The sequence below is a fragment of the Pyrus communis genome, chromosome 13, assembly GCF_963583255.1.
Source record: "Pyrus communis chromosome 13, drPyrComm1.1, whole genome shotgun sequence".
Classification (NCBI taxonomy): Eukaryota; Viridiplantae; Streptophyta; class Magnoliopsida; order Rosales; family Rosaceae; genus Pyrus; species Pyrus communis.
Genome location: NC_084815.1, coordinates 16,406,823 through 16,551,001, shown reverse-complemented (window position 1 = coordinate 16,551,001; position 144,179 = coordinate 16,406,823). Strand labels below are relative to the sequence as shown.

Here is a 144,179-nt window from a genome sequence, read left to right as displayed (position 1 = left end):
GTCAAGGGATCATTGGTCACACGTATGCCGAGCTTCCTCTGAAACTATTGCCAAGTATCATTCCCGTCATGAGTCTAACACATGTGGATCATCCAGAAGATTCAACTGCATCAATGGAGATATCGGATTTTCAGGAGGCGTCAGCGCCTATGGACGAATTTAGGGTGTTTACCCCTATTGGCCGAACCCACTAGGAGTGGTCGGCCCTAACCCCTACCCCCCCCCCCCCCCCCGGCGCCCTATTTTTTCTAGGTCTATGGTTTAATTTTGAACAATTTTTCTAAGTATTTGGAATAATTTGTTTGGTTTTGGTTTGTTTTGAATTATGGATTGTTATTTGAATGGATATTATTTTCTCGAATTGCTAAATTAAATGAATTGACTTATATTTATGCATGTGACCAATTCAATCAATTTATTTATAGGTATGTCTAGTGGGGAAGTTAGTTGTCTGGCAGATAGTGTAACCACGCACACCATCTTGCGTGAACGACACTATTTTACTAACTTAATACCCAAGAAAGCTCCTTTGACAACTCTCTCAGGCTCATCCAACCTGATTGAAAAATACGGAAAGGCACGTATTCATGTTGTCTAATGGTACAATTTTAACCATTAAGGAGGCACTCTATTCTCCACGTTCCATAAGACCGTTGCTGAGTTTTAAAGATATTCGAGATAATCAATATCATATTGAATCCACTGAAATAATGGTTCTGAATTTCTTTGTATCAGTTCATATGAATATGCCCAGAAATGTATTCACGAGAAGTTGGAACGTCTGCTGAGTGGGGTATACCTTACAACCATTTGCGGCATAGAAGCCCACAGTGTGGCTGACCCTATGCCTAAGTTCTAGGACACTTTGTTGCTTTGGCATGACCGTTTGGGACATCCTAGACGTGACCTGATGCGCCGTATCCTCAAATCTTCACACGGGCATAAGTTACATCCCTATGTAGTACTCCCGCCATGCAAAGCGTGTTCTTTAGGGAAGTTGAATACTCAACCTCATATAAAAAGATTATTCATGACCCCCCTAAGTTTCTTCAGAGGATTCAAGGGGACATTTGTGAACCTATCTAACCAACTTGCGGACCATTTAGATACTTTATGGTGTTGGTTGATGGATCGACACGATGGTCACATGTTTGCTTATTGTCCACACGCAACGCCACGTTTGCTAAACTCTTAGCTCAAATCATTAAGCTAAGGGCTCACCACCCTGATTCTCCGATTACATCGATTCGACTGGATAACACTAGAGAGTTTACGTCACATACTTTTGATGATTATTGTATGTCAGTAGGGATTAATGTAGAACATCATGTACCTCATGTTCACACCCAAAACGGCCTGGTAGAAGCTTTCATAAAGTGCCTTCAATTGATAACTCGGACTTTGGTTATGAGAACCAAACTGCTGGTATCTGCCTAGAGCTATGCAATATTGCACGCAACTATGTTGGTCCGCCTGAGGCCCATCGCTACCCAACCACATTCACCGTTACAATTGGTCACTGGATACGAGCATGACGTCTCGCATTTACGGGTGTTTGGGTGCCCCATTTATGTGCCAATAGCACCGCCGCTACGTACCAAAATGGGTCCGCAGAGAAAAATGGGAATCTATGTCGGTTATGATTCACCATCAATTGTTCGCTACTTAGAACCCTTGACAGGAGATCTCTTTACCGCACGTTTTGCAGATTGTTACTTTGATAAGATAGTCTTCCTATCGTTAAGGGGAGATAAGCATGCTAACGTTTCTGTAAAACGCCGTGAATTGTCGTGGTATGCTCCCACTGTATCTCATTTAGATCCCCGCACTGCCTAGTCTGAAACTGAGGTGCGACGAATTATAGATCTTCAGAGCATTGCTCAAAGCATGCCGGATGCTTTTAATGATCTAGCTAAGGTGAGAAGATCACAGATACCCGCTGTAAACGCACCTTTAAGGATAGATGTACCCCACGTACGTCCACAACCCACCTAAAAAGGCCAGACCGTCCCCGAAGGTGGGGAGGTCACACCTACCATGTGGCAAGGTATATTGGCGGCTAGCCAATCATTTGCTCCAACCCTGAAGCGTGACAGACCCCTTGGTTCAAAGGATTCATAACCCCAGAAGAGGAAAATAGCACCAACTAGTGACCCTAGTTTGAATCTGACCATTGCTCACTCATCTGTTCCAACACATGAGGTTATTCTAGATTATGGTGATGCTTCAGACGAAACATGCCGGCCTTTTGAGAATCGCGAGATTTCGGTCCACTACACAGTATTGGATGAGGTTTGGAATAGGAATAAGATGATTGTCGATGATGCATTCGCGTACTCAATAGCTACTGACATCATGCTTAACAATGACATTAAACCATGTTCCGTCGATGAATGCCAACGTAGAACCGATTGGTCAAACTAGAAACAAACAATTCAAGTCGAACTCGATTCACTCGCAAAACGTAAGGTGTTTGGACCTATAGTTCCTACACCACCACTCGTGAAGCCCGTTGGCTACAAGTGAGTTTTTGTGAGGAAGCGTAATAAGAAGAATAGTGCGATACAAAGCAGGCCTCGTAGCGCAAGGCTTCTTTTAGCGCCTTGAGATTGATTACAAGGAGATGTATTCCCTTGTAATGGACGTTATAACGTTCACTACCTAATCAATTTGGTAGTTTCCGAAAAACTAAATATGTAGCTTATGGACATGGTAACCGCAAATCTCTATGGGGATCTAGATATGGAAATTTATATGAAAGTTCCAGAAAGACTTCCATTAACTGGTTCAAATAGTTCTAGACCACAGAACACTCTCTCAATTAGGTTGAGGAGGTCACTCTACGGATTAAAACAATCTGGGCGGATGTGGTATAATTGTCTGAGTGAATATTTGACAAGTCAGGGTTATGTGAATAATGAATTATGCCTTTGCGTGTTCATAAAGAAGTCACATTCCGGATTTGCAATCATTGCATTTTATGTCGGTGACATGAACCTCATTGGGACTCCAGCAGAGCTTGAGGAAATTGTTGCACACTTGAAATCGGAATTTGAGATAAATGATCTTAGGAAAACTCGATACCGTCTCGGCCTAGAGATCGAGTATTGCTCGGATGGAATCCTAGTACATCAATCGAACTACACCTAAAATGTGTTCCGACTTTTTAATGAGGATAAAGCGAAGTGATAAAGCGAAGCATTCAAGTACACCCATGGTCGTTCGAACTCTAGATGCTAAACGAGATCCCTTCCATCCAAAGAAGGATGAGGAAGAGATTTTGGAACCCGAAGTTCCTTACCTAAGTGCAATTAGGGTTTTATCGTACTTGGCTCAGTGCACTAGACCTGACATCTCCTTCACTGTGAATCTTTTGGCAAGATACAGCAATGTGCCCACATGCATGCACTGGAATGGTGTTAAAGACATTTTCCGCTACCTCAAGGGTACTATGGATTTGGGCTTGTTCTATACCCACGAATCTCCGAGTGCTACCGCCCTCTATGGTCCTCGGATTGATTCTCGCCTTATTGGTTACACAGATGTTGGATATTTGTCTGACCCACATAGGGCACGTTCTCAAACGGGCCATGTCTTTACTTTTAAAGATAGCGCTATATCTTGGAGGTCTACCAAGCAAACGCTAGTTACGACTTCGTCAAACCATGCTGAGATTCTCGCCCTGCATGAAGTTCTTTTACTCACACCAGCAGCATCAGAACATTGAAGTCAAGTAAATCCGTTCTCATGACAACCTGGCCGATCTCTTCATCAAGTCATTGCCCAAGGTTACATTTCAGAAGCTCATCCAAGGAATTAGTATGCGTAAATTATCTAAGTTGAATTGTTTGTAGTTCTCTTATTTAGAAGTTATGTCTAACTCATTATGAAAGATTAGCCCATTTTTCACTCTCTAATGTAGAGATAAACTTTCAAGGGTTGAAGAGTATCTCAATCCAAATTTATTGGTATTGAATAACTTGCACCTACAACTATGTAAACTAGTCAGAATTATATTAGATTGGGTCCAAATCTTATCAACTCAAATTAATCACCTTTAAATTTTGATAATTCAAATTTCTAAAATAAACCCAGCACTTGTGCAGTGCACCTCCACATGCGTTTGCAAATTAGGCAAAATAAAAAAAATATTATAAAATCCATATTACCTTCAAGGACTTACTTCTGTGTCAGTCACGTGCCACCGGCACGTGGTAATGAAAAAGAACAAACGCACCGTACACAATTTGGGGCCAAAACTTGAACTCACCGTACACAATAATCAATTACAAACCAAAACTGATAAAAACAAAAAATATTAAAAATTAAATTAAACACATTCCGATTTTCCGTTCCCGCCGATCCAAAATTTGCCGTAAAACCGGCTATACACGACCGGAAAACTACATTATTGCATACGTTGTTGTCTCACAGGGCAACAAGAGGATCGGAACTAAAGAAGTCGCCGATGTCTTTGAAATAGTCGTCGGTGCACCATGGTGACGACCCGAACCCGAAATCCCAAACGGAATCGACGAACATCTCGCCCAGGTTTCCGAAATCGGTCATTTCTTCCTTCAAAATACCGACATCATCTCGGAGACTCGTCTCCTCAAAGAAGTCAGGTATCGAGGTTTCGAAGTTAAACATGTCGTCCGGAATAAACGTTTCGAAACTCGTGTAATCCGAACACTCCGACAAGCTCTCCGAAACGCAAGAGTCTTCTCGGACATTTCGGGCTTCAGTGGCTTCCGGAACTTGTTTCGGACACGGCGACTCTCCCTCTTCGTTGGAAGGCCCCTCTTCGTTGGAAGGCGAGGGACACCGTAACACGGAAGTCGGAGAACAAAGGTGGTTGTGCGACTCGTCGCCGGAATAAAAGCCCGAGCTAACTTCCGGCTTAACGTCAGGCAGAGATATCGCCGCAGGAGGAGCGAAGTTGGTGAGCGCGTCGGGTCCACGCAGCTGAATGGCAGCGTTGTCGTACACCACAGCCACTTCCTCGGCCGTGTCAAACGTTCCCAACCAGAGCCGTACACGTCGCAGAGGATCTCTAATCTCCGCCGCCCATTTTCCCCATGGCCTCTGTCTCACGCCACGGAACTTCTTCCCTGCCGGAGCAGCAATGGCCTTCAAATCCCTCCGACCCCTCGCCTGAGCTCTAGATTTTCCAGCCGGCCTCTTCCTCCCGGTCCTCGTAGTCCGACTCCTCCAAACTGCAGAGTCGGTGTCCCTGTTTGAGCAGGACTCTATAGTAATCTCGTTGACGAACCTCTTGACCCGGTGGCGAGCACCAGGAAACGAGGACTCCTCGGCCTCGTCGTCGCTTGAGGAGTCGGTGGCGTTTCCGTCGGTGACCATTATCCGTACAACACGCGGCCTCACCAACTCGAACTCCGCCGTTTCCGCCGAATTTGCCACCATCTTGGTGTGGCTCCGATGCTGCGTGTATTTGACAGCTGGATGATTCATATCTCTCGGAAGAAAATCAAAGGAGAGTACAAATCAGAAGCTGAGTGGCATTGAGAGCGAGTCGGGAGAGTGAGTGAGTGGGTGAGCGAGTCAGTGGTGGTGGGTTAAAATAGAGGTGGAGAAGCAGAAGGAAAAAGATGAGATTCTTTCAGAGCACACGAGGCGGAGAGAATAATAAAGACAGAGAGTGAGAGAAAAGAAGCGGAAACAGGCGTGAAGGAGAAGCTGCTTCTGCTGCTCGAAACGGAGTGAAAACTACCAAAAAGTACCATAAAACGACGAGAAATTTCACGGAAAGCGTCGTCAAGAAAAGGAGTGAAAAGGGAAAGAGCGTGAGGGAGGAAGCAGCAGCCCTTCTCGGCAAACGGTACGGGAAAAGAATGGGAGATTTTCAGAAAAGCTCCGAAAGGCAAAAGGTGAAAGGGAGGGGAATAAATGTTTTCGGAATCGGTTTCTGAAAAGCAGAGAGAGTGGTGACGGCGGCGGCGGCGGTGGGTGTAGTGAGAAATGAGGGGAGTGTGTGGAGTAAGTGAAAGAGAGAGAAAGGAGAAGCACCGTCTCGCTGGATACCAAAACTACCCACTTTATAGGATCCCCAACAGCCGTAATCGCTAAACCCGGTTCAACTGCCATCTCAATTACTTTTTCTTTTTGCCTTTTCTGTCCCCCGAATAATTAAATCTATTTTTCATAATTAATGTAATTAGAAGGCGGGTGGGGCCGGGACGTGCCGGGAGTGAGTCCGGCGGGACTCGCAGATATTTTACGAGGCGCCGCATAATTCGGGCAGGGGTGCGTGACACGTGGAGAAGTGGGACCATTGAGAGGAGGAGATCCAATGGGAGAAGGGGAAGGGTGGAAGGGTTGTGGGGACCGAGCTGACTCAGCAGCTGGAGTAAAAACTTATTCTTGGAATTCGGGATTCGGGTCACGTGACAGGACACATGGGGTTCTGCTTTGACTGAAAACTAGATTAATTAGTGATATTACTCCCCATCGAATGGCTATTAATTACTGATTAACGTTCCGTTACCGAGCTCACCAGTCGGGGGTGTTTTCGTCATTGCAGCAGTAAAAAGAAGAATACGGCTTTACTTAGAGGTTTTTAAATGTAAATTTTTCACCATCTGAAAATTTTACCTTATTTTTGTGTGTAACTTACAGCTAAGTATCACGTGGCAGGCAACCTCAAATACGAGGACATTTTTATAAGCCTGTTTTTATCTCCTTAACCACTGCATGCCTTCCCCCAAGTCTAGGCTCACAGAGTCGCCGGAAAAAGGTTTTTTCAAGTGCTGGAACCACATGTTCCGGTGCGCGATTGGCCGGAGTCGGTGACGTGTACGGACAGCATCATGTTTACTTGCTGCACAAGCAGATAATTTTTTTTTTTAAATGGCAGTAAATGTAATTAGGTAATTCATATGTCGGGGAATTCAGTGGGGGTGGTGGATCATAAAGATGGTGTTTTTCTCCGCTCGTTGTATGCTTGAAACGGATATGTATGGTTTTATTAGGAAATATAGTGGGGGCGGTGGTTTAGAATGTGAGCAAATTAAATAGCAGGGTTAAAAAGGTAATTTTACCCACATATATGGTCATAAAATTATGAGGTTTTTATAGGCAATATCGTGCTTCTTTGTATGTTAAGTAGCAAAATTAGTAGTGTCATTATAAGGAGTAATTTTGGTGTGAATTGTGTGACTGTTACATGGTTAATTTACGTGACTCGTATTGTATTTGTATCTGATTCGTATTATTATATTCTAGGTGTATTCTAGGTCTGTAACATGTCATCTTTATCATTTTTTTCATATTACAACACGTAGATTAATAACATCATGCAACGATATAACTATCTTCTAGAAAATATCTCCATTATTAGATCATTTTAGAAAAGAAAATATAATTTACGTGAGTTTTTACGTTTTACAGTCGTTCAAGATTGATTGAGCTAATTTGCAAGTAGAGTAGTGAAGTGTGATGAGTGTTTATAACATGACAATATTTAGGTGATCAGAAAAACAAGTGATGAAAGAGGGAGCATTGCATATTGATGAAAGCTGTCAGACTCGTGACAATTTGTTTGCTCATGTTGTAAATGCATGCATCTCATTTTCTCCCGCTTAATAATAAAGAAAGTGATTGACGAAACCCTTCTCCTAATACTAGCTAGCTAATCATGGTTTCCTCATCCAATTTTTTACAATTTGAATGTTTCTTCCTACTTTTTTTAGGAAAGTTTACTTGGGTGGACAAATGTACGCCATAAAATTCCTTCATAATGTTAGTTATTTTTTTTTTATTTATAATTTTTTTGGTAAAAGACTCGTTAGATACGGTCACGTATAGTGTGCATGATTCTAATAACAATATTGAATAAGATTAACAATTTCCTGTTAAGATCGACTTGTAATCTACCATATTTGTTCAGTAATTTTTTAATCTCAGTAGAGGTGAACTAATACATTGGTGAAACATATATATGTTCCCAAAATATGATAGGCGTACCACTTTTTATACGATAGTAAATATATGGACTGAAATCAACTTTCTTTGATAAAACAAGAATGTAAATAGCTTGTTGCTCAAAGAGTAAGGTCATTCATTCGATCTCTCTCTTCTGTCAATAGTGCGCAGACAAAATAAAAAATAAAAATAAAAACTTTCTTTTTGAAGTAAAGATCGATATGATTATTGAAGAAACTTAACAAACCAATATATAAAGAGGAAAAATTGAAGAAAAAAAAAAGAGTAGCTAGTAAGAGATGAAGGATAGTCAAGCGTAACTACACATAAAGTTTGACCATCGCATTATTAATGTAGCCTTACTCACATAATGAGCCAAGATCTTAGAGTTTGGTTCTCAACTACTATTGTAGGATACTTTCTTTCTGTTTAGGGCGATTAGAAAAGACCAACCTTCTAATAAAGAAAACCACCCTTCCCCTCAAACTTAACCGGACTAATTTAAGAATTAGATTGTTGTTAACTCTCTGAAAAAGTCATCCGACACCCTAAAGAATGCACTTGAAAAAGTGAAAAAATATAGTAACGATAACATCATCCATAAATAGTAAAAATTATAGACAAGGGCAATAAAGTGATTTAAGCAATTACAAAAGGTGGGCTGGTGGGAGCATGGGCCAGGAGCCCATGTTTTTAAGTTGCTTGACTGAAATAGTGACTCCTGTCGGGAGAACTAATTAACCAGTCCTCGAACAGCGCGTCAGACAACCGAAGCCGTCCTGCTTGTTTCTTTCGTACATTTGTCGACTTTATTTAAAGCCCTGATTAATATTTTATTTTCCAATTTAATTATTTGGTCTCTGATCACTACAGTGAGTGCTCGCATACTGATTGATAATAATTTCCATAACTAATTTACTAAATAGTGGTAGTTGCAGGAGGGATCAGGATCCTCTCCTGATCCAAGGATGAGGATCCTTACGATCAAGGAGTGTGGGCTATTGAACGAAAATCCAACGGTTATAATTATTATAACTTTAAAGGAACCTCCTATTTGTAGCCGTTGACTGAAAATCCAACGGTCCACACTTCTTAGTCATGAGGATCCCCATACAAGGATCAGGAGAGGATCCTGATCCTTGCAGGAGCACTTTGAGCAGGAGAAATAAGGGATTTTCTTAAAAATAAATTTTTTTTTTATGAATTATCTGTTATTTTACAATTTAATATTAATTTTCATGTCACTAGTATAAAATATTGTGCAAAAGAAGAAAAACAAAGGGGACAGAGTCTATGGAGAATTCCCGTTTTATGAGAGTTTCCTTCCAATAGCCTGTCTTATTAGGCAACTTGTTGTCTTTCTTTCTTATAATTCTTTTTTTTTTTCTTGTTTTGTTTCGATCCTTTGAGATATGTTTTAGGCTTTTTATCCAAAATGATTTCTGAAATTGGTATAACTCCCCACTTTGATCCTAAAATTTAAAGTCAATAGAAGTGGTCCCTAAGATTATTCACCGTCAATCATTTTGGTCATCTTGTGAGTAATCTCTGTTAAATTGAGAGTATTTTTGTCAAATCAACTCATCCCCTTGAACTAGTAGTTTCTTCAATTTAATGGATATTTTTCACAGAATAATCAAAATGATTACAATGGACAATCACAGGGACCGCTTCTATCAATTTTAAATCTCAGAGATCAAAGTGAAGAGTTATGACAATCTCAGGGACCATTTTGACTAAAAAGCCTTTGTTTTATAAAACTTAGGAGAAAGATGGTTTGTATTCTTGTTGAATTTTAACTATAAGTAAGCTATTTGTTTGTAATGCTATGTCTTTATAATGCAATAGAAATTTAAAACTAGATCTCATGATAACAATCGGGCGTTCAAAGATAAGACGGAGCAACCTAAGAACCACAAGTTGGAGAATTTGCAACAATTTGCCGCTTTGTTGTATGACCAAATTTGGATTATGTCTCATCTGCTATTGCTTGCATTCATGTACTACGAACTTCCGATTATGATGGATGGCAACATTAATTCTTATAATTATCAACAAAACAAAAAAAATTAGTGGGTGCAAATCCCTTTTTATAATTGGATACGGGCAAAAATAGCAATGTGTGTGTGTGTGTGTGTATAAATAAGGAATGGCAACAAAGTGGGAATTTGGCTACTTTAAAAAAAAAACAATCACAAATTTTGTTTCAACAATATAGACACAAAATTTAAATAAAAACTACAACACATACAAGATACAACCAAGTGAATCACACGATGGTGAGTAGAGGAAGGCTGAAATGCCTATGTGAGTCTTTCTAGCTCTCATAAAAGTGGACTATCGTGGCATGGCCATTAGCTGGTCCTCTTTTTTATTTTATTTTTTTTAAAAAATCATGTAAATAAACAAAAGATTTGTTCCCCGGCCAACCATTTGAGGTTATTCATCATCAATACAGGATCTCAAAGGAAATGATAAACACACACTCTACATTTTTTTGACACACCCATGTTTAAGTTAGCCTTTTTTATATTATAATTGATGACCAAAATAAAAAGTGTGTGTGAGCAACTATAAAAGGTGATTAAAAACCACCTCCCGTGTTTTTTATGGAAAACTAATGAAAAAAGTTTGAAAACTTTGAGTTTTAACGATAAAGACAAAATAAAGGGTAAAGTGAATAATATCATGTTTGACTTTTTAGTGTAAAAATATGATTTTTCGTTAAAGTGAACAGTACCGAAGTTTTTTCGTTAAAATCCCTTATTTTTTATCGGTCACATAGCTTTTTTTGGTGTAAAAAAACGATGCTAAGAGCATAAAAAGAATACACGCTCAAGGTCAAGAGCCAGCGAAATTTTGAGAACTAGTCATACTTTGTACTATGAAATGATTTTTAGTCTATTTTTTACAATTCTCACAAATATAATAAAAAATCCATATAAAAGTTTTAAAATACCCTTTATTTACAACACTAATTTCCCTTCCCCCTTTTTTCCCCTAATCTTCAGGAGAAATGGAGAATCGTCACCTACGATATAACAGCATCGTCTTGCGCGAACATTGGATTCCAGTGGATCTCGCTCAAGGGTTTCAGCAGGATCGTCATGCTTAAGGGCATCAACAATAAAGACGATGATGATAAAGTTTCCATGACAAAAGACGAGTTTTGGCGATTGGTGATACATCAACGGTGGATATCGCAGGTGATTCGAAATGCATCCACAGCTGCAGCGACGGCGACGCCCAACAAGCCGACTGAGCGGGGTGTCCCAGTGAGGACGAGGAGAACGAGCGTTTGGCTGTCAAGAAAAGGGACGCACGAGTTGTTTTAACCCAAGGGCATTTTAGAATTTTTGCATGATTTTTTGGTTAAGTTTGAGTAAGAAAAGGTAGGCTGAAAATCATTTCGTGGTACTAAATGTGGTTAGTTATCAAATTTTATGCTAAAAAATCCACCTAAATCATCTGTCAGAACAAATACAACAGATAAAGTAACGATTATAAAGAACAAACTTTCTAGATTGGATTAAAGGCAAGATCATTTGTCATCATGTTCTTTGTCATAACTATGTTGCAGATCAGATTGACTGAAAAAAGACCAATAAAATGTTTACATCCCTGGAAATTGATGAGTGCGCTAAGAGGGCTGGTTACAAGTAAGCTTTCTTGCAATAGACTAGTTAGGGAGTAATGGAAATTTTTGGTTATTGGGAGAACCCAAGTATTTTCTTTTGAATTCAGGAAACAGCTTTTAGAAATTCTTTTTTTTTCTTTTGAAAGATACAGAAGCGAAACAATCAACCAAATAACAATCTTTAGATCACAAGTGAAACCATTCGCATATTTGTGTCTTTTTAAACCTCCTATGATTGTGTTCACCATTAAGGTGAAAGTAAAACCTATCCTACAAGTATGCTAAAAGGTACCCAAATTAAACATCAAAACCTAAAATATCTTGAAGATTAGGGAACATGTAAAAACTATAATAAAATTACAAATAAAAACTCACATTAGCTTTATTTGTGCCCACCTTCTATGATATATTGAAACTTGTGTTTTGAGATCCAATTGATGCTTAAGAAGAAATGGGCATTTGTGCATTTGGATTCACAACATAAAAAATCTTAAAAAATAATAAATTAAAAATAAATTAATTGTGGGTTTCTTGGAGTGCTTAATTAGGAGCTAGCCGTATGAAACCATACATAAAAAAATAAATAAATAATTAAATAATTAAAAAAAAAAACAATTAGCAAAGACTACATGCAATTCGACAAATACATGAGAGAGAGAGAGAGAGAGAGAGAGAGAGAGAGGTCATGTTCTTAGTATCTGAGCTCCATATAACTAATCATATATTTCATGTTTTTTAGGTTCTCAAACCACGATATTTCCAAACATTTTTTTTTATATTTGCAATTTGTACGGTTTCTTAACCTTATGTTAGAGATATATACAAGTCAATCAGCATCATCATCTCCTAGATGTCCATTTTTTGAGCCACAAAAAATAGAGAGAACTTCGAGTACTGATTATTAATTAATTAGGTTTAACCATAATTAATTATTAGTTTTTTGGTTTATTGTGAATTAACCGTATCCCTATGTTCTTATACAAGTCAATTAATTAGCACTAATACATAAATGTACTTGTCTAGTTTGGATTGTTATGATTCGACAATCATGGTGTTTATGAAACATTAGAGGGATCAACCCCACCATCCCTTCCTCCCAAGTCCCAAAGAGAAAATTTGTTTTGGTAAAATTGCAAAATTAGAGTTTTTATTACAAATGGTTCATGAAATTAATTCACTCAATGAAGACGATATTTGAAATTGAAAATCAATCAATATCTTGTCTAAATTTAAGTGTTGCAAATCAATGTCGTCTTCTATATGAATTTTGTTAAAAATGTTATTAGTATACTAATGTACGTGGCACATTGTGTGGCCCCCCACTCTAAATATTATGATTCCATGTAGATTAAAGAATTTTTTTAGTTTTTTTTCTTTTTCTTAAGAAGAGTGTTTCAAAAATTCAAAAACAAGAAAATGAAGAAAAACAAAAAACTTAAAGCATGAGGCGTCAAATTTAAAACATCAAATTTCAATTTAATGGTTGACTTGACAATTTGACATATTGTCAATATTTTTCTTCCACCCAATATGCCAAAATTTATTGTTTCATTTATGTTTTTCTTTTTAAACAAAAATAATAAAAAAAGTTGTGTTGCTGGTTTAAAAATAATAAAATAATACTTAAATATCAAATTTGAAGGCAGCTTCAAATTTGACACATCTTTGTTCATAACAGTTTAGCCTTCTTTTTATGTCATCTATGACATCTCGGTTGCAGTAAATGGTATTTCATTTATTATTGTTATATGTGTATGTGACATTTTTGACATCTCATGTAGAGATGGTCTTAAAGTAATCATCGTCTTCCTCTTCGAACCCAGACATCAAACAACAATCGTCATTTTCTTCTTCAAACACTGCAATTGGTATGACAGCGGATGTGTCCCGTGTGTGTTTGGAATGTGTATTACGACAAGCTTGATGAATACAACAAGCTTTACAAATGTAATTCCAACTCCAATTGTTGATAGCTATTCTCATTGCAATTTTTCAGTTTGGCTTGAACCCGGATTGATGTTGTAGATCTGCATATATTTTTGTCTTTGTTTCAATTATAGATTGAATATTCACAATTTAATAAAAAAATAACTTTTCTTCAAACCCCGCCACCAAAAGATTGAAGACTCAAGAAACCAAAAAAATCGACCCAGCCAACAACCATGGCATCAACTAATATATACATATATATAGAGATTGAGTGGTAAATTAGGTTTGGCTGAAATATCATTCAAATCCACCTTGAATTGCGTAGCATCCTTTTTTGGGGACGAACAAGAACTTGATTAATACCTGTTGAAATCTAACAGCCGCTAACAAGGACTGGTTGAGGGTAAAACATAGGAGAAAATTTAAGTATCTAGTATTCAAGCACGTACTTCACGTGTCATAAGATAGGTGAAGATTAACACAGAAAAATATATTATTTCCTCAACTTATATTATGACATGTGAAGTAACTCTTGAATGTTTGGTGCTTCGAAAAACTCGAGACGATGCTCAGCGAGTAAGGATGGAGTCCAGTTTTTTTTTACCATTTTAAAATTTTTATTTTCTATTTTCAACAAAAAAAATATTATTCAATTGAAGCAAGGGATAAATAAAAAAATTAATTTTGTTTTTTTAGTTCACGTCAGCATACTAACATATTTTTTTAACGGAATTTAAGCGGAAGGACGGCATCAATTTGCAACACCATATTGAGGACTAAATTGATTGATGGAATTTTTTTTTTTTTTTTTTTCCAAAAATGGTCCCTAAAATTGAAAATTGATCATTGTAGTCCTTGGAAATGGTTGGTGCAAATCAATGTGGTCATTCCGTCATAATTCTATAAAAATTCTGTAAAGTGATGATGCGGCACATAAATGAGTTTTTATCACAATTGACGCTTGAAATTGATCCACACCATCAAGATGGACTCTGAAATTAAAAATCGATCAATATAGTTTCTGAAAATAGGTGTCGCAAATCAATTTGGTTTTTCCGTCACATTATATAAAAAATTTGTTAAACAGTAAGGTGGCAGAGAGTCCATGAAGAATCTCTTTAGCATTCCTTGACACACCCCAACCCGGAATGTCCACTTGGACTCTAAATCAAGCTATGTTGGCCGACACCTGGAAGGTGATGAAGCCATAAAGTGTAGTGATGTGAAAAATGTGAATAAATTTAAACCTAGAAGTGCCTAAAAGCAAGAGTGCGCATGTGAGCAGGAATAAACCTATTTCACACATGATGTCAGAGCATAAGTATGAAATCCCGTTTCCGGATTTCACTGTTATAATCTATGTATTTGTATTATTGAGATTTTATATTATTTTTTGAGAATTTATATTGATTTATTTGAAATTAGATTTCAATTAAACTAGTTACGAAGAGTGAAGTTTGGAAAATTATTATTTACTTGTTGACCTTTCGAGGTCACAAGTAACGTTTTCGAATAGATCTCGAACCCACGAACGCATAGGCGAAAGTCGTTTGCGAGTTCGGGTTATAACGGTATAATTACAGACGTTTGAAGTTGTGAACTATAGATTGTGGAAATTATTTAATTCCCACATGCGGGTTAAAGGTTAAAGGGAAGGGGGACCAATCAGATTAGGAGTGGGGAAAAAAAAAAAAAAAACCAAAGAGGAGGAAGAGGAAACGGGAGGGAAAAAGAAAAAGAAAGGGGATATTTGCCCTCCATTCCCAGTGGACCCATTTACCCGCGCCAACCCGGAGTGGTTTTCGGCCAATTCAACATTTTTTCAAGTAAAATTTAAATATCCATCACCTGCAACCTCTTCCACCATCTCCCATCTTCCATTTCCACCCCAAGTTGAGGGGTTTTAGGTCCAAAATCGTGTAAAAACTGTGCAGGTGACCCATGGAGCTTTGACGGCGATTTCGCCGTTCCAATGAGTTTCACCACCCACCACCACCCTTAGTCAACTCCCCTCGGACCCAGGAACAAGACCCAACAGGTTGTAGGGGCGTTGGAACACCGAGGAAGTCGAATTGAAGAACATCCACCTTAGGGTTTCCGGCGGATCGTGGCCAGTTTGGGGTGTTTTCCGGCCAAATTGGCCTTGGCCGCAGGTATAAAGTTCACTCTACTTGTTGAGATATTCATTCTTGTGAAATTTGAGAATTTTTTAAAAAAGTCAAATTTTTCGATATATAACATTTGATTTATGAAATGCTGTTGGTTGAGTATATTTTTTATAAGGTCCGTCACTTGAATATTCTAACAATTGATGATCTTATCTTTGAATTGACACCAAATTTTAGTATGCTATTGTGGATATGGTTTACGGACCTTAAGGTATTACTAGTGAAAATCTAGTGGGCCTATATTGGTTTGTTAGCGACTTGAATATATGAGATATGTTTATTATCTTAATTTCTTTTATTGGTACCAATTGTGAATAAGAATTGTTCTTATGAATATGATTTCTATTGAAATGTGATTTTATATATTTAGCCATAGACCTATGTTTATTAAACATGATTTGGCTTGTGTACTGATGAGGATTGTGATATGTGATTTGACTTGCATATTTGAAAGGTGGTTGATGTGCATAGAGGGTATGATATGATAAAATGTGGGTGACTTTAATATATGTGATATTGTTAATTACCCATGTTTTCATAATTATGATCCGGTGTGGATATGAATTTGTTTTATGATTATGTTTCTATTGAATTGTTATTTCCAATACTAAGACATTGATTTAAGTTTATGAAATGAGATTTGATATGTATATATTGAAATATGGTTTGATTGGTTTGCTTGGCATGTTGTAATGAAATGTGAGGACTAGTGGTAGACCGTTAACCTGTGGTGATGGGGATTTGTTGCTTCGATATGGTTTTATCTCCCGTTTCGTTGATTCGTTCTAAATTTAGTATTTGTGCCTTATTTCCCTTGGTTGAACTTTTGTAAATTAAGTAACTTGTGCTTGTCTCATTTCTTTGAGTTGTTGGCCTTCCGCGATTCCGTTGAGTGATGGTCCGAAATTGTATCCACTCGAATTCCGTTGAGAGATGGTCCGGAATCCCTCATACTCTGCGATTTCGTTGAGTGATGGTCCGGAATCATATCCACTAGGATTCTGTTGAAAGATGGTCCGGAATCCTTCCTACTCCGCAATTCCGTTGAGTGATGGTCCGGAATCCTTCCTACTCCGTTGAGTGATGGTCCGGAATTGTATCCACTTGGATTCCATTGAGAGATGGTCTAGAATCCCTACTCTTGCTCATTTCCATAAGTTAGACTTGTACCCTGGATTCGAGTGAATAAGAATTACCCATAATAAATCTTGTGAATATAATTTAGAATTATCAAGTTATTACTTGAAATCCAGTCAGGGAATTATATAGAAGTCCTTTATTAATTTTGAGCATTGAGATGTGATCTGATTGACTGATTAACATAATTAAATGTGAATATCGTGCCTCCTTGATATCATGGAATGGGTTACTGGAGATGATTGTGGAAAGATGTTGAATATGATTGTTATTAAAATGATTAGATCAGTGACCAATGCGACTAGAGGATACTATTGTGCTTTATTGATTCTTTGATATATTACATGATATGAATAGCGATTTTATGTTGAAACATAATGATTTATATGATGGATGAAATAGAAACCTTGACTGTTTTGCGGGTGGTTATGTAGTTTGAATCAAATAATTCATGCTTGTCAAGCTCAAATGTTTGATTGAGGAATGTTATGCATTTTGGCTTAAACAGATTGTGTTATATGTCGAGTTTTAGCAATGGTGAACTATGAATGGCTTGATCCCTAATGAGGGTACGTAGGCAATCTAACGAGGAGGTTAGATGCAGCCATAAAGTATACGAAAAAATTACTATGAGATTTGATTCTCGAGTTGTGATTTGCCATATCCCGGAGATGGGTATGTTAGATATATGAGTATTTGGTGACGTCGCGTGTCGATCCGGGATGTATGTCGGGATCGGTGCGTGACATCTTTTAATGGTATCAGAGCTTAGGTATTAGGTCCTTGTACCTTTACCTTAGTGTATGAATGGTTTTTGAGTAACATAATGTGTAACTCTGATGGGATGTTACTTAAGCGTTTGATCTTGTTGGTTTGAAGCCTTGTGTTACTTATGTGACATTACTTTTGGTTGGTATCGACGTCTTGAGCTCATATATTGTGCTAATTTATTTCGAAGCTGAGTTTCTATTGATGAATGTTGATAGTACGCTGAATAAGTGGTTCGGTTAATTTTTATTTAATCCTAGAAAATGTGGAGTGAAATTCACATGCATCCTTATTACTTCAAATAGTAGTTAAAACACCTTTCATTTAAATCATGGATATGGATGATTGTGAAATGGTTGTGTTCGTATGATTGAATGGGAGAAGGAAAATTTTAAAATATTGTATTTCATGTTATAGCTTCAAAGATGAGCGTTTGATTGAAGTCTCAAATTAATCTTGAATTGGGTTAATATTATGTTATACATTATGAAAATTTTGAACGTTAAGAGGATCGTGTCATTGATGCGAGAATTATACGCACACAAATTAAACCCTCTTTTTATCAATTGTAGTAAGTATGTAAGTAGGGATCGTTCTGGACCGGGGATTAGGAGGGATTGTTAATCACTTGGAGTTGACTCAAAAACGTAAAAACACAATATAAAACACTATACTAGACTCAAAGAATGCAAAACTAAATAAACGTAAAATACTAAAACAAATCAAATGACTAAGACTTAACAAAATATGGGGGGGGGGGGGGATTGAGTTTTTGACGAAATTAACGAAAATGCACAAATTGTAATTAAAGGCAGAATGTAAATATGAATGTGATGAAAATATGGATGGAATGCTAGCTAGAAGGTTCTTCTCCACACATGTTACACTTGCATACAAGATTGATTTTCAGTTGGTCTTTCGATAAATGATGAAACTCAACACCCCGGGTTAATTAGGTCCGCTTAAATTAACCGTCAAGTTCTCCTTAAGTTAATGAATTGGATGGGTTTGCGCAACGCAATTCACAACATTCTCCAAAAGTCCTTTACGTGAAAAGCACAATAAAGATACAATCAAAGATCATTAAGCATCATGAAAACTATAAGTGTTGACGAGGCATTCGTTACTATGATGAGCATGAAACTAGTGCCAATAATTCATTTAACGCGATTGTTTATAAGCAACCTCCACTACTTGTGAATATAAGTTCATAACGATTAGGTGAAACTCACTTATATTCTAGCGTCATATTCATGCATGAAAATTAAGTGTGCACTCTCAATAAACATACATAAATAAGTTATCAATCAAACGGTTAAACAAATTGAATCCACAACTTATGAAATTCCAACCAAAGGTAATCAATTCATATTGCAAGCATAAACATGGTTTCGAATCACCCCCTAGCTAAAGGGGTTTAGTTCCTCATACGTACAAGACAAAGAGAATTGAAATTAAACATTGAAATCAAAGAAACACCTAAACATTCCAACAACTCAAACTTGAATTGTATGAACATTTAGGCCCTCTTCTCTTCCTCTTCGTTGCGGCACAAGGACTAAGGATAGGTTTTGGGGTGGTGTGAAGTGTTTTGGAGGAATGGGGAGTGGTTGGAGTGGCTGCAATGGAGGAGAGAATGCTGGAAAACTGGAAGGGGATGCACGGCAAAGGTATTTGTGTTGTGTGTTGTGTTGTGGTGAATGGAATGAATTGTATGAATGCAATGCATGGTTTTATAGGGAGAGAATGGATGGGAGAACATGTGAATGGCAGCTAGGAATGATTAAAGAAGGGAATGCATGTGTAATGACAACTAGATTGGTTGGTGGAAATCTGAAAATGCAAATGGAAATGCTGGAAATGCAAGGGTGTAGTTTTAGGGTGTTTGAGTGAATGGTTGAGATGGTTTCTAGGGTGAATGGTTGAGATGGTTTCTAGGGTGAATGGTGTGTTGGATGCATGGCAAGGTATTAGAATGGGCTAGGCCCTTTGTTTTATGTCCTAGAGTGCATACAAGGCCTTCAATTTCGTCCAACACTTTGGCTCCAAGCATAAGCTATCCATCCTTAGCCCAAAAGTGCTCCAAAAGGCCCCAAAATGCATCTTTTTGCTTCCTTAGCCATATGAACCTAAAAACACACGAAAATGGCTTAAACTACTAAAACAACTATGAATTAACAATATAAATGCACGAAAACAAGCTAAGTAAGTCGCCTAAATATGCTCCTATCAGTCATTGTAAAAGTAGATGGAAAAGTCATATTATACCTGTGCCATTGAGAAATGTGGAATTGGGCGGACAAAGCCTGTGGATGATAAATTGGGCGAAAAAAGGCCTTGAATGTGGAGGAATATTAGAATGGGTAAAATGATCCATCGAATATGAGAAATTGATGAGTGGGCACAAAGGCCCAATGTTTTCAGGAAGAAGCTCCAAGTAGGGGCTACGTGAATAAATTATTGAAGTGATAAATATGTGTAATGTGTATTGACCTAATATATTAGAATCTTTTCCAGTCTACTAGTCACTTATCGGGATAAAAGAAAAAGGTGACGAAATCATTGTTTTGCCAATGATGTTTGTGGCTAGAAATTTTAAAAATCTTACGGCTATGATAATTATGGTTGGAAATTTTAATATTTATGAAAGTCATGATGATTTTACGAACGGGAATGAAACCACAACTCGAGGCTATGATTGGTTTAATATATAGTGATGAATAATTGTGATTTGGAATTCTAATGAGTGTGGCTGGAATTTTTGATATGTGATTTGCCAATTCTGATGGTTTGGCTTGAAATTCTAATAATTATTTGGCCAATGAAGGTTACGGCTGGAATTTATGATATTTGTTTTGCTAATGATGAATGTGGCAAAAATTTTCTGATATTGGTATTGCCAATGTGTATGGCTAGAATTTCTGATAATTATTCTGCAAATAAATGTTGCTAGGAATCTAAGTATATGGGTGAGAATCACGAGGATTTTCGTTGATTTAATTATCTTAATTTCTTTTATTGGTACCAATTGTGAATAAGAATTGGTCTTATGAATATGATTTCTATTGAAATGTGATTTTATATATTTAACCATAGACCTATGTTTATTAAACATGATTTGGCTTGTGTACTGATGAGGATTGTGATATGTGATTTGATTTGCATATTTGAAAGGTGGTTGATGTGCATAGATGGTATGATATGATAAAATGTGGGTGACTTTAATATATGATATTGGTAATTACCCATGTTTTCATAATTATGATCCGGTGTGGATATGAATTGGTTTTATGATTATGTTTCTATTGAATTGTTATTTCCAGTACTGAGACATTGATTTAAGTTTATGAAATGAGATTTGATATGTATATATTGAAATATGGTTTGATTGGTTTGCTTGGCATGTTGTAATGAAATGTGAGGACTAGTCGTAGACCGTTAACCCGTGGTGATGGGGATTTGTTGTTTCGATATGGTTTTATCTCCCATTTCGTTGATTCGTTCTAAATTTAGTATTTGTGCCTTATTTCCCTTCGTTGAACTTTTGTAAATTAAGTAACTTGTGCTTTTCTCATTTCTTTGAGCAGTTGTATATATGGTTGTTAGCCTTCCGCAATTCCGTTAAATGATGGTCCGGAATTGTATCTACTCGGATTCCGTTGAGAGATGGTCCATAATCCGTACTTTTACTCATTTCCATAAGTTAGACTTGTACCCTGGATTCGAGTGAATGGGAATTACCCACAATAAATCTTGTGAATATAAATTAGAATTATCAAGTTATTACTTGAAATCCAGGCAGGGAATTATATAGAAGTCATTTATTAATTTTGAGCATTGAGATGTGATCTGATTGACTGATTAACACAATTAAATGTTAATATCGTGCCTCCTTGATATCATGGAATGGGTTACTTGAGATGATTGTGTGGAAGGATGTTGAATATGATTGTTATTAAAATGATTAGATCAGTGATCAATGCGACTAGAGGATACTATTGTGCTTTATTGATTCTTTGATATATTACATGATATGAATAACGATTTTATGTTGAAACATAATGATTTATATGATGGATGAAATAGAAACCTTGACTGTCTTGCGGGTTGTTATGTAGTTTGAATCAAATAATTCATGCTTGTCAAGTTCAAATGTTTAATTGAGGAATGTTATGCATTTTGGCTTAAACAGATTGTGTTATATGTGAAGTTTTAGCAATGGTGAACTACGAATGGCTTGATCCCTAATGAAGGTACGTAGGCAGTCTAACGAGGAGGTTAGATGCAGCTATAAAGTATACGAAAAAATTACTATGAGATTTGATTCTCGAGTTGTGATTTGCCATATCCCGGAGATGAGTATGTTAGATATACGAGTATTTGGTGACGTCACATGTCGATCCAGGACGTATGTCAGGATCGAGGCGTGACAATAAGTACAGTACAGTAAAATAGGGTGAGAATGGTACCATCGAAGATATTTGTCTACCCAAGATTTGCCAAGAATCCTCGTCGATAATAAAGCTTAGCTACTAAAACCTGGAGGGGCGAAAACCAAGGGTGAGTGAGCCTGAAAATAAAGTTTTAATAAAAACCTTTGAAAACATTATAACCCCTTGCCGTAAAAGATGTATAGTTTCCAAGATATACATACTACATGTAGTATGAAAATACTCATCGTAGCCTGTAAAATATTAAGATATCAATACGGCACAATAGTTCATATATAAGTGCATGACGTTAGTAATCGTATACTTCCGCATAAACAAACATATCAAACCAAGTGCTTATCGACACATGTTGACACACAAGTTCATGCAGAGTTATTCTGACATGAACAGGACTGGGTGTAATAATGATATACACTCTAGTGCTACAATCACGTGAAGACTGGAGCTAATTGCGGTCACATACGAGTCGGAGTTGCCTATCGCAACCTGTATGACAAGACTGACACCTACTTGGATCCAAGGCTAGTGTGTGGTGTGGATGTGAATATACACGTGAAATACTAGCCTTGGCCCTGGGCGAGCACTAACACCGGTGCAGCAAACGACGAGCATAAAGCATAAATATAGTCATGCCATAATGGTTTGATAGTTCTAATCAACATAATACCATTCATAGCCGTAGGTATAATCATGGCATCAATAACCATACGCATACATGTGCATCCCGTATGATTTATGATCACTTCGTAATTTTCTGTTATTTCGCTAATTCTTATAAGCATTAGTCTAAGCTAGGCATACGTAGTAAATTCTGTTCCAAGGTATAAATGGAAACTAACAAATATGTATATACTATATAAAAGAAAATACCCACTCACCTGAAGTTCGTGTTACAACTCCTTAGCACGAATATCGAGGAGTCACGAACGATCGTCGCCTAGAACAAATATCAAACCACGTCTCAGAATTCTTATCGATAGAACATGTAACTTACATAAAACACATCCCCAAGGACGTTCTAGAATGATTTGTAACCCATTAACCAAAAGTCAATCGTCGGTCAAAGGTCGACGATAGGGTCCACAACCCTACGTAACTCGATCTGGAAGATCCGCACCTTGATTTTGATCTGTAACTTCCCAAGAGTTTCAATAAGCATCTAGAACAACATCCTAAAGTTTCGGAATGATCCAACGGTCGAATCTCCGTCAATCGCTAACATTAGGTGGCGGCTGACGTTTAGATTTACAAACCTAGAAAACCCATCCGGGAAGATCCGTATGTCAGATTCCAGATCCATCAGTTCCTAATATCCTTAAATATTATTTACTATTACGTATTAAAGTTTGGTGACGATTCAATGGTCGGATTGTCGAATCATATAATAACCAAGTGGCAGCCCTTAACGAAAATATAACCAAACAACGGAATTTCATCAATCAGATGTCTAATATGGAATCAGGGCACCCATTTTAGCCTAGGGAGGTCAAGTGGTGTCTCTGCTCATGCGCCGCCCCGACTAGCCGAAAAATTCCACTATTTCCATAAAATCTTAAATTTTACAGAAATGAAGATCTCAACGAGTAGAGCAAGTTTTATACTCATGGCCAAGTCCATTTTTGGCCGAGAAAAGCTCTAATTTCCTTTGAACTCGCCAGAAACCCTAGAAAGGGTGCCCTTCGATTCGACGTCCTACGAACTCCGACGCCTCCACAAAGGCTTGGACCTTGATCCTGGTTTCCTATGAAGTTCCTCGGTGGTGGTAGCCAACTACGAGGCTTCCAGAGTTGGTGGATCACAGCCGCTAAACTCGCGGCGAGTTAATCATTGAGATTGGGAGCTAAAGTGGCTCGGGTCTTTGGTGGAAATGGGAGAGGAGAGGTCGGGAACAACTTTCCAAGTGAAAGCTCGATGAATTTCGCCTGAAAATCGCCAGAATTGGATTGCAGCCGTCGGGTCGTCGATCCGAAACGGGTCGAAGAGAAAAGGGTCTCTAATCCCTTATTCTCTCATTCCCTCCTTGTTCTCTTCTCTGATTCGTTCCTCACTTCCTTCTCTCCTCCTCATTGGCCGATCATTTCCCTTCCTTTCTCTCTTGATTGGGCAAACCGTCCACCCCCCATCTCTCTTTTATTTCCTCCTCTCATCTGTCCCTCACCCTCATTTCCCTCATTTCTCTCAAAAATGTTAAAATAATACTATAATAATTATGAGAAATATATAAAATAATAAATAGTAATCTATACAAAAATACTTTTCGGATTTGTAGTTCCATAAAAACCCTATCGTAACTCCGGTTTCGATTCAGATTACGTTTACGCGATCGTCCTGTCGAGAATTTCGAGAGTACAGTAAAATAGTAACTTGCACGCGTCACTAAATGATGGTCAACGAAAATCAACAATCTCGACAATTAGGGCATTTTCGTCAATTCACTCATTTAAAAATTAATAAAATCGTAAAATTAGAGACGGATTATCACATTCCTCAACCCTGAACTTTAGGGTTTAAAGGTCGAGATAGCCAACATTGGAGAACAACATCATGCTTGGAATGTTATGCTTAAACCTTATTTAATGGGTCCAATCGGTTTAGGTTGAAGACTCACTTATTAACATTAATAAATCACACCAACTTCACCTTATTTGGACCACAAATTAGTACACCAATTTTCTTAATTAATCCGACACTTCCTTTATTAACAAAACTATTATTTGAAGCAATAAGGAAAATTGTTGACTTGAAATGCAAGTTGTGTATGATTATTTTGATATTTGATTTATATAAGACAATGTTCGGTACCACAGTAACCATCCCATAATTTCAATGAAATTGCATGCTCATCGCACAGCTAATCTACTGATCAGGTTACTAATGTCTCAACTTTTTTACTTCGTGGTGACAGTGGCGTTTGTAATCTATTCATGTTAAAATAAATATGTATTCACCTATACTTTAGATAGATCACATCTATGAAATATCAATTTTGACATCTACCCATGGTGTAATTTGTATATTACTAATGCTACTAAGGAATATGACCGTCAGAGTAAAAATATCTCGAAAATGATGGAGGATATATGCATGGAGATGATGAATGCTAGCGATAATCTTGTTCATGTGTATGACTATGAGTCTCGCAATTGATATCACATATAGATCAATAGCTTAAACATATATGCGCGCTTACGACGAAAAAACATTCAGGGCAACCTATTCTAACCAACTCGTGATTTGAATTATGCTCCGTGTAATTGGTTGTTCAAACAAGCACAAGGAAGTGTACTTAACTATTGCAATTTACATATATAACAATTTATCATAATATCTCCTTTAAAACTCATATTCGATTATTGTAACATGGAGGAAAAAACAAGGGAAATACAGCATACTAATTGGTTTTTGATGTTGTCTCTGCTGAGAATGCATCCAACATCCGAAAAGAAGAGACTTTGCATATGCTTATAACTTTGGCAACCTTTCCATATTGTTAATTAATTTTATGGTAAAACCTCACCTTGTTCAGTCTCAAACACACGCACATAAATATGTGAGATTCGAAAGGAAATGATGATTATACATTAACCAATTAAATGATGAGATTCGAAGCAACAAATGATTGATAGAGCCCATAATATCCCTTAATAGTTTAACCAAACTTTAGTGTAAGTCTACTTAACGAACTGCTAAGAAATGGAGACCAAGCTCGACAATGGTTGCATCACTACATATTTGAGTGGGGATCAACAGCTTGTGATAGTTACTCATGTCTTCAGTAGAGACAACTAGCTCTCAAAAAGTACACTATTATTTCTGATTAAAGTAGGGATTAAGGGCCTGATTTTCTGGGGCCGACGTCATTTCCAACTCCTAAAACACGACTGGTTTATCGGAACTTCGTTTTTATTTTTTGAAATTTATTCTGCATTAAGCTTTTCCACGTGCATGTTGAAATTAAATAACATTGTGAGTGTGAAAGATTATAAATAAATAAATTTGGTCAAATTTAATTTGATTTAACTAATCGTACAAGTACAATGGTGTTGGACATGGAAAAACATGATCTCTGTGGCACTAAGATACAACTAAGCCTTCATTTGGCTTTTTGTTTATGTTCTTATTGGGAACCAAACCCTATTAAATTCAAGGGTTAGCAACACAGACAACGGTTCTTGACATCCATAGTTTCCGGCTAGTGAGGTTCATCTTAGACTATTCTATTCGGTATATACGCACTCCACTTAGATTATCTATAACGAGGTGTTGTCTAACTTCATGACCGACGGAAAAAATGTCGGTTTATGAATTAGAGCACCAGTCAACCGAAACATTCTAAGTTCATCTCCAGCCGAAGGAGGGCCATATAACCTATTTTAACCTTGTAGCTCTCCAAGAAATTAATATTTTAATAAACAGTGTCAGGCCATATTTCTTACCATCTCCAACCAAGAGGCCAGAGGGTTATAGGCCAAACATAGCTTTGTGACAAAAAACCATCTCCAACCGAGAGGCCAAAGATCCATAAGGCCAAACATAATTTATTATTTTAATTTAAAAATTACAACAACTTAAATTTAAAAACTACAACTTAAATTTAAACTACAACTTAAATTTAAAAACTACAAATTAAATTTAAAAACTACAGCTTAAATTTAAAGTCTATAATCATCATCATCCGTCATTGTAGGATGATAGTCGGAGGTAAACAACTGCCGTCATACCATAATTTCCCTCTTTTTCCTATCAAAATAGGCCTTACTCATTGGAGAGTAATCCGAAGTGTTCATTTGCATATTCCTATCATCCATCTCTTCTTGTATTTGTTTGGCCCGTTCTTCATGCCTATGGTTCCTTTCTTCCGTGGCAATGGCATTTTGCTCCACCATTAATCGCAAAGAGGCTGCCATTTCCTGTTGAAAGGTATCATCCTTTGCCTCGCCCTTTTCCTTCAATTTTTGGGCCTTGTTTCGTCCCATAGCCCTAGGTATGGAACCTTCACCCGGAGACGGATTTTCTACCCTTATTTTGTGAATGGTAAGAGATCCATCTTCATCCCTATCTACAGCTAAAGATGCAGTTCCGAACACCGGCGTAGGACCTACTCTATGTTGAGGTGGATCTTCAAATAACACTCACCTTTTACAAATTTCCCAACAACCATGATGCTGAAAGGGTTTCGAGTTGTCCTCCATATACAATTCCTCCGCTTGGCGTAATTAGAAAATATAATTACAAAAATTAAAGGAAATTAATTTATGAAATTAAATGTAATATAATTAAATAATTAAAATAAATTGTGAAAAAACTTACTTCATTGTAGTAATTACGCCGTTTTCATGTCTACTTGCAGTCGTTAACAGTGCTTGATACCATTTATTCAAACTTGGATGAAGATGTTTCTTCCATCTTGAAGAACAACTCTCGTGGTTTTGGGTATTAGGTGGAGTGGTGCCTTCGTAGAACTCATAGTATCTTTTGGACGTATGAATCCAAACACCTTCACTTGTTTGAGAACTCCCCTTCACACTATCTTCCAAGACCCATCTATAAGCCTTGCAAAGAGCTTCATCTTCTTTTCGAGTCCAAGCCCTACCTTTCATTGCAGATGTGGTCATTTGAAAATTATTGAAAAAATTGAAGGAAAGATTATTGGAAGAGGTAAGAAAATAGAATGTGAAGAAATGAAATAGAATGAAGTAAGATAGTATGGAATGGTGAAAATTATGTGAGAAATGGTGTAAAAATGGCTTAGGTATTTACAGGAAAAAATGATAATTGTTTTAAAAAAAATTTAAAAAATTTTGGCCAAAAAAAAAAGAAATTAAAATCCAAAGGTAAGTTACGGCTAGCCGTTGCTAGCTAGCCGTTAGTTTCAAATATTTGGGTCGACCCGGGGCTAGTTGGTTGGCTCCTTTGGGCCAGCCGATTGGCCTGATTCCTCTTTTTTGGCCCGGTGGGGCCCACGAGCTTTTTGGCCTAACCCTCGGTTGGAGACGGTTTTTGTGTCATTTCGGGCTATTTTCAGCCCTCTGGCCCTCTAGCCAAATATGTTGGAGATGGCCTAAAGGGGATGCCAGCCACCTTTTTTATTGGACCATCTCGTTCTACATTCTCGGCTCGTTCTCTTTCTATTTTGTTACACTATAATCGAAATAATCTACTTTCTAGTTTACTCTTTAAGATCAATTATGTTAATAAATAAATAAAACCCCTTAATTGTCCAATTAACGCTGTTAAAAATTTTAGAGTTTAGTTGGATAACTTGGTTTGTTTATCTCTTGAATGACTGTTAGATGATTAAATGATTTTGAGGTTGTTGAGCCCAAAATATTGGGTGGGCAAAGTGTGATTATGGGCTCGGCCCAAAATGAAAACCTCTAGCCCTTCTGGAATGAAGTCCAACCCAAGGTGAGTTAGCCGAATCCTAATCAATGTTGGATTCTTTAAGAGTCAGGATTGGATTTAGTTAAGTCATGAATCAAGTAAAAGTGTTTGGGATCAGGATGAACATTGATAAGATTCGTAATATTACATGTGCGAAACTAATCAGAACTAGGAATAAATTTAATACATAAAATGGACTAAGATTAGAATCCAAAGTTTGATGGGAGTGGGCGAGTCAAATCGAGAGATGGATGAGTTGTTATTGGATCAAGAGATGCTGAGAAAGACTAGGTTGAGTAAGACTTTACTTCAGCATAAGGTGAAAATCACTCCTAGAAATAAAAGAGGATATGCAACATTGAAGCTCTCTTAAACTCAACACACAAACACCTTGTGTAAATTCTCGCTCTACTCGAAACCCTCCAAACCTTTGAGAAAAACACTGACATCCCTAACTTTGTCAAGCACATCTCTCAGTTTGTATTAACAGCTCTGTGGTTGATAACCAACAACATCTTAAAAGCTTATAGAAACAGCACTAGAGTTGTAGAGTCAAGTGATCGAGGAGCACCTTCTAGTTTGTAGAAACAACACTACCCCTACTTTGGTTGACTATTTATTGAAGTCTCTTAGCGAGGAATCTCTAAGTCCTCATTGGAAAAGGTCATCTCATTAGCTTTTCGGGGAGTGAGGTGTTACCAGGTTGCATTGTTTGGCACAATGAAAGTCGATCCTATTTTATGATTGGGTACTCACAAGTGCATTTTAGAGTTTGCCATTCCAACGACTGAACCACATTGACGATAAAAACACTCATCTCTTTTGAGTATTTGTGTCCTTACAGTCTGGTACCAATTTGACACACTTATATTTTCACAAATATAATTGGAGCAACTGAGCCCGGCGTAGACGATTCTTGAACTTCGCAGTTATTCAGTCTGTGCACCATGTAGACTTGGTAGTTTTTAAGGCCAATGGAGGTTCGGTTGATAGATACAAATTAATCTTTAAAAGGCAAAATCAAATGTAAATGATTGGAATCATTATGCAATATTGAAAGATACAAACAAGAACCAAAATATAAAAAGAAGAAAATGTTAAATTTGCTAGTATTTCTCTGCGAGTAGAACCACCTTCGATGATCCGTTGCAGCAACCCCTTGAAATCCTCGAGAACATGGCTCAACAACATGATCAATGAAATACATGAGCACAATTTTATTTATATTAGCCAAAGACATGTCTTCCTTGAATGCTACCGCACTCCTTGACAAAGATATAAAGATTTAGAGTTGACAAGGTTAAGTTGTCTGGAAGGAATTTTTTTAGAGTTCGGAATTATTTGAATAATTTATCAAATGAAAGTGTTTCAGATCCAAAACATATATAGGTAAGAACTCAATAATTATTTTTTAAAATATTGGACTACATGCACGCAAATAATTCTTATTGTGTTCCTAAACAAAACAATGCATGATCTACGTAAGAGGAAAATGCGATTGTCATCCTAGGATTGGTTCAGAACTAGCATCACCACCATTGAGGTCCATTGGATGCTTCTAGTGTTCTTCAAGTTGTCTCTATGTTTTTTTTTTAAATGATATTGTCTAAACTAAGCAGGAGAGAGTGAGCTTAACCTCATAATAGGTTAGTAATAATGCATTTCAAGTTCATCTTTGACAATAATCAAATCTAAAACCTCTTACTTATAAATGAAGAAAAATACATCCGTGTTTTGACTTTTAAGTTTTAACCAATTAATTCGAATAATTTTTTTTTAAAGCAAATCCCTTTCCTTTTCAATTTTTTTATCTTTAAATTTTAAAGAAGGCCTAATGTAATGTGGGAGCATTTTGGTGGCTTTTCAACGCCACGAAGAGGAAAACAAAGGCCCAAAAACAGCCATTGGAGATAGAAAGCGAGAGTGAGAGAAGAACAAAGCATCCCTCTCTCTCTAGGCCCATGGTCCTAGGCTCTAGGCCTTTTGTATGGCATGTCTCCCTAAAATGATTTGGATTTTTTTATGAGAAGTGTATTGGCATTTCAAAATTTTTATCCCATACTTCTTGCAAATGTATTTTTTTTTTTAATATAAAAAGTTTGAAATGTAAAATGAGATTTTTGAAGTACTAATAATAATTCCCTTTTTTATTGTTAACTCCACGTATTTCAAATCTTATGCGTTTAAAATGAGTGTTTTCCTTTTGAGGTCATGATATTTAACTGATACGTATTTATAAATTTAACTTTTTTTAATTTTCTTATCATAAACGTCATATGTGTCAAACAATGACAAGTCACACACATTTTGAGTGCAAAAATATTTAATCTCTGTTCAAATTGGTTAAATATGGGAAAACGACTACAGTTAAAAGACAAAGTTGTAGGGTTGTAGGTCCTGGAGGACTGTCTCGAAGGGATTGTAGGCCTATATTTTCCCCAAAGGCAGAATTGTCATTTTGTGTGCAAAACTGATATGCAACGTGTTGCAGTTTATGAGCAGAAAATATTTACACAATTTGAATTCGAGTGATGTTTTATTCACCCACTTGATTTCATACTCGCCGCTAAAAAAGGCTGATGCATCACTTAACTAGATTTTAAATTTGGGTAATTTTTTAATCTTACCACTCTAGTTATTGGGTAATTTTCTAATCTTACCACTCTAGTTACGGAATGAATTTTCCATCATATGACATTTCGATTTATAATGCAATGTCACATGCAGATAAATTCACAAATAATATTGCATTATATTATACTGGAATACTATGGACAATCATGGGGAGATCTATTAAGGGACCTGAATGGTCTTAAAACCACCCGAAAGCCCAGATAAGTAGTTGTGAAGGCTTACGAGGACCACCCATGTCTGGCCATGTGAGGGAGGAGAATAGTAACGATGACTCCATCGCAGGTTCTGCAAATCAGGAGAAGAAAACTGCTCTTTTTAATCACTCAGCCAAAACGACGTTGTTTTGAGTCAAGTCATTTAAAAATAAAAAAATAAAACTCACCCTTCTTATTAAGCAATGTGAGAGCCTCACCCTTTTTGATTCAGAAAAAGAAAGAGTTTTTTTTTTTTGGAAGTAAGAGAGGTTCGAACAACTATTTCCTCAACCCAGACCTCCGACTTCACTTTTCCCAATTCCCTAATTGGCTATACCCATCCAACGAATCCCCATGCCACCACCAATCTCCTTTTCACGACAACCACATGTCTACTCTCCACGACCACCACATAGTTCACTTCTCTCCCCACCACTTAATCCCCCAATTTCTAAATTTAAGTAAGTTTTTCTATATTCATCCTAGGTTATTGTTATGGGTTTTTGATATTGTTTGGATCATGTGTTAGGTTAGTTTACATATATTTATTTATTTATTTATTTAGCATCATCAATTGATATGGTTTTTAATTTTGATTAATTGACATGTAGAAAGGGACAATATTACAAGCAAAAATCATCATCAATTTGTTTTATATTAGGACCATCAAATATTAAAATTCTGGATTTTGTCATTATTGACGTTGCATCTGCAAGTCACTTTCCTAGTTACTTTGCACAATCTCACTAGGGTTTTGGTTTGGCTGGCAGTGGCACATGATCAGCTAGTGTCATTTTTCATAAGATTTTACAGGATCAACGAAATAGAGGGGACCTCAAAACTCAAATAGTTGCTTGAAGTTGAAAAGGCCACAGAAATGGAAGTGGCCTGCCCACCCAATCATACCATCCAAATACAATGAAAAGCATGCATGCTTTACCAATTTCAGGAACACAACTCAAGCTAGGGGTGGTTCGGTATGGGATCCCATACCGAAATCCTTGTCCCGATTCCCAAATCGAAATTTTCGGGAATCACAATTTCAATACCGATCACAAACCAAATTTTCGGGAATCCCAATTTTCGAGAATCCCGAAATAGTTTTGGGATTTCGGGAAAAATCGGGAATCCCTAAATGGTTTTGGGTTTTTGGACAAAAATTTGACATATTATGCTTTTGGGCTAAAATTCAACATTTTATATTAAAAATTGACATATAGGCAGGCCCAATCTGCCAATTTGTTTCTACTAATCTGTGCACAAATCTGCCAATTCAAAAGCATCTGTGCACAAATCTGCCAATTCAAAAGCATCTGTGCACAATCTGCCTATTCAAAAGCAATCTGCCAATATGTGCACAATAGCATTTGCCTATTCAATTTCAACAACACATGCCTACTCGGTTGAGGCAAACAGAATTACCTTGTCCTTGATGTCCTTGTGGCATTGGTTTGTTTGTACACCTTCTCTGTTAACAATAACACACCAACCAAACAACATTTTGTTTGCCTAATACCTTAAGTAATTCTCATAAAAAGACAAAAATTTTGATCTTGCTTAAACTTTGATCAACATTGGTAAATATTGGTCGCTAATGTGACATCCATTTTATTAATAATGGCTTCCTACTAGAAGAGAATAACCTCCACGGCTCCACATATGCTATTAAACCAGAATCTGAGAGAGTATTAAATCGGAATCTGAGAAAGTATTAAACCAATCTGCAAAAACCCAAGAACCCAAGAACATGAACCATTAGATCAATTAAATAGAATCTGATTTGTGAAACCAAACAAACCCTAAATTTACAAACCCTAATCTAGAATTCGAAAATTAAATTTCAAAAACCCTAAAATTACAAACCCTAATCTAAAATTCATAAATTAATTTTCACAAACCCTAAATTAATTCCCATATTTATTTACTTGTGTCTGAATATGAGAGATAGAATCGCGTGAGAGAGTTAGAGACTCCTGAGAGAGAGAATCACGAGAGAGAGTCGCGATAGAGAGAATCGTGAGAGAGACCTCAGACCGGTGGTAGTTGTGACTTTGTATCGTGAAGGAAGCGAGAGACAACGGTGGATGATCCACGTGTGGTGGTGGGCCGGTGAATGGTTGGCCGGAGTTGGATTTGAGTGAGACTGAGCTGAGAGAGAGACTGAGAAATGAAATGAAAGTTAGAAACTAGAGTGGAGTTAGTTCAGTCCTCGATGGGGACAAACAAAGCTGAAACTTGAAAGCCTAACAAGGAATAGATGGACGGCATAGATTAATTTGAAACAATCCAACGGTTCAAATTAATTCTAATTATAATTAAAAAAATAATATATATATATATATATAATAATTAAAAATATATATTTTCGGTTCGGTATGGGAATACTGAAATATTGGAAAGGCAATCCCGATTCCCATACCGAAATTTCGGTATTTTTTCGGTATGGGAATACCAAAATTTTGGAAAAATCGGTTTGGGACATTTTTGGTTTGGGATCGGTATTTTTTTGGTTTGGTTTGGGAATTTTGGGAATTTTTTCCACCCCTAACTCAAGCAACTAATCTTCATTACGAGTTCGTACTTTTATTGGAACACAACTCAATTGATTGCTGTAAGTCGTAACTCATGGAGAAGAGATTTTTCAATGTAATCGGTACACAAAATGGTACATCAAGTGTCATTATACAAATGGTGGGAGCCGTAGGAATGTGACCACAACACGTTATCAGTACACACCTACCGCTGCGCTTAGGAATGTGACGTTGAAGAATTTTTCTGCATCAAACCAGTTCATCCATATCATCACGCAATCAGGTTCTTTCAAAACAATGGTTTTTATCTCGATATTTTTGCAACCCTGATAGCATGAACATTCACTATGATGCATGACCCAACTTTACGTTTTACGAATTTTAGATTCTACATAAATTGTGTATGCCTCGTAATATATATATATATATATATATATATATATATATATATGCATCAATTAAATTATACATGAATTACATTAAATTATTTATACGCATATAATTGGATTGAAAAGAAGAAAAAAGAAGAAAAAAGAAAAAAAAAAAAAAATGGAAGGCTGCAAGCCACCAGGCCAGCAGCCTGTGATGGCCCAGCCCATTCCCTCACCAAGCCTGCAGCCTGCATCAAGTCCCCAAGCCGAAGCCATAGGCTCCAGGTTGAAACCCAGCACACCCCGACGCCTACCACGACGTCTCCACCATCACAGGATGGCCTGCAGCCCATCCTCACACCTCCGGTCACCATGTTTAACGGCCTAAAGCTTGTCCTCAACATCAATTGACTGAGATTCAATTGAATCTCATCAGTTTTCTTTGAAAACCCCGATTCGAAATTATAGGGTTTTACAACAAATGTCGAGATTTTTTTTCAAATCTCCATTCATATTTGAGGTTTTTGATGACCTATGGATTCGTCCCAAGCATCATTGTCTCAACGCCGACCGCCTGACGCAGCGCCGTCTACCAAACCCAGCGTTTTTCCTCGGCAGCGCACACCCAACATGGCTGGGATGTATGACCCTAGCCCTATTAGGCTCCATCTCTCAGCCCGCATAAAAAATAAAAATAAAAAAATTGGCTTTTGGGCTTGCCTGCAGCAACCCATACTGTTGGCGCCTTTCCCCGTAGGCCTGCAGCCTACACTCGAGACCACTAGCCCAATTTTTGGGCCTAGGTAGCATGGACCAATTTTTTTTTAAGGCACCCGTGAGCTTATTTTTTTCTTTTGGGCCCCGAGTTTTATTTGCCTAATATATTTGTATTTGCCTGCAGGAATATATAAACCTGAAGTTCATAATTATTTTGAAACCTGAAGTTTCTTACATACATGCCTTGTTTGAAAACCTAAAGTTATTCATTTAAAAACATCACCCATGAAAACCCAAAGTTTTTCATGCAAGATTAAACGAAATCATGTCTATTAGAACTTGTATGTTGTACTCCTACGTGAACAGATTGATTTTTCTCCATTACACTAACCACATCTTGTCTATCTATTTTGTGATAGGAACATGTCGAATTGGAACAAACTCGACTATACCGCTTTGAAGGTCTCTGGAAGGAACTACCTCAAGTGGGTCCAAGATGTGAAACTCCACCTCACTGCAAAGAACTTAAGTCCTGATATTGAAGAAGCAACAGACAAGCCTGTTGGCAAAGTTGAAAAAGCCACTGCTATGATCTTCCTCCGAAGACATATTCATGATGCTCTGTAAACTAAATATCTTGCTGAGGAGAATCCACGTGCATTATGGGTTTCTTTAACTGATCGTTTGATCACCAAAAGGACATATTCTTGCCTGTAGCAAGACACAACTGGCAGCACTTGTGCTTCCAAGACTTTAAGTCTATGAATGAATATAATTTTGAAGTTTGTCGAATCCGATCACTTCTCAAGTTTTGCAATGAAACTTTGATTGAAGAGGATCTCCTGGAAAAGACCTATTCGACCTTCTCTGCTTCTAATATTGTCCTACAACAACAATATAGAGCTCAGAATTCACTAAGTTCTCAGATTTATCTCTGTTTTACTTCTCGCTGAAAAGCAGAACCAGTTGTTGAAGAGTAATCATCAAGCTCGACCTACTGGGGCAACTAATGTGCCTGAAACACATTATAGCACCAACCAACGCCCAAAACCCCAAAAGAGCCGTGGTAGGGGTGGCCAAAAGCAATCCCACCAAGGTCAACAAAGTCAAGGCCCATCTAAGGGAGGAAACAAAGCCCAAAAGCGCCCAAACCTCACCCCCAATGCCCCGAACTTCAAGAATAAGGGCAAAGCACCTGAAACCATGGATACAAACATGCGTTATCAATGTGGTTCAAAAGACCATTAGTCCCGTGTTTGCCGAGCTCCCAAGAAGGTTGTAGATGAATATCATTCTCATCGTAAGAAGTTTGAATCAAACTTCATGCAAGTGGACGAACCAGAGACTACAAAGATGGAGGTTTTTGATTTTCAGAAGGATACCACTCCTATGGAAGATTAGAATCTTAGACATAGACTTATTTTTAGTTGAAATAAAACAATTGGGGCCGAATTCCACCTAGTGGTCGAACCCCTCTTTGGTTTTGGTTGATTTTTGAACAATTTTCCTTTTATGTTTGGATTATTTGTTGGTGATTTGTTTTTGGATATTAAGTTTTAATTAATTACCATCCTTGAATAAATAAAATTATTTTGAATTGACATTTGTTTTCAAAACTTTATATATGTGACCAATTCAAAATTAATTTTTCATTATAGGTATGACTAGTGGGAAAGTTAGTTGTCTGGCAAATAGTGCAACCACGCACATCGTTTTACGCGAACGCATCTATTTCACTAACTTCGTACCTAAGAATGCACCTCTGACAACCCTCTCAGGCCCATCCAACCTGATAGAAGGATACAGTAAGGCACGTATAATGTTGTCCAATGGTACAATCTTGACCATTTCTTAGGCACTCTATTCTCCACATTCCAGAAGAACGTTGTTGAGTTTCAAGGACATTAGAGATAACAATTACCATGCTGAAACCCACGTAGAAAACGGAGTTGAATTTCTATGCATAACTTCCTACGAATATGGCCAGAAGCGTATTCTAGAGAAGATGAAGCGTACCCCGAGTGGTCTGTATACTACGACCATACGCCCTATTGAATGCCACTATGTGGCCGGCCCTACTACTGGGACCGTGCACGAAATTACACTTTGGCATGATCATTCGGGACATCCTGGACGAATAGCGATGCGCCGTATCCTTAATCTTCACACAAGCATCCACTAACCCGAAGTTTAGGTTCGATCCAAGGAATCGCATGTCAAACATGTTTAATAGGAAATCTTATTACTAAGCCTTCTTATGACAAGATTCGTTCAAATCTTCCCATTTTTCTACAACGGATTCAGGGGGACATTTGTGGACCGATTCACCCTCCTTGCGGACCATTTAGATACTTTATGGTTTTGGTTGACACTTCCACACGTTGGTCACACGTGTGCTTGTTGTCCACAAGGAACGCTGCATTCTCCAAACTATTGGCTCAGTTATCAAGCTCAGGGCTCACCACCCTAATTATCCAATCAAATATATTCGATTGGATAATGTTGGAGAATTCACATCTAAAAACTTTTGATGATTATTGCATGTCGGTTGGGGTTGAAGTTGAACATCATGCACCCCATGTTCACACCCAGAACGGCCTGGCAGAGGCTTTCATTAAGCACTTACAAATGATTGCTCGATCGTTGGTCATACGTACCAAGCTCCCGATTGCTGCTTGGGGCCATGCAATATTGCACGCAGCAAAGTTGGTCCACCTTAGGCCTGTTGCGACACAACCATTTAGTGCCCTTCAGTTGGTTACCGGATACGAACCCAACATATCGCATCTGCGCGTATTTGGTTAGGCGGTATATGTGCCGATCTCACCGCCCTTACGTATAAAAATGAGGCCTCAGCAAAGGATGGGAATCTATGTTGGATATGATTCTCCTTCGATTATTCGTTACTTAGAACCTTTGACAAGCAATTTGTTTACCGTTCGTTTCATAGATTGTCACTTCTATGAGACAATCTTCCCGTCGTTAGGGGGAGATAAGAACGTCACCGTTCCTGAAGAACGACGCGAATTATCTTGGATGACTCCTACTTTGTCTCATTTAGATCCCCGCACCACTCAATTTGAAACTGAAATGCAACGTATATTAGATCTCCAGAGCATGCTAGATGTTTTCACCGATCTAGTGCGCGTGATAAGATCACACATTCCAGCTGCGAATACGCCTGCAAAGATGGATACACCAAATGTACGACGGACTGCCCTCTTGGAAGCCCGGGACGCTAATCTTGGTGATCCACATACATTAGCGGCTAACCAATCATCTGTCCCATCACAAAAGCGTGGCAGACCCCTTGGTTCAAAGGATTCACAGCCTTGGAAGAGGAAAACCACAGCACAAGGTCCTGAAGAGCCTACCTTGAATCCGACTATCGCTTACTCATTCTACCCAACTCATGAGGAAATTCTAGATTATGGAAGCATCCTTGAAGAGACGAATCATCATCCCAAGAATCGTGAAATTTCGATCTATCATGCTAGCTTAGATGATGTATGGCGTAGAAATGAGATGATTGTCGACGATGCATTAGCATTTGCAATAGCTACATAAATCATGTTGAGCGATGACATTGAACCGCATTCCATTGATGAATGTTGACATAGAACTGATTGGCCAAACTGGAAACAAGCAATCCAAGTTGAACTCGATTCGCTTGTGAAACGTAAGGTGTTTGGACCTGTAGCTCATACTCCTTCACATGTGAAGCCCGTTGGCTATAAGTGGGTTTTCGTTCGGAAGCGTAATGAGAAGAACGAAATTGTGCGTTACAAAGCTCGTCTTGTTGCACAAGGCTTCTCACAACGCCCCGGGATTGACTATGATGAAACTTATTCACCCATTAAGGATGTGATTACTTTTCGATCCTTATCAGTTTGGTAGTTTCTGAAAAACTAGATATGCAGCTAATTGACGTAGTAACTGCGTATCTCTATGGGGATCTTGATACAAAAATTTACATGAAGGTTCCCGAAGGACTTACATTCATTGGTTCAAATATTTCCAAACCTCTGAACATGCTCTCAATTCGACTGAGGCGTTCACTTTATGGTTTGAAACAATCCGGAAGAATGTGGTATAACCGTCTGAGTAAGTATTTGACTAGTCAGGGATATGTGAGTATTTGACTAGTCAGGGATATATGAACAATGAACTATGCCCTTGTGTTTTCATTAAGAAGAAACATTCTGAATTTGCGATTGTTGCAATATATGTCGATAACATGAATCTTATCGGAACTCCTAAAAAGCTCGCGAGAACTGCCGTGCACCTAAAGTCTGAATTTAAGATGAAAGATCTAAGTAAGACTCGATACTGTGTCGGTCTCAAGATAAAGCATTGTTCGAATGGAATCCTAGTACATCAATCGAACTACACCCAGAAGGTATTGCGTCGCTTTAATGAGGATAAAGCGAAGCCTTCGAGTACTCCTATGGTCGTTCGTTCGCTAGATGCAAAACGAGATCTCTTCCATCTGAAGGAGGATGATGAAGAGATTTTGGAACCTGAAGTTCCTTATCTAAATGAGATAGGCTCTTTATTGTACTTAACTCAATGCACTAGAGTCGACATCTCTTTCGTTGTTAATCTTTGGGCAAGATATAGTAATGCACCAACACGCAGACACTGGACTGGTGTGAAAGACATATTTCATTACCTTAAGGGTACTACGGATTTGGGCTTATTCTATCCCTACGAATCCTCGAATGGTGCCGTACCATATGTTCCTCGAGTCGATTCTCGCCATGTTGGTTATACCGATGCAAGATACTTATCCGATCCGCACAAGGTGCGTTCTCAAACGGGTTATGTCTTTACCGTTAGAGGCACCGCAATCTCTTGGAGGTCAACTAAACAGACCTTAGTTGGCACTTCGTCTAACCATGCTGAAATTCTCACCTTACATGATGCAACTCAGGAATGTTTTCGGTTAAGAGCAGTAATGGGCCATATTCGAAGCTCCTGTGATCTTTATCTCGTCGTTGATGTCCTGACAACGATCTTTGAAGACAATGCAGCTTGCATCGAACAGCTCATGAAGGGTTACATCAAAGGAGACAACACCAAGCAAATTGTGCCAAAGTTTTTCTTTTCACATCAACAACAAGAGCATCAAAAGATTGAAGTCACGCAAATCCGTTCACAAGACAATATGGCAGACCTCTTCACCAAATCACTGCCGAATACGACGTTTCAAAAGCTTGTTCATGGAATTGGTATGCGTAACTTTGCTATTTCTCCTTGGAATTATGTCAAACTTAGGGAGAGTATCTTGTAGATACTTGCTTAATCTTAATGTACTCTTTTCCCCTACGATTAGGAGCATTTTTCCCATTGTGTTTTTGCTACCTAACTAGGTTTTAACGAGGCACCCACCTTGGGCTGGTCATATCCATGATGACGTCCCGTAGACATTTCTTTTGACTTTGCATTTCTCATGCATTTTTCCTTAGACTATGGATTTTGTCCCTACTCGGGTTTTTGCCATAGCCTTAGGGTTTTTTAGTGAGACTCATTACTTATGCAAGTTCCTACCTTATTGAGAATAAGCGTTGGTCCTTAGAATCAGTGTCAATGAGTCGATTTCCTCAACTTCTGCATGATGCTAAATCTACCATGAGTATTAACATACTCAAGGGGGAGTGTTGTAAACATTCCTAGTTTAAGTATGATTGTGTAAATCATAGATTAGATTTGATTCTAGTTATCCTTTCCTATTGTATCTTGTATTCCTTGGGGAATAAGGAATATCTTCTGTCCTTTACTACTATAAATAAAGGCACAATGTAAGAGGGATAACAACACACACACATTCCCCTACAATTATACAAACACATCTCTCTCTCTCCTTTTTGCCACCGGCCCTCTCTCTCCTTGTCATATAAAATAGACCATAACAAGAGGTTAATTTTTTGGTAATCAAAAAACGAAAATTGCTCATAACATCCATATTATTCCCAAAAAATAAATTTGACTGTTGGGATATCTAGGTCTCCTTTTATTAGATCAACACACCCTTTAAGGAGGGTGTATTCAATTTGGGAAAATGAGAGATTTTAATGAGGGTGTATTCAATTTGGGAAAATGAGAGATTTTAATGGATTTATAAATCCATGGATTTTAAAGAGTTTAATTGATTTTTAGAGATTCTATGTAAAATGTTGATTCAATTCCCTCAAAATCTCCTAGGAATAAGTGAGATTTGTGAATGCTTAAAATATACTACAAAATCTCTCAAATTCCCTCTAATTCCTCAACTTTTTCAAATTCTTTAAAATCAATTTCTAATTGAATATATCTGAAATGTTATAAATTTCTTTAAAATTCCAATTGAATACACCCAGATTTATAAGGATTTTATAAGCTATCTTAAAATCCTGATTGAATACAGTTTGAATTTCAAAGAATCACTTAAAATCGTGATTGAATACCCCTACATTCATTAAAAGAATTAAAATCCCTCACAATCCCAATTGAATCCCCCTACGTCATTTAGACAAAAACCCCACCAAATCCCTTAAGAACGAGATTTTTTTCAAAGTGCCAGATATTCGAGCAGGTACTTCACATGTCATAAAATAAGTGAAAGGACATTTCAGTCTTGAACACCCGGTACTTGGAAGAGCCACACTTGTTTGAAATAGTTACTTGGGCCAACCCATTTGAAGCCTTCTAGAAAATGAACCACTCTTACACAGTACACATCCATGTTCGATACTGATAAAGAAGTCCGAGGAGGTTTTCTTCTTTTTGGAGGTTTCAAATCGCATCGTGTTAGGCTAGGCTGTGTTGCTTGATGAAAGAACCTGATCTGGGTGGTTCAGCCGGACCTGGCGTCGGCATGTGACGTCCGTTCAGCTCCAGTCTTCCTCATGGGGGTACAAAAACACTAGCATAACTCCCGCTTACCTACCAATCACAATTTCACACAATGATAAAACTATTGTTGTGCTTCCAAGGAGTTGATTCTGCATGCGTCAACATGTAATTTGCAAGCAGCAAAACGACTAGTTTCAAGGAGTAGCTAAAAATAGTTCAATTTGAACAGAACTTTGTTAGAGGGCGACACGAGAGAAATTGGTTTCAAAGTCTCATAAAAACTTTTGCATAACAAATTAACAATTCAAAAGCAATAGTGTTCCGAGGGCAGAAAACTCTCCCTTTTGGTCCGCTTATGTGAAGAACATATCGATCACACATTCATTCATACATCTGATCAGATGATCATAATGCCACAGGGAAAGTAGCCCTCAGTCACGCGGTCCTAGCAGCACTCAGACTAACCCATAGCATACTTCTGAGTCCAGCTCCTAGCGGTGGTCTCGTACTTGTTCTTGTCAGTCTTGTACATATGGGCAATCTCTGGCACCAAGGGGTCATCAGGGTTTGGGTCTGTCAACAATGAACAGATCGAAAGCAACACCTGTAAAATAAAAGTGAAACCAGTGCATGTGCTTCAGTAACATGAAGGATGAAGCGTTGCATCAAATATAATAGCCAGTTATCAAAAATTTCCAGCAAAACCAGTTTCAATGTGTATGGCACATCTGATCGAACTTTGTTTCCTGTTTCCTGTTCCGTGCATAACATCATAACCATTCACAAGCCACAGCGTATCGCATCAAAATAGTTCAAAAAGACAACGGGTCCCCAATATCAATGAGTAATTCACTTTGGAAATTTCTTGGTACAATTAGAATAAGTGACTATTTGTCACAAGGCCAATAAAGGACTTGTGCTGTTTGTTTCTCATAGAGCTCTAATGTTTCATGCAAATTTTAATTTGTAAAACTTCAGAAATTACAATTGCAAATCAAAAACCAAAAAGTACAAATCATAAGGGGCCATGCAATAATAACGGAGTCTGCCAAAATTATGGCATAGGATCATATGAGAAAAACCCAAGTTTCATCACTAGTTTCTGTAGAACAATCAAATTTGTGAAGAAAGCATTCCGGGTATTAAGCATTTACCTTGGATATGGTCAGGGCAGGGCTCCACTGTTCTTTCAATATGTCAAGGCAAATGCTACCGTTGCTGTTGATATTAGGGTGAAACACCTTTGTCCTGAATGCAACCTGCACAAAACATAACAGTAACATGAAAATAACCAATATGCACAGTTCACAATTTCTTAGTCATTTGTTACAATTTTGATTCCTAATCCTCATGCATAGATTTTGGTTAGTGTGCATATTACCACATGGAACCTTGAAAATGAAGCAGATATACAATACAACTTAAACGGTCTGTCAGATTAGGCCCTTTTGCTAATTAGCTTATATCATATTTTAACAAAGGAGCACCACATGTGAACCATGTCGAGTCCCACTTACTGAAAAGTAAGTAGTAACACAAACTGGTTACTGCTGCAATGCAGGAGACCATTTACTTCATTACTTGATATGCTAGAAAAGAAATAATTCTCAATTCGGGATATGAAAAATACATTTGGCGTCAGGCATCAATTGATTATTGTTGGAACAATAAGAATCAACCAAGGCATAGTGGCACAGATGGTGGTCATATTTCCAAGGCATGAGCCTAAATTGAATTGGTTATCATATGTGTGTACTCAAGGTAGTATAAGAATAGGATTGACATGTTTCCCTTCCAGATTTTTTTTAAACCAGATGATGTACCTCTCTATTGGACACCTAGATACTATGATCCCATGGAAGCTGAAAGGAGAATGAAAACAGCAAAGCAATAAAGAAAAGAACTACCATGCAACAGCACACCAATTTGATGTGAAATTAATCGAAAGCCAGCAAGTACCTTGGGTGGCTTGAAAGGATAGTCTGGAGGAAAATGGATAGTGACAAGAAACACTCCACCTGCATAAGGACTGTCAGCAGGACCCATTATTGTTGCCTGCCAGTGAAACATGTCTTCTGCAACTGGGCCTAAATATATACATAAGAGCAAAGGTAATCAAATTGAATATCTGTTAATAACAAAGTCATTAGAGTTCTTTATCGAATAGTTTCAGTAAATTTTCAACCAAAAAAAAAAAAAAAAAAGCCAAAAGTTGCCATTCACTTGCACATAGTTTCAGTGATCACGGTAGATAGACTGCTGTGGCTATAAATGAGAGAAGCTTAGTCCATATTCTCTCAAAACAATGAACTCTTGCAGCCATTAAGTGGATTAAAACCGCGGGGTGGGATGATAATGACGACAATGACAAAAATGATGTTCATACAAATGATGAAACAATCCAACACAATTGAGTCATTCAAAACTCAAATATCATTTATAATATAAGCCATATGTAAGACGTTAATGTCTATCTTCAAAGTAAACCAGTAAAAGAATATGCGTTTATAGTCCATTCCGTTGAATAATAGCACTTAAGTAGAAATGGGGTAGTTTAGGGTAAGTCATATCCGGGATTAACTAATAGTTTCCGGTTATACCTAATGCCCATTCTCAACCTAAACCAATTGTTAGGGTGGGTAGGTTTAGGTCTATTCTATTTATAGCACATATCCAGCTCAAAGAAGGGAAGAAATATCTATAATTCAATACATGCGGTAGACATTGTCACAAAGGGGAAATTTACTAAGAGAAGAAAGATAAAGCAGTTTACACTTCATTTTCAGAGTACTGTCACTTCAGAGAATCTAGTGATAAAGTGCCAAACAAAAAACCCCAAAACAATACTCGAGAAACCCCAAGACAAGACTCAATCACCTACCAAGGAACCATGCCATAACTGCTCTACCAAAGTAATACTTAACTCCATAAGAAACCCCAAAACAAATACTCAACACAATTCCAACTTCAAATTACCAGCCAACTTCTTTGAGTGCCCTAACCTCCCACTTTCTTTAGGCTTTCTAACAACATTGATGTCTCACAACTCAGCCCCTGGCACCCTGAGACCAAAGACAAGCATAAGAGTAACAAAATTCCAACCCAAAAATTGCTTTAACACCTCGGTGGACTTGCAAGACCAGTGATGCTGAAATAGTTACTCAGTATAAGGATCACCCAAAAATTGTAAAGGTTTCCCTTTTGGATGTTAAGTGGGTCCTCACAAACCACCGCTACAGATTTATGACCTTGTTAAATTGGAAATCATCAATTTATAACCAAGATGCTAGACGGGTCATCTATTGCCCAATTCGTTATATAGCAGGTAGGGCAGAGAAATGGGTATATGGGTAACAAGTAACAACTACCACACAATAGCATCTTCAGTATCCTATACCTTCTTCTATATTCCCCAAACGTTCTTAACCATGCAATTCAGGTACCATATTTCCGAAAACAAATACAATTTCATTCGATTTTCGACAAATACAAAATTCGGCATGAGATAAAACGATCACAGGTCTGTGAAAGACTGCTGCTATTTGCACAGATTTACTGGTTTGAGTTAAATCAAACAAAATTTCAAAAACAAGCATCAATCGAAGCACAAATCAGATGGTGCTCATAGCCAAAACCTACCCAAAACACAAAATTGAGACTTTATCACCTTGCAAAAAATCAAAAGCAACATCAAAAGGAATCAGATCGGGTTCGAAAGTGGAAGTACCAGCGCTGCATGAAGTAGGAGGATCTTTCTGGAGGTCCTTGAGCTCCTTCAGGATCCGTTTCGACGCCATCACCTTCACAAACAAAAATTCAAACAAACCCTAGATGATCAAATCATCTCGGATCAAAAAACCCCAAATTTAATTTCTGCAAATAGAGAGAGAGGAGAGAGAGGGGGTTACCTTGACCTCAGAGACCCTCCTGCTTTTTATTGATTTTGATTTTATGTATTTTTGGATTTAAGTTTTAAGGTCTTATGAGTTTTTTTTTTTTTTTTTTTTTTTTTTTTTTTGAAACCGGTCTTATGAGTTTTTATTAGAGGTGGGTAGCTCTTTAAACCATCGTTCAAAGGCTTAATTTGGTATTGAGGTGATTCTGAAAAAAAAAACTGGTATAAAAAAAAGTTAGAAGTCTTTTTGTGTTTGGGTGAAAAAAAACCAAAAACAAGGAGCTGCAAAACCCAGCTTTGAAAAACCCGCTTTTTTTCACATCAGTTTCACATAAAAGTTTACCAAACACTATACTACTGCTTTTTTTTTTTTTCAAAAACACTTTTACAAAAAAGTTTACCAAACACTTTGCTGCTTTATTTCACAGCTGCTTATTTTCACAGCACAGCAGAAGCAACCAGCCCAAAATCAGTTTATATATTAAACCAAGGAAAGGGCACTTATGTCATTTTACCTTTCATGCATTACTTAGCTTTATTATTCGTAAGTTTTTCAGTGTAATTGTTATAAAACGTTGAATAAATGGAAAACAATAATTTTGTGTTTCAAAATTTTTAATCTTATCATTTTTGTTTTTAAAAAAAGTCATTGTAGTGAAGTCTTGAGCTCTATTCTAACTAGTTATTCCTATCGTTTGGTACAAATATCATTGTTTGTTGAAAAAAACAAAAACAAAAAAAAAAAAAAAACTAGTCATTTCTTTTGTCTTTATAATTTTTCCAGAATCGTAAGTCACGGTTATATTGGTTTCATATTTTCTCTCAAATTTCATCGGTTTTAGAGTCGTGTGTTTGCTCATCCATCTTTATTTCAAATGGGAACATTTATAAGTGATTGTAAGCATGTATGATTGCTTTATTTACAAAAAGATTAATATGTAAATATGTTTAATATTTACAGTGTACTTGTTACTCCTTGGGTAAAAAAAGGGTTAGAAAAGTTACTATTGAATATAATACTTATATTCTTTAAAGTTAAATACACTCGCTACACACACGACAATATACGAGCATACAACAAATTATTTTTATTTTTTCTTTGATAAAGATGTCAAAGTAATAGATAAAAAATAAAAAAATAATAATAAAAAAAGTCTTAATTTATAGTCACATGATCTGTAAATAGAGTTGGAATATAAACTTTGTACATAGGGAGAATTTCATGCCCTTGGACACACTTCGACCGAAGTCGAGGCATGCTGGCAGACACCCGAAGGTGACGTAGCCAAAAGTGTAAGTGACGTGTAAATAATAGAATAAATTTAAACCGAAGTTCGAATTTATTAAAGCTAATAAAGAGATGACACAGTTGTGGGAAGAACCATATTACACAAGTAGTCAAAGCATAGATGACAGTGGGACATAAGTAGAACAGTCAAACCTAGGTAAGATAATTATTACACAGCAGGAAACAAACTCCTACATTTATTTGGGTGGATGTTAGAATCGACAGGGATCCCTCGTTCACCACAAAAGATTTAGCTAACTAAGTCCTGGAGGGGCGAAAAACATAAAGTGTGAGTGAGTATTTGTTTTTAATTATATTATATATAAATTTTTATGGTTTGCACAAATGCATTTGGATTTAATATCATACATATCATGCCATGTTTTTATTTCATCTTAAAAGTACTATTATATTGTTGACATTTATAAATTGTCATGACATGTTCATATACACATTAGCTACTTATCATGCATGTTTGCACCGGTGTAGTACTCACCCCAAGCCAGTCTTGTCTTAGGTTGCAATAGGCAACTGGGACTCGTATGTGATCCACTTAGCATTAGTCTTCATGTGGTTGTAGTACTAGAGCATATATTTTCATTACACCCAGTCATGTTCATATCAGAATTTTTCTACATGGACTCGTGTGTTAGCATATATTCATGAGCACCTGATTTTCATATGCCACAATTAAGATATTGGTAAGAATTTTCATTCCTAAATTTATCAGACTTTCTAAACTTTCGGTTAGCATCTACTTTAACTTTGATTCCATACTCACTTCCTTGTACTGGAAGGCATTCTGGTCAACCTTGGGTACGTGTCTACCTTACAACACTTCATATCATTTCTGAGATGGGCATATTGTACATGAGAACCACTCTTGCATTGAAGTTTAGCCAAGACTATCAATTCTTCAACCCCGAGAAACACACTACTGAGTGAATCTTTATTGTTGGGAATTTAGTAATTCAGAACCTACTATTGTAGCAAGAGGTTGCGAATAATGGTAAGAGAAAATAACTATGTCCCTGCCCATCAGATTGTATTAGAATTATGCACCGACTCGACTTGCCACCATAGAATCAAATTAGGTACCAACACGTGTCCATGCTATAGAGATACATCTTTGATTTGTCACATGTGATTCATCCCCAGTTGTTGGAGATTAACCCAAACTTGACTTATGATGAGGTTCTAGTGACGATTCTTGATTGGAAAGAAAAAGTTTTCAGAAACAAAACTGTTCAACTAGTGAAAGTCTTGTGGAGAAACCACTCAGTTGAGGAAGCTACCTGGGAGATGGAGGAACGCATGCGAGCTTTTTATCCATGTTTGTTCTTTGATTATAATCCTCAGTAATGTAGAAATTTCGGAGACGAAATTTTCTTAAAGGGGTAGGTTGTGACGACCCGTCTCTAATTTTCCATGTAATTTCCTTCGCGAGTTTGTAAAATGATGAATATGCCCTTTTGGCAAAAGTAGAATCCGACGTGGACGTTTGATGCTTCGCATTTAGTTTGTTTTTCCTATTATCATAAATAATTAGTACTTGATATTACGTACGCACGAGCATGAATTAGACCTGAATCAGATTTGTAACGAAGAAACTATGCTCATTTAAAGTACTATGCTCATTTAAAGTTCGTTAACAACTGGTAAAAATGTACAAGTGTGTGTTACCTGGTGTCGGTAGACATTATTTTTAGAACAGGTGAGGTAGATTTATTTTAACTTCTAGAATTGTCCAATTGTGGATACATCCCCTTTAAATCCAGTTCCTTTAAGGTAGACCATACTTACCATCCGATCACTTTCCTTCCTTCTCTCTCGGCCAATCAAAGGATTTCACACACACACACACACACTCTCTCTCTCTCTCTCTCTCTCTCTCTCTCTCTCTCTCTCTCTCTCTCTCTCTCTCTCTCTTCTTTTCTGCAACATAAATCACCACATTTTATGGCTTCATCACCTTCCTGGTGTTAGCCAGCATAACTCAAAGTCGTGTACTTTTTCGAAATGTATTCCTTCTTCCATGCCATGGACTGTTGACTCTTGAAATGACTCTATATTTCACTTTCCTTCCTTCTCTCTCGGCCAATCAAAGGATTTCACACACACACACACACACACTCTCTCTCTCTCTCTCTCTCTCTCTTCTTTTCTGCAACATAAATCACCACATTTTATGGCTTCATCACCTTCCTGGTGTTAGCCAGCATAACTCAAAGTCGTGTACTTTTTCGAAATGTATTCCTTCTTCCATGCCATGGACTGTTGACTCTTGAAATGACTCTATATTTCCCTTGGAGTCTTGGACTAAACTTGGTACAAAGTCGTGTACTTTTTCGAAATGTATTCCTTCTTCCATGCCATGGACTGTTGACTCTTGAAGAGTACCCTCTAATGTTCTATGACTCTATATTTCCCTTGGAGTCTTGGACTAAACTTGGTACAAAGTCGTGTACTTTTTCGAAATGTATTCCTTCTTCCATGCCATGGACTGTTGACTCTTGAAGAGTACCCTTCCATTTTCCTCTGTTTTTGTTTTTTGGTCAATATAATGTTTCCCATTTTCTGGTTTGAGAACAGAGAGACAGTGCTTTTCCCCACCACCACTTCAGAATTTTCGTACAACTCACTTTGAAATTTTGAGTTTTCCCTCCAATATTTTTCACATTCTGATGAACTTTGTCCATGCAGCAATTAGCATCAAACTTAACTTGCAGCTCTGAAAAGTGAAAAACTTTGTGCAGATTGACCAAATAAATGTCCAAACTAAACAAAGCACATTTGAAATGCCATTGTGAGAATCAACAGCCAGCCACTAATACATTGACAATGACCTAGATTTCTATCTAAATTGGATCAACTTGACAAATAAAATAAAAAAAGTAACCACAAATTTGTTCACTAACCGGACCAAAACAACATTTTGAGATGAAATAAAAATACACCGGATGGGGAAAATGGCAAGTGGCGCTCGTTCATTGCGAAGTTGGATTTTCTGCTCCAACCACCGGAGGTGGTGTTGAGCTCTCGGATCTGTTTCCAGAAGATGGTCGATTGTCATTATCTGCCTGACGGACACTTTCTATCATCTTCACTACATCCAGCATCTTAGGTCGTTGATCAGGCATCCTTACAACACAAGACATGGCTATCTGCAACATCTCCACCATTTCCTCCTCTATATTTAGATACCTCATCAGCTCTATGTCAAACACTTCCGCTGTCCACTCCTCTCGGACAACTGAATGAACCCACCTGACCAAATGGACAATCTCATCACCAGCAGTTGTGTGGATTGGGGATTTTCCAGTGAGGAGTTCCAGTAAGACAACCCCAAAGCTGTAGACATCAGCAGGTTGTCCTGACTTCCTGGTGTCCGTCACTTCTGGAGCTCGGTAACCAGCAGCACGGGAGATTGGTGGAGCCAGTGAGCTCATTATAGTTGCCAGACCAACATCAGAAACACAACCATACTGTTGCGTGTTTACAAAGATGTTTGAGGCTTTGACGTTTCCATGGACAAGCTTCCCACCATTCGCTGTATGAATATGAGCAATTCCCCTTGCGGCTCCAATTGCTATCCTCAGTCGGGTGTCCCAATCTAAAGGATTTCTGTCCTCTCCTCTTCTACCTGAAAATGGAAAGAATATTGCATGATATATATTAGCCACTACAAGGGATAAAGCGTGCAGCATAGACAACGGAGTAAGAATGCCAAGCATGCCACCAACCAAATATTGTCAAGCATGATGTGTAAAATACAATATTTGCATGTCTCTGCCTTGAGGGAATGAACACTTCCAGCGCACCACATGGATTACAAACAAAGAAGTCTTGAATGTAAGAACCAGAGGACCTTTTACACAAACAAGCTATTCAGACAGATATTTACTCCCCAATGTCCAAAATATCACTTCATATTGAGTAACCATGGATTATCCTAGTTTCAAAACTTACATTCCTTGTTCAAAGAAATGTTGAAGCCTTACAAAGGTATAAGGCAAAGTAACATCAGTGAACCCACTCACAGACTCTTATGAAGCTACTTTCTCTTGACAGGTGAACCAGTACGTGATGTACCACAGAACTTCACACACGGTTGGTACCTACCATGTAGTATTTTGATGCACCAATTATCACTGGTCATTATTGTTTTATTGATTAAAACAAGATTAGCTCCTAACCCTCAAAATTCAAGCGTTAAAAAATTGTAAGCCACAGGAATCGTAGAAGCCTTACACAGCAAAGGAGTTAACCATGGCACGTTCAAATATTTGACGACCTAAAACCATTTTAAAACAGTGAATTGAAGCTAAGACTCATAGTATTCCTCTATGTTTCGGGCTTGTTCCAAATGGCATCCTTCACATACCTAGTAGTACAGGTCCAACAGATTATAATGATCAAATACAATACAAGTTGTTCCACCAATTTTAGATACAGCAGAGTACTAATAGAAAGATAATGCCTATAACGTACGGGATATCAAGGGTATTAACTTCGAAAGAAAGAGGTAAACAATCAGCTATTTACATTCAACTCTTTTCAACAGAAAGATTATCAGCGTGACCAGGCTAACATGTATCAACTATAATATATGGAAGACAGTAACGTACCGTGCAACAACGCAGAGATGCTCCCTTGATTGTAGTAATCATATACCATCAGCTTCTCATCTTTGGAATAATAATACGCCTTCAGTTCAACCACATTTTCATGCCTAATATTGCCGACAACCTCCATATGTTGCTCAAAGTCCCGCTTTCCAACATTTACATCCTTCAACCTCTTCACCACCACACTGGTTGCATCTTCTAGTATAGCCTTATATGCAGTACCAAATGTCCCCTTCCCAAGCACCTCAGCTGAAGCCCTCAATAAGTCCTCCAGATCAAATGCGTAGTGGCAGCCCTCAAAGAATACCAGTTTATTATTTGCATCTTGACTCCGTGAGATCACCTTTTCCGGTGACATTTCCCCCTTGGACAATTTTCCAGAAAGCCCATCTTCTTTCTTTCTTCTTGAGCAGAAAACAAGTATCAGAAATGCAAATGCTACAATGCCTAAAACAGCACCAGCAACTATAATTCCCAACAGTGCTGTCTCACCAAGCTTCCCACCATTCTTAGATTTCGGATATGGTTTAGGGGTGGGCGGAAGAACTGGGGGAAGCTCAGGTGGAAAACTTGCAAAAGAAACGTTGTTACCAACAAACACCGACCTTGGAAACCTCTGAAGAGACTCAGGGACACTACCATTCAGCTTGTTGTTACATAAGTTAAGCTGCTGCAATTTATGTAGTCCAAGATCAGGGATTTCACCCGAAAGCGAGTTGTTTGCTAGATTCAATCCCGAAAGCTGAGTCAAGTTGGAGAGCGAAAAAGGAATGCTCCCATTGAAGTGATTGTTAGACAAATTAACAATGGTGAGGTTCTTCCAAACCGAGAAGTCCAAGGGCAGTGGCCCAGAGAAGTTGTTGAACTGAAGATACAGAAAAGACAAATTCTTCAGATTGGAGAAATCAGAAGGGAACTCCCCACTAATCACATTGGATCTAAGACTCAAAGTCTGCAGCCTCGAGAGGCGGCTAAGCGTGTTGGCCGGTATCTGGCCGGTAAATCCAATGCCGGGCAATCGGACAGCTATGACATAAGACTTATCCTCACTACAAGTCACTCCAGTCCAGTGGTCACACACAGAACTGCTCTGGTTCCAATTCAGAGGGCGAGAGTGAGGGAAATTGTTCACGAAATCGAGCAACGCCTGCTTATCTTCAACTGGGTATGCATTTCCTTGCAAGAAAATCAAACCCAAAAGCAAAATCCAAAACAAAATGCCATGACCCGCCATTTCCCTCACTACCCTCACACCAAAATCCCAAACCCTTGAAGCAGAAAACGAGCTGTTCCTGCAAAGTCTCAATCTTTTCAAGCTTCTGACAAAATATAGAGGGAATTAACAAGCTAAAAATACAAAAGACAGAATGTAAAGCGAAAGGAAAAAAAAGAAAAGTAAATCGGATTCCAAGAACATTGTCGAGAAAAAGCAGAGGTGACTCTCAGAAATTTCTGATATAAAGAAACGAACTTTTGCAGGCTTTGAATATCGTGTTTTTATAATAAAAAAGGGAGTTATTTTATTGTGCAAAAAGAAGCAAAGTATGCACAAGTACTACCAGAAATCGAGCTTCTTTTTGTTCTTTGTTCTTTGTTTGCTTTGAGCTTTGCAAAGTTCAAATTTCGAAAAAATTGCAGAAACCCAAAAAAATTTACATGGGCATTGTTTCCAGAAACTGTGTAAAAAAAAAAAAGGGAAAACAAAAGCGCCCAGAAGCTCAAAACGTACCTACACATAAACACCATTGATTTCAGATCTGACCCATCAAAGTTCTCTGCTTATTGAGTGAACCCAAGTGAAAAACCAGTTCAAATCTGCCTCTGAACCCAAATAATCCAGAGTAAAATTACTCTTTAGAATAAGAAACAAAAATGTGGAGAGAGAAAATTACTGTGAGGAATGTGTGAGAGAGAAAGAGAGAGAGAGAGAGAGAGAGAGGAGTGGAAACGTACATGTGATGATGACTCCAAACTGATGGTGCCGGAAGCTAAATCAGCATCCCATGTGAGAAGGCCAGAGAGGTAAAAGATTTTACCTTTTTTCAATTTTTTGGGGTTAAAAAGTAAAAAAAATAAGAAGAATGGGGCCGCTAGTTGAATTCACGAGGCTTTGGAGGGCTCTGGGGAAATACCCGTTTCTCTGAAGAAGCTCTCGATGAAGAAGAAGGGAGTGGGGGCTGCTGCTGCAGCTGAGGAGTGTGGGGAGTTATTATAACGTGACCGGTGGTGGGAGCGAGTGGATCGTAAGTGTACGTGGCCAAAAAAGTTAACCAAACGCCGTCACATAATCCTACGGGCTCTAACACAGCGACACAAAACTCAGCGGCCAGGATTAACCATAAATCTCTCCACCCATCGTTAACAAACGACAGCTCAAGGACGAAAAGAGCACGTTAACATGTCAGAACCTGACGTCAACACGTCACCATCCGAGCCAAACCAGGCCGGCCCACAATAACGGCGTTTCCGTCCACCAGTTACCGAACTCACATTTAACACACTTACTACAACGGTCTAGTGCTATTTATTGGTATTTGTAATCAAGATGTGTTAAGTTCAATTCTTTTTAAAAACAAAGTTAAATCACATTATTGTCCAAGTCTATTGTAAGTCATAACCCATTCTCTTATTTTTTTAGTGCAGATACTAACGTTTGTTTAAAAATAAAAATAAAAATAAGATAAAAACTAGCATACATGGATATATGTTGACTCTTTCCAAAAACTAGCATACATATACATAGATATGTGTTGACTCTTAAAAACTAGCATTAGAGATTCTAGTCGTAACTATGTTTTTTTGTTTGTTCATTTATCTGGAAACTATTTGTTTTAGTAAAGACTATATATACCAATATATCTTTCTTTCCAATAATACGTATTTGGGAACCAAGTCTAATGGCTTGTAGAATTACTAGATTTGCTCTATTTCGTGGCGGATTTATAATTTTTTTTTTTCTTGTTCTGTGGTCCTGTTTCGGTTCACCTTTTTTTTAATCTCTTATTCATTTATTTTAACCGTATTGTGAGATTTTTGTCAAACAACTTATCATCATGACAACTATATTCTATAAACGTTTTTATGAAAATTCTAAACATCACATGTAGCAAAAAAGAGCAAAGTAGGGGATAATGGAAAGGGATCGTCTCCGAATCTCTTTCCACCAAATCCACCAAGTTCGTGATTCGGATCGTTGCAATTTGATTCAAAGGCTACAAACAGGAAGCTCCTTTAAAAGTTATAATAACTGTAGCTGTTTAATCAAATTTCAACGGCACAGATCCCGAATTTGGTGGATTTGGTGGAAAATGATCATCTCCAAATCCCTTTCCGGGATAATAACCTTGAGGAACTGTAAAGCAACAGAACCCATACCAAATAATTATGAAGACAATTTTTTTTTAAATTAGCATTTTATGCAGCAATTATCACAATTTTCAGCTTTAAACATTGGCTGTTTAAAGTCAATGCAATCACTATGTTCATTTTCAACCAGCTAGCTTCCATCACCTGCTTCTGTAAGCCCCTTTCATGATGATTATTATTATTATCATTGAACTTTTTACACCTAGGTCACCAAACCATCATTGTCATCTACAACCGATCCGGTTCGAGGGGTACATGGCCGAAAATAGCTCAAAATAGCACGAAAATTGTCTGCAACCGAGAGCAAGGCCAAATGGCTCATGGGCCCCATTTGGCCAAAAAAGGAGAAAATGACCAATCGGCTAGCCCAACCCAGCTAGCCAGCCCCGGGCTGGTTTAGCAATTTGAATCCAACGGCTAGTTGCTGATGTCAGCTAACTGTTATATTTGAATTTTTTATATATTTTTTTTTTACAATTTTTTTTAATTTAAAATTTCTTTTTTTTTTTCCTATAACTTCATAAGTCATTAAATAACATTAAGTAACATTAAACAACATAAAAATTATACAACAAAAAAAATTATAAAAAAAACATTTAACAACATGAAACTTAAACAACATTTTTAAAAACATTTAACAACATAAAACTTAAACGCCTACTCGATCCGAGACGTAAAATTATTGAGATTCTATCTCGAAAAATTATGGACAACCCATAACGTAAAATTATTGAGGTAGATTAATTTAAGTAACTATATTAATTCAATTAAAATAATAAATTACGTTTTGGCACTATGGCCCCTTAGCCCTCTCGGTTGGAGATGATTTTTTTGTTATAAGGCTATGTTTGGCCTATGGCCCTCTGACCCCTCGGTTGGAGATGGTAAGAAAAATGGTCTGACACTGTTCATTAAAATATTAATTTCTTGGAGGGTTATAGGGCCAAAGAGAGCCCTCTAGCCCTCATTCGGTTAGAGATGGTCTAAGGTGATGCTATACACCCATCCGTTTTTACTTTTTACACATCTCTCTCAGTTTTCGATAGTTGGATCAAATGAATTGAAAAAAGATATTAATAGCAAAAAATTAACAATGGTGTATGAGACCTACAAATGGGTGTGTGGATAGCAGTTTCCTTGTCCATATTCTTTGGAAGAAGTAAAACTATAAAAATGTTCTCCGAAGTTACCCAATGATTGAAAAATACATGGTTATTCGGTTTTGGGTTGGTTATCAAAGGTGGAGAATTAATTAATGTGATTTTAGTGTTTTAATCTCTACTCTTGATGTCAATTTAACAATAAATTTTTATTATTAAGTTATCAAGAGAACGGAGCTTAGTAAAACTGATTTAAACTATATAAAAAGAGGCAAATTAATAGTACTTTTGCCAATGTTTCTAATATTGGATATATATATCCACTTTGATTTTTTATTTTTTCCCTCTCTGTTTTTATAATTTTATTATTTTTGCCCCTAATCTGTCTTATTCTTTTGTTTCATTATAAGAACACACCCACTTTTGTCTTAATGCATGTCTAGGTCTTTATTATCTTCTAGACTTCAACCAAATTCTGGACCACCTTTTATTTTTCATCACAAATTCTTAACATCATTATTTGGCCATTGTTGTCCTTGCTGCTGGTTGGTAAAGAAAGCTTTGATGTGGGATCATCAGTAGATGAATTATTCGGATTGTGATTCTCACTGTTCTAAAAATTTATGCCTAGCACCATTTAGACGATAGGCAACTAGTCATTAGGTGTTTGAAAATTAAGAAATAGCGTGTAGATGCTTAGGGCCCACCTAAACCACCTAGGTGCCCACCGAGCTCATTCAAACCCGCCTAAGCACCCACCAAGCCCATCTAGACCCGCCTAAATCCCGACTCTCACAATAGCAGACCACATGTGGATCATCTCATCCCGTCCCTGACTATGAGCTTCGTAGATAGATAATAGGTCATTTTCATTTTGCATTTTTTTTTTTTCAATAAATTGTAAGAGACTTGTTGAATACTTAGATGAACACGCAATATATGTTTGTTCCTCATATTTTCATGAAATTATGTATTTTTTAAGTATAAGCAAACCCTTATTTATACATATATTACTTAAATTTGTCTAGGCCTCTGTCACATCCCAGCCCGGGCCCCCACCACATTCTGGGCTCGACTCCACCATAACACGATATTGTCTGCTTTGGGCCCTGACCATGCCCTCACGATTTTGTTTCTGGGAACTCACACGAGAACTTCCCCAATGGGTCACCCATCCTGAGATTGCTCTAGTGCGAACTAGCTTAATTTCGGAGTTCCAATGAACTTCAAAGCCAGTGAGCTCCCAAAAGACCTCGTGCTAGGTAGAAATGGGAATATACATATATGGCTTACATGATCCACTCCCCTGGACGATGTGGGATGTTACAATGATGAACTCCGAAGCCAGTGAGCTCCCAAAATGCCTCGTGCTAGGTAAAGATGAGAATATACATATAAGGCTTATAGGATCCACTCCCCTGGGCGATGTGGGATGTTACAGCCCCGCCTTGCCACCTATGCGCTAGGTCTCAGTCTGCCGCCCAACTAGCGCTTAACGTCCTTTAGAACTTTAGTGACACATGTCAACAACTTCTCTCAATCTTTTCTACAAGTCGTATTTTAAGAATTTAATTTTTCATTGAGAACACATGCATAGTACTACAATTATATGTGTTATTTTAGAACCTTAGTGACTCATGTCAACAACTTCTCTCAATCTTTTCTACAAGTCGTATTTTAAGAATTTAATTTTTCATTGAGAACACATGCATGGTGACTACAATTATATGTGTTATTAATAAGAATAAATAATAAAATTGATATGCCTCACATCAAGAGTATATTAACGTGTTATAATTTACATAAATAATTAACATCATGTGACATACAAAGTATCGAATACATTAAAAAGTTACACGTTTTCTAGAAAGTATCCAATAATTAAATCCAAATTGAAGGCATGTTGCAATTGGAAGTTTGTAGAATAAATTAGGCAGTTAGTATCTGCCCCTGCATATATGTGCTTTTATTTAGATTGCATACTTTTTGCAGAGTTGAAATTGCATGTGAATTAGAGGTGAAAGGGAATTTGTGCATGGGAGGGGAGCATGCAAATACAGATCATGTGGAGCTGTCTAATACATGTTTATCATTTTGATTTGCTTAATCTGGCTTCATATACATTGGCCGGTCCCATGTTCGATATTTTGAATTGGTGAGTTTGCTTGGTTGTGGCTACCGATAGGGTGGAATTCCCCATAGCCTCTCCGAGTCTAAAAAATGTGGATAATCATGGTTTGCCACATGTTGTCCCCCTTGTGAAAAAACAAAGAAAAAAAAAAGATAAGGAATAATACAATAGCCCTCATTTAATTGAGACCCTTGGGCTCCACAATTTTCTTACTAAGCCAAACTAAACTTAATTTATAAACGCCCCAATTTACGCCTTGCACTCGTTGCCTGAACAAAATATAATAAACGTGAGACACATGTTTCATGCAACGGGTGCAGGAAACTCGTTTATCTTCCTTGAAGGATTTGATGATTCTATCTTCATTGAGGGCCAATGCCAACTTGTTTTTTCATTGTTTTGTGAGTAGCCCAATAAGTTGTTGGGTGAACAAAATCGCTTTCATTGTTCCTCCTAAACCTTGAACTAACACATCATGGTCGTTATAATTCATGGAAATATTGAACATGTTTCTGCACATGGTCCCATTGAGTAACTCACTATTTCCCTTCAAACATAGTAGTGCAACCCAATTGGTGTTCATACGACATACTATTGTACACAAAAATTCTTCAGTGCATCAATGCATTATATACATCGTCAAATTTAACAGTTAGATGGGCTCAAGAATACTAGATAATTTAATGAATGAATCTAAGTCACTTAAAATACAATATATACTATGAACTGATGTGCAGTAAAATTTTACAGTACATCAATGTATGACATGCATTGTTAAATTTTGACAGCCGGATAGGTTGAATGAGCGAATCATATTTGACCCACTTAAAAACTAATATATACTATATATTGACGTGTAGTAGGAGTAATTATACTATGAAATTTCGCTTCTTTTCTCCCTTATCCAAAAGGAAAAACTTACACATCCTTTGTTTCATATCCCTTTATGTATGTCTCTCTTTTTACATTAGTGAGAGATAAATGGGTATGAAACTTTTGAATCAAAGGATGAATATATGCATATTAATGTCATATAAGAGGTTTTTTTCCCTGTGAAGGTTTTGTTTTTGGTTATTTAATATTTGTAATTGCTGCAAGGAAGAACTTTTACTTATGCTTTATTTGCATAAGCGTCGTCTTCTTTTTATATGGCGATCCTTTTAAAGCTATGTACGATATAATCTATCAGGGTGAACTTTCTAACAAAAAAATTGATTTTTTTTTTTCATACAAGAATATTCTGCTTTAAACTAAAAAAAATAAGAAACAAATTCAAACTCGTTTGTACAATGTTAAAAATAAAAAAAATTCAAACTCGTGTGCATACGACTTTACTAATGTGAATGGCTATCCACGTGTGAAAGTGTGGTGGGCCATCACTCAAGTCCCTGGATCGAAGAATATGGGCTGTGGTGTCAGCAAGCATGCACGGCTGCTTTATTTAGACCAAAGCTGCAATTGTCTTTGGTCAGTCAAGCTCAACGACGGTGGACGGATTCATCATCTTGACTTTTGAAAGTTTATTCACGCAAAAATAAATAAAATAAAATAAAAAATCATTTAATCCCTCTTGGTGAAAAACGTATTCATAATATTTTTTTTATATTTCAAATTATATAAACGTGTTCATAATATAACTAATAAATTCAGCAAGAAAAGAAAAAATTTTGTTCTTAATTTCAAAATCAAGCTTGGTTAATGTCACTTAATGGTTTTTTTTATTTGTAAATGAGATCAGGTATTAAATTCAACTCTCGTAGACAGTGAGTTCAAACCAAATCTCTATAGCTTATGAACTTCTAATAAAATTGAGCAAACTGTAAAACAAATAGAAACAAAGATCGGAATTTTGGTTTAAGGATTTAGTAATGTATTACTTTAGAATATGTGGGCCATAAGGCGTCACAGTGATGAATGATGAGTGAAATTATATACGCTTCTACGGGCAGTTCTTATATATTTAATATTAAAACATTAACATCAAATCAGAGTGGCGCAGCGGAAGCGTGGTGGGCCCATAACCCACAGGTCCCTAGATCGAAACTAGGCTCTGATATAAATGTGCCCTCTTTTTTCATACTTGTTGCATCTTTTTTTCTTCTTTGCGGTCTTGCATGGATAAATTTTTCAGTGTGATCACTACAAGTTATTATATAGATAATGAGATATGTATGTGAAAAAGTTACTAACTTAAAAAATAAAATTTCTCACCATTTATATAAAAACACGTAATGTACCACTCGTATGTATCACTCGTGTTCCTGTCATAATAAAAAAATAATTCACAAACTTAAAGATTATATTCCACCAAAAAACATGATTAAATCTCTCTTATTTTTCCCTCTACAAATTGTAATATGCAGTGTATAAATTACAAATTTTCACGACTAAATTGAGATGAACCATATACATTCTTAAGGTTACAACTACAATGGGGTGAAGCAAAAAGAAATCTCCGCCTCCGTCGAACGAAATCGATTAAGAAACATAAACCAAAATTAAAGCTAATGATCATGTTCTTAATGATTGTTTATTGCAAACATTGTCGAATTTTTCGACCCTAATTAATATTGGTACTAGGTTTATTTCTTCGCCTGCAAGTCACTGCCAGCCTCTTGATTTAACTGGAAGGGACAAGAGAGAGCTCCAATCGACCGGTCCATTCCTCGCCAGGCTTCAAGGTGATCGGCTTCTCGATTGATGCTCCGTTAACACACAGCATCTGTTTGTATTCTTCGTCTCCAAGATCCGCCATCGCTTTGGACTTCTTCTCCCATGGATTCCATACAACTAGCACATGTAAAGTTCAAGAACACAAGGTTTTAATTTGTCACCAAGTAAAATGTCAAAGTTTACACTAATCCAAATAGAACATGATTCTCACCAACATCTGGAAGTCCCTCCTTTCGCACGGTGAATGTCTTCTTCTTTTCATGATCGAAAACTGCTATCACATCCGAAGACTTGAGATAAGCGCGGTCTACCTGCCACAAAAAATGAACTTCACTTCATTAGAAAGAGCGTTTTGGATCCAATGACAAGTTGAGAAGGTTTTGGGAAAACACAATTACCTCAGATTCGAATGTTAAGGCATCGCCTTGTTCTGTAAACCGCTCCTTTTGACACAGGTTGTCTAGATAGTCTAGAGTCTCCAATCCCTCAATCCTCACTTCACTGTCAGTCCAGATTATATTCATTTAAATCTCGGAACTTCAATTAGTCTTTAGTTAGATTATGCTTAATTAAACATTATGTACCTGATATCCGAAATGGAGAAGTACGTATGATAAGCAAACGCAAAGCTGAAAGGCTTGTAGTTGATGTTCCTGATGCGCGATATAAGCGTTAGATGCCCTTCTGCTGCCAGTGACACCCGAAGGCGAAACTCGAAACTGAAAAATATGTTGCAAATCATCATGTTAGAAACTAATATTTGTACACAAAGCATTAGTATGCTACTTTTTCAGAATTCATGCTGCTATATGTGCTACCTATGTGGCCAAATCTTCATATCATCGTCGGATGGTTTGAGCAGCAAGTCGACGTAGGCTTTTCCATTCGAATCATTCGGACGTAGAGGTGGAGGATCATTGTCAATGGCCCAAATCCTATTCCTGGCAAACCCGTTATGGTCCAACGATCCGGTCCCAACCTGCGGAAAACAGATTGGAATTCCTCCTCGGACTGCTTTTGGCGGCTTAAAAATCGCCTTCATAGACGAAACAGAAAATATATTAGCTAACATAGGAAATCAGTGTACATTTTCCCGATTGTTCATGAATAACAAATGAATAACTTCTTCACCTTGGTACTAATGAATAACAATTCTTCGTTGCGTTCGGTTTTCCATGACAGAACCTGGCCTCCGTGCAAGCTCACCTGGATTGTGTTTGCACAACAACATCAGAATGCATGTAAACTATAAATCAGCAATTTTAGGCCTGTTGAAGTATACCAAGTCCTACGTCGGAAACTTGACTAAATAAAATACAACTTATTTTATTTATATATATGGGTTTTTTTAACTTTAATCCTTCAAGAAGATTGATATTTAAAATAAACCTGGTGTTAGATTACATATTGATTATAATCCCTTGATGTGTCCTTGATTCAAAATAATTAATGTGCATTTTATTTAATGTCTCCCATTAAATATTTAAATTTATTAACATACAAATTTTAATTTTTTTTTTTTACCATATGTATGCACCGAAATGTTAGTACCGAAATGTATTATATTGAATTAATGTACCTAAATGTTTTTATCGAAATGTAGGTACCAAAATGTGTGTAACTAAATGTATGCACCGAAATGTATTATAATGAATTTAATGTACCTAAATGAAGAAGACAATGTGCATCAAAATATATTGTATAACAAAAAATTGTTTATCTAAATGTTTACAACAAAATATATTACGATAAATGAAATGAAAATGAAAATTATAATGAAATAAAATTAATACATTAAAAATTTGAAAGAAAAAGAGAATTAATTAAAAAATAAAAATATAATTAATCAATGAGGTTATTAATGTATCAAGGGACTAAAATTAGATTTTGATCTTACTCATGGTTTTAATCTAAAAGTCATTTTTGCCAAGGATTAAAATGAAGTTATATATATATATATATATATATATATATATAGACACACACACATATATATATATATATATATATATATATATCTAAAAGTCATTTTTGCCAAGGATTAAAATGAAGTTATATATATATATATATAGACACACACACACATATATATATATATATATAATGGTTCTGCTACTAATAGATTAAACCAATGGTTAAGTTCAGGACAATATCGATGTTGGTAAAAGAAATCTAACCTGAACTGAGGCTCCTCGCGGGTTCTGAAGATGAACTTGATCGATTCCATTCTTGTCTTTCGAAACTTCAACTGCTGATCCAGAATCATTCATTTCAAGAACACAGCAAGAACACCAATTGAATAAACAAGACCACAGATGACTCTCTCTCTCTCTCTCTCTCTCTCTCTCTAGAAAACAGCTTCAAATCTGTAGGAAAAGAAATTGTCAGCTGCTCATTCAATCAAGCAGTTGAGAAACTCAACTTTCACATGAACCTTTCTTGTGACAAAACCTATATTTTCTTGTGAACTCAAACCAAATTCCCAGCTACCAACCCAACTCTCACTTTTTGAACAGGTCCAAATTTTGTGAAGAAAAACTGGATAACTAATTACCCAAAAAATGAGACCAAACTGTCTTAAAATTCCCGCACAATCCCGGTTTCAAACCAAAAACAAAAAGCATTCATGATAGGAACAATTGTCTGACAAGTAGGAATAAAAACTGGAAGCTCTGACATAAGAAGAAATGAAGTCAAAACACCTTTATATGGACGGAAATATGAATTTATCTATACAACACAACAGAATAGCGAGATTAACGTTTGGGCGCTCCTGATGAGGAAATATTAAAACGTCAGATCGTATACAAGAGATCAAAGTCCTTGGGTATGTCCTTGGAGGGTTACTGATCGCGATTAAGAATAAATTAGTACCGCTTGCATGCAGACTTTTAAAATTTGACAATTATATTTTACTTACTTTTCTAAAATATTGGTGTTCATGTGTATTTACATGTGCGTGTACGACATGGGAAATTTGGCAACCAGCCAACCATGACTTAGTCTTTGCTGGTTTCTACACGTGATATGGACAAGTATGAACATGCCAACCATTTTAACTGAATTAACTAACCCATTTTTAAAAGTAAAATAGAGAACAAAGTGGGAGGTATGAAGTTTTTTACTTTGTCGATTGCCTGATTGTCGAGAAAAACTTGCATGCAACTGTTCCTTTTATGTGATAATATTAAATGACGGAACATTTAGTTAAAAGATAACATATGCATTAATCTGATGATATGATGCATTATGTCAAATTTTAATGGAATACATGCCTTATATTTTATTGCCAAAATTTAATAATTTATGCAATAAACTCTGCGTAATTTGAGGTGAACCAGGCAGATTGTCTGCATTGGACGTTGCCTAGGAAAATTGATGATGAAAAGATATGATTGAAGCAACTTTTTTCTTCAAATCTTGAAAAGTGAATAAAGAATGTTATCCTTGAGATAGATTAGCGTCTCATCTTGCCAACAATGCAAATTCAAACAGTTTATTGTGTAAAGCTACAACACAAACCAAAATATGATACAGAATAATTTTGATGGATACGTAGTACGTACTTATTACGAATATATTTGAGGAGAGATTCTGTCACGACACGGATTGTATACATATTTGTGCTTGAAACACATATTTTGTGATTTAGTACTAATAAATGATAATATATAAATAGCTTAATTGAATTAACAGTTTATGTGGTGATAGAATAGTCGGAAGATAACTTATTTGGTAAAAAAATATTAGAATTTAAACTCCTATGGTGAATTGTGTTAGGTTTTAGGCTCAAAATTAACTTTTTGTCAAATTTTTATTAATTATTAGCACGTGAGGCTCACATGTAAGGTTAAATTTATTTTTAATACTTAATCATTCTAATTCCAGTCTCTATACCTAACGGCCAACACGAAGAAGGAAAAAAAATCCATTCAGTATCCCTAAGGTTTTTACACGCCTTCCCTGCCGTGGAAGGGGTTCTTTTCAAGCAGAACCAATTGAGGAGAAAACCAACTGGAGAAAAGGAAATTATTATTATTATATATTTTTTAAGACTATACCTGTAAAAGTCATAGAAAACGTTACCTAATTAAGGGCCCATTTTGTGGTTTGGATGGAATTAAGCTTGAAGGATAGGATTAGTTTGTCCGTAAGACATGATTTGTAATTCGTGTATAATGATAGATTACATAAATTACATTTTCGTTAATTCATAACTCATCATATCTAATCTTGTTTATCTTACATTTTGACACAACAACAATTAATACAGGCCCTAAAGATCTCAAGATTTGCATCAATATCTTAGAATTATGGGGCGACGTCCCCTTCCACTCTTCTCCTAATCATTGATGTGGGTGTGGCTATTGAAACACGAACCAAATTTCTTTGATTTTAATCGACGATTTCAGTTTCCAATTGGATTTCAAACGATGAACGCCCACATCGCATTTCATTGTTTCAAATTGAGAGGGAACGATGAAGGGGCTTTATTTTATCTTTTTACTTCTTTTTTTTTTATCTGAATAATGGGTAAAAACAAATAGAAAGAAAAATTTAGCATATGTGCAGATCACGTGCTAAATTCTAACAGATTTCACCATAGAGGTTATTAAATTCTACTCTTTCTTCTACCATAGTAGTAATTTTCCGACTACCCTATTATCACATAGAACATTAATCCAATTGGGCCTATATAAATTTGTGTCTGGAAACACATCACCTAAGCACATAACCATATGTACATCAAATGTTGTGTAAGTTTGACTCTTTCATGAGGGATCATGACAGGAAACAAACTCGATAGAAACTTCAAACTGAACCCCACAAAGGGGAGGCCCAAAAACAGGTCGAATTCATAAATCCATAGAAAGTTGCAGAAGTGGACGTAGTCCAAACTCTTTACCAAATGACCCATAATTTTCCTTCTCTTCCAGAACTTTGATTCATTATTGAGCTTTGAATTGAAGGGCACTGGGAAGGAAGGACGGTGATTTGGGGTTGAAATTCAACATCATGGATACGCTCTAGGTGCAATGTCCCAGCACTAAAAATTATGAAAATTCCCCTTGAAAACCCCTTTTGATTTGCACTTTTTCAACGACCAATTATAATCTTTATCTTTGAACAAACAAAAGGATTGTATTTGCAGCGTTTAACTTAGAATTTTTTAAACAAATGATATTATTTACACTAAGGAGAGTGGGGTGGCTGAACCTCACAATAGACTAGCAATAATGTTCAAATTCACCTTTGGCGAGAATCGAACCTAAGACCTCTCACTTACCAGTGAAGAGAAATACTACTAAACCGTAGTACTAAGTGGCGCGTTTAACTTTAGAACTTAAAATGACACTTTAAACGATATTTGAACTCAGAATTTTCCCTGATAAAATGTGGATAATGGATACCGCTATATAATGTAATCATGTGATAAAGCTGTAAACAATTGAAAAAGCCTCCTTGTGAATTCCTATACAAGGTATAAATCGATTAAGGGAAATGATATTAACATTCCAAAAATAATCATAATGCACTCCTCCCCAGTGACAAATAAGAGCGAGGAGTTCATAATGACCCTTTTTCTTCCTCTTTTTTTTTTTTTTTTTTACCCCAATAATCAATCCCTAGATTTAACATTTTCACTCGAAGGTCGAAACAATTTGAATCTCATGGACATGGTCGAATTTCTGGTAGAAGGATCAAAGTAATAAACCAATTTTAAAGAGAAGATTCTGTCAATCTAACAAGAATTCTGCAGTAACAATTACAAGTCACTTTCAGAGACCTATCCTTTGGAATGTTCATGTTCATATGGAAACACACTTTTAGCCTACCCTAAATTACTCCCAAAATCGCCACGGCAATCTCGAATCTAATACATCATAGCACAAAGGAGAGTTGAATGCTAAAGGAACCATAAATTAGCAAGTTCTTTTTCTGACCCTCTTCCACTCGGAATTTCCTGTATTCCACCTGCTGGTTGTAAACCGAAAGTTAAGTTAATGAGGTCCATCAGTCCACCAAGTGTGATGTGAGGCTGCAGACAACACCAGCTTCCTTATCATCTAGCAGCAACAGCATCAGTCCTAGCGTTTGATTCCATCAGCTGATGGAACTTGGTTTCAGACATGGAACTTTCATGTTTCTCGCGATCCAGTTCATCATTCCTGCTTACAGAACCCAAATTGCTCAGTATATTTTTGGCATCATTTGGCAGGTCCAAGTCTACTTCAATCTTAACTGAAACAATCCCTCCTTGCGTCACCGCCTGAGCATTTTTCAGCTTCTCCTACAAGACAAAACTCATGTGAGATCGAGCTGCAAGTAAATGTAAATATATCTTAGGTTGAAACAAACTAGGATGATCAAATCAGTTTTCCTCAATTTTTCAGGTTCAACTTAACTCAGTAGCACATGCTACAACATATCTGATCAAAACCCATTCCGACACCACACCCCTCACTCAATTGGTAAATTCCTACACTTGGTAAATTTTTGGCAACCAAAAGCAACAACGCATGATAATTCAATGTGGAGATGGCTTGTTTACTCTAAGTATATGGTGGATATAAGAAATCAAAACAATACGGACATAGTTGTTCAAGTGCCTATCGTTTTTTTGGGTAAAATATGCTTAGAGTTCCACTAGTTGGGTAACTATTTGTGGTGCACATGAATATGCAAAATCTCCAACTAACTCAAAGCCCAGCACCATGAACCCAGCCTTGGGCTCGGACATGCTACCGACTCATGAGTCAACCTCCAAACTTTTGCAGGAAAACAACCTAGAAACTTATTCCTTTGATGTACTATTAGTATGGTTGATCTTTGAGAATCCGGTTATTAAAAAAGACCAAAGAGAAAAAAGAAAGAGACAACTTGGTACACGTAAAAAATAACCGAGAACAGGCCCACAGCTCAATAAATTCTATGAGAACATTGAGTAGTACCCTTAATGCGGCATTTTCAAGCCTCAGTGTCTCTGAATCCCCTTTCAATTCTTCCATTTTGGATTGAAGAGCAACTTTCTCTTCGTTTAAGGATTCACATGTCTTCACCAGTTCCTCATATTCAGCCTGCTTCCTTAACCTAGATCTCCTTGCAGATTCTCTGTTAGCTTGTTTCCTTTTCTCTCGTTTCATCTGCCTTTCATCCTGAGGAAACCAACATGTGAATCAATAGTGTGAATAGCAGACTACATCTAAGAGTTATCTTAGAATTCGTTTCAACCAAGATGAGTCTGAACTCAATATTCCTCAAAAGTCATGAATAGAACAACGTTTCAGTAAATAACCACCCTGCAGAGTCTTAAGATGGCTTTGTTTCACAGCAAACTCTGGCTCACAAAATTTGAGGAAAATCCAAATCCGTAATCTTTCATCAATCCCATGATTTCAATCAAACCAGTAACTGAGTGTTGTTCAAAACAAAGAAACAGAGAAGTATCAAAGTCCGCATTCTTTTAACAGTTATCTAACTTCAATTCAAACTGAAATGGAAAGGATAAGCTTGCAAGCAAATAATTAGTACCAAAATCAATAAGGTAAACATTTCCATACCAGAACTGAAGTACCAAAAGGCAACTGAGCACCAGCAGATGGAGCGACAAAGGCTGTGCTAACTCCTATTTTTTCATATGGTGAACCAAGAGATACTCCCACAAAACCAGCAGCAGGAGGTGCATAACCAGAAACATTTGTAGAAATCTCTTTCGCTTCCTCTTCAGTTGTCGGACTGACCTGAGCATGGACTTTCACATCATTTTCTGTCGTTCAGATAGTTAGGAAAAGAAATCGGTCAGTAATAGTATGAAGCAACTGGTTAAGGTAGCATGTCCAAATTTAGGACCATCACAGCATTTCTCCTTCATTAACGTAAATCCAGGCCATATTAAACCATCCCCTTTTTCTATACAAAATCAACAGAAGAGGGATGGACAGCAAAAACAGGCCACCAAAATGTTCCTCCCACAAAATTAAACTCAGAAATCCTGATTGAAAAAAGTCTCGCATTACTATGAAAGCAAACAATAAAGAGAAGTGCTCACTCTTACCAGCAGATTGCATGCTGTCGGACCCATTTTTCCTCTGAGTGAGGTGGTTTGCCTGATAGATGAAATCCAAGATTACTTTAAAAATTTATCTTCATGCATAAATATCATCTAATCATCAAATAAAAAGAGGAAACCCATCTCAGATACGGGCAGACATAACAAAAAAAAAAAAAAAAACACTTACGTTAGTGCCACCATCATTTCCATCAGTCAAACCATCAATATTTTGTTCCAAACTGCACGTAGTCATAAGATCAAATTTAGTTTGGTTAAGACCAGGGACAACATCAGAGAGTTAATAACTCGACGCTGCTGCCTGGTTCGTAATGTGAAAGATAAAAGAATAAGGAAAGAAATTACCTCTTTGATGCCTCAAGGACTAGGTTCCCGTTATCACCCTCCTTGGGATTGTCATATCCAACTGGCACTGCAGTTCCATCCGATCCCTTTAACTTCTTTGTTACATCTTGGTCCATGTTGTCCAATGTTTAAGAAGGCCTTCCCTGTGCTTGAAGAAGCTGTCACAGGTCAGGTTACTATTCACGGCTGCATATTCAGAATCAAAACACCGGCGACTATCTCACATTAAGAATGTACAACAAAACAAAATATATTGTTAGATTAAATTTAATGACCATCCTATTTCTTTCTTTTACAACTGGGACAAGGAAAAATCCAGATTTCGAATTACTAAATCAACAATTCAAAAATTTCGCACACTTCAGCCGAACCAATCAGATTTTGAATTACTGAACGAAAAATTTCAAAATCTAACGCACAAAAAAAAAAAGAAAAAAAAAGAAAAAAAAAAGAAAGCATTATCATTTCCACCAAAAAAGGAAGCTTTATAATTTTCACCCATAAAAAAGAAGCTTCATCATCAACATTTCAATCAGCACATGCAACACACACAAAATTATACCTTTCTATCTCAGTAATTCATCATCCATATGCCCATTAGTTTCTACTTTTACCGTTCCCAAATTGTCACACAATTTCTAAATGATAAAATCGGATCACTTGCACACCAACTAATTCCCCCTTTGTTAATTAAAACTATTAAAAATTGTCATCTTCTCCAATTAATTTTGAAATTTTAAATTTTCCCCTTACCTGCATCTGTAAAATTCAAGGATCCAGAAAGCTTCAACATACACACACACACCCCAAAACATAAGAGGAAATTGCAATAGACCTGAATCTTCCGAAATACAGAAGGGGGAACTGAAATCAAAGTAGTAATGTTGAAGGAGCCCCAAAAAACCCGAACCCTAGCTGCTCAATTTTCCCGCGTTTTACTTTCCTCGCTGGAAATTTTAGATGGGGAAATTTTGCCTTCTATGGTAGCGAACACCGGCCGGTCTTGTCGTGAACTGGGTTAATAGGATTGGCCCAGATGGTGGATGTGGCACTATTGTTCTGAGCCGTACACGTGTTAAGAACTGATTGGCAGAGCAACGTCTAAGTCAAACTTCATGCCACTTTTACTGGAGAGATGATGCTCGTCGGATTCTCTTTGCGAGGATCAACATCCTTCAATCACGACGAATGTGATTAGAGGATTCTTAGATCCTCATATAGAGAATCCGGCAAGGATGGCTTTTGCTGTTCAATGCTGCATTAGTCTGTGTGCCCCGCCATAAATCATAGTCCTTTTGATTGCACCATTTTTTTGATTAATTTTTGTTTTCAGATTTTAATTGATTTTTATTTTTTTTTGTCAAATTCTTTTTTTTAAATGGTAAAAAAGATTGCCTACAGCTTGAGATTTAATAAGTCGAAGGCTTGTAAGTTTTTAATAAAAAAATAAATAAGGTTGATCTGAGGTAGATAAGGTGGCTAGAATGACGTGTTAATGCAAATATTATGTCGAGAAATTATAACCGGTTAATTTGCGGGTTCTTACGAAGTTAACGTCCAACCTTAACCAGCTAATTTCGTCTTAGGTTTAAGTCATGTTATGACATCAAACCCTAAGTGGAAGTAACTGAAAAAATAATCACTGAAAGTATGGAACCAATGCTACACCATGAGTTCCAATTTGTATATAATCAACAACCAAAAGAAAATTGTGTTTCTCTATCAATGGTTCCTAGGTACAGAAGTAAGATTAGAGAAATTCAAGGATGAACTCGTACGGTACTGATACAGGTATGACAAAAAAGACTACTTAGAGTGACACCGGACTTTCAGTAACTGCGAGGGCGAAAACTAACAGGATCCGGAGCTTCCCAGAGAACCTCGACCAGCAGCATATAGAACTTAATCTAATCTAACCTCCTAGCTCAAGGCTGCTCGAATCAATTTGGGCAGAATAAATGATTGTGTACTGCTGAAAATGAAGGGACTTCCCTTTCATAATGTATTGGTTGTATCAATAGGTGTGCGGTACTTTAGATTACACGGCTGTACACATTCCTCCTGAAATGAAAGATGCACATGGATTAGTAACGAGAATCATCATATTCAAATATATCCTTCTGTGAAAATTACCGCAGTGGAGACGGAGAATCATATTGAATGGCTTTCAGCATCTAAAGACCCTGTCACTCTTCCTCTATGTGTCCTTGGTTGTGTTTTTCTAATTATTAAAAATTTTGTTTCCCCTTTCAACAAGCATTTTCGAAGAAAAAATGGTTGAGAAGCGAGTAAACCGCAGCAAGATGATTTCTTGCCTTGATATTAAGATAGTAGTTATACTTCAGCAGTCTTTTCAAGAGAAATCCAGATATTATTGGGAAAAGTTTCATTATGTTCATAGTGATTTGTATATGTACTCGACAGAAAAGATCGACGGACCTGGCATCCAAGAGGAGCAGCAAAATTTCCGTTCATCAATGTGCTTCACATCAAGCCCAATAAACCATGACCCAGCACTAACATCATCATGAGCATAAGCACGAAGAATAGACCTGCAAACCGACAGAAAGCTATAAATTAAATCCTCCCAAAGTTGTCAGCATGCTACACGATACTATTGAAACATGAAAGAAGAAAAGATGAAGAGGCGGCGGAAGTACCTGTTTATTGATATAAATTGAGCCAAGGCTCTAGAAATGGCGTACAATTCACCAGAAGCATGTCTAAAGTACCTGCATCAGAAGCCAAGTGAAATATTACATAGTAGAACCTGGGAATTTAAGCAGCAAATTCAAATGCTATTATGAATTGCTTCAATACTTGAAGACTAGCAGCCTAACGCCTACCATGATCGTTCAGATGAGAATCCTTTATATAAAGGACATACAGAGAAAACTAAATAATCAACTTTACACCTTTTCCTTCTACTTACCTAACTAACAAACATTTTCAGACACACGTTGTTCCCTACAAAGAACTAATGACCACCCTCCCAGCATCATTAGGCAATCCAATATCACGTAGAACAGTCTATATGGAGAAATTACCAAGGCACTGTAGAAAAAATCAGTTATCATCGTTTCTCACATGTTTGTTTTTTTAGGATAACATTTCGTTGGGCTGCTCTAACAGGTCACTTCAGTCGAAAAGAGCCTTTTACTTATCTGACTAAATGAACATTTTCAAAGACACTTTTTCCATATAAAGAACTAATGATCAACCTCCCGCCATAAATTTGCCTAAATTTCCACCATGGAGAGAGAGAGAGAGAGAGAGCAACAACATGGATTAACAAATCTATCTTAAAGGTAGAAGAAAAGAAAAAAAATTCGTGCTTACGATTTTGCATCGCCAAATTTCCACCAGTCTGGCTCAAACCACTTGCGTGTTCTGTGTAATTGAGACAACACAAACCAATAAAATAGTTATATCTAATCTAAAATAACTCATAGTGTCAAAGTTTCCATCATATAAAGCATGTTTTCTGCACTCACGGTTCAGAGAAGACTTCGCCTGATTTCATGCACCCAATATAGACACGAGGCTTATCTAAATAAGTAGTTAGAGTTGCTCCCAGGACATCTGAGTCATAATAAAGGCCAAATATTAGTATGCACTTCAAATAAGTTGTTTAGGGGCATAAACTTTTCTGACACGGTTAACAGCCAACCATTACTATCCTTATTTTTCAATTATACCCTGTGGCGTCCAAATCTAAGCTACTCTGAAGTTAGACAAACAATTTCAGCATTTTTCACAAAGGTTCTATTGGTAAAACAATGGCAAAAAGAATCAAATTCCTAAATTGTAATTATATGTAATGCAGCTTTGATTTCCGAGATACAAATGAACACTTCACTTGAGATCATGACTAAATAACCATATAACTATGCTCTCATCTGGCAGTTTCTTTGGTTTTCTTCAATCATAAGCACAGGTTTTTAACTAGTAACTATTTTTATCCAAATTAATTACCAGAATTTAATTTAACGCAGGTATAACAGAAAGTATCACGAGGATTAACTATCTTCTTGTTTACTAGAAAGAATTATATTACAACTACCTACCAATATTAACATAAACATCATCATTGACCTTAACATAAAACTCAGCATCCCAGTTCTCTACTGCATGAATATAGAATGATTTTGTCTTTTTTGGCCGCTCCTCAGATGCCTCCACTTGATCATCCTGTAAAGTAAAAGAACAATTTAAACAATGTGTCGTAAACGTATCTGCCCGTAGCAATTTCAGCTATCCCACATATGATGACATGAATCAACCATGAGGGATGTCCACAAATTTTTGTTAAGGTCCATGAGCATGATAAAAGAAATAAAAATACGGAATGCACAGGGAGCTTTCCTCAAACTAAATTCAACGTTACATTGGCTAGTTCATACCTACAAACCAGCCATCAGTTAGTCATACTCTAACTAGCCATCACTTAGTCTCTATTCTACATACCAACTAGCTCAAAGCCTCGAACAGCACCTTGAATTTTTCACAGGACTTCTTAAGGAATCCAAATAGAATCACATGTGCGTACTAGTAATGAAAAAAAGTTCTTGACAATACGAAATTTCACCCAACTAAAAGATCCCACCAAATATATGTAAAACAGATTTGTTCAAATGGTTAACATACAAGAATAATGAAGTCGTTGGTCCGCTCATTTTCTTCGTCTATTTGCTTGTCCAAACTGTCTCCACGATTTGGGCTGCAAGATACACATACTTAACTGAACAGAACTGTAGACAATTCCTTGTCATCATTCTAAGTCATTGATATACAGACCTTCTTCCAATCACAAATCGCACAATGATGCCCTTTTCATCTGCCAATCTTTTTAGAGCTTCACCTGCACATATATACATAAAATTGCTATAACTGCTAAAGAAGTTTGGTCCACCATTGCAAACCAAAACATTTATGACTAGAAAATTGATAGGAGTGCATAAGACTGTACCACTAACATGGATCATTTATTTGCATAAAATTGCATTGAGGATAAAAGAAAAGAACGATGAAATTTGCACAAAGTACCTCTAGGCATCCACGCCTTACGAATTGCCTCCCTATTTTTCTTGCGGTCAAATGTTGTAATAATTCCTATAACAGCTAAAAGCTTCTTCTTAGATTGAGACCCCTCATTTTTTGACAAGCTCTTTGAGACGAAACCTTCCTGTCTTGCCGCAGTCAGTTGCATCTCAAGGGCGGACAACTGCTTCTGTTGCTCCCTAGAAAACAACCATCATTCATAACAGCAAAGACAATAACATAAAATTCGAAAATGACACCTTTTAAAGAATAGCTTTGATCAATCACCTGCAAGCTATAATTTTAAGTGTATCGTCTACGGATACAGCAGATTGACCCTGAAAGTAAAAAGTTGACGATTATCTGCCTAATTCGTAATCTCTTCGATACATATATACAGAAGTTAATGCACATTACTGTTGAGTTACGCATTTGAACTGAAATTGGAAGGTAAAACTTTGACAAAAACAAAATTTAAAAAAAAAAAAAAAAACGAAAAGGTAAAAAATTACCCGACCATTTCTTCTATCAATCTCCCGAATCAAATAAACCCTATCGGCAGCATCCTGCCACAGTCTATCAACACACCACAACTCATCAAACATTCATCATATTCAAAAAGATAAAAACTTTTCCATAAAAATGGAAAATATGAACAGCTCGAAATTCAAATAACAAAATTGGAAATTTGAGAACTCACCGGCCGGCGACGTAGATGGCGGCCATGGTGGAGACCATGGTGAGCAAGAGAGCTGAAATCCGAGAGTGAAAAGCCGAGCCAGATAGCCGGCTGTGAGACGGCCGGCAATGCATATTTTTCCTGTGCGGCAAAAACCGGAGAGACGCGGAGCTCGAGTGAATTCCGGTGAGCAGTGGGGAGCCAGATCTGAGTAGGGGTTTCGGAGCTCGATCAAGTCTGAAACAAACTGATCCTCTCAACTGAAGAAAGAAGAAGGAGACATCGACGTAACCGATTGTGCTCTCCGAAGTAACGGGATTGTTGCAATTAATTAAATAAACTGTCCCCACGTGTTTGCGAGGGCGATTAAATAAAAAAAAAACTTCAAATTTTTATATTTTAATTAAAAATTATTTACTCATTTTATTTAATAATAAATTTTTTTTTTTTTAAAAAGAAGAAAAAACTCACCGTTTAACCTATTTTGAGCCAAATAAAGCCCCTGCAACTTTGCAAAACTACCAACATCATTACCTACCAAGTTCACTACCTCCAAATCCACACATTTGGAAAGCTAAAAAAGAATGTCCCCACCAATTCTATTAAACCCACGATTCAAAACTCTCAACGTCCTCAAGCCTGAAAACCGGGTTGGCAAATTTCCGTTCCACGAATTCCCCTCAAGATCAACCACTTCAAGCTTCTCCAACCCCCAAATTTCCTTCGAAAATTTGCCACCAAGTTCATTGAAAGGTAGCGATAAAACTCTAAGCTCACAGAGCTTGCCTTTTAATTTGGTAATTGAAAACAACATTTTAAATATAATTATTGTGAACATAATCTTCTTAAAGTTTTGATCTAAAGGATCACTTATGGGTTCATCGTTTTTTATGCAATGGGTGCTTTTACAAGACCAAAAATGTCTAAGTTTCAAAACTTACGAAGGTAGACCAATAACTAGGCACTATTTATGAAACTGGACCTAGAAATAGACGCTATTTATGAAATTGAATCAATTACTATACACTATTTATGAAACTGGACGCAATAACTAGCAACTATTTATGAAAATGACCAAGAATTAGACACTATTTATGAAAGTGGACCAAGAACTAGACACTATTATGAAACAGGACCACTAAATAGTGTAGTACCATTCAGTTTCATAAATAGTGTTCAGTTTCATAAACAAGTGTTTGTAATGGACGCACGGGTCCCACGCGTCAGATTTTTTTCTTTTCTTTTTGATATTAAAATTTAAGTTTTTCTGTCATTTTTATTAAAATTTAAGAGGTTTTCATTAATATTTAATTCTTTTTTATTAAATAAAGTTATAGCATAGTTTTTTTGTTAAAATAAACTTAGCCCAAACCCTTTTCATAAAATTTCCCTTAAATAAAATGAGATTTAATTTTTTTTTTCTTTTTTACTAGTTATCAAATATGAAATATTCTTGTTATATCCGCCTCTGTAGGAAAGGTGAACCTTACCGCTCATACTTGTAATCACATGAGGAATTTGATTGAGGAGAAATTGAATTGAGAATGAGTTGAAATGAGGAGAAGTCAGAATTGGATTTCTGTTGAAATTGTTTACTTAAATGTTCTAAAATTGGAATAGAAATGACACCAATTCTATAAAGCTGTTTACTAATTCGACAGAATCGGAATATAAGCTAGTATACAACAATAACAAAGCCCTATCTCATTACGTGAGGTCGACTATATGAATCCTAGAATGTCATTGCGCTCGGTTTTGTGCTGTGTCTTCTGTTAGATCCAAGTAGTCCAAATATTTTCTTGGAGCCTTTTTCCAAGTCTTCCTATATCTTCCTCTACCCTTTTGGTCCTGGACATCTGTCTCATACTCGCATCTTATAACTGGAGCATATGTAGGTCTTCGTTTCACATGTCCAAACCACCTTAATCTATTCTCTCTCATCTTACTTTCAATTTCAACTACTCTTAATTTGTCTCGAATATCCTCATTCTTAATCTTGTCATTTTTCCCACACATCAAACGAAGCATTATCATCTTTGCAGCACTCATTTTGTGTGTGTGTGTTGATACTTCACAGCCCATCATTCTCTGCCATAAAACATTGCCAGCTTTATTGCCGTCCTATAAAAGTTTCCCTTGAACTTTAGTGATATACGACAGCCGCACAACACACCCAATACACTATTCCACATCATCTGTCCAGCTTGTATTCTTTAAACTAGTATGATTACTAAAATGCTCGTCTGAAGTCAATTATTTTATATGCTTTTTTAATAATTTTGATATAATGTATAATAGTAAACAAAAAAAAAAAAAAAAAAAACTAAAATTGCTCTTTTATTTCATAGACACACTAAAGAGTAGGAAACTACCAATAATTTCATTAAAGTCATATTTTACATCAAAGTACATTTGCCTAACCATCTTAAGTAACCTAAAAAAAATAGTCATACCATGTCAAAACATCATATTATCAACAAAATATTCATAACCTGCCTAAACATCATATTAACAACAAAATATTCTTAACCTGCCTAAACATCATATTATCAACAAAAAGTAGTTATTCCTAATCATCATGGTATCATCTAATCAGTCATTAGATTTATAAAACATTCACAATCTTTCCAAATATGCCATCATGGTAGCAAGCAGGTCATAGAAAAAAAACTAGCATTCACAAATCTTTGGACTATCACTTAGATGCCATTATGCATCTAAGTCTGCAATAGAGTAGTGCCCTATACACTCTTCCTTTTGTCGGGCATGTTGAAAAAGACCCTTAGAAGGTCATGTTCTTTAGCCAAGAAGTTGGTGACTTGAAACAATTCATTGGGAGCTAAAAACTTCATTTTGCTCAACCTACCATAAAGTTTTTGTTGCATTTCAGTCAAATTTATGTCGATTGAAAGTGCATGGACTAGACCATTAAGCTTAGGTCCCACATCACCTATAGCTTTAGCCATAACAGAAAATTGCTTAGCCATTTCATCCTAACTCTTGCCCTCTTGCCACCACTGTTGGATGTATTACTTCTACATTCCTTTGTTGTTGGGTTTTCAGTATTGAGAAAAAAGTATCAACATCATCTCCACTTTCATCCTCGCCCTCATTTTGATTGACATTGACATTAACATCTTCAAGTCTAACTTCTTCTTCATTGTCATTAGCATTACTAGCATTTGAACACACAACACGATCTTTTGCATAATCTTGTTGATGCACAAAATCAGTGAGGACTTTGGTACAATAGAAAGTGTCAAGTTTGTGACCTTCACCAGATTGCTCTGGTCACGAGTGTAGATACGTAGGTAAATGGACAGAGATAGGGAAGCAAACATAAGACGTGCGTGGTTCACCCATAATGGCTACGTCCACGGAGTAGAGGAGTTCTCATTATTGTGAAGGGTTTACACAAATACATAGGTTCAAGCTCTCCTTTAGTGGGATCTAGTGACTGATTTAGTACAAATGACATTAGGGATTATTATGGGAGAATCATCCCCTTTTATAGAAGAGAGTTTCTAGCTTTGTTCTGACATTGACACGTGTCGTGCTGTGATTGGCCTCTGACTTTGACACGTGTTGTGTTGTGATTGGCCTCTAATATCGACACACGTTGCGTTGTGATTGGCCTCCTGGTTAGAGGGAAACTCTTGTGGGTCATTGACAGTATATAGTTGACCAGTGCTTAATAGTTTCGGGATTGGTCAAGTATGGTACAAACAGTGTTCCCCTAAGTTTTCGAGTGAAGAAAGCTCCTCGGTTGGGGACTTACAAGATCCAAGCCATTGAGTAATCACGAAACTTCTAAGTACCAAAGCGTGATATAATTTTCACTTGCCTCCGCCCCATAGGTAGATGCGGCTTCTTCTCTGGAAGTACTTTTCCTCCATCCAGGAATGGTATCTTTAGCTGATGTTAACGCACAAGGTAATGTATCATTTTCATTTGAAGCTTACTTGTAGTTTTAGGCTAGGTCAAGTGCGAGTCCCCCAAGTCTTTGAGCAATAAGATCTGCCGAAAGAGGTAACAGACAAGGTAAGCAATCAAAGTTCCTAGCAATCAGTTTTAGATCAGAAGTTTTATTTCGGGTTTTGGCTAATTGTTCTCCTTCTCCTTGTTTTGCAAACCGCACAAAGAAAAAGACATGGAGAAAAGATGATATGAGATATTTTTGCTTTTGAAAAAGTAACGGATGAATTGGCACGTGTTGTTGTACTTGTTGACTTTCCACAGGCTTATTCTTGAACTGGGCTGTAGGGTTTTCCAGTTTCCTCCAAACGAGCGAGTCGACTCAAGAATTTGCGGGTCAAAATAAGTCCGTCAAATCTAGGGTACATTCGATCCTGATGATATATGATACTTCTGTTGTTGACAAAGTAGTGGATGTGGTATGGCGAGGCTTTGTTCTTCGGCGACGGTGCTAGCAAAAGGCTATTGAAGCTTCTCAATCTTTTCAATTAGAGCAATGATGCCAAGCTTGGATTTGACTTAGACTTATCTGTCTAGATTGTGCGGTTCTAAAGGAAGGGCGTCATGCTGTAGTGATTTGTTCTAGCTCATCATTAAACTTTCTGCTTCAATCTTTTGCATAGCAGAAGTGGTGCACAACCTTTGCATTTGAATGGTCTTAATTGCATCACTTCTTAACAACTCATCCATGCTTGGCAGCTCTAGTGTAAAAGGCTGCCATCATATCGACTGTTCTGCGGCACTTGCCGAAGGAATTCGTGACCTTGACAACAGTTGAGGATGAGTACTCAAGAGCAATGTTATGTAAGCAGCTAGTCAAAGGTTTCGGGCAATCAATTCTAGATCGAAAGTTTGATTTCAGGTTCCGACTGATTGCATTCTCTCTTTGTTCTGCAAGTAAAAGCAAGGGCAAAGGAAAAGACAGGAAAAAAGCATGATATGGGGTACTCTTACTTTCAATCCTGATGATATGAGATATTCTTGCTCTGATGTGGCTGGTTGGCAGAGGTATTATTGAGGGGGAAGAAAACATAGTATTTCGAAAGGCTATATTGGGAGTGCCGTTTTGGATGTGAGGAAGGGTTGAGCATTTTTGCAGGTTTGTCTGTCTGTTGAGGATGAAGGTGGACATATATAGGAATTCTTCCAACAGTAAGTAGTAATAATGTTCCTTTACCTTTCTCGGTCATAGCAATGCAGTGGGAGCTGCAAGGTTCACGTGTCTTAACTTTGTCAGAGATCTTTGACAAAGTGGTCCACGTTACCTGGAAAGCTGATGTTACGTGTGAAAAGCGTCGAAAATTTTTATCCATTAAAATTCGGCTCTCAAGGTTCGGATAGCGGTGCTCTATTGATTTTCAAAACAAACAATCCTGTTGGGGATCTGGTTCTCGAGATTCGAATAGCGGTGCCTTTTCGATTTTTGAGCAAGCAATCTTGTTGGGGATCTGGTTCTCGAGATTCAGAGAACGGTGCCTCTTCGATTTTTGAGCAAGCAATGTTGTTGGGAGTGCTTTCTCGGATGTGAGGAAAGGTTAGGCATTTTTGCAAGTCTGCTTTGCCATGGAGCACGGAGGTTGACACACTAGGGGATTCAACCCATAATCCTCAAAATAATGCTTACCTTATTTGTTATGCTGAGTAGGTTACGTATCAAACCCACACAAGGCATGTCCCTAAATAGTTATATCTTTACCATTAGGGATACTGCAATATCTTGGAGATCCACAAAATAGATCTTAGTTGCGAAATCTTTGAATCGTTCCAAGACTCACTGCACCTCACTACGCTACACATGAGAAACATGGTTGAGAGCTCTTGTTGTGGATATTTGAAGTATTTGTGGTTTTTCATCCATCGTTGAGTCCCAACGACGATCTATGAAGATAATGCCACCATACCAAGACATGATAAATAAACAAAGTCAACACCAAGCATATTGCGTTTACATCACATCAGCAAAGCATTAGAAGATTGAAGTTAAGCAAATCTGTTCCCCAGACAACCTGGTTGACCTCTTAACGAAGTCATTGCTGAAGTCTACCTTCTAGAAGATTGTTCAAGGAATTAGCATGCGTATTATCTAATTTGCAATGTTGTAGCTCTCATTTGAAAGTTTGTCAAATTCAGGGGAGTATCTATAAGTATACTCACTTAATCCTAATGTACTTTTTTTTTTCTTTTTTTCTTTTTCTGCGATTAGGAGCATATTTCCCTTTAGAGTTTTACTACCTGACTAGGTTTTAACGAGGTACCCATCATGGGCTGGTCATACCTTTGTGTGTTCTACTTGCGTCTTAAGATGTTTAGTTTTGACTTGATGCAAGTTCTCACTTTTCTCTCCCTATAGACCCATGGTAGAATTTGTATTACTTGTAGAGCAAGTTTCTCTCACCTTATGATTTACTATAAATCACAGACAAAGGGAAATATACATCCCATAAATTCCTCAATTCTCTCTCATCTTTGCCATACATATAAGAGAAAATAGGCCACAACAAAATGTAATATATAATTAATGATTCCTCCATACTGATACTAAGACTTTTTATGGTTGTATGAGTAGTAAAATGCAAATGAAGAGATAATATCAATGTTGTATTGGTCCTTCATGCAATTTGCTCTCCAACAATATGGTGTTAATGCTCATTAGATCAAGTTCACGACGTACTGCAATTCTTCAGTTTCTTTAACTTATTTTGATGAATTATGATATCGTTATTTTCTCCTTCTTGTGAAATTACGACATGTTTGAAATTATTTTTGTAGAAAATACTTTTCCTCCCATTTAACAATGTCCTCAATGACATTTTTTTTTCTTCATACAGAGGGTATAAAATCAAACCTAGATTTCAAATGCAGAAGTAAAAAGTAAAAATAAGAAGAAAAAAAGGAATTTTAATGAAAAGATACTGTTTATTTAACATAAAATCACATTTTATCTTAAAAAATTAATCTTGATACTATTTATTTTACATTTTATTTTGTATTTATCGTTAAAATTTAAAATTTTCAAACTACTTTCATTAGATTTAAAATATAAAAAAAATGCTAAAAAGTAAAAATAAAAGGATAAAACAATGTAGAAAAACCAAAATTAAAATAATAATAAAGAAAGAAATCCACACAGTATACTCTGATTGATTGATGATGCGTGTATAAAACCGGTTACTCTCTCAGCCTTGCAGTTTCTCTCATCTCCGATTTACGACCGCGAAAACCCTCACTGTAACTTGGCTCTGCGCGCGAAGAGAGCCGTCGATCTTCTCCGATCCGATTCACCGATCAGCGAAGATGAACGACGCAGATGTCTCCAAGCAGATCCAGCAGATGGTGAGGTTCATCCGCCAAGAAGCTGAGGAGAAGGCCAACGAGATCTCCGTATCTGCTGAGGAAGTACGTCTCCCAATCATCCTTCAATTTCCGCATTTTCCCCCAATTTCTTACCTTTCTGCAACCCTGAAATCGATCTTAATCTCGATCCAATTCATTGGCAGTCAATTTCTGTGTGTATATGCGTAATTCGATTGTTTATTTGGGGGGTTCTGTAGGAATTCAACATTGAGAAGTTGCAACTCGTCGAGGCGGAGAAGAAGAAGATCAGGCAAGAGTATGAGAAGAAGGAGAAGCAAGTCGACGTCCGAAAGAAGATGTATGATTTCTTGAATCTTTCTAATTCTGTGTATATTATCTCAATTGGTAAATTTATCTCATTGTTTAATGTTTTTATTGATGAAACGAATGCGCTTTCTGCTGTTTGGTTTTGAATGTTAGTCACTGTTAGGTTGAATTCGGCTTTGGAAGTAGTTAACATGTGGAATGCGGTAGTGAATTCGATAGTTGGGAAGTGGCGAAGATAGTTGCTTTCGTCGATTTTATGGATTTCGATGAAAATCGAGGGATTTGGTTAGAAATTAGGTTGAAACTTGAAAATGAGTTGATTATTCTGAGAGATCTTACTGTCAGGAGGAGTTGGATGTATATGAAATGATTGCTGAATTTTGATGATCCTGAAAATTGTGTCCATGTTGTATTAGGATTTCGAAAAACCAGACTTTTGAAGTCATAGCTTTAGCTCAAAGGGTATTGAACTAGGTGGGGGATGGGGGTAGAACGAGGTTCAAATCTTATTGTAAACAAAATGAGTTCTGTTTTTGCGGGGTTCAATTTGGGTTTTTGGGAAGGCTTTCCTTTTGTTTTTGTGTCCCTTGGCTCTGCACAAATGCCACATATGTGGGTAAGTAACTGTGTGTTTCATGGGTTGTTGCAGTGAATACTCGATGCAACTCAATGCTTCTCGTATTAAAGTACTTCAGGCTCAAGATGACGTGGTTAACTCCATGAAGGAGGCAGCATCCAAGGATCTTCTGAATGTGAGCCAAGATCACCATGCGTACAAAAAGCTTCTGAAAGATCTCATCGTTCAGGTTTGTTATACTTCTTATGTAGTTGACAAGGTTCACCTGCCTCCCGGGTTTTTATGTGAACCTACATAACTATCTTCTAGTGGAAATGGCTTGAATTTAATGTATTATTCAGGGTCATGATTTCATATCCTTCATCAAGAACAGATTGCTATAACAAATTAGTGAATTCAATTACTGAGCTCCTGAATGGTCTCTACTTTCTATTTGACTTGAACTTTATCCATACTTTCATGGATAAATTAATTATTACCATTGGCTTACTGAAAATAATGATTTTGTGTTGCAGAGTTTGCTCAGGCTCAAAGAGCCTGCTGTTTTGTTGCGTTGTCGGAAAGATGACCTACATCTGGTGGAGGCTGTACGGGAATCAGCGGGAGAGGAATATGCAGGCAAAGCAAAAGTTCATTCACCAGAGATTATAGTGGACACTACTGTCTTTCTTCCACCTGCTCCTACCCATCATAATCCCCATGTTTCTTCCTGGTATGTTCCCGTAGTCTTATAATTAAACCTAACATCATCCAGTTTGGAAATCCATGAGTTTTGTACTCCATGGCTTTCTAGCTGCCGGATTTAGTCAGCCTTGCTAATGTTTAGCTTATCAAACAGTTCTCTTCTTTATTTAGAGAAAGTGAATGGTCGAACTTGCTGATAATAGTTTATTGGTTGTTCAGTTCTGGAGGTGTAGTACTGGCTTCTCGAGATGGGAAGATTGTTTGTGAGAACACGCTTGATGCACGATTGGACGTTGTATTCCGTAAAAAACTTCCAGAGGTATTTTCCTTGCAAAGTATCAGTTTTGTTTTTATGCAATGTAACACCATTCATGCCGGTTTATGTATTTAAGCCACCTTATAATCATACTGTGATTTTCGCCTGAGGCCGCTATTAACTGAGCTTCTAATTCTTGTTATCGCAGATCCGCAGAAAGCTCTTCGGTCAGGTTGCTGCATAAATGGGATGATGAATTGTATTGTGTTTTTATTTTGTACCCCAAGCTATGTGGCCTTGAGATTAAAATACCGGTCATCGACCATCGGATCTGTTGTCCGATTAATCGTTTGCGTATGTCCGATTTTCTAGTTCTTTATATGTGGGTAAAGATATCTTTAGCTGTTATTTGATTTGGTGTTCATATCGTCTGGGACATATTTGCAGATCTACTCATTCATGCTAGTAGTGGGATGGTATTAATAAAAGTTTGCAGCTTATTAGACTATTATATTGGGGTTTAAACTTTAAATTGTCTAATTAGTCTGGTGAAGATGAATGGGAGATCACGTGAGCTGTCACGTGAACCATATCTGTTCTGCATTAATTGTCGTTTGTCTTTTTGGGTAATTACCTGTAAAACGACAAGAATGTTGCCTTGTTATACTATTTTGTCGATATTATCATAAATCAATGTGGATTTGATTTCTAAGCTCATCATGTTCCCCTCACTTGTATTACTGTTACGGGAGATCAAATCTTCTACGTTTAAAATAAGTGTACTTTTTCTGTAATTTCAATTATTGTTTGACACATATTAGATACGATAATAAAGATGTCCACATCAAATTTAGGTGCGGAAAATTTAGTCGCCTATCACCGGAGCTTCCCTTTTGTTGAGGTTTATTAGCTCCACGAATGCACCACTCAATTTACATCATTGCTGGAAATTTTACTCGTGTCTTTTCTTGTGGGGTTGGTTGAAAAGTGCTCCAACGGTTCAACCCAGTTAGACCAAAACAATCATTTTGGTTTGATTTGGTTTGGTTACCAAATGAAATTGTTCGTTTTTTGTGAGGATAAGAAATGTTTCATATTGGCAAGTTATTAACTTTTGTATATGCTTATTATGAATTGAATTTTTTTTTATTGTCAATTAGTTTTACAGTAGAACCTTAACTTTTAAATTAAAAATATGAAAAGTAGCTGAATTTTTGGGTCGAAGCTTGATCATTGCCAACTTGTGGGATACCCAATGGCTCACTTGGCTCGGTCATGGGGGCGAGCAACTAATGGTCTCGCAGGGTCCTTTTGGTCAATGTGTGTGTTCGCAGGATTGGCTTGGTCTAGTAACTGTCAACATGGATTTTCGTTGGAGTAAAAGACGTGCTATAGTAGGTTCGTCAATTGCGGGTGTATATTCTGCTTAAAAAGTTACATGCCTAAACAAGGGGAAATAACAACACTGAATCCTTTGTAGGAACGTAATAACGAACTTGTAAAATGAATATCTTTATCATGAAAAGATTTGTTGTTCTCTTATTTGAACAAGTAATAGTTATGTCTTGGTTCGAGTGAGGATAGCATTTCTCTTCCACATGTCCATGGAGTTTTGAAAAATCCAAACATCTTAGAGAGAGAGAGGTAGGAATTTATCAAACGAACTGCACTCATTCGTATACGTCAAGAATCCATTAATAAGAAGGGGCTGGGAAAAGCTTGAACCCAATTCCTACAGTGATGAATATAAGCTCAATTGAAATTCCTGAGGAGTTATACATTTGTGTATTAATAAGACCATTCACTATTTCTTGAAGCTCAATCTCTCCCATTTGGTTCAATTTTGCTTCTGGTTTGAGACCTAAACCGAATCAATTTGAACTATGATGTTACATTCGTTCACTATGTAACTTGAGACTAAAATTAAACCAAAATAAACCACACCCTTCAAAAGTTAAAAGACTAAACAGAAGTGGAGTTCACTCACCGCATACGTTTTTAAGAAAGGCACGACGTCCCAAGAAAACGGTACAGCGACTAGCAACCCTCCAAGCCCAACATCAGCCCTGATTAGATGGGTCCTAATTCTCCACTGAAATTTAGCCCAATCCAACTCATAGAGGCTTTATCCAGAACATTTCGGGCTGAAAAAATGGAACCTCCATGCTATTCACAAATCCTCTCTCTCTCTCTCTCTCTAGTCCTCAGTGCCTCTGATCTCTAGCTGAAAGGAGCAACCGGCGTGAACGAAGAAGGTTCACCGCCTTCAACAGCTCGACGCCGAGAAACTGAACCTGCAGGTTGTCCGGAAGAACCGTAAGCACAAGCTTTCCAAACACGAACATTGTTTTGCTTCTTATTCGACTCTATTCATTCTGTGCACTCATAGATATTCATCTTCCACCCCTCGATGTGGAAGAAATTCAATGATTTTTCCTCTGCCATTCGTGTTTATTTGTTGGGTTTGATTTAGATTTCGAAAAAACCCATTTCTTTTTTTTAGTTCGTCGGTTGTTCTTCAGAAAAAAAAAAAATTGAAATTTTATGGAATTTTTTTTTAACTCTTGATATTTTGTTGTGAATTCTGAGGTGAATTTGGTGGATGGGCAATCTGGGTTTCTATTTTTTAGCCAATTAATGCATATTTGTGTACTTGGTAGTTCTTAATTACATTAAATTTTGGTTATTTTCTTCTACTTTCTAAGCAACCAAACAGAGCATCACTCTAGCTAATCACTGTTTCCTGTGGTTGTCTTTGTCCAACTGTGCAGAGTTTGAAGCTTCGGAATACTTTTTTTTTGTTTTTGACCGAAACACTTATGAATGGCGTGGAGAGAGCTTGGCAAAAGGGTAAGTGTTCATTTATCCTGGAACAGACACAGAAGTGCACAAGTACCTTTATTATAGGCTCATTTGGAAGTGCTTTTAAAATGACTGAAAGTGTTTTTGCTGAAATTAATTTTCGGTTCCAAAAGCACTTTAAGTGCTTTTTGGAATAAACACCACCAGATATGTGTTTTTCAGGATTCACTTGGATTCACTTTAAGTGCTTTTTGGTTTCAAAATATTTTCACCAAAAATGCTTTCAGTCATTTTAAAAGAACATCTTTTGGTCGAATCAGTTTTATTTGTCTAATATGATTTGTAGTTCCTATAAGGTGATCTTCTAACTGCCCCTGCGCCCTTTATATTTTGGTTCACCCCTGCCTTCGGTTGTCTTATAATCTTTTCACTCATTCTTGGTTAAGCATTATAAAACTCGGTATTATATTTTTGTATTGTATATATGTATCATCTATACCATTGGCGTTTAAAACGTTTTGTCTGAATTTCTTGTCGCAGGGGTTATGTGCCAGTCTAACTACGGATTTAACTGCAAGACTACGAAGACATGCAGTGGGATTTACATCTGTGTCTACTGTTGAGGATGTAATAAAATCAGTGTCTGCTGCTAGCAGATGCGTACCAGGTAATCTGATACTTCACGAGGAAGAACTTTTTGTGTGATAATTTGGACTTCATATCTCAAAAGAGCCTTAATCTTTATCCAGTTTGTTTTCGTATTTACCCTTGGAATTCAGTATACCTAATAAATTTCTGATACCGAATACAACTCAGTTTTGTAATTACTGCCGCTTTTGATTGCTTGTTGTTTCTATTATTTTTAACTAAGCATAATTTTACCAGATCGTAGTTGCATGTTTTGAATTGAATCAAAGAAACTACCAGAAAGAAGTATTTATTTTTTTATCTCGTTTAGATACTTACATTATATTTCATCATTGCTCATTTCTTAATTGCAGATCCCTCATTTAGATTTATGTCAACGAAGCTTGATTGTTGTGAAGGCTTGACAAAAGATTCCCTGATACGGTAAGTTGATCTTTCTGTTTCTTTTTGGTTGCTTGTTCATTGAGTCCTAAGGGTTGGGCATATCCAATGTTGAAGTGTTAGTTAGAATTCTTTTTTCACATTTCAGTTTGAGCCCTTGATGTACATTTTCTAATTTCAACCTTTGTGGTGGAAAATTTTGCGGTTAGATGCTATCATGTAAGCCCAGAACCGTTTGCTAGAAAAGGAAATGAAGACTCATTTGGTTTAAAAACTCCCAAGAAAGGGAAGTTCAAAAGGAGGGACCATAAGGCACACCCTCCTGTTGAAGCTCCATATGTGCCTCCTAAACCACAGAGAACTACCAAATCTATGCCAGATAAGATTGAGATTTTTGAAGGCATGACAGTTGTTAAACTTGCAAAGCGTACTGGTGAGTCAATACCGACTCTGCAAAGTATTCTTACAAAGTTCGGGGAAAAGGTTGACACAGAGTTTGATCCTCTCAGCATTGACGTTTCGGAGCTGATTGCAATGGTACTTCCCTTATTGCCACTGAAATGAAATATTATTCTTGATTAGTATCCAATTTTATTGTTAACAAATTTTAGTTTTCGATTCTCACCATAAGAAAATGTATACATGCTTAGAATCGAAGTCAAAATATAAAATGTGTGTTGTGGAAAATCTCGAAGTCTGAAATATGCTTAAATGAGAAAATTTGCTTCCAAAGCCATTTTCACTTCTTGGAAGTTTGGGGAGGGAGGGCATGTTATTTGAAGGGATGGTTTGTTATATGTTTTACTAAAAATCATTATTGGGAAGGATGCAATCCGCTCTTACAGTTCGGAACACCAATCACAATACCCATAGTTGGGCACTATATTTCATATAGTAACTCAGAACTTTCTACTTGCTGCTCTTTAGCATTGTTTTCCTTGAATGACATGTATAATTATTATGATATTCTGCATATTGGCCACTTTAAAAACTTGAATGAGTTGTGGATTAATTTGTAAGAAGTTGGGATCAACGTTAGGAGGCTGCACTCCAATGAGGGTACAGAAATTGTACCTCGGCCACCAGTTGTAACTGTCAAGGGTCACGTTGACCATGGGAAAACCTCGCTTCTAGATGCTCTACGTCAAACATCTGTGGCTGCCAAGGAAGCTGGAGGAATTACTCAACATCTAGGTGCTTTCGTTGTTGGCATGACATCAGGAGCATCAATTACATTTCTTGACACCCCTGGTCATGCAGCATTTAGTGCGATGCGGGCAAGAGGGGCTGCTGTCACAGATATAGTTGTGCTAGTTGTAGCTGCTGATGATGGGGTGATGCCTCAAACTCTTGAAGCCATGGCTCATGCAAAGGCAGCTAATGTACCAATTGTGGTTGCAATTAATAAATGTGATAAACCGGCTGCTAACCCGGAAAGAATAAAACTCCAGCTTGCTTCTGAGGGTTTGCTGCTGGAGGAGATGGGTGGAGATGTTCAGGTTGTGCGGGTTTCAGTGTTAAAGAAGACTGGATTAGATAACTTGGAGGAGGCTTTGCTTCTCCAAGCTGAGATTATGGATCTCAAATCTCGAGTTGATGGGCCTGCTCAAGCTTATGTGGTGGAGGCAAGGCTTGATAAAGGAAAGGGTCCAGCAGTTACAGCAATAATGAAAGCAGGGACTTTAGAATCCGGGCAGTATGTAGTTGTGGGATCAGAATGGGGCAGAATAAGGGCTATTAGGGACACGGCGGGGAAGTTGGCGGAGAAGGCAAGACCTGCAATGCCAGTTGAGATTGAAGGGTTGAAAGGACTTCCAAGGGCGGGAGATGATATCATTGTTGTGGAATCTGAGGAGCGAGCTAGAATGCTTACTGCAGGGAGGAAAAAGAAATTTGAGAGAGATAGACTTAGGAAGATTAAAGCTGAGATGGATGTGAGGAATGGGGAAGAAATGTTAAAAGTAAAAAACGCAGAAGTGTCTGGAGATGAGCCAAAAAAGGAGGAACCCAAGCGGGTGGAGTTGCCAATAATAGTAAAAGCAGATGTGCAGGGCACCGTCCAAGCTGTTACAGATGCATTAGCGAATTTAAATAGTCCTCAGGTGTGGCACTAGATCATAATGGTCATTTTTCTTAACAATTGATTGTTGCTTTGATTAAAGATGTTTTTTAGGTTTTCCATGCAATGCTATGTGCAGTAATCATCTTTTGATACTGTTCTTTTTTAAAAAAAAAATATCATTTTTCTTGCTGAAATATTTCACGCTCTAAACTGCTCTTTGGATGGCGAAACCTTAACCAAATGATGCATTTAAAGATGTTTTTGTATTGTTTTCTATGATTCTCTGCGTCCTAACTAATCTTGCTACTCGTTGTTCTTGATATTTCTTCAATTATTCGCCAGGTCTTTGTGAATGTAGTGCATGTTGGTGTTGGGCCTTTATCTCTCTGATTTGGACATAGCACAAGCCTGTGGTGCCTGCATTATTGGATTTAATATAAAGACTCCACCCACTTCCCTCAGTTTGGCTGCAACTCGAGCCAATATAAAGGTACTAGCCTCTCCTTTTATGATTATCGCCATTTTTGTAAGTATGTTACTCTCGCTTTTTTTAAATCATTGGAAGAGATGCACTTTTTCAAACAGTCTATAGGATTAGGATACGACACTCGAATTTTGGGCGTGAGCAATTGGAGTTGAACTTTTATTTTCGTTAGCGTGTAAAGCTTGAAAGATTGATTTATTCTGTTTTTGATGGCTTAGATAATGCTGCATGGTGTTATATATCACCTTCTGGAAGACATTGGCAATTTTATAGTAGACAAAGCCCCCGGAACTTATGAAACCAAGGTTGCCGGGGAAGCTGAGGTGCTAAGTATTTTTGAGCTCAAAGGAAGGAGCAAGACCAAGGGACCTGATGTGAAAAACTAACAACCTGGATTGCAGTTGTACAAGATGGAACAAACAGGAGCATGGGACAGCGACAACTATTTTGTTTGGGACGTGCTTTGTTGAAGAGGAGCCGGATACTAGTCCTTGATGAAGCTACTGCGTCAATGGACAATGCAGCAGACTCTATTCTGCAGAAAACTATAAGAACAGAATTTGTTAACTGCACTGTAATAACCGTGGCTCATAGGATACCAACCGTGATGGACTGCACTAAAGTGCTTGCTATTAGTGATGGTAAGCATTGCATTAAGTTACAAAACACTTATTTATGTTGATTTAGTCGTTAATTAGCAAAATTTACGTTCACAGGGAGAATAGTAGAGTATGATGAGCCAATGAAGCTGATGAAGAATGAGGGCTCATTGTTTGGGCAGCTAGTCAAAGAATACTGGTCTCGCACTGCCATTGCCGGCATCCACTCAGACGACTAATAAGGAAAGGTATTATTTCCGAAGAAAGTATCGCCTTGTTTGCACCATTGGAATTCGACTTTAAATTCTTAATACGTGACTTTGCTATAAGTTTGTATGATCAAGGAGCTGAGATTGCAGAAGTATCTGCTTGCAGCATTTAGAGAACATGCCCAGGAGCATTTATTTTTTTATCCTGAAAATTGTCTTTTAAGCCCAATGTCACTCCTATTAACCAATGACAAAATAAATCCTCGGATTAGGAGCAACAAAAACTTTATAACTCAAAAGTTCAAATCCTGAAACTCAAAACAAAGTATTCAAAGCTTTACTGTTTTAGCATCGAGGGTTTCGAATGCTAGACATTTTCCTCGTCCCATAACACCTTGCAAACCCAAAAAATTGGGGATTGGGGATTGCAGATTTTGAACTGAGGACCTCCTTTGACGGAAAAATGTCTACTGTACCATATTGACGAGACCATCGCTGCATTCCAAAAGCTTAAGCTGCTAGGAATGGGCAAACAATGCATGTATAGCATCCAATGTATGCATTTTTGTGTGAATGTAAGGCGCACACATTGGATTTCCCATAGTTCAAGTGGTTAAGTGAGCAAAAATTTTCTTTTTCAAGACAACTAGTTTTGGTTTTAGCTTCAAGGTTATCAATTACGGTTCAAAAACCAAACCGAACCAGAATTAAACCGACCATGATCGGCTCAACTTCTGAGTGGTTAGGCGTCGTTGTTTGAGCCTTCTCCCCCGAGAGGAGCGGTTCCGTTTCTGGTTCTGGCCGGTACTGTTTGGTTAACTGCACCGCGCCCAACTCTAGTTTACATTTACCAGTTTTAAGTATATTTTTGGCAGTGTAATAATGTATAGATGGTGCCCTTGTGCTTAAATGCTTCTTACTTTAAAACTACTAACTACACCTGCTCTGATACCATGTTAAGTTGACGGTCATAGAACATATTTTTGCGAAACCAGGTTACAAGAAAAGGGTACCTATGCTAACAATTCTAATTCCCTGGATTTGATTTTCTGTTTCCTTGTTTAGAAATTAACAACTGGATTAGTTTTTTACATTTGTGCATGCTTTTCTTTAAAAACAATTACAATTGGAATTATTGGAGGATATCCTTATACTAGATCCAAAAGATAAACCGTGGTGCTTAATGAGTGATTCCAATAATATAGTGGACATAATTGAGAAGAAAGGTGGTTGCCAATCTACGACGTCGTATATGACAACGTTCATCAATTTTTTAAACAAAGGAAATCTCTAAATGTTTATGGTGTCCCTTTTACTTAGTGCAACGACCAAGCTGATAACAATAGAATATTTGAGAGATTTTATAGGGTTATAGCTAATTCGTATTGGTTAAATGAGAACCTAGATTATAACCTGCATAACTATTAACTACCCAATTTATGGGTTGGACCATGGACCTATTCTCTTAACTTACACCTTAAAAAATTGTTATAAGAATAATAATCCCTTTAGATTTGAAGCTATGTGGCTTCTTCATCCTAATTTTAAGGATTTTGTTAAGAATTCTGGCGATGCAATTGAGTCTTTGGTCTTATTGACACTTTTATGACATGTGTTGGGACTTTCAAGTACTTGATTTTTAAAATTTTTTTATTTATTTTGGTCACAAGTACCTGGTTAAGGGTTGGAATAAAACTTTTTGTAATTTAAAAGAGTTTTAAGGAAAAAATTCTTGGGGACCTTGCTGAGGTGCAAGAAACCATCATGAATAATCAAAATGTTGATTCAGAGATAGAGTTAGAAATAAAGCTTAGTGAGAAACTTAATTCAATTCTAAGACAAGAAGAAATCATGTGGACACAGAAAGCTAAAGTAAATTGGTTGCAATTAGGTGATAAGAACATAAGGTATTTCCACACAGTGGCAACTGTTCAAAAAAAAAAAAAAAAAAAGAATAAGAGAAATGAAATTAAAAGATTAAGGATAGTTTGGATTTTGGTGGAATGAGGCTAAGGTTTTGGAACATGTTTTTGTGTAGGACTTTAAACTGCGGTTTTTGTTGTGATAGCACCTTAGCTCTCGCGGATATCTCTTATATTGCACATATTATTAATCCTTATATTGACAACCATCACAATGAACTTTTACTCAAGCCTGTTAAGGATATTGAAATATGGGATGTAGTTAAAAGCATTGGTGCACTGAAAGCACCAGTTCCGAATGCAATTGGTCTAAGTTTTTATCATGAATATTGGGATAAAATCAAAGATTCGGTGAGTGCAATGGTTAAGGACTTCTTTAAAAATAGTATTGGCTTGAGGCTTATTAATCATACCAACATTGCCCTTATCTGAAAAAGTAGAAAATCCTGAGGTGGTAAGCATGTATAGACCAATTAGTCTTTGCAAAGTGAGCTATAAAATAATCACAAAAATCATTATTAAAAGGTTAAAGCCCCTTCTTGACCACTACATATCTGGAAATCAAGGGGCATTTGCTCCATGATGTTCTATTCATGATAATATTTTGATTGCTCACAAAGACTGGAGCAATGGGAATCAAGCTAGATTTAGAAAAAGTATATGATTATCGTAATTGGGAGTATATCATGTATGTGCTTCTTAGATTTGTTTTACAGAAAGATGGGTGAACTTAATTATGGAATGCATTACTTCAACTTCCTTCTCAGTTTTGATAAGTGGTTCTACTCATGGTTACTTTTACCTTAAGAAGGGAATTAGGCAAGGGGATCCCTCATTGCCTTGTATTTTCATACTTTGCATGGAACCGTTGATTAGACACTTCAATGAAATGGCCACTACCCATGAATCACATGTTGGTTTCTGTCATCTCGTGGTGGATTTAGAATATCAAATCAAGTGTTTACAGACGATTGTTTGTTATTTTCAAGGGCAACTACAAAAGGTGCTAGGAATGTTCTACAAGTTCTTAATATGTTTGTCAAAGCTTCGGGTCAACAAGTAATATTCCACAAATCCTCACTTTATTTTTCAAACAATACTAATGCTCAAACTAGCAGTACTATTGCGAATGTTTTACATATTCAACATAAACAACCATCGGTAAATATCTGAGCATTCATAATATCATATTTCGGAAAGACCCAGTGAATGAATGTGAATTAATCAAAAGAGTTAAGCAAAAGCTTGTTGGGTGGAAGGCTAATACTCCCTCTAAGGCAAAAAAACTAACCCTCATTACGTCCAACTTAATTGGTATGCCGAACCATATCATGTCTTGCTTTAAATGTCCTACTTGAGTAACTAAGAACGTAAACAAGAAGTGTATGGACTTCTTCTGGGGGAGAGATAGGAAGTTAAGACCTATGGCTTCGAAAAAAGTGTGTACTTCTAAGGATCAGAGGGGCAAGACATCAGAAGAATAGATCATTTCAATAATCCATGTCTGCCTAAGTTAGGATGGAAAGTTTTAAAGGAGGAAAACAATTGGTGGGTGTAGATTGTTAAAAGTACTTAAACAATGATGACTTTTTTAGTTGCGAAGTCAAGCAGAATCACTCTTTGACCTATAAAGGGATTTTGGGATATTTTGGACCTGTCATTTGGTTTTTCCTTATCCATTGTTTTCAGGTAATTCCTGAAAATCAACGAAAAAGCACAAATTGTGAGGCTAAAGTGAGTGATTTTATTGATAATAAGAGTTGGGATAGAGTTCGTCTCTCCCAAGTGTTGGATGTGAAACCCCGTCCCAAATTTTGTGTATTTTCATATTAAGGGATTTATGAAATTACCATTTTACCCTCTTATCCCCTCACCCTACCCAGATTCCCCCATTTCCCTTTTTGGGATATTTTGTATTCTTTTGCATTATTATAACATTTTCTCTCTCTCTTATCACTTTCCCTTTTTCTCTATATCTCTTCCCTCTACCCGAGCTCTCTCTCAACTCACTCTTTTTCTCTCGCCCCAATCCCCTCTCCCCGATCTGCAGACACACCCACACACCCAAATCGAGACAAACAACAGCACACCATGCCCATCGTGTTGAGTTTACTCTCTATCTCTTTTCCTCTGTGGAGCACAAAGAACCCATGAAGCTTCTTCGACGAGTCCCTTGGCTTTTGAGCCAAACTCCGGCCAGCTTCGGCCACCACACGACGTGTCTTAGGTATGAAGCTCTTCCTTTCATCATAAAATTCAATTTAGTAGTTAGATCGCACCTTAGGGTTAAGTAATGGAGTCGATCGGAGCTCGGGAAGCTTTGGTCTTCTCGCTTGTCGAAACTGGGTCAGACTCGACCCAAAATCCTAAGACCCGGATCGAAACCCAAACCAAACCCAAAGTCTTGGGCCGAGCTACCAGGCCTAAACCCTTTAACCCAAAACCCAAGGCCTTCGGCCCACTGAGCCCAACTCAAATCCAATCCCTTGGGCCGGGTTACAAGCCCAAAACCTTTAAGGCCAAACTCTAGGCCTATACTCTTTGAACCTAGGCCTTTGGGCCGTGCAAACTTGGGCCTTCAACTAGTTGAACCCAAGCCTAGGAACCAAACCCAAACTCGACCTGGATTCGGTCCAGACCCAATCGGACCCTAGAACCCAGGCCACTCGTGAATGGCGCGTGGGCCTGATTGTGGGCGAGCATGAGGGGCCATGAGGGGCCGCCTGTGCCAGCATATGGAGCACATGCGCCTTCGCCGTCATCCACAACAGCGATCACGGTAGCACCGGCGAACTTTACAACGACCCATCTCGACGCGTGGCCATCGGGGCCACCACCTTGCGGCAGCGCGTGGGGGTACCCAAGGTCCCCCCTTATATTTTTTGACATCCTTAATCCGTTTATGACGTCTATTTTCCAAAATTCAATCGTTATGTTAGAGTTTTATTAATTAGACCCTTTATGTGCTTAGGTGTGTTTGTTAGCAGCGTTTCCGTCTTTCCTATTTCGCACGACTCTTTGATGACGGAGTATCTGTGAGTGGACCCCTTCCAAAATGCATAATTTTTCTATTAGAAATGCATACATGAAAATCATGATTTAATGGTTACGTTTTATGAGTAAAATAGATTTTACTTTTTATGAGATATCATGATTTACTGAGGATATTTTGGAATACCATGCTTTATCGATTACATGTTCTTTTTTGTATATATGATGGATGACTATATACTATAAAGATGTTTTGAGATATGATGTTTGAGCTACTGAGCTCTGTTGGGATATATGTACTTATGTTGGAAAGATTATGTATAATGTTTTTGTACTTATCTAGTGGTCACTGTTCTGCCTACGGGCGTATGTTCTGCCTAGAGGTGCATGTTTTGCCTACAAACAAATGTTCTGCATACGGGCGTATGTCCTGCCTATGGGCATGTGAAGGAGAGCCTTCGGGCGATTTTGATACCACTACTAAGCACACTACATATAATATATGTTTTATGAAGTTTTATGGCATGCTAGGGTTTTCGGAAAACCTATTACATATTATGCTAGATGAGTTTTCATGAACTTTGGGTGTTAGTACGTTGTCGAATAACTATGTTTGTACTGCTTATATATCAACTTGGTTCACTCATGTTTGTTTTGTGCCCCCTCAGGACATAGGAACGAGGCATATGATCCAAACTACGAGGCATTCCCTCTTCTCTGCTTTTGACATCACTTGTAGTAGCACTTTCTGTACACCTTCCGCTTGTATTCTAAATTAGTTGTATGCTCTGAACATGTCATGCATTATCACTATCATTTTATTGATAGCTGAATATTATTATATTATTTTGTTAAGGTTATATTTGAATATTACATTACGTAGTTATGCGTGAAATTTATATGCACGTTTCACATGTTTTCGGCATATGCATTCATTAAATGGCTTACATCACCCTCGAGTGTCAGCCAGCACGTGGCCATCCCACTATCCCTTAGTCATCGGGATTGAGGCGTGTCATTGGACATGGTTGATGTGAGAAAAATTTGTATGGTGTCTATTTCCCCTCAAAATCAAAAGTGATAATTTCATGTGGGAACACTCCTCTACTAGTGAGTTCTCAATTAAGTCGGCGACTTGGATTGAGAGTAACAATAACCAAGAAGTTAAAAGGCAAAAGCTCCTTTAGAAGATATGGAAGTTAATGATACCTCCTAAGGTAAATATCTTTGCTTGACTTCTTACTCATGAAAAAACTTCATATTAGGATGAGATTGAGTAATTCATTCAAAATATTAACCAATTGTGCCCCATGTGTGGCAATGAGGATGAGACTCAAAATCACATTTTTCTTAATTGCGAGCATGCTAAAGAAATATGGAACCTTTCTCTAGTAAGTCCTTGGAAGAATAATTTGACTCAGTTTAATAATGTGTTAGATTGGATAGAATTAATTGACAATGCTAAGTGCAATGATTTGAGTGATCTTAGTAAAGTTCTTTTGAATTGTTGGCAAATGTAGAATGATAGAAATAATAAAGTTTTTAGAAGTATGATTCCTAGTTTAGCTAGGAGTATCTCCATTTCCCTAAGCAAGTATAGGCTTATCCTTTTTTAATGTTAATTGTAAGAAGATATCTCAAGGTGACCCTTGCCACCAACACTCCATTAACTGGCATCCTCCTCCTCATGGTTATGTGAAATGAAATTTTGATGGGTCAGTTAGTTTCGATTGTTATGCAATTGCTTTTGTTCTTAGAAATGAGGAAGGGCAACTTATGGGTGATGGGGCGTTGAACCTTGATGGCGCCACCATTTCAGTTGCAGAGGTCGTTGCTTTAAAGGAAGGACTTTTGTTCGCCAGGCGCAAATGTGTGAAGAAGCTGACGATGGAAGGTGATTCTAAGCTAGTCATCCAGGTGTTGCAAGATGTTTAGATGCCCCTTGACATCTTAAACCTATCATAAAGAATATCTAATGGTTGGCTTCTGGGTTTCAGAATATTAGTTGGAAGCATATTCATAGGAAGACTAATTTCGTGGCGGACCCATTAGCTTATATGGGTTTTACTGTTGCCAACCCTCATTGTTGGGGTTATTGTCTTCTGATTCAGCTATAGAGGCTTTTGATTTTGATTGTATGAGAAATAGTTGTATTAGAAATGTTAATAAATTTCTTCTCCATAAAAAAAAATAAAAAAAATAAAAAAAATAAAAAAAAATAAAAAAATAAAAAAATAAAAAAGTAAAAAGAGAGGGGAATTTGAATCACTCTCACTGCAAGGGTTAAATTACTAAGATAAAAAAAAAATAAAAAATCAGCAAAAACAAGTAGACGACTTCTCATGTTTGTTGAGCAAACACAAACGTTGCGTTTCGTACACCAACCTCGTAGTCATCGACGTCTTACGGCACCCCCTCTCGCTGGTGTCCCTTCACTCCCTCGACGAGTCCGTCGCCAAAATAACCCCAACCCAATTATCCCCTTATTATATCTCTCTCCCCCCCATTCACCAACCCTCCATTTCTCCTCTCTCTCTCTCTCTCTCTCTTTCTCATTCCATTCCCTCTCTAGAACAGCTGCAGCCATGGAAGCTTCACCATCTCTGTCGCGCATAGGCCTGGCAGGCCTCGCCGTCATGGGGCAAAACCTCGCCCTCAACATCGCCGAGAAAGGGTTTCCGATCTCCGTCTACAACCGCACCACCTCCAAGGTCGACGAGACCGTAGACCGGGCCCACAACGAGGGGAACCTCCCTTTGTTTGGGCAGTACAACCCTCGCGATTTTGTGCTCTCCATCGAACGGCCCAGATCTGTTATTATCCTCGTCAAAGCTGGAGCTCCGGTTGACCAGACCATAGCCGCCCTCTCCGCCCATATGGAGCCCGGCGACGCCATCATCGACGGCGGCAACGAGTGGTACGAGAATACCGAGCGCCGAATCGCCGAGGCCAACGGTAGGGGGCTTCTGTACCTCGGGATGGGAGTCTCCGGCGGTGAGGAGGGGGCGCGCCACGGGCCCAGCCTCATGCCCGGCGGGTCCCACCAGGCATACACGAACGTCCAGGACATCCTCCGCAAGGTCGCCGCCCAAGTGGAGGATGGTCCCTGCGTCACCTACATCGGCGAAGGGGGTTCTGGTAATTTCGTCAAGATGGTCCACAACGGAATCGAATACGGCGACATGCAGCTGATTTCGGAGGCGTACGACGTTCTGAAGAACGTCGGAGGGCTGACGAATGAGGAGTTAGGGGAGATTTTTTCAGAGTGGAACAGGGGAGAGCTGGAGAGCTTCCTGATTGAGATTACGGCCGACATTTTTAGGGTTAAGGATGATTTGGCGGATGGGTTTTTGGTGGATAAGCTGCTCGACAAGACGGGGATGAAGGGGACCGGGAAATGGACGGTCCAGCAGGCGGCGGAGCTGTCAGTAGCTGCGCCCACCATTGCTGCTTCCTTGGACTGCAGGTACTTAAGTGGGTTGAAGGAGGAGAGAGAGAAGGCCGAGGAGGCTCTGAAGCTGGCAGGGTTTAAGGAGGAGATTGGCAGCGTGACGAGCGGCATTGATAAGAAGCGGTTGATTGATGATGTGAGGCAGGCATTGTACGCTTCGAAGATATGCAGTTATGCTCAAGGGATGAACTTGTTGAGGGCCAAGAGTGTGGAGAAGGGTTGGAATTTGAATTTGGGGGAGTTGGCTCGTATTTGGAAAGGCGGTTGTATTATCAGAGCGGTGTTCTTGGATCGGATCAAGAATGCTTACCAGAGGAATCAGAGTTTGCCAAACTTGATTGTTGATCCCGATTTTGCTAAAGAAATGGTGCAGAGGCAGGCTGCGTGGAGGAGGGTTGTTGGGTTGGCAGTGGCAGCCGGGATTAGCACTCCCGGAATGTGTGCCAGTTTGTCATATTTTGACACTTATCGGCGGGGTAGGCTTCCGGCCAACCTTGTTCAGGCTCAGAGGGACTTGTTTGGGGCTCATACCTATGAGAGGGTGGATCGCCCCGGGGCCTTTCACACCGAGTGGACGAAGCTAGCTCAGAAGAGCGGTTCTGGCGTCGGTGCACTCAATTGAGGTGTTGTTTGCTAGTTTGATTTGGATTAGATGGTGGTTGTTTTGATAATCAAATTTGAATGGTGTATGTCTCTTAGGGTTGGAGGCTTCTTTGCTTAGGCATAGCGATCATTGCTTTACCCTTGATTAATAAGAACTGCATATGCCTTTTTTGAGTTCAATGAGCTTATGATTTGCCTCCATTGTTCACGTATTGTCGTGTTTTTATTCGATAAATGGAGAGCACTTTTAGGTTTATAAGATAAGAAGCTTTCACTTTCTTATGTATGTGGCAATCATGCTGCTTGAACTTGCAACTGGTAGATTAGAGCTAACTATTTCTCTAGTCAGATGATGGTTAAGTATTGACCTAGTCGAAGGCTTACGTTAGTAAAAAAAATGGCACCTCAAAATTTCCAACTTACCCACGACATGCTTAGTGATTTTGACACTCTCTTTTTATACTTTTTCAACTCCTCTTCTTCTTGACCCTCTATTTATTCAAAAGAGTGCTGGACTCCTCTTGTTATAGTGTCCTCCGTGATTGTAGTCAGATATTGAATCTTGCAGAACAAGGGTACTCTAGTAAGAGTAAATTGTAGCAATGGTTCCTCAACTTTAATCAAATTAGAGTAATGACACCTCAGCTAAAATTCATTACCATTGGTCCCTCAACTCATTAAAATGTATAGCTATGGTCATTTTCGTCAACTTCGTCAGAATTTTATCAAAATAAGTTACGTTGGAAGGATCATTGCTACAATTGGGGTTTCTCAGCTCATCAAAACGTGTAGCCATGGTCATTTTCGTCAACTTCATCAAAATTTTGTCAAAATGAATTATGTTGGAAGGACTATTGCTACAATTGAGTTAAAGTTTGAGAGACCATTACTCTAATTGAGTTAAAGTTGAGGGACTATTTCATTGGTTAGATTAAAGTTGAAGGACCAATAGTAATTGATTTTTAGTTTAGGAACCAATAGTAATTGATTTTTAGTTGAGAGATCATAACTACACATTTTGATGAGTTAAGAGACCAATAGTAATGGATTTTTAGTTGAGAAACCATTGCTCCAATTGAGTTAAAATTAAGGGAGCATTGCTACAATTTAATCTTCTAGTAATCATACTGATTTGAAATTCCGATTCAGTTGAATTAGTAAAGAACTTTATACAGTCAATATCATTGGCTCTTATTCCGCTTCTAGAAAGTTTTAGTAAACAACTTGAACCGGAGTTCGGATGATTCCTTGCCAATCCAATTCTTAAATCCGACTACGGACGAGTAAAACAGCTAAAAGATTGTGCGCTGTGGATTTTCTCTTTGGGCAGAAAACGAAACCGGGTATCACGGAGAGTTCTGTACAGATAAGAAGCCGCCAGCTCTACCCCTAAATCGAAGGCCTAAATCAAAGGCGAAGGGAATTAATATATAAATCGTTCCACAACAGACATGATCACAAAACATGGACAACAATTCATGGTCTGATCTTTCAGTTTGGTGCAGTATGCAAGACTTGGCAGCAAGCTTTTCTTGATGAATTAGTTCAGGGTCGACCAGAGAGCCATGCGCCATGGCTAATGAACCATGGTTGCTTCAAGCACAAGGGAGAACTTTTCAGCGTAATGGAGCCCTCTGATCTTTTGAATACTCAGTCGGAAACAACATCAGAGGAGATGCAAGAAAGTTGTTCATGAACGCGAAAGTTTGCGCCTGGAAATATGGTTGGTTGCTTCTCTCAAGAAAGGTAAAAGTAGATGTAGATCAATATGGTAGTTCATATATATTCTGGTTCGATAATCCTTTTCGGAACAAGATTATCAGCCTTTTCCTTTGGAACTGAGGTACAAAACCCAGACATGTAGCCACATTCACCGCTGCTCCAACTACTACAATGGTGATTGTGTTATTTTTGTCCTGGCCAGAAGACTCACTGATGTTCATATCCTAAGCTCCAATAACACCAGGGATAGAACATGGGATGAGATTTATACAACTGATCCTATTGACGAGGAAGCAAGGGAGTTGGCCTATATGGATGGAACTTTGTTTTGTATTTTCCGTTGGAGCTCCCTAATTGGTGCTTTCAATCAATGTTGCACTCCAAGTCTGGGACATGATGGATTGCTCCACCATCGCCATCAACAATATGAGCAACAGATCATGCGAGTTTTACTTGGTTGAAGTTTTCTATGGAAAAGTCTATTTGATAGCTGAAGAAACACATGATAGTTGGCATGCTTTTGAGTATAACGGTTCAAACAAGAAATGGGTTCAGATCGAAAGCTTCAGAGAGATGTTAAAAAATGGAGCAGTATTTCTGGAGCGCGCTTCATCTGTTGCACCAGAGGTCCCACAAGAAGTAGAGTTTGGGCGTCAATTTGCAGAGAGCCGGGTAATTACATCTCGCTTACTACGTAGAAGATTTGATGCTTTTCTACTAGATGATTTCAAAACCAATTGCACACCAGGGTGTGATATAATTATGGATTGGGTATATAATAAATATTTGAATACTTTGATTCAACTTATTCCAGAAACTGACCGTGATCATGAAGATGGAAAGTGGAGAGTACGAGGATGGTGTGGTATGCAAGACGTGGGAGCAAGATTTTCTTGATGGGGTAGTTCAAGGTCGTCTTGAAAACCATATGCCATGGGTAATGAACTATGGTTGCTTCAAGCACAAGAGAGAAATGTTCAGCATATTGGCGCTCTCTTATCTTGTGGCTAAACGCACTTACTCGGATGGGAACATCATCAGAGAAGAAGTAAGAGAGTTATTTGTGGAAACAAAAGTTCGCGCTTCAAAATATGGTCGGTTGCTTCTCTCAAAAAAAGGTAAAAGTAGAGTATGGCAGTTCGACAACATTCATTTTCTATAAACCTTTCCGGAACAAGATTATCCAACTATCTTCTCCTTTGGAGAATTGGAGGTGAACAACAGAATCGTAGAACATGTAGCCACATTCACGGCTGCTCCAACTACTTCTGATGGTGATTGTGTTGTTTGTCTTTTCCAAAAGATCTAATCATGTTCATGTCCTGAGCGCCTATTTTTTTTTGTATATTCCCTTCGAGAAGTTCATGCACCTGCTTACTGAGTTCCTTTAATGTTGAACTCCAAGTCTTGGATTGCTCTACCATCCCAACTAACCGGACGAACTATGAACTACGCAATTTTTACTTGGTTGAAGCTTCCTATGGGAAGGTCTATTTGGTAGCTGAAGGTTATCGTGATGAGTGGTATGCTTTCGAGTATGATATGATGATTCAAACAAGAAATTGTTGAGGTAAAAAGATTCAGAAAGATGTTCAAAAATCGTGCACTGTTTCTGGAATGCCCTTCATCTGTTGCAATTGAGGTTGCACCAGAAGCAGAGTTTTTGAGTCAATTCGAGGGTAGCCGGACAGATCGTTCTAACTCACTAAAGTTGATATGTGATGATTTCAAAACCAATTGCAAACCGGCAAGTGATATAATCAAATGTTGGGCCTCTAGTAAACATTTTCTAACGACAAATTTGATTCAACTTATTCCAGAAGTCAGTCATGATCATGGAGATGCTGAAGATGATAATGATACTCGGATTATTTCTCTTCCTCGGAGGGCATCCCTTTCCGTTCGGTTGGAGGAGAATGGCAGGAGAAGGAAAGAGTGGGAAAAGGAGATGGAGTGGGAGAACGAGATGGGAGAGGAGGAGAACGGAGACCACTCTATATGATATGGAGATGTATTTGCTCAAGGAGAGGGAGAGGGAGACGGTGAGAAAGAGGGAGATGATGTTGGATATCGAGTTGGAAGGGCTGATTAAGACGAAGAAAGGGAGGGGGATGGACATGTTATTGTGCATGGAGATGGAGAGTGAGGTGGAAACTGAAATGGAAGGGTTGATGCAGAGGGAGAAGAGGAGAGGGATGAATGTGTTATTGCGTATACTGTAACGCTTCGAGAAAAACTTGGGAAAGGAGTGCCCCTCCCACGTATGGACGCCTTGCAAGTTTATTTATGATTCAGATTCTGTAACACACGTCATATTTTTGGACGGTGCACGCCACTCAACACGCCGCATTAGGTATCTCACTAATATTCGGAAATAAGTGCAATCATTCGTAAACTGGACGAGAAAGATGTGAAGGTGAAACTACACTTTCTGGAATATGTCAAGCAGAGATAATGGAGATCAAATCTTAATGCTTATTTTTTCATGCCAATCACCCAAATTTACAATTCCATTCAATACTTATTGCCTTTGTTCAAACAAGTACCTTCTGATTTACCTTCAGATGAAGTGATCCGATGAACCGCGGCATGGATAACCATTCTCAAGAGCTGGCATTGTTCTTGTAAATGCAGCAGAAGGCATTTTACTACCGTAAACCCATCTGTTTTCGAGAACCAAATCCTCTTCAGCTTGTTTCTCCATTGTTTCAATCTTCTTTGTCCTTAGACGCTTCAACAATACAATCCCAACATAACCCGCCACAACTATCAGAGGAAATCCAAGCACGAACCCTATAACCCACAAATGCTCCATACTTCCTTTTCTCTTGGACGGAACAACGATCAAAAAATGACCTTGCTCTGTGGTGTAACACACACCAGGTGATCTCATTTCGCTGAGGGAAACCGTCCCATTGTCAGCAAATGATGCACATTTTGCCGCTGCGCTTGTTCTTCTGTCCAATGTGAGATTCGGAAACTGAACCAGTATAGGTTTCCCCATCGTGTTGAGGCCGAGCTTTGTGGTGCTTTTCGAGCTTGTATTCGAAGCATCATAAACCGTAAAACCAACAACAGAAGAGACTAGTGAGTAACCTGGAAGAGGGTAGTAGTGAGATGACCAGTTGCCCAAATTTTGATGCACAAAAGCCAGTCTCTTCACATGAGGCATTGGCACGGTCCTTGATGGAATTTTGAAGCAGCTGAAATTAGTAGCACCTCTATTCCACAACCGCCGGGTTAGGAGCCTCACTACGGAGACTTCCATGCCGGATAGGTTAGCGGGGAGGACAGCCTTGTACAGAACGCCAGTGCGAGCCCGGCGCTCTGCAAGTGCCTTGAAGGCCAAATCTCTACTAAACACATCCAAAGACTCAGTAGTAGAGTTGCTCAAGCAGCGCACACATGAAAAAAGTAAAAATGTGAAGAAGCAAAAGCAAATTGAATTCGTGCTCATTTTTCGGATTCTCTAAACAATGCAGCTGAAAATATGTTTTAGCCTTCTTTCTATCAGGAGTTGTGCTACTTGAAGGGATTCTTAATTAGAATTTGGCTTTTGGAGAAAGTGCTTTGGTGAGTGTATGATTATGTGTTTTCTGCAAAAGAGAGTCAGCATGCTTAAGTGGTCCCAGAGGGGAAGGGCTTTTTTCAACATCTTTCACCAAACGTTTCTCTTTGACTTTTGTCAGATTGAACAACAAAGATACCGTGGCAGTTCACAGAGGAGAATCCAATCCAAGTTAAGTGCTTTTGAGAACTAATTGAATGTGGATTATTTGGAAAGAAGAAAGAAAATCTAGGTCAATTGAATGCTGGTGGGAGTAGCACTTATTAAGCATAAACGACATGCGTTGATTGCTCTCCTATGCTAAAATGGTGGTGATTTAGGCTGATTTCTGCTAGGGGGTAATGATTTAGGCAAACAATAAAAGCTATGGAATGATGGATTGGACCTCATACTTGATTGTTATGTTCATAGTTTGACTTTGTACTAATTTTGTAATGCATTTGATTACACAAGACTTTATTTGGCATCCTAACCTCTTTTTTTTTTTCTTCTTAGATTATATGGTTTAGAATTAAAACACGATAAATAAATACACGAAAAAATAAGAAACTGTATCGTGACTACAAATGATAAAATTTGTTAGAAATGGACAGAAGTACCAAACTCAAATCCACAACCCTCCTCATTGGGCCTACAAAACACAACACAAAAAAAAAGTTTGGGCCAACAAAATAGGTAGAACCAAACCCAAAAAGACAAAGCTCAAATAACATTTTTATAAGCAAAATCCAAATAACATGCAACCTAACAAAAAATAGAATAGTAAAACATATGACAATATGGCAAGTGCCTTACTTGAAACATTTGAGAAAGAAAATAATTTATGTGCAATTTCTTCTTTTTTTTTACTTTTTATACATCCCTTCTTAATTTTGGACTTTGGTCTTCTTGATTTATTCAATCTAGTGACTAAAAGAACAGAAATGAACAGGAGGTGAAAAAAGAGTATATAAAGCATTTCTGGAAGAAAATCGAAGGGAATGGAGGTTAAGGATATGATAGATTAGTAAAGGAGGAAGAACAAGTAGGAAGATAAAAAGGAGTGAAGAGAGGCATAAGTCTATAGGGTTGAGTAGAAGACAAACATGTTCAAGTCTATAGGGTGAACATAGTTTTAAAAGGCGCTAACCTGATGTCATAACTATTGTTAATTTTAGAAATAAAATGTGAGTATGTGCCACCACACATTTGAGTGATTTTTTTAAAACCCAACCGCACCTATCGAATCTGATCGAGTCACCTTGAAAGCTTACTAAACACTAGATCGTAGTATTAAATTTTATTTTGTAAATGCACATTTAGAATTTTGAAGTGATTTTTTGTTTTTTGTTTTTTAAATTTATTTATTTATGTTTGTTGGAAATTAGTTTAATTTAAAAAAAGAACAATGTTTAGCTACTCTAAGATGAGTAAAAACTCATACTCAAAATTTCTCAAAATTGTTCGTTGTCAATTTATAGAACTCCGTGTTTATATTCAGAACGTTCAAATTATAAATCATCTTATAAAGATCGCTTCTACAAAAAATCAATTAAAAATAAAATTGTTTAGTCATCAAACTGCTTGAAAACAAATTAACCGTATTGATAAAAGCATTATAAACCGTCTATGCATTTATTATAATAAATTAACTAAACGATCCAAGTTTTAATTTATTTTTTACATTAAAACACTAAAAAGAGTTTTGAGTATGACCTTCTGTTCATCTATTCATCAATATTGTTTTCAAAAAAAATACAACTTGTTTACACATTAGGGGAAGGGTTTTGCAGTGCAACATGAGGAAAGCGAACGTCAATCTCTCCCGTCCTCGGATTGTTACGAACTCGGACGCATCACCAAGTGGGCTCGCCGGCGAGTCGGTCGGCTCCGACAACGAGGTCCAAGACTTCGCCTTCGCATTTAACGATATAAATTTTTCCAATCAGGTTATGTTGATCGAAATCGTAACCTATTCGTCGGAGGGCAAATTGGAAGTCGTCGAATGCTCTGCCGTCTCCTGTTGGGCGCGTAACAGAAAGCGACAGAGGGCGGAGATTAAGAGAGACAATGGTATGTGTTTAATTTTGCCCTTCAAATTTTGAATTTTTTCGGTGCTTGGTTGATGGTGGTTTGGATGGAGTTAGGTTTGTTTGGTATCTGTGAAGAAAATTGGAAATTGAAGGAGACATTTGGTCTTTAGCGTTTTCTTTCCGAAAAAAAATTCGAGTCTAGTTGATGGGTAGTGTGTGCCTTGACAGTGCTCAAGTGGGTACATTGGGAATTGGCTTAATTTTGGTCGATAGATTTTAGGGTTTGCGAAATATGAAGTATTCGATAGTTTCCGACGACATGAAGCGTGGTTTTGTTAATTTGGAGAAAATGAGAGTTTATATACTTTTAGTTTAGAGTTTGATAGTGTTGAAGAATGGGGTACCAGTTTAATTATTTACGACCATTAGACCATCTCCAATGATGACCTAAAACCTAAAAATATTTAGCTCAGAAAATTTAGGTTTTAGCCCATAAACAGCTTTTCTAATCCAACCCTTCTGGCTTAAAATTTTAGCCCCAGATTATCAAAAAATGAATTAAGGCTATTTTTTTTAAATTAACTTTTTTTAAAAAGAAAATTTATGTAGACTATTTTAAATTAATTTTATGAACATTTTAACCTAAAAATATTTAAATTCCGATAAATTTTGAAAAATCACTAAATCAATATATGAAAATCAAGATAAACCACATAAACTTAATACCAACGACATTTAATAAACCACATAAACTTAAAAAATAAAAAAGACAATTAATAAACCATATAAACTTAAAAAATAAAAATAAAAAATTAATAAACTACATAAACTTAATACAATCGAAAACTCATAGACTACATAAACTTAATAATGATATTCACCATCTTCACTTGTTGATGGACTTGGGTGATAGTCTTGAGATGAATCATCATCTTGAAATATACTCATTGTGGCATTCCTTCGTAAAATTTCCTTTTGCTTACCACGTAAGTATCTCTTCCTCTCTGGAGTGTATTTGTAGAGGTCCTCCATTATCAAATTAGTTTTGTACCTTTCTTGCTCCCTATCCCCTTGTTCCTTCATGGCCAAAAGCATTTGAGCCGATTCTTCTTGTCGACGGCACTGGATTTCGTTCATTATTGCCATTTCGCTAGCAAATTGTGCACGTGTCGGATCTTGGGACTTTCCTTTTCTCTTTACTTCCTTTTGCTTATCTCTACCCGGGGGCCTTGCAAAAGAAGAAGTTGGGGTCATTTGTTCGACAACTTCATTGTCGGCAAAATTCACACCTTCATTGACATTATTTGGGGGTGGGGCTTCATTATGAAATAATCTTCCACATTGTTGGTTCGCATCGGTTCCCCACCTCGGACAATCCTTGAGGATGTTCCAAGCATGATGCAACTTAAAAGCTTGATTTTTTGGTGTAGTTCTTGTCTTGTAAATTGCTATTGCTTTGTCACCCTATGCAACAAATACATAAAAACAATTAGTTGCAAAATACTATTATGTACATGACAACTAAAATATCAACAAATAAACTCACAATTTCTGAGGCGCCCCTTCCACTAGGCATATCAACCATGGCTCTCTCCAAGCTTCATTTCCACAAAGTGCACGCTTTGATGATAATCTTTCACCGATCATAAACACCACCAACTTCCCTTCGACCGGCGTAGGAGTTTTCATGGAACTTATCAACGATTTTACCCCATAAAACCTTTCTATTTTAATTGGTGCCGACGGCACCATCTTCACTAATCGAAATCCATGCCAAACATAAAGCAATATCTTCGTCAAAGGTCCAATTACGACCTCTAACATGTTTTTTTGCCATCTTGAAAATTCTGGAAATGAGAATAAATGGTATAAAGAAAAATTGGAAGAATTGTAGGAGAAAAGTGAGTTTTGTGTGGATGTTTGAACAAATACATAGGTATTTATAGAGTTTTTGGTTGAATTTTAGGTTAAATAATTTTTTAAAATTATTCTAGCCGTTGGATTTAAATTTGGACCGTTAGATCTTTTTTTTTACCGTTATATTTAATTATATTTGATCTAAGCCGTTGGATTCAATAAATACATAAATATAAAACTAAAAAAAAAAAAAATTTGAACCTAGACCGTTGGATTAACCAACGGCCCATTTAAAGTGACCATTGGATTACAAAAAGTAGCCGTTAGGCTGCTTTTGCTTTGAAAGCTGAGGGAAAAGCCCCACGTGGGGCTGTCGGCTGATTGCAAAAAGGGGCGCATGCGGCGTGTGCGCGTCTGGCGGAAGGGAAAGTGGGCTTCACAGCCCGTGTTTCACTCACAACAGGTAGGGCCCATAATGACTTTTGGCCTAAAAACGGGCTGGTATTTGGCCTTCTTTTAAGTTTTGGGTTTTAGGTTTTATTTAGCACATGGGTTGGAGTGGGTTTTGAGGGGAAAAAAAAAGGGAATTTTAGGTTATAAGCCATTGTTGGAGATGGTCTTAGGATGGGTGGTGTGACTCGTGTCTAATAGCATGAGTTTTGCAATGCTTTATTGGTTAAAGATTGTTACATTATACCGCTTTGTTTTTTGTTGGATTCATGATTGTTAACAAGTTAATTTTTGGGGTAAAGTGCAAAAAACTACCTCAACTATTGATGTCACGACACTTTCATACTTCATCTTTTAAACTTGACAATGTCATACCTCATCTTACGAATTTGTGCCAATGTCAGACCTCTCTCTTTGGTCAGAGTTTCCGATAAATGGTGTATATAGGTGGGTCAGATGAGGAGGAGAGAGTGGAGGTGAAGTCCATGGCGATGGGTTCTGAGAGGGCGAAGCCTCTGCACAATTTCAACTTGTCGTGGTATTTGAAGTGGGGGAACCAGAAGCACTTGTGGTGCCAGAAGGAGAGCTCCAACGCCAGCAGGAGTGGCGGGGAAAGGTTTGGGGTTAATCGGCAATCGTCGGCTCAGAGGATTGAGAGCTCGTCGGCAGTGATGACTCGGGTGGGAATAGTTTCTGGGTTTTGCGATTTTAGGGATGCAGGTTGCAGGGAGAGAGAAGAGAGAGAGAGGGTTGGGTAGGGGAGAACTCAAAGAAGGGGATTTGGGTTTTTGGGGAGGGGGACACGGGTTGATGGTTTTTTTTTGGTTTATTGTTTATTGTTTTTTTTTATTTATAATTTTTTAATATTTATTTATTTTTAAATAAAAAATGGGTCTCATTTCTGGCCACGTCAGCATTTAACAGAAAAACTGACGGAGGTCTGGTATTGGCACAAATTCATAAGATGAGGTATGACATTGTCAATTTTAAAATATGAAGTATGAAAGTGTCGTGACACCAATAATTGAGGTAGTTTTTGTACTTTACCCTAATTTTTGTTAAGAGGATGATCTTGCTGAAGAAAGGAGTAATAGTTTGAATGCCTAAAACCAGTTATGGAATTGGTGCTACCTAATTATAGGGGTTTGGCAGTAACGTATTTGTTAATATATAATGATAAGTTGGTGGTGTAATGGTTTTCTACAGTTGCCTCTGTTTAACAAGTATTCCTTTTTTATTTCTAGGTTTCTTCTTTCCTTTTTACCCCTGTTGTATGCCTTTAAATTTCTGAGTTTCTAATCGTATGTGTGCGTCAGGACACCTATCGTGATTATTTGAGTTTTTAAGTTATTGGAAAAAAGCATAGTTTAGTCCTTAGATTCAATGTGAATGTGCATGTTACTGATTTGTAGTGTAATTGCTCTTTTGCTCTTAGTTGAGGACATTCCTGTGCACCGTGTGGGGCAGGTCTTAAATTGTGACATGCCAGATGCAGAGGATAATGTGGTATTTGAAAATCAAGACGACGAAGCTGGGACAGTGAGTGAGTTTCCTTCCACCGTGGGAGTAATACATGCTTTTGGTCTCTGTTGTTAGTATGTACTCTCCAATCTGCCAGAACTGGAATAATTGTATGAACCTTTTTTTTTTAATAAAAAGTTCAAAACTAAGCAAACACTCCTAAGATATACAGAGCATAAAGTTTGTTTGCTTCCTAGACTGCTGTAGTGATTTTACATGCAAATCTACCTTTTTTAGAAGACATGCAATTCTACTTTATTCAATATCAAATAGCACGCAATTATTGCATTTGGATTACGTATGTGGCTTGTGTTATTTCTTGGTCGCCGTCGCATTTGTTAACTGATTATCGTAGGATTTTGACAATTTACTAGAAAATTTTGTAGCAGACGACTTTTCGTGGAACCTGGACTGTCATACGGTTGTTAAGGTTAGAACCTTACAGGTCAGTTCTCCAATCTTGGCAGCAAAGAGTCCATTTCTCTATAAGGTGAGGATCCTGTCGTGGTGATTGCTGCTTTTACTCAATGGCTGTCTACACTTGCTCACTTGTTCTAATTTTGCGTCGCTAGTTGTTTTCAAATGGGATGAGAGAGTCAGAGCAACGCCAAGTATCTCTAAGAATTCATGAATCTGGTATTTTCTCCTGTATTATATTATCAGCTAGTTGAAAATATTGGACCATCTTTATAAGGAAATTGGGAACTGTAATTATGCTACATCTTAGCCTTCTCTAATAGTAAATACACTTTCTTTCTTTAATACAACTGCAGAAGAAGCGCCCCTTATGGAAGTTCTTACTTTCATATATAGTAACACCTTATCTGCGATGACACCTACTGCTTTGTTGGACGTGTTGAAGGTTGCTGACAAATTTGAGGTGGCATCTTGCATGAGATATTGCAGTAGATCATTACTCAAGTTGCCAATGACCCGCGAGTCTGCTTTGCTATATTTGGATCTTCCATCTGGTATTTTGATGGCAGATGCAGTTCTGCCACTGACAGATGCAGCAAAGCAGTTTCTTGCTGGACACTACAAAGGGATAACCAAGTGAGATTCTTTTATAAAACACTAGTTTCTTTTACTGAAGTTTTAAAGTCTTATGATCCTTGTCAGTTTCCACCTGTTTGTGAAGGCTCTCTTGTTTGTGTAATGTTTCTTTAAATAAGTTGGTGGAGCTTTTTATTTCCTCAACTTGTAACCACCTTTTCTTCCCTGTTTTCCAATATTGATATTTACTTAGATGGTCTGAATTCTTGGAAAGCATTTTCCTTCCGTTTCGCTTGATTAAATCAGTCAATGTTAAGTGATTTATGTATGTTATCTTTATAACGTAAATTGCATATTCTAGAGTATAATTCTTGAATTGTCAAATATATGACCAGGTTCCAGGATGAGGTGTTGAGCTTGCCCCTGGCCGGTACTGAGGCTGTACTGTCTAGTAATGATTTCCAGGTGGCGTCAGAGGATAGTATTTATGATTTTATTGCTAAAATGGTCTCGGACCCATTACCCAAAACGAGAAGAACGACGCAAAGTCCTTGGCCAACACCTTGGTCGGCTCATTCGTTTTCCACGTCTTGCCGAAAGCTTAAGAAGGTCCTAACCTGCAGTGACTTTGATCCTGGACTTGCAACAAAGATAATGCTGGAGGCTTTGTTTTTTAAGTCTGAGACACCGCACAGGCAGCGCACCCTAGCTGCAGCGGATGCCAATGCTGCCTTTCGTTGCTTTTGTAGAACCCCGTCTACAGTGTAGTGTGTTCCTGGACCTAAAGCGCGAAGAGTGTGGACGTTTGTTCCCAGCAGGCCGGGTGTACTCACAGGCTTTTTTCCTTGGTGGGCAGGGATTTTTCTTGTCAGCCCATTGTAACATGGACCAAAAAAGCTCATTTCAGTGCTTTGGGCTGTTTTTGGGGATATGCAAGAGAAGGGATCGGCTAGTTTTACAGTTGACTAAGAGTTCTCAGCAAGATCAAAGGCCCGGAGAGAAGTTTTTGTCTAAATTCAAAGGAAATTACACTTTCACCGGAGGCAAGGCTGTTGGGTATCGAAACTTGCTTGGCGTACCCTGTACGGCATTCATGGCCGATGACAGCATCTATTTCATCAATTCCGTACTCCATCTCAATGCTGAGCTCACCATCAGGCAATGAGTCCTTTGTAGGAATGGTTTTGGAAGAAGCTTTAAGTAAATGCTTGTCTAACAGTAGTTTAGATGTCTGGAAGGCGTTAGGTACATTTCGGCACCAGTGACTGGATACTCGTTTAATCAATCCCCGGTCGAGTTGCCTCATGTGTTTGAACTGCTTATCCCAAAGAAATGAAAAATATGTATGGTTACGGGAAATATAGTTTCTGTTATTATTATCTGCTCTTTAAAGTTTAAACCATCTTTTCATTTAATTAGTTATGTCATTTGGAAAACAGAAACTAGACCTTCTCATCCTAGAATGTATACAATGATCCAAACCGTCAATTTTTTAGTTCACTCTCCAAAGGTCATAAAGAATTGGATGCGGTGGCGGAACACTGCGTCGGTCCAACCCATAAATCTCGGAGATTAACAAGTTCAAGAAAGTGAATGCCTCCATTTGGGAGCTCCAAATCTTAGTAAATGGTCCAGTAACATGGTTCTTGGTAAGAGTAGCAAAAGTGGCAACGACCACCGAAAAATTGTGGCGTTCGATCTGCCGAAAGAGGAGGAAGTCGGTGTAAGTGATGACAATGCTCTTGACTTGCATGACGACGATGATGAGGTCGATCGTTATGGGAATAATAAACGAGGTGGTAACGGAAAAATTAGAGGTAGAAAAAAGTGGGATGATAGGATGGCTAAAAGGAAGAATAAGAAGCGGCATAGTTGTTGTGCCCATAATGAAATCAACCATTATGATAAACACGAAAGCAAAAGACACCATCATGATGAAGATGATGATGATGATGATAGCGACCACGAAGGAAAAGACAATAGACAATAGTGGACCAAAGAAGCTACATAGACGTGAGGAGGTGCGGCCGCATCTCTTGTCATCGGAAATCAATACTATGAGCGATTAGCTGCCCCTCTGATCTTTTGGAAAACCTGCAACAACTGACCCTGATGCGCAACCTACGCTATGATGGGTTTCTTGTTTTTTTTTTTTTTTCAAAGACTCAGGCCAAAACAAAAAAAAAAAAAAAAAAAAAAAAAAGAAGAAAAAAGAAAAAGTAAGTTGATACGACGTCATTTCATTTATATATACATGTATATATATAGCATAAGAGGGACCACTTGTTTTCTATAACCACGATCGAATTGGAGACAGACTCCAGACAAAAAGAAGGTAGAACCTTCTGCCATTGGTCCAAGCTCCATCCAAGCAGCAGCCAGCAACCTTCGCCCTCCTCCACGAGTCATCGCCCTCCACGCCACCGTCAGCCGCCAATCCCCACTGTTTGGGTTAATATTTGAACATTGAACGTAGAGGAAGAGAAGCCCAATAATAGCTAATTAAAGGAGATTTCCCCGAAGCCTAGCACCAAGCTCAGAAGCAAATTGAAGCATTCTCAGCCAAAAAGCAAGCCACGTGCTTACCATTGAAGTGACAAGTGATGGAGACTAACTTACTACTAGCCAAAGAACACTTTCTAGTGGCATTACAAGTAAAAAGCTGATGACTCACTACCCTTCAGATGCTTTTGGGCAAGAGCAAAGTCACAATAGTCGTGCTAATTTGCCTATAAAAGGAGGAAGAGGCCCCAGAGACAAGGACACTCAACCAATCAAACAAACAAACATACAAACTCTACTCTCAAGCTAGATTTGCATCCAAAAGCTGTAATCAGCCCAGATCTCAAATCTTTTTAGCGACAAGCTATCTCTTGTCTAGATTTCCTTAGAAAGCCCATCTTTCTCTAGTTTAAAGCTCTGCTACCTTCAACCATCGTAGTCTTGATTCCCTTGTGTAAACGTGTTTACCATCCATCCCTTTTTAGCATATAAACCCTTGTTAACACAAAGAGAAGTGACTGCAAGAAGTTCAACCTTGACAGACAAGGTGAAATCTTGCCTGAAACTCTTTGTTTGTTTTCTGGATTTGTAGATCTATTACTTAATGCATTCTCTAACATGTATTCAAGTTATTTCCATTAGTTTTCCTACTTTAAGAGTCTCATTTGCATCTGAATCTGGTTCATTTAATGGATATGTTATCATTAAAATCAATCGAGAACCAAGTAAATGACTTAAAGGGATCTAGACTCCCTTCTTTTGAACATACAAGACTATGAACTAAAATTCCTTATTTGCAAGGCAAGAAAAAGAACTTAATGTAGACTTAACACATCCATAACAATCCTTTGATAATAAGAAGTCTGAGTAATTTAGGGTGCAAGTAATCGACTAAACACGCTTTTGTTCTACATTTGCTAAACTGAGATAGCAGTGGCACACCTAGCACTAAGTTAGTTTTGATTGCAAGCCTTAAGGCCTACACCTAAGGCCCCACAAGGGCACTTTTCATAACTAACTTTGTCCTCTTCTTGTAGCACATCAACAAGTAAGAGCCCGACTACACCTCTAAAGTGCCAATTCCTTGGGGAGCTGTGTTGAGGTCCGAGGATCCTTCTCCAGAGAAATCTTCACCTGAACACCCACCACTGGGCACAACCAATTTTGAGGTAAATCCTAATTTTTTAAATTAAACCACTATGATAATGTAATATGAAATTTTGTTTAATTATATAGACTTACAGTGTAATAAGGTTATTGATTATTAATGAATTGAATTGTTGATTGTTGATTTAATTGAATTGGTAATTATTGAATAATTTATAGGGAACTTTAACGAAAAGCTCCCGGTATCGTTCACTTTAACGAAAAACCACATTTTTACACTAAAAAGTCATGGTACTCTTCATTTTACCTTTTATTTTGTCCTTATCATTAAAACTCAAAGTTTTCAAGCCCTTTTTATTAGTTTTCCTTAATTTTTTTTATATGATTTTTATTATTGATCAATTGAATTGTTGTTTTACTTAGTTATTAGTCATACTAGTCTCTAGGATTAAAAGTCTTAAGACCTTTTTTCATTATACAGTTACATAATGGAACGATACTCTAAGAAATAATGCTTATATCCTCCTTCAAATATTTCGGGTATTCCTTCTCAGAATATTCCCGGTAGTCCTCCGAATATTTCGGGTATTTAACAACAAAGTGATGTAACTGAATTAGATGAAATATTGGTTAATCTTCATGCCAATCCTAGACTTAGACCTCAAATGATCGATTATGAGACTAATTATTGCGAAAAAAATTCACAGACACTATCTACAAAAGGATCATTGTCAACTTAAAACCCATAAAAAATGCCAAGAAAAGTTATAGGGAAGGACAATCGATGATTTATCACCTGTTGGTTTGATAATTTTGGGTGGTTGAAATAAAGTATAACAAATGATGCTGCATTTTGCGTTTATTGCTATCTTTTCAAATGTGATTTTGATAAAGTGGGAAATGCTGGTAAGGATGTCATCACTGAGATGGTTGAAGTCTTTATAGTAAATCTTCATGAGGGAGGTGTTAGAAGTCTTCATAGTAAATCTTCACAACAAGGTAGAGATTTGGTGACACAAAAGCAACATATTGAAACCTTTGTGATCAAGCAAACCAATGAAGCTTTCATTAATCACATTTTTTTTTTTTAGTGATGCACTTGATTGCACTAGATAATTGTTGCCACAATGTCTTCCTATTCGTGCCCATGATGAGTCGTTGAAATCAAGCAATAAGGGTAATTAAATGGAGCTTATGCAATTTCTTGTCAATCATGATGAGAAAGTTATGAATGTTGCGTTTGCGAATGCTCCTAAATATCTCAAGTGTATTTCTTCCAATTTCAAAAAATCTTGTACAAGCTTATGCCTTTGGAACTATTGATACAATCATTAAAGGTATGGACGATACGGTTTTTTCTGTTTTGGTTGATGAATCACTTGTTGTTTCAACTCAAGAACAACATTGGTATTCGTTATATGAACAAAAGAGAAGTAATTGAAAGGTTTTTGGGTCTTTAATGTGTCTCATATACAACTAGTATCAAACTTGAAGAGGTCATTGAGAGATTGTTTGCTACAATAAATTTGAGTATGTCCAAGTTACGAGGACAAGGCTATGATGGAAGTAGTACTATGAGAGGTGAGCTAAATGGTCTTAAAACAAATATTTTGAGCAAATATCCTTAAACATTTTATGTTCATTGTTTTGCACACGAACTTCAACTAGTTTTTATAGCCGTAGCAATGGGAAATGAGGATGCTACCACTTTCTTCATAACTGCAAGCAATTTGGTTAATATTATTGAATCCTCGTGTAAGCACCGTGATGCATTTAGAGAGAAACAACAAAAAAATTAAGAAGACTCTTGATATTGGTACTCTTGAAACAGGGAAACGATTAAGATAATAGTCTTATACGTCATTGTGGTATACGTTGGAACTCACATTATGGTACTGTAATTAGTATTATTGTTATGTTTTAACCTGTAGTGCAGGTGGATTAAAGGTGATTGCAACCAAGATAATCTAAGTGAAACAAATACGTTATTAAAAAAAATACAAAGTTTTGATTTGTGTTTCACCTTTTTTATGAGACTTATATTAGAAATTACAAATGAGTTATCATAAGCATTACTAAAGAGAAATCAAGATATTTTGAATACGGTGACGTTAGTGGAAGTATGCAAGCAAATACTACAATTTTCGGAAAATGATGACTTTGAGAACTTGTTTCATGATGCACAAAAGTGTTGTGAGGAAAATATTGTTTCTCACAGGGAGGATTTACATTTCATATCGGAATATCAAAGCGTAAAGCTTCAAGACTCACAAACTTCCATTACTATCCTATGGACTTTTGTTTTCAAGTCTTTGATATGCAACTAAAAAAAAAATGAATGATCACTTCAATGAGGTAAGCATTGAGTTGCTTCTTTATATGGCATGTTTAAGTCCTGTGAATAATTTTGATTTTTTTGCGGAACAAAAAATAATTCATTTCGGCCAATTTTATCTTCAAGATTTTGATCGTGTGGACCTCATGAATCTTCCAATTCAACTTAACAATTATATTCATGATATAAAGATGCATAGTGAGTTTCCATCATTGAAGGAATTAGTGATCTTTCAAAGGAATTGGTGAAGACCGGGAGGTGTGAAAACTACAAGTTAGTGTATAATTTTCTTATATTGGTTTTTGTGTCACCGGTTGCAACCACTTCAGTAAATAAGCGTTTTCTGCTATGAATATTGTCAAAACACCATTGCGTAACAAAATGTGAGATTAATGATTGAGTGATAGCTTGGTTGTTTACATTCAGAGGTATGGTTTTGCTTTTAATGATAATGAGTCTATGATGTGACATTTTCATGAATTGAAGCCTCGCCGGCAACATTTGTAGAAAGACATCAATATTGTCTACTATCTAAAAAGATTTGGTTCGCTACATTTTATTAGAACCTTGACTTACATCATGATGATGATGACGATGATGATGATGATGATGATGATGATGATGATGATGATGATTAGAGTAGCGTGTTCGACTTAAATCATGATGTAGACAACGAAATTGATAAAAATGATGTGCTTAACTTACATCATGATGATGATGACGACGACGATGATGATGATTAGAGTAGCGCGTTCGACTTAAATCATGATGTAGACAACGAAAATGATAAAAATGATGTGCTTGACTTACATCATGATGACGACTATAACGATTATGAAAATATGAGCGCGTGAAGATAGTAGTGTGCTTGACTTACATAATGATGACAACGACAATAGTAAGGATATTGGCCAAAAGACTCAACAACAATAGCAATGCATATGTGGCCCGAAAACTCTTGTATCTAAGAGCAGTAACAACAGCAACCATACATGATGATGCACAATCAACAATGGATGGAACCATGCAAGCCCTACTTGAGGCATCCGTCCTTAATGAATGCACTTTGAAGAAAATCTTGAAAGGTCAATTATCGATCAATTCTAATATAATTGCTCTTTAACTCTTATAATTTACAACTTTCTATACAATTAGAACGAACTCAAGTTTATGAACAAATTTAACATGTCTTAACTATCATATATCTAGTGTTTCTACCATTTAATATATCTAATATGGATAATGCTTAGGAGTTAGGATATGGGTTCATTGCATCACCATATACAACATGAAAATGCCTCAATACAATTGTAAATGTATTGTTTGGTAAATAATTGAACAAATATTCTAGATATTGTGTTTTATTGTTTTGTTGATTGTTTTAGCTTGATTTTATAGCTTGAAGTCACCCCACTAATAGTAATTCTTGGCTCCGTCCTTGATCAACGGAGTCTATATTGGAGCTACAGGTACCCACACTAAGACAGTTTTTAGGCAAATTGTAACATCCCACATCGCCCAGGGGAGTGATCCTTAAATGCATATTCCCATCCTTACCTAGTACGAGGCCTTTTGGGAGCTCACTTGCTTTAGGTTCCGTAGGAACTCCGAAGTTAAGCGAGAAGGGGGCTAGAGCAATCCCATGATGGGTGACCCACTGGGAAGTTGCTCGTGAGTTCCTAAGGGGGGTGGATTGTAACATCCCACATCGCCTAGGGGAGTGATCCTTAAATGCATATTCTCATTCTTACCTAGTACGAGGCCTTTTGGGAGCTCACTCGCTTCGGGTTCCGTAGGAACTCCGAAGTTAAGCGAGAAGGGGGCTAGAGCAATCCCATGATGGGTGACCCACTGGGAAGTTGCTCGTGAGTTCCCAAAAACAAAACCGTGAGGGCGTGGTCGGGGCCCAAAGCGGACAATATCGTGCTACGGTGGTGGAGCGGGCCCGGGAAGTGAGCCGCCCCGGGCCGGGATGTGACACAAATAAATTTAGTTGTGCAAACTGACATTTCGTTGCCTTAGGTTTTGTTCAACAAAAATTCGTCGAGCAATGTTCATTGCGCGAAATTTTGCCCACAAAAATAGAAGTCGTCAACCAATAGTACTTTGCCTAGCAGATGTTCCGACAATCCTTTCGTCAAGCAAAATTGCATTGTCCTACTTTGCTCGACGAACCTTACATGCCTGACTAAAATATTTCATCTAGCAAAGTTTTAAGTTACCAAAAAAATAATAAATATAATATATTTAACCCAACCAAAATTTCGTCAGGTAAGATGTATAAACAAAAATAAATTTAAAAATGTAAAAGGCTTGCCTGACGACATACTTCATCGCAAACCTTTTTAAATACAAAAATGCTATAAATTATATTAAATTATGTTTAATTTTAATTAACTAATTTTTATTATATTAATCCCATAAGATATCACAATACCAAAAAATTTCATTTTATTATTAAAACTAAAATGTTTGTACAATTATATTAAAATGAAAAAAAAAAAAATTTAATCTCAGGACTCTGGAAGGCATCCATCTCTAAAAATTATAAATTCTAAAAATAACCGCAGAGCCAGCTACTTGTTCATCCTATGCTCAAAACCATGGAGTGAATTGTTCAGAGCTTCTTCATGAGTTTCTAAAGTCCTGTAGTGCATGCGCAACTTGTACTTCCACTCCTTGAAACACTGATTCCACAGCCAAGTTATGTTGTCAGACATATCCAACACTTCTAGATCGATCTCAAAGTCGTTTAGAAATAGACAAAATACAAATTTCATTTATTATAAAAGTACACTAATTAAATAAGTAATTAACTTGAATAAGTAAAATTATTAAAAATAATAAAATTTTAAAAACAAAACACATTTACCATAAGCACTGCCTTTATTGCCTCCTTTACCTCGGTGGAGATACTCTTCCATTTAGAGGTTGTCATGGGACACCTAGTGCGAATGACGACTCACATTGTGTGATACAACTGCATATGGACTTTAGGATGTGCGCACATATGTTCTGGATTGTATTCAACCTTCATTCTTCCTTCTCCCCTTATGGGGATACTTCACAATCTTGGGATATATGGAAAAAAATTGCAATCAATTTCTAAAAATTTCAATATTTATTAAAAATTTCTAATATTTTGTACAAATTTATAATATATGAAAAATTCTTATATTTCCTAAAAGCTTCTAATATATCAAAAAAATTTAATTTCCGAAAAATTTCTAATCTTTCCTATGTATAAAAAATTTTAATTAATATTTCCTACAAACTTCTAGTATTTCTAAAAAAAAATTATAATATTTCCTAAAACAACAGTTTACATCCGTTCCATCTACGCTGTCTTTTTCACCCTCCCCCACACCACCCTCCCCACACATGTGCTCCCCCACCCTCTCACCTTTCCCCAAGGTCGGACAACAAAGAATCTTGGATCGAGTTTCGTTACGAGAGGTTGCAAGATTTTTGCTATTGTTGTGGTATGATTGTAAATGTGAACTAAGATTGCTTATTTGGCCCAAAAGAGGAGGTGCGACTGGATATGGGGAATGGACAAGAATTGTAGCAGTTTGTGATGTGTATAACACTCCCAGGCCGGTTATGCTCCCCCGAGGAAGGGAATACCTGCAAGGCCAATAAGGAGGTCAGAAGGGCTGGTCCGCAAAGGCTATGGGAGTAGACGCTTGGGGAAAGGTGGAAGTCTGGGTGTGCAATCAGTGGGACTTAACAGTCCAATCAAGTTCACATTACAAGGAGCAATGCAATAAGAAGGTTCCTTGCTGTGAACAGAGAGAGGAATCATGATGGTGGCGCTCTTCAATGGATTTTGGATGAGACTCGCACCCACTTAACCCATCATGTGTTTGTAGGTAATGGGCTTGTGGAAGGCCAATATGTGCATCTCATTGGGCTTCAACAAAATAAAGCCCAAACGGGCTCAGCAGTGATAGAAGAAACAGATGAAGTAGTAAATGCCTAGGATGTGGTCATACCTAAGACTTGCGATGGGAAAGAGTTCAAATCGATGAAGGGTTATAACAAGTCATTTTCAAACAATTCTGGTGAAATGATGCCTGAGAGTGAAATAGAAGGGAGTTCCACAAATCTAAGCCTTATGCCCATTGTCATAATGGTTAACAAAGAGGTGCAATAGAATCTAGGGAGTAATCCATCTTATTTTTCTCAGGATATTGGTGAAGAGATAAAGTTGAAAAGGGGATCGAACATCAAGGATGAACGTGTGTCTCAATCTTCTCATAAAAAATATAAAAAAAAGGGATAAGGTAACTCAACACGACGCCGTGGGGAAAATAAGAGATTCCAAAGGCAAAGCTTAAGGGAAAGATGCATGGAAGGTGAACAGATTATATTCTCTAAGGAGAACCTGCAGAAGGTCTCTATCACCCAACACGAACTTTGGGATTATCTTGATGAAATAGCAAATGAAGAGTGAAACGAAATGCAAGCAAGGAAATTGGATGTTCATCTCTAGGCAGTGATGTCTGGCCTCAAACAGCTACCAAATCATGAAAATTCACCTTTTTGGAATTGATGTGGTCTTGGGTCGGACACGGTGGTTCGAGCCCTACATGGGCTCATAAGAAACATAGGCCCTCTATGATTTTTCTTTCTGAAACTAAAATGAAAAATCATATAACCAAGGGAGTTCATCGGAAGATGGGTTATAGTAAAAGTTTTGATGTACCCTTAGTGGGAACTGCAGGGGGACTTAGTCTCTAGTGGAATAGCTCTTTGGAAGTTCTTTTTTCTTCAAAGTCTGTTATTGATTCTCACGTATGTGAACAAGGATCCCAATGATGGTTTATAGCAACATAGGCTTACAGCACCCTCTATCAACTGAAAGGAAGACTTCTGGAAATGGATAGAGAGTACTCTTGGAACATGCTGCATGCCCTGCTTCTGTAGTGGGGATTTTAACGAGTTCTTTTGGAATCAAGAAAAATTCGGGGGAGGAGAACTGATGCTAAACCGGCACCGCTTCCTATAGAAATTTATAATGGGACTGTGTTAATGGATTTGGGGTTTAATGGTTCCAAGTTTACTTGGAGGGGAATGAGGAATGGCCAACTAGTGGAGGAGTGACTTGATCGTGGCATGATCAATGTTTTGTGGCAAGAATGTTGGTCGAACATCACTATCACACATGATTCGACTTTGGTTATGATCACTGCCCAATTCTTATCAACAATGAACCTTGGGCTGTCAAAGGGGAATGTCTATTCAGGTTTGAATCCTTTTGGACTAAGAAGGTGGAATGTATGGACATAATCAAGAAGTGTTGGGATAAGGAATGTGATGGTAGATGGTTGGCTAAATGGTAGAAAAAGTTGAACTTGTGTCGCAACTGGTTGAAGGAATGAAGCAAAAGGAAATTCGAACATAGAAGAATTAACATTGAGGAGATTTCATAACACTTGGGTGATCTCCAAAGGAATTGTGAGGGAAATATTGAACGAATCAATTCCTTTTATATGCATATCGATATATCATGGGAGCAAGATGAGATATGTTAGAAACATCAGTCCAAAAGGAAATGGTTACATGATGGGGATGCTAATATTGCCTTCTTTTACCAATCCATAATTCAATGTCGACGACATAACAAGGTTTCCAAGATCAAAGACAATAGTGGCATTTGGATTAACAACCCAAAAGGAATAAGAAGCACTATGAAAAATCATTATAAAGCTTTATTCACTTTAGAGGTACCAAGAGACTAGGTCAATATCATGGATAATATCACACAAAAGGTAACTCGAAAGATGAACTCTTGTTTCATTTGCCCAATAAATGACAAGGAGGTGAATGATTCTATCTTCCAAATGGGTAGCCAAAGGGTGCGGGGCCAGACTGTAACAAAACTACTATGATTTAATTTTTTAGGAGGTTAAAGTAATGCAAATGGTTATATAAGTGGTGAAGCCTGCCCTAAGAGGATACCAAAGGTCTTAAACCCGGAGAATGTTGCTCAGTTCAGGCTCATTAACCCTTGTAATTTCTCTTATAAGGTTTTATCTAAAGTCATTGCTAACTGTCTCAAACCTCTGTTACCCGAATTGATTTCCCCTATGGAAAATGCTTTTGTGGCTAGTCGACAAGTCCAAGATAATGGTATGATGGCTTACAAGGTTTTTCATTTTTTCTCAAATTAAGAAGGGCAAAACAAAAGTTCGAATTGGGGGATTAAGCTTGACATGAGCAAGGTCTACAATCCGGTTGAGTGAGACCTTTTGGAGTAGGTTATGGTCAGAATAGGGTTTGATAGAAAGTGGGTTGTGATGGTTATGCAATACATCAAAACTGTATATTTCTCAGTTATCGTCAATGGCCAACTTGGCAAAAATTCTCCCTATCCCGTTACGGCAAAAGGACCCTTTGTCCCCATATATTTTCCTAATTGTAAGCGATGTTCTGTCGATGCTCATTCTGCAAGCGTCTGAGATGGGATATGTGCATGGTATTAAAATCAGCTCAAATGGGCCCAGTATTTCATACATATTCTTTGTTGACGACACTTTTATTTTCCTACAAGTCACCACCAAAACTATAGGAATATAGTCTAGATTCCAAACGTATATTGTTCGGCTTCAAGGCAGCAAGTGATCCTAAAACAATGAGTATATATTTCAGTGCTACTTATAGAGGCATGGCCGATGAGCTATGTGCAATTATGGGTATGCCAATAGTTGATAATTCTGGGAACTACCTTGGTATGCCAACAATCTGGGGGAGATCAAAACGGTATGTTGTAGCATTTGTTAAGGATTAGCTGTTGAAGAAAGTTTAGGGTTGGAAAGAAGGTATTCTGTCATAATCTAGGAAGGAAGCTCATAAAAGCGGTGGGACAAGCAGTTTAGTTTATCCAATTAATATATATAAATTTTTTGTCTTTCTTTGCCAAGAATTCAGTTCATTTTTAACAGGATTTTGGTGGGGGTTAAAATGAGGATGAAAGAAAAGTTTGCCGGGTTAGCTGGGAAATGTTGGGCTTACCGAGAGGTGATGGAGGTTTATGCTTCAGGAACGTGCAGGAATTCAAACTTGCTCTCCAAGCGAAGTAATGCTGGCGAATAGTGAATGAGTTGGATTTTCTTTAGGTGAGACTCCTTAAAGCTAGGTATTTTCCAAATACTTCATTTTTAGGTGCTAAACAAGGAAGTAGGGCATCTTGGGCCTGGGCTAGTTTATTGGAAAGACGAAAGATCTTACTAAGGAGAGCTCATTGGCAATGATGAATGGTTGCAGTGTGGGGATCCAGATGGATAGATGGCTCCCTTCTCTTCCCAATGTTCATCTTACTCCTAGGAGTAGAGTCACTGTCAATTCTGATCAGATGGTTAACTCCATAATATGCCCTACTTCTGGTGAGTGGGATTTGGGGCATATTTGAACACTTATTTTGCAGTGTGTGTGTGTGTATATGATAAATGAGTTGCAACTTGAGAATCTGGAAGCAGTGACCGTTTAATCTGGCCTGTGGAAAAAAGAGGTCAATTCATGGTGAAGTCGGGATGCCATTGGCTATATGAAAGGAATGGCTCTAACAAGCAACGATGCCCATCCTCGTCAATGATGATAAGTAATTAGTTTTGGAAGGGCATCTGGAAACTAGGTACCCCACAAAAATTAAAAGCTTCATGTGAAAAATTTAACACAGAGGTCTTGCAACTATGGCAGAACTTTCTAAGAGGCATTCGGCTCCTACTTCAATCTACCCCATTTGTAATGACCATGATGAATCTATTGAATATTGGCTATTCTTATGTCCGTGAGTGGAGCCGGTATGGTTTAGTGAACAACTTAATTATAAGGTCAATAAGATGGAAGTCACCACATTTAGCGTCTAGCTGCAATTTTCAGTGGATGCAAATTTGGGAACCAAGCAAGATGGGGCTATGATTATGACTTTGGTTGCTTTAACGTGCTGGAACATATGGAAGGCAAGGAGTAATCCAGTTTTCAACCATAAATCTGTTTCTCCTTTATAGGTTATCCATGAAACTAAGGGCTAGTTTGGGATTGTCATGCTTTTAAATAAATAAAAAAACTGATTAAAAAATTTGAATATCAAATGTGATTGGTAAAACAAACAAAAAAAATTTTAAAAAAAAACTGTTATTAACGACAATAGAAAAGCATAAAAAAACAAAAATAGGGTCTACCTTGCTTCTAAAAAGTTTTTATTTTATTTATTTTTAATTATTATTTTTTAAATATAACAATACCAAGCTAGCCTTAAGTGTGCCACTAGGGTTTTCCTGGAGGCAAATCGTAGATCTTAGCCACACAATCGAACCAACACATGGGGATACCCATCGTTGCATTGTTTGGTCCCCTCTAGAACCCTCTTTCTACAAAGTTAATGTGGATGCTAGCTAGAATTTAGTATCTAGTCAGGGAATGCTGGTGTCATGATCAGAGATTCTGAAGGCAATTTCGTTGCAGTTAGGAAATCCAAGTTCAAGGCTCCAAGGGTCGAGGTGGTTGAGGCTCTTGCTGTCTTGGAAGGTTGCTTACTTGGAAACCAACTTGGATTTCACAAGATCGTCATGGCATCGGATTCAAACAAAACAATCCTTTAAATTGTTCCATATTGGCAGATGGGAGGCTTTCCCTGTCCTTCGAAAAGTTGCTCAACTTAGGGAAGCATTTAGGTCTGTCATTGGTCTTGAGTTCTTAGATAAGCTAATAAGGCAGCAGATTGGTTGGCGTCTTCTAAAAACTCGGAGATGAACGTTTATACATGGGTCAACCAGCCCCTATCTACGATGTTTTACATTCTCAATAAAGATGGCCTATCTTGTCCTCATTGAGTTGGTTTTTACTTGGGTATTTAGGGGGTGACGCTGCCTCTGGTTTTGTAGTGTCATTTCCTTTGTATCTCTTCAACACTCTACTTTAGTTTGTTGTATTCACTGGTCCTCAGTTTGGGCCTTCTCTGTAGGTTCTAGCTTTTGTCCTAATAATGCTATTTTCATTTAACAAAAAAAAAAAAATCAAAAATTTTAATTTAATTTTTAAGGTTCTAAAAGACACTAGGCGTTAGTTAGGCGGCGAGTTGGGGCCTAGCACCTAGGCGCCTAGGCAGACTAGGCGGACTAGGCGGATTTAACTAAATTCATTATATTTCATATATATAAGTGTATGTTTATACTTAAAATATATATATAATTTCATCATAAACTACAAAATAGAACTACGTATATATTATGAAGTATTGGAACATAATGAAAACATGGGGAACAAGCATATAATGTGTGCTCCTTTAAGTATTCGACAAGTTTCTTACAATTTATTGAAAAAAAAATAAAATGCAAAATGAAAGTTATCTATTTTCTGCCTAAGTTATGAACAATGTGACAACAAACTTATTTTAGAAAAGTCAAACTTAAAATTTCATACTTTTAATCGAAGAAAAGTAATACTTAAGACACCAAATTAGATTCCAACTATAATAATATTTTTGTTTATTGTAGGGTGAAGGGTAACTTGGCCAATTGCGACGACAAAGTTTTGTACTTGCGGAACTTTGGCACAGCAAACCTTGTCATGATATTTAAAAGTCCGCCAGCTCATCATAGCTTGGGAATGATGAAATTGTAAATTTAGTTACAGAACGGAAATATATAAGTTCAATCAGTAAATATTTGTTCCATTCCTTCAAACATCCGAATATGGGATATGCTGTTTTTACCTTTTGGTGAAATCGGAATAAACCTCCATTTATGTGCAAGTGATATCTGGAGGAACTTCTTTTTGGGTTTTAGTCTAAAGTTCAAAGAAAAATTTTAGTGGGGTTGTTCTGTGATAGTACCAGTAAACATGACTGGTGTTCACCAGTTTATGCATTCTAACCTTGCTGAAATTATAAATCCATGGGAAAGAAACAGTCCCATCGTAATTAATCAACCATCTAATTAGTAAGCACTAAGCATAGAACTTTTGGTTAAATGGGAATATAACTCAAAATTATTATGTTCTTGATTGTGATTTAACGTCTAAAAGAATGGAAAAGAAAAGAAGATTATGTTCGTGTTGCTTCCTCACTCTTAGTCTCCAAGTACAAGCTAATGACATAATCTTAAATATTGCTAAAATGCTAGAGACTTGTAGTAACACCCTTTGTTCATTTAAAACGAGTGAATCTTTCTTTTGTTAAATACATCACTAACTTTCACTAACTTCATTGAAAATGATTAATATCTGCTAAATGGGTGCTTCAACAGAGAAAGTAATATTCTGTTTTCTCTAATTAGTTCTTAAACAATATGAAAGTAGCAACAAGTATGAATCATTAACTTGTTTATCTTAGGAAAATCTTTAGCTTTATTGCCGACCCCGGCATTAGGAATTGAAACCATGCGTGCGTAATACCAAAAGTTCCATTTTTGTTTATGCAATTTATGTCAACTCTAGGCATCTCAACATTGCAGGGATATGCTTGTTTAGTCATATCAACAAAGCTAGCTAGGCAACCTCTTTGAATAGTATTATGTCTGCCTATAAGCTTCTGAATATACATTATCACGAACAAAAGGCATGAATATCACTCCCCTAATAAGAATCAATTTACTTCTTAAGGGCAAGCCACTTTTTTTATCATAGTTTTTACCACAAAATGCACTCACGAGGTACAGGCTAACAGTTAATGAAAGACCAGCACAGTTTGAGATTTTGTGGTTTCAATTACTAACCCGTGAGCCAGAAATTGAAAAGATTGAACAGTTCCGCCCGCCTTTTATTAAAATTGACCCTCAACTTAAGAGGTGTATTTTGTTATGAGCAGTGCGATTCACTCTTTTTTACTTTTTACATACTTTTATTAATTTTTGTCTATTGATATTTTTTAATTAATTTGATTTGATAGTCGGAAATTAAGAGAAGTGCGTAAGATGTAAACATTCGTGTGTTGATAGCACTACCGTGTGTTATTATTCCACCCCTGTAGAAATGCTACAACTTTTAAGCTCAAATGTTAAACCATCATCGATCATTTATGCTTAAAGCCTTGGATTCGAATAGATAAAAGATTGTTGAAAAATGTAAAGTTTTCACATCAAAAACCTAACAAAATAGAATAAAACATATAAGTAATTCCGCTATGAGTACCATCATGACCTTCTTGAAAGACCTCTGAACTGCTAGCTGGCATGCAGTAAAGCGGGCCTCTCTTGTGACCCCAATTGAACACAAGAGTTGATAAATTTTGGAAAATACACAATTGTTTAGTCTTTAGACATGTTGAAGACTTTAAACCATTTTTTTCGAATTTCTAAATTTGAACCACTAAATAAGACTTCAAGGATTGCTCATGTCTTTAGGTGAGTTCGAACAAGAGGAGTTTGATGTATCAAAGAAAATAGGTTTGTTATCCAAGTTCTCTTCAGTATATGTCATCAAGTTCACAATGCCATTATCGAAACAACCTGTCATATAGATCTTAATTAAGGAACATAATCCGAATGTGTGCCTGTACTTTTTTCTATGGCTCACGAAATTAATATTACAAATTATTTCAATAAGTTTAAGAATAAAAACACTACGTATATAGATTCTCTTCATCAATAATTCACATATTATTCTCAGAAGAAAAGGTTCTATATTTTTTAGTTTATAGCAAAGGATATTATTCTCTGAGAAGGCAATGATTTGTATTTCATCACATCAAAGGTCGAAAGACGAGAAAGAAAATCGAAAGGAGAGCTAGAAAACTAACAAAACCATCAAGGCCAGAGCATAAGCGCAGAGATGAAGAGACAGTGGGCAGGTATATTTCCGAATATGAATGATTCTTGTAACGAAAATTTTCCGACTAATGTTGATGTGACAAATTATACATGCAATCAACATTTGCGAATAAAATTTGAAGTTCTACTATAAAATTAATTAATAATACTGAAAATAGCCTAACTTATTTATAAGTCCATATAAGAGAGATTTTTTCAAGTACCCGGTATTCAAGCGAGTACTTCATATGTCATAAAGTGGAAAGACATTAAAAAAATATATCATCTCCTTCATTTTATTATGACATTTGGAGTACCGCTTGAACTCTGTACTTGAAAAAATCTCTCCATGCAAAGTCTCTCATTTCATCAATGTGAAATTCATTCTCAACATCAGTCAGATTAACCTCATTAATTGAAATGATACACACACACACACACATATCAATCGTCAATGTGAAATTCATTCTCAACATCAGTCAGATTAACCTCATTAATTGAAATGATACACACACACATATCAATCGTCACATTAGATGATATACTTAAGTGATACAAAACTATTCTGCCTGACATTTTGAAAATTTTATCGAGTAATATTAAAATTATCACATTTTTATACTATATAAGTAATGTGTTAAATTAACATGCAATAAGATAAAAAATAAAAAATAAAAAAATCACTAATTGCTGTGAGGTGATTACAATCACTTATCATATCTTGTTATATAAATTGTGATAATCCAATCAATAACTTCATTTTTTCCTTTGTCAATCAGTAATTGAATGTTATGGAATAGACTTGGTAATTTTTTATACGATTCGTAACCACGACACAAAAACGACACAAAAATAATGGATTTTGGGTCAACATGGTAAGTAATCGAATCGTTATCGGGTCACTCATTAAGAATTCATTAATAACGGGTTCATAATAGGTTTATACGCGGGTAACCCGTTTCAACCCATTAAGAAAAAAAGTTAGTTTGATAATTTTAAATTACTAAAAAAACATTACTAGTTGCTACAATAGCCATAGTACTAATTAATCTCACATAAGTGAGATTAAAAATTTCCAATGCACATTAAAATACAAAGCAATTTAAAATACCAAAGCACATTAAAAATTTCATAATAATTCATTTACCAGTGTGAAAATGTGAAGAAAAAAAATGCAATTGTTCATGATCACAACCTCTATCCTTTGACAATGGGTACATCATCGTTTGAATTTTTAAAATCCTACCAAACCACATGAATAGTATTTCAGGGGGGGTTCAAAAAAATAAAATTTATAATAATTAATGTACAAGTCGAAAAAAAATGTGAAAGAAATGTAAAAACTCATTATTGCATCCTCTACACTTAGACAATGGCTACATTGTCGTTTATATTTTTAAAACCCTCCAAACCTTCATGAATATTATTTTTATGTGGGTGCAAAATTAATAAAAATTCATAATAATTAACACAGAAGTGTGAAAAATGTTAAAAATAAAATAAATATACAATCACTTGTAATGACAAGCTTTACAACTTTCATGACGGCCCAACTTTGAAATCCAATACCATAATCCATAAACCCTTAGATTACATAATGTTTTTATCTACGATCAAAACCGTTCATTTTTTTTACATCCACTAAAAGTTCATGGTTTTCAAAAAAAAAAAAAAAATCTAAAAAAACAAAATTTGATGAGGAGAATAAACCGTAAATGACAATCAATGGTTAAATATAAATCTAAGATTTATGGATTATGGTGGTTAGAGTTGACCCCTTCACGAAAGTTGTAAAACTTGTCCTAATGAGTGACTATATATTTTCTTTTTACATTTTTCACACTTCTACAGTAATTATTATGAATTTATTAATTTTTCACTAAAATAAAAAAAACTATTTATGAGGGTTTGGAGGGTTTTAAAAATCTAAATAACGATGTAATCATCGTCTATGCGTGGAGGATGCAATCGTGAAAGTTTATATATTCTTTCACATTTGTACATTAATTATTGTTTATTTATTTATTGAGCTCCCCTAAAAGTATTATTCACAAGGGTTTGTAGGGTTTTAAAAATTCAAACGACAATGTCCCAATTCTCAAAGCATAGGTGATCGATGTGATCACGAGCATTTGCATATTCTTTTAATATTTTTTGTATTTGTAAATTAATTATTATAATTTTTAATGTGTTTGGTATTTTTAAATTACTTTGATATTTGTAATTTTTAATGTGTTTTAAAATGTTTTAATCTCACTTTTAAGAGGATAAAACATTTATGAGCATGATGGTATGAGACAGAGTAAAAAATTTTGTTAGGTTGTTGGACAAGAAGTGAAGTAAAATTTATCCCAGTAGTGATAATAAGAAACTCTCATAATAAAAATAAATAAATAAATAAATAAAACATAATTTTTTTTTAACTTATAGAGAATAATAATACAATAATAATACATATCAAAAGTCCAATACATACACTATGGTTGTGTTGACCAAAAAGAAAAAGACTATGGCTATTGTATTTTTTAACTAGTTTAACTTTAAAATCATCAAAATAAATTTTTTCTTAAAGGATCGAAATAGGCTACTTACGTGTAAACTCATAAAGAACCCATTAATAACGGGTTCTTGACGAGTGATTCGATAATGACCTAATTAGTTATCGTGAGAATCCGAAACTCGTTATTTTCGTGTCATTTTTGTGTTGTATTAATGGGTTGTGTAAAAAATTATCAAATCTACTTGTATAAAAGCACACCATTTATTATCATTCATTCAATTTCAGCTACTCCTATTTTACCTCAGATATCCTTATTCCTAATCTTATCTTTTGTCGTATGCCCACAGATCCAATTAAGTATTATCATCTCCGCTATATCTATTTTATGTACGTGTTGTGAATATATCAATAAAATAAAAAATAAAAGTACAATAAGTTAGAGAGACAAGAAACTCAACCTTAACACAATGTCTAAAAACAACAAAAAATGAAACTTGTAGAGTTGGAAAGAATGATTAGGCTCAAACCAACAAGGAAATCAAAACTAGAGCATGAAAAAACCAACAAGATTTTGTGGTTTCTGAAAAAAAAAACTAATACGATTACTTGCCTTGCCAAACATTTATGGTTAGTTTTTTAATATTTCAAATAATAATGCAAAGATACGCTTAATAATGAGACAGGTATGGGTTGGAAGAAAGATAGAGAGTGCAACAGAGATGTTCAGCACTCAGCAGTGGAAAGAGCGGCATTTCATATCGATCATTTCATTTCATGCTGATATTATTGTTAACTTTTTTATATATATTTAGATACTATGGTTATGGACAAATGGTTTGGTCCATGCCTCCTCAGCTGTTTGTTTCTGTTTCTTTTGCTTATTACCTGTCATGCAAAGTTTTAAATCTATCTTTGTGATAATGAAGGTTTTTGTTTTTATTATTATGTACCAGAGTATGGTATCCAATGAAATTTGGGATGTTTGGTTCTTTAGTTTATTTGTTTTGATTATTCTGCATTACTTGGTGCATGTCATATACGGTGCACAATAGAATTGAATAATGGTAATGAGAAAAAAAAATATACAGTAGGTGCATGCAATTGATGCACTAAAGGGATTAGACAGATAGAAGAGAAAGATGGATGGACTGAGGAGACGAGGGGGGAGTAAACAGAGAAAGTAGTGATTGGACAGATGAAAATGAAATGTTAGTGAGAACTGGTGAAGAGAAAGGAGAGAAAGGATACCGTTTCTCATTCCGTAGGGCAGCCTTTTTGGGTTGATAAGACACCGATTTCAGCAAGTGACTCAGAATCTGATGAATCTGATCTGATGACAATTTTTTTTTTATTATTTCCACATTCCCATCATATTCCCCTTGGCTCATTGGTGGTTCCCCTACCGTCTTCCTGATAATTTTAAAGAAAATTAACTAAAAATCTAAAAAATAATTAATTTTAATGAAAAAATTAAATAAAAGTATAATAAATAGTATCAGAGAAAACTAAAAGTATGATTTTTCGTTAAAAATAAACAGTATCGAAAGTGTTTAGTTAAAACTCTCATAATTTTAAGCCTTTTCTTTAAAAAATTAATTATGATTATTAATTTTGTTTGATTTTATTTAATTTAATAATTATAAATAAAAGAGCTATGTTAAAAGCTAAAAAATGTGTGTGAAAATTATTTATGTATCTTTTATTTTTTTTTCAAAAATTTTCCATGTCTATTAAGAGCATTAGTGTAGTGTGTAGGCTTATAGCTAAGTAATCAATAAGAATATATTAATAGGAGTTGCTAAGAAGCAAAATTATAGTTCTAAAAAAAAAAGAAGCAAAATTATTGTGTGTGTTTGCAAATTGTTGATGCAAGTTGATTTCATAGACAATGTATAAACGATAACAATCGCTCAGACGATTCTTCAACCATTTACGACCTCCCATGTATAATAAACAATTGTACTTTTATTTGAGTATTTCACACACACAAGTCTTTGATAAGATTACAATTTAGAGAAAATGAAAACAAGAGCACCACAATACACAATTATAACACTTTTACATTAAAAGTTATCAATTATTTTTACACTATTTTCATACTCATATCACTTTTAAAAATACAGTTTATTAAATAATCAACTATTTTATTTTACAGCTGATATTCTTAAAAGATATTACTTTAAGAATAAAGTTAATCAAATGTTCAATTGCTTTTATTTTACAACTGATTATTTTTAAAGCACAGCAAATATAGTTTTTTGTTCAAAACACAACAATCTCAAACTAGCCTTAGTAGTCTTTTTAGCACAACTCTTACCTAAATCAAACTAACTTATATGCATATACTCCACGAATCAAACTGACTGCAAACACAAATTAAATCAAATTACATCAAGCTAGACGTAAAAAATTGCATGCTTGCCTTTCCTGTAACGACAAACTTCAAGGGGGTGGAAGGGGAAAAAAGTTTATAGCTTCGGTCGAGATTGAAATCCATTTTTCTTTGTTACCGTTAAATTGGATGATTATACAGAATCTTTAAACTAGACTAGTTGTTACCACAAAAAAGTCCAGTACTGTCCAGTACATCTTTCACCTGTCTTTTCACCGGCAATGAATTATATATAGTGACCATCACTGGTTCCTACCTGTGGACTAGACTCAGAGGAGGATTTTTTACCCTTTAAATCTCTTTACTTTTCTATACATTCTTATTTGAATGATTACAGTTAAATCACTTTAATATTTTATATTGATTTTTTTATAAAGATTAAAAGACAAAAAATAATGTGTGACAGGAGGGATGGAAGGGGATGAGAAAAGGAGGGCAGAGAATCCCTCTTCGCTAGAATCTACTTGATCAGTTTTGAACAATTTTATGTGATTCAGATTGATCAATTTTGTATGCTTAAAATAGGAGGAGGATTATTTACCCTTCTATTCACGTTTCTTTCCTTCCTCCTCTCATACTTTACTTTTTGTTTTATTATTTTTATAAAAATAAATAAATATAAAATATTAACATGATTTAATCGTAATCATTCAATTAAAAAGAGAATGAAAATAAGCGAGAATTCCCTTCCTTAAACATCAGTACGTAAAACAAACTTGAGATACTAGCATAGAAATGCTACCTACTCTCGCCTTTTGATTCTTTTTTATCGAAGGGTTGATGAATGAGCAAAGCCCATGATAAATTTGTCATACTAAATTGGTATCAAATTTATTATTCATGAAACTTAAATTTAAGATCTTTTATGAATTAGTGAAGATAAATACTATTAGATTATTGTACTAAGTAACAACATCTTCCTTCTTTATTTTCTTTACTATATAAGATTTTACAAGGTTTTCTGATGATTGGATACATTCATTTTTTGAGTCCCTATTTAAAGATCAACTCTTTACAAAATCAACAAAATCAAAAAGCGATAATAATTATAGCATGTTAACTAAAGAACATGGTTCATTTATTTATTAGATAATTGTTAGAAAACTAAGCGATTTCAAATTTGACTAACCTTCTTCATGGATGTTCTTTGGAGGTAAAATAATAAGCTTTTTATTTTTATTTTTAACAACCGATATTATCTATCCTAAGAGAGTGGAAGAGTGGGTTAAGCCTGGCTAGTCATATAATGTAGTTTAAATTCGCCTTTGGCGAGAATCAAACCTAAACCTCTTACTAGTATATTTCAATATGATTCTTTGCCACTCAACCCTACCAACTTTTCTAGTGAGTTTTTGGCAAACTTTCTGACGACGGGCCGATTAATATTCTGGTGACCGGACACTTTTCCAACAATCTAAAAAATTATTTTGGAAAGGATAAATTAAGTTCTCATCCCTTATTTGTTTTTCATTATTGATCAAGGTCCTTTGACTTTTGTTTGTGTTATTATTGAATATAAATGATTTACATGTCAACATATATATGTCAATTTTGAAAATGTGGAACATATTAATCTTTTCCAAATATATCTTTTCAGTAATTTAAAATATTTTTATTTTTAATTTTTACCCTTTTCTTAATTTGTACCAATATTCTTTTTACTTTTATTTTGCACCCATAATTTTAGAATTTGTTTGGATGTGCTTTTAAAATGAATAAAAACGCTTGTGGTGAAAATGTTTTTGAAACCAATTCTTAATAAAAATACAAGTAAATTTTGGAAACGCACTTAAAGTGCCTCCTAGAAGAAGCACATAACTACAGAAAACACTTTAAGCGCTTTTGGAACAAAAAAAATATTTTCTCTAAAAGCGTTTTCAGACATTTTGAATGCACATCCAAACAAGCCCTTAAACTTTACTATGTACCCATATTATTTAATTTAGTTTGTACCATTATTTTTTGTGAATGTACCCATGCTATTTTATGTTTTAAATATATCAATAGTTAAAATATAAATAATTACGTAGGTACTTTATTTTTTTGCTAGAACTATGTGAATGACAATATTACTCTATTATTGATTTTAAAGTAATTATTATATTGTAATAATATTATTTGAATTTGTTTAAAGTTAATAATTTGTGGGATTTTGAATGTAGTTACGACACATTTATATTTACGGGGTAGAAATTTTTCAATAAGTAAAAGAACGATAATGCCCCTGTTGAATTATGCGAAGTTTTATGTGGACGTATTTGATTCCTTTCATGTTTTTTCATACTTATTAGTATATTTGGATAGTATGTGTCAATACAAATGCATGGACGCAAGTGAAATAGAATTTGAAGTTAGAACGAAGATTTTTCGAAGCTTGGAACTCATAGGGCATTTTGTAATTTGCCATTATTTAGACACGTGGTTTTATTTCAGATATTAGTTTGTGTGCCACGTAGGGTCCTTCCCCACCTTTCAGGAGCCTTCTCTCTCTCTCTCTTTCTCTCTCTCTTGCCTCTCCACTTTGCCAAGAAAACACCACCATCACCGGTCTATTTTCCCAGTGAAATTTGACAAACAAACAACATTATAGTGATCGTGTCAATCATGGATTTTGTTTCATGAAAAATGAAGAGAAATTGAGGTTCCAGAGCTTCAAAACTAACTGAGAGCTTCCCGTCAATTTCAGACCATTTCCAATTATCTTTTGGACTTCAAACATGTAAAATCATGTTCTGCTCTTCTCTAGCTTCATTTGGTATGCGGATTAAATTTCGTTAAGAACCAAGAAATATATGATGATTTGAAAATTACCAAGAATAAAACCCCGAGTTTCTGCACAATTGGCAAGATTCACGACGGCAGGCAGTGCCGTCAGCAACTAGACTGAGGGAGAAGAAAAGGGAATATTTCGTTAACCTCTGGAATATTTCCTAACGTCATTAAGGTATATTCCATAATATTTCATTACTTTTAATGGATATCTTGTCCGTGGACAAAATATTCCCACCAAATCCCAACCTGCACGTATGGGCACGTACGATGGCAGCCTAGGACCAAAAACCCAAAATGTTATCCTAGGCTAATTTTGATGCTTTAAATCCATTTTTGGCATCCGTTTAACGAAATTTCATTATTTTAACGTAGTTCCATAGTTGGCCACCACTTAAAATTGTGATTGGTGGAGATCTGATCATCGAATCGTCTTGAAATTTTAGTTTGTTGTTTTGGCATCATAATGAGACCCTTAGAAAGTTATAGATTGAAAATCCGAATTGTGGATCTTTCAGATTAAGGGTTGTAGACCTTACCGTTAATGGTTGATAGAGAGTTGACTTTTGGTTAACGTGTCTTGAATCCTTGTAGAATGTCCTAGAGGATGTGTACAACCTAAATGGGACTTATGATTTGTTCTAGGCAACAATCGTACGACGACACATCGATCTTTGTGCTAGAGAGTCGTAACGTGGACTCTAGGTGAGTGACTAAAATATATGTGGCAACGGTTATTATCTTGAAAATCCACATGTTAGTATCCTTAGTGGATATGACATGCTTTTATAAATGTATTTTATTTAAATTGTTGCTTTTAAATGCCATCGATCTACTTTATGAAACATGATTTGATATACATACTTGAAATGTGATTTGAAATGCATATTTGAAATATTTGAGAAACATGAGGGCTAGTAGAGAACTGTTAACCCATTGTCCTGGGGAGTTGTTACATTGAACTTGATTCATGTCTTGTTTCGTTAAGCCGTTATAAATTATGTTCCTTGGATTCTGCTCGGTTCCATTGAGTGGCCCGAAATTAGGTTCTATTAGGGTTTCGTTGAGTGATCCGGAACTGGTTCCGCTAGCATACCATTGAGTGTTATGATTCCCTACTCCATATAGATTCGTTGAGTGGTCCATAATCCATTCATCTGTCTTCGTCTGGAATCCATTAAGGGTCTGGAATCCCTCCTACTCTGCGATTCCATTGAGTGGTTTGAAATTGTATCATGTTCAGATACCGTTGAGTGGTCCGGAATCCTTCATACTCCCCTGGTTCCGTTGAGTGGTCTAAAATCGTATTTTGTTTGGTTCCGTTGAGTGGTCTGTAACCCGTTTTGTTGGATTTCATTCAATGGTCCAAAATTGCATCCTTTGTCTTTATTGGTTCGTTGATTCCTTGGATTCAGTCTAGAATGCGAAAACTTAGAAGATGGTAGGCTTCGGCTGAACTAAGTCACTCTATCCCTAGTTTTCAATGTATTTTTGAATGACATACTTGAGAACCTTTGTGGTTGGTTTAGAAAGGCCAATGGATGCTTGTGTGACTCATTCGGGATTTTCAGCAATTTGTTATGATTTTATAAAGATGACTCCTTTGGGATTTTCGGTGATGAGCTTGATTATGATGTTAAAAAATATTATTTTATGAATTCTATTTATAAACTGTGATCGATGGATCTGTTTTATTATTATCACATACGTAGGATTATTGTTGCTCACACGAGCTTCGCAACTTATCCGGGTTATTGCTTTGCCCGGTGGACTATTCCCACGGTTAGGGGAAATTGGGCAGGTGATAGAGATTAGTTGATACGAGGAGCTTTGGGGTAGCAGACAAAGGTCAAAGAGCTTAGAGTGCTTAGGTTACCTCTATATTTTTTTCTTGTACTTTCTTTTGGGAGCCTACTGGCGTTTCACCCCAGTGAGGGTTAGTTGCTTTTGTTGTGCAGTTGTTATATATTTGTGGCAGAGACCCCACCACCTTATAAATGTTGTTAATTTCAATTTCAGTATTTCTTGTTTGTGTTTCCTCGTATCATGCATAGTCGAGCATCGTGTGTCAATTCTAAAAGTATATCGGGATCGGAGCATAACATCAAAGGTACATACATAAGTAAAATAATCAGCTACATGTATTGTGATGAATTCTTTGAATAATTAAACTATAACCATGTTATGGTTTAATAAAGGGAAAGAGATATTTAATAACATTGGATTTTTCTTAAAATATTAAGCAAATGGAGGAAAGATGTAATGTATTGCATGTAACTATTATGAATTAACATTTAAGTGTTTCGTTTTTAGTATTATATATTGCGTTGCACGTTTTAATTTTACTTTGTTGTTTTAAGATGCACCCCTTCAGAAAAATTCTAACTCCGTCCCTGATTATATATATATAATCCACCAAGTCGGACCGACCCGCGCATGTATTCAAATAGAAAACAAAATGAATACTAGGATTTTGTCAATTAGGCTTGTATCCATGAAATCCTAGCTAAGCAGATATAGGGTTTTACATGAATCTCTAGCTAATAGTCCCACTCTACGAACAGAAGCTTTCTTTGTTGAAAAAAAAAATACATATGATTTACGGATGTTTGAAGTATTATTCTAAAAATTCTTGCTTAGCGCTGTCTAGGTTTCGTTACGCTCTAGGCAGTTGACCACCGCCTTGAATAATATATAGGCATTTGAAAATTAAGAAAGGGCGCCTAGACTTTCCTAGCCCACCTTGCCCACCTTGATCGAAACTCTCACTTAAACATAAAATAAATAACTTTCATTTTGCATTTTATTTTTTTAATAAATTCTAAGAAATTTGTTGAATACTTAATATATATGTCATTCAATTTACAATTTATGTATTCTAATATAATTATATACTCTAATATAATTATATATTTTTTAAGTATAAGTAGACATTATTTTATATTGTATAATAAATTTAATTAAAATTAAAAAAAAAAAAAAAAAAAAAAACTAAACAACTAAGCGCTAAGTCTCTCCCCACCACTTCGACTAACACTGACATCTTTTAGAACTTTGGTTTGAAGGCACTGTGAGACAACCTTATTTTCTTGTTTAGTATATTAAAAAAATCGTTTAAATGGTGCCTCTAAAGCATGCATTTTTATCCTTTTATCGTCACATATAAAATTGTTCTATTAATATTATTTGTGAGACTATTTACCGTACTTACTTCCAAGTACATAATACCATTACTATTTGACGATCATGTATGTTTTCAGGTTTCATTACAGCATGAATAAAGTACAGTAATTGAATAATTTCTTTTTATAAATTTGTAAGAAATGCTCTGCTATCAAATCAACGGGTGCCAAATTAACTGCTTCGTTGTCCTACAATATAAAACACAAACCAACCTACCTCTAAAAGTATTTTTGCATCTGTCTTGTCAAGTTAAATTATTACTTATTGGATGTTGAGTCTCACAACATTTTTGGAGGTCACTTATAAGTTTCAGAGAAGTAAGAGAATTTACAAATCAAAGTAGAACGAATTTTGAGTTTCAAGAAATAAAGAGGTGATTTTGAGTTACATGGGACAAAATAAAGTTCCAAGAGATGTAGCTAAAAATAAACCTAATACAAATGAAGAACATGGAGCAAATAGGAGGGTACTTGCAAACAAAAATCTGAAACTCTAACATATGCAAGAAACTGAAGGTGATGAAAGATCCGTAGGAGCCAATAACTCTCGTACTACAGGATCAAATGATAGATACAAGCTCTCGAGACAATTAATTGTGAGACCAAAAAAATGCTATGCTTCTATCTGAACTCTACGAAGAAGGCTATCAAGGCTCCAAATCACTTTATAATCTTGAAGTACCATTTAATAGTAGATTCAACAAAACTCAACCAGCTCACCTCAAGTAGTATACTATGGTGAAAACACCATTGATCTCAACTTTAATTAAAATGAAATTATTAGAAAAAGAAAAAAAATCTAGGGCGCATGTTAACGAATAACTAAAAATAAGTAATGCGCTTTTCATGATGTAAGGGATGGGTAGAACTGTTAATACATGGCAACATGAAAGGAAAAAAGAATATGAATAGCTTCCTTTCAATTGTAAAATATTTCTAGCCTGATATCAACCTTTCTTTTTGCTTATATAAAGCCATTCTCCTCCAATTGAAGATCCATGACTTCTTTGCTTGAAGTGGCAAAGTCATAGTAGAAGCCCCTAGCTAGTACAAATATCCACGACACCTCGACCCAAGGCCTCTCTCTCTCTCTCTCTCTCGTCTCTCTCTCTCTCTCTCTCTCTCTCTCTTTCTATCTGAGCTAGGGTTTTATGAGACATGGGCAATCTTCTGTCGTCAGATGTTTTATGAGACATGGGCAATCTTCTGTCGTCAGATTTCATTTTATGGTTAATCTAATAGCAGTGGTGAAGAGAGCTTTCTTCAGTCCACTCATGGGCGGCGGTAGGATCTAATTAGCTGCCGAGTCATTCATCCAAATACTGGGTTATTAGCTGGACGACATCCAGTAAATGTGTGAATGAAGCGGGAGACAAATTGGATCTTAAGCTTCCTGTACTTGGACTGAAGGGAGCTCCCTTAATTAATTACTTCAGTTCCTCTTTCCTTAACTTGTTATTATGCTTTAATTAGTATATATACATGATTAATTATTTCATTTCCTCTTTAAATTTTTTTCCGTTTAGCGTATATTACTAATTTATAACATGTTTAGTCATTCCATGGAAAGATTCAGCTCAGTACCTCTATCCCTACTCATATATTTCAAAGCTGAGATAAGGTCATGACTAATGAGTTTGAACTTATCCTCTCAACTATGCTTAGCCCGTATCTAGATTAGCTTGACTTTTTGCTTATGTTTATCTTGTCCGGGTAACTGAAAAAGGGTCTATATATATTACTGTCTTATATAAATTAGTTTAGTTAGCTATCTACTCATGTGTGTGTGTCTGTATATTATATCTAGCCTAGGTTTGAATATATGGATAGAGTAATCATTAACTTCAGTTTCAGCTAGGGTTATGCCATATATGTTTATTTATTTTTCTTAACTTGAAATCCAACATATTGGTCTACAAATAAGCACTTGTAATTTCATTTTCTCCCAGAAAGTCTATGTATCTGTGAGTTCTTTTAAAGTTAGGGTTTTGTGAATGATGCTGCTAATCGGTGGACTGCAGTTGAGAGGATTAGAATATTGAAGGCAAGGCATGAAGAAGAAGAGAGGAAACCTACAAAGCTCACACGCTCACACGCTTTACAATATTAGCTTCTTGGTTCTTGATCTCCCACAGCAACAAGTTCCCAGACATGTCTCCCAGAGGCTGTACTCCAATTACCAAAATGTCCTCTTACAGACGTGTGTATATATTTATTTATATTGAGCTGGCTAGAAAATTGTTAAAAATAATGTTCACGATTTCATGGGGTTTTAATTTGTATATATATATTCTCTTTGTTTCAATAGTTAAAATCTATAGCCAGTTAATACTACGGTTTAACTACGGTTTGGTGGTATTTGTCTTCACTTGAAAATAAGAGGTTTTATGTTCGAATCTTATGAATGACAAATTTAATACCAAATTAGACTGTTTATTATGTAGCTTAACCAAACTCTTTATCTCTATAATGTAAAAAGTCAAGATCTATGATATGTATATATTGAGTGCCTCTATATTCGACTATACACGGTGCAGAATGTGTTCTTTCCGTCTCCGTTTCAATAGTCAAGATCTATAATATAACTTAGAAAACTAAATTATAATTCTTGAAAAGTTTCAAACTTAGATAAATCCCTTGTGTAGGATTAAAAGTTGAATATAATCCTTTGACATTTGACCCTGTACTTATGTCAGCATTCATATTTCACATTACAGTTCTTTTTTTTTCTTTTTCTGATCAAGATTACAATTCATTTAAAAAAAAATATTTGTTTTCATTAAAAAAAAATTACTCTTGCAAAATCTCATTCATAGCTTGATTTCTTATTTGTGTTAATTAGATTGAAATTCACATATTTGATCATCAACTAAACTACTTTTGATCCTCCTTCCAAATTTAATCCATTTTATATTCGGCTCACTATGTCAATCCATGTAAAAAACCTATTATATTTCAATCATAAGAGAGATTCTACGTAAGTATGATTGTATCTACAGTACGATACCTAGACTAATCCATTGCACGTAAACATATAATATACCAAACTAATGTCCCGAATAAGCCAATATTGTACCTACATTATGACACCTAGATTAATGAATATACCTACATTATGATACTTATACTAATATACACTTCAAAACTTTGTTATAAAAACGAAAAAAACTAGAAAACTCATGATCACTCGAAGCAAAAATTGTGTTTGAGATAAGTATGGTGTTAATTGTTTTTTCTTTGTTTGGAATATAGTTGCATCTCACCATAAATCTAACATTGACGCATTTAAAAAAAAAAAGGATAAAATTTAGAATTACAAAACTCTTCAAGTTATAATCTAAA

At 36.8% G+C, this 144,179-nt stretch overlaps 11 protein-coding genes and 1 pseudogene across 17 annotated transcripts; 5 read left to right on the top strand and 7 right to left on the bottom strand.

Moving 5' to 3' along the window:
- Positions 1-3,214: 3,214 nt before the first annotated feature.
- LOC137712258 (secreted RxLR effector protein 161-like) lies at positions 3,215-3,727 on the top strand. The gene has a single exon (XM_068451365.1). It carries the CDS (start codon positions 3,215-3,217, stop codon positions 3,725-3,727), a length of 513 nt encoding a protein of 170 aa, XP_068307466.1.
- Positions 3,728-4,161: 434 nt separating this feature from the next.
- Positions 4,162-6,009, bottom strand: LOC137713708 (ethylene-responsive transcription factor CRF2-like). Its single transcript, XM_068453049.1, has one exon. It carries the CDS (start codon positions 5,470-5,472, stop codon positions 4,429-4,431), a length of 1,044 nt encoding a protein of 347 aa, XP_068309150.1. The 5' UTR covers positions 5,473-6,009; the 3' UTR covers positions 4,162-4,428.
- Positions 6,010-41,954: 35,945 nt separating this feature from the next.
- Positions 41,955-45,691, bottom strand: LOC137712460 (ubiquitin-conjugating enzyme E2 10). Its single transcript, XM_068451529.1, has 5 exons — positions 45,605-45,691; positions 45,424-45,496; positions 43,656-43,783; positions 42,851-42,955; positions 41,955-42,300 (listed from the first exon to the last, which is right to left on the bottom strand). Exons 2-5 carry the CDS (start codon positions 45,491-45,493, stop codon positions 42,157-42,159), a joined length of 447 nt encoding a protein of 148 aa, XP_068307630.1. The 5' UTR covers positions 45,494-45,496; positions 45,605-45,691; the 3' UTR covers positions 41,955-42,156.
- Positions 45,692-49,620: 3,929 nt separating this feature from the next.
- On the bottom strand, positions 49,621-53,675 carry LOC137713399 (probable inactive receptor kinase At4g23740). 3 transcript variants are annotated; one of them, XM_068452690.1, is made up of 4 exons: positions 53,461-53,675; positions 53,237-53,328; positions 51,508-52,826; positions 49,621-50,522 (listed from the first exon to the last, which is right to left on the bottom strand). In XM_068452690.1, exons 2-4 carry the CDS (start codon positions 53,251-53,253, stop codon positions 49,867-49,869), a joined length of 1,992 nt encoding a protein of 663 aa, XP_068308791.1. In that variant the 5' UTR covers positions 53,254-53,328; positions 53,461-53,675; the 3' UTR covers positions 49,621-49,866. The 3 variants fall into 3 exon arrangements, with proteins under 3 accessions (XP_068308791.1, XP_068308792.1, XP_068308793.1); XM_068452691.1 differs by having other exon boundaries at positions 51,508-52,799; XM_068452692.1 differs by lacking the exon at positions 53,237-53,328 and having other exon boundaries at positions 51,508-52,799.
- A 6,779-nt stretch (positions 53,676-60,454) lies between these two features.
- LOC137713972 (putative glucose-6-phosphate 1-epimerase) lies at positions 60,455-63,355 on the bottom strand. Its single transcript, XM_068453332.1, has 7 exons — positions 62,955-63,355; positions 61,909-61,983; positions 61,596-61,813; positions 61,362-61,496; positions 61,176-61,278; positions 60,989-61,088; positions 60,455-60,894 (listed from the first exon to the last, which is right to left on the bottom strand). Exons 1-7 carry the CDS (start codon positions 63,045-63,047, stop codon positions 60,725-60,727), a joined length of 894 nt encoding a protein of 297 aa, XP_068309433.1. The 5' UTR covers positions 63,048-63,355; the 3' UTR covers positions 60,455-60,724.
- A 3,075-nt stretch (positions 63,356-66,430) lies between these two features.
- LOC137713247 (common plant regulatory factor 1-like) lies at positions 66,431-70,430 on the bottom strand. 5 transcript variants are annotated; one of them, XM_068452534.1, is made up of 7 exons: positions 69,947-70,430; positions 69,194-69,351; positions 69,018-69,069; positions 68,834-68,885; positions 68,340-68,545; positions 67,731-67,934; positions 66,431-67,069 (listed from the first exon to the last, which is right to left on the bottom strand). In XM_068452534.1, exons 2-7 carry the CDS (start codon positions 69,307-69,309, stop codon positions 66,842-66,844), a joined length of 858 nt encoding a protein of 285 aa, XP_068308635.1. In that variant the 5' UTR covers positions 69,310-69,351; positions 69,947-70,430; the 3' UTR covers positions 66,431-66,841. The 5 variants fall into 5 exon arrangements, with proteins under 5 accessions (XP_068308635.1, XP_068308636.1, XP_068308637.1 ...); XM_068452535.1 differs by having other exon boundaries at positions 70,029-70,430; XM_068452536.1 differs by having other exon boundaries at positions 69,194-69,336; positions 70,029-70,430.
- A 408-nt stretch (positions 70,431-70,838) lies between these two features.
- Positions 70,839-75,220, bottom strand: LOC137713664 (hydroxyproline O-galactosyltransferase HPGT1-like). The gene is made up of 12 exons (XM_068452993.1): positions 74,934-75,220; positions 74,746-74,809; positions 74,522-74,571; positions 74,240-74,433; positions 73,991-74,054; positions 73,841-73,913; positions 73,261-73,384; positions 72,688-72,775; positions 72,533-72,583; positions 71,854-71,925; positions 71,633-71,745; positions 70,839-71,254 (listed from the first exon to the last, which is right to left on the bottom strand). The coding sequence occupies exons 1-12, from the start codon at positions 75,044-75,046 to the stop codon at positions 71,232-71,234; spliced, it is 1,029 nt and encodes a 342-aa protein (XP_068309094.1). The 5' UTR covers positions 75,047-75,220; the 3' UTR covers positions 70,839-71,231.
- Positions 75,221-82,052: 6,832 nt separating this feature from the next.
- Positions 82,053-84,536, top strand: LOC137712530 (V-type proton ATPase subunit E-like). The gene is made up of 6 exons (XM_068451606.1): positions 82,053-82,283; positions 82,439-82,539; positions 83,158-83,314; positions 83,601-83,797; positions 83,989-84,088; positions 84,234-84,536. Exons 1-6 carry the CDS (start codon positions 82,182-82,184, stop codon positions 84,267-84,269), a joined length of 693 nt encoding a protein of 230 aa, XP_068307707.1. The 5' UTR covers positions 82,053-82,181; the 3' UTR covers positions 84,270-84,536.
- Positions 84,537-98,514: 13,978 nt separating this feature from the next.
- LOC137712615 (6-phosphogluconate dehydrogenase, decarboxylating 3, chloroplastic) lies at positions 98,515-100,523 on the top strand. Its single transcript, XM_068451721.1, has one exon. The coding sequence runs from the start codon at positions 98,709-98,711 to the stop codon at positions 100,194-100,196; it is 1,488 nt and encodes a 495-aa protein (XP_068307822.1). The 5' UTR covers positions 98,515-98,708; the 3' UTR covers positions 100,197-100,523.
- Positions 100,524-104,459: 3,936 nt separating this feature from the next.
- Positions 104,460-105,356, bottom strand: LOC137712257 (uncharacterized). The gene has a single exon (XM_068451364.1). The coding sequence runs from the start codon at positions 105,354-105,356 to the stop codon at positions 104,460-104,462; it is 897 nt and encodes a 298-aa protein (XP_068307465.1).
- A 1,846-nt stretch (positions 105,357-107,202) lies between these two features.
- Positions 107,203-112,309, top strand: LOC137713297 (BTB/POZ domain-containing protein POB1-like). The gene is made up of 4 exons (XM_068452582.1): positions 107,203-107,519; positions 111,222-111,329; positions 111,694-111,797; positions 111,880-112,309. The coding sequence occupies exons 1-4, from the start codon at positions 107,246-107,248 to the stop codon at positions 111,976-111,978; spliced, it is 585 nt and encodes a 194-aa protein (XP_068308683.1). The 5' UTR covers positions 107,203-107,245; the 3' UTR covers positions 111,979-112,309.
- A 55-nt stretch (positions 112,310-112,364) lies between these two features.
- LOC137713296 (BTB/POZ domain-containing protein POB1-like) lies at positions 112,365-113,650 on the top strand (annotated as a pseudogene).
- The last annotated feature ends 30,529 nt before the right edge of the window (positions 113,651-144,179 follow it).

What these genes read in the sequence shown, in the direction of transcription:
- LOC137713664 (XM_068452993.1), bottom strand. Translation starts at nt 75,046, where the DNA reads ATGCATTGCCGGCCGTCTCACAGCCGGCTATCTGGCTCGGCTTTTCAC. An exon ending in CTTAAAATTATAGCTTGCAG is followed by an intron (nt 74,434 to 74,521) that starts GTGATTGATCAA and finishes GTTGTTTTCTAG; the next exon opens with GGAGCAACAGAAGCAGTTGT. An exon ending in CGATTTGTGATTGGAAGAAG is followed by an intron (nt 73,914 to 73,990) that starts GTCTGTATATCA and finishes TGTATCTTGCAG; the next exon opens with CCCAAATCGTGGAGACAGTT.
- LOC137713297 (XM_068452582.1), top strand. Translation starts at nt 107,246, where the DNA reads ATGAGGAAAGCGAACGTCAATCTCTCCCGTCCTCGGATTGTTACGAAC. An exon ending in GGAGATTAAGAGAGACAATG is followed by an intron (nt 107,520 to 111,221) that starts GTATGTGTTTAA and finishes TTTTGCTCTTAG; the next exon opens with TTGAGGACATTCCTGTGCAC. An exon ending in CGACGAAGCTGGGACAGTGA is followed by an intron (nt 111,330 to 111,693) that starts GTGAGTTTCCTT and finishes AAAATTTTGTAG; the next exon opens with CAGACGACTTTTCGTGGAAC.
- LOC137713972 (XM_068453332.1), bottom strand. Translation starts at nt 63,047, where the DNA reads ATGAATGATTCTGGATCAGCAGTTGAAGTTTCGAAAGACAAGAATGGA. An exon ending in CGCGAGGAGCCTCAGTTCAG is followed by an intron (nt 61,984 to 62,954) that starts GTTAGATTTCTT and finishes AACACAATCCAG; the next exon opens with GTGAGCTTGCACGGAGGCCA. An exon ending in TGTTATTCATTAGTACCAAG is followed by an intron (nt 61,814 to 61,908) that starts GTGAAGAAGTTA and finishes TCGTCTATGAAG; the next exon opens with GCGATTTTTAAGCCGCCAAA.
- LOC137713399 (XM_068452690.1), bottom strand. An exon ending in CATCTCTGCGTTGTTGCACG is followed by an intron (nt 50,523 to 51,507) that starts GTACGTTACTGT and finishes TTCCATTTTCAG; the next exon opens with GTAGAAGAGGAGAGGACAGA.
- LOC137713708 (XM_068453049.1), bottom strand. Translation starts at nt 5,472, where the DNA reads ATGAATCATCCAGCTGTCAAATACACGCAGCATCGGAGCCACACCAAG.
- LOC137713247 (XM_068452534.1), bottom strand. Translation starts at nt 69,309, where the DNA reads ATGGACCAAGATGTAACAAAGAAGTTAAAGGGATCGGATGGAACTGCA. An exon ending in CTTTTGGTACTTCAGTTCTG is followed by an intron (nt 67,935 to 68,339) that starts GTATGGAAATGT and finishes TGGTTTCCTCAG; the next exon opens with GATGAAAGGCAGATGAAACG. An exon ending in TTGAAAATGCCGCATTAAGG is followed by an intron (nt 67,070 to 67,730) that starts GTACTACTCAAT and finishes TTTGTCTTGTAG; the next exon opens with GAGAAGCTGAAAAATGCTCA.
- LOC137712258 (XM_068451365.1), top strand. Translation starts at nt 3,215, where the DNA reads ATGGTCGTTCGAACTCTAGATGCTAAACGAGATCCCTTCCATCCAAAG.
- LOC137712615 (XM_068451721.1), top strand. Translation starts at nt 98,709, where the DNA reads ATGGAAGCTTCACCATCTCTGTCGCGCATAGGCCTGGCAGGCCTCGCC.
- LOC137712257 (XM_068451364.1), bottom strand. Translation starts at nt 105,356, where the DNA reads ATGAGCACGAATTCAATTTGCTTTTGCTTCTTCACATTTTTACTTTTT.
- LOC137712530 (XM_068451606.1), top strand. Translation starts at nt 82,182, where the DNA reads ATGAACGACGCAGATGTCTCCAAGCAGATCCAGCAGATGGTGAGGTTC. An exon ending in TGAAAGATCTCATCGTTCAG is followed by an intron (nt 83,315 to 83,600) that starts GTTTGTTATACT and finishes TTTGTGTTGCAG; the next exon opens with AGTTTGCTCAGGCTCAAAGA. An exon ending in TCCGTAAAAAACTTCCAGAG is followed by an intron (nt 84,089 to 84,233) that starts GTATTTTCCTTG and finishes TTGTTATCGCAG; the next exon opens with ATCCGCAGAAAGCTCTTCGG.
- LOC137712460 (XM_068451529.1), bottom strand. Translation starts at nt 45,493, where the DNA reads ATGGCGTCGAAACGGATCCTGAAGGAGCTCAAGGACCTCCAGAAAGAT. An exon ending in TCCTACTTCATGCAGCGCTG is followed by an intron (nt 43,784 to 45,423) that starts GTACTTCCACTT and finishes GTATATATTTAG; the next exon opens with GCCCAGTTGCAGAAGACATG. An exon ending in ATCCTTTCAAGCCACCCAAG is followed by an intron (nt 42,956 to 43,655) that starts GTACTTGCTGGC and finishes TGTTTTGTGCAG; the next exon opens with GTTGCATTCAGGACAAAGGT.